Source organism: Erigeron canadensis, chromosome 3 (assembly GCF_010389155.1).
Source record: "Erigeron canadensis isolate Cc75 chromosome 3, C_canadensis_v1, whole genome shotgun sequence".
NCBI classification, from domain to species: Eukaryota; Viridiplantae; Streptophyta; class Magnoliopsida; order Asterales; family Asteraceae; genus Erigeron; species Erigeron canadensis.
Window position 1 is genome coordinate 4,176,340 of NC_057763.1, and position 144,179 is coordinate 4,320,518.

Consider the following 144,179-nt stretch of genomic DNA (forward strand, 5'->3'; position numbering starts at 1 on the left):
AACTTTTGAGAACTTTTCACATCAAGCCCAACCGATGATTGTTCTTTACATAAAAATTGTTTTTTGATTGTTTTCTGAATAACTTATGTGTAATTTTGAAGTTTATAATTGTGTGGAGCATGGATTAACATCCGTTATAAAATTATGTGGAGATTTGGATTCTTGATCACATGCGCACGAATATTGCTATGATCACATGTATACAAGTCGATCACATATAATCATAACAATAATGTGCACATGTGATCAAGAATCCAAATCTCCACATAATTGTATAACGGATGATAATTAATGCCTCCACACAATTATAAACTTCAAAATTACACAAGTTATTCAGAAAACAATCAAAAAACAATTTTCATGTAAAGAATAATCATCGGTTGGGCTTAATTTAAAAAGTTTTCAAAGGTTCTCGCAAAAAAGTTTCTCAAAATAACTTTTTATTACTATATAAAAGAGTCCAATGATGAACACTAAAATACTAAAAATAATTGTTTATTTTAAAGTATAGGATCCTATAGCGTATTTTTTTATGTAAAACAAATCTCATGGTATTTAAATAAATACCTAATTTTCCAGCTCTACCAAACATGTCCTTAATCCTAGAAAAAAGAATTATAAGCTTTTAATTTTACTTAGATAATATTTTGTTTAATGTTTATTTATAAAATAAGCTCCCAAAATAAATATATTAAATTACTTGAAAAGTAGCTAGAGCTTATTAGAATGGTGCTTACAGCGTCGTGGGAGCGTTGACCAGCCAAGAAGAAGTCGACAGCACAGCTAGTCTTCGCCGAGTCATCTAGCAAAGTCGTCCCCGGGAAGGCATCGATGTGGAGAGTGTGGTTTCAAGCAACATAGACAAAAAAAACTAAGAGTAAATTACATTTTTCGTCCCTGAAGTTGGTACGTTTTTTACTTTTCGTCTCTTAAGTGAAAAAATTACAATTTTGACCTTAAAGTTGGCAGATTTTTACAATTTTCGTCCCTCGCCAAACGTCGTTAAGTTTCAGCTGTTAAGTCGGACACGTGCAAAACACGTCAGGGACTGAAACTGCAAAAAATGACAAGTTTAGGGATGAAAACTGAAATTTACTTTTCTGTTGTCATCATCTTCATCTTCTTTGGCTGACTTTCGTCGGAAAATTCGCCGGAAAACTTAAAATACCGATATCTCACTCGTTTCTTTGAATTAGACCACGAAACCACCACCAAACTTCTCAAAATTAATTTCCGCACGAATCCTAAACAAAAAATCTTAAAATGCCGATGTTTTATGAAATGTAAAAGCATCGTAAATGAAATTGTAATCAAGACCCAGTTGACCAAAAAACTCAACAAACTAGCATGAAACTTGTACGAACTAGCAACTTTAAGTGCAAATAACTTATAACCGAAACGAGATCCAATGAATCGGTTGTCACACCCGAATTCTTTGTACCTCAATATACTAATCTAACTATTGTAACAACTTAATAACCTTAACGATTGACCAGTAAACTATATCGAAAACCTTACGATGAAACTAACATCAAACTAAATCGCCAAAAATGAAAGGTAACGAATCGCTATGAAACTTAGCACAATACTATATGAATCAATAGTAAACTTGTAACAACTTTTAGAATGAGATTTCGACGTAAGGATTTCACGAACAACGGATTTAAAGTTTCTATACAAAATATAAAACAAGAGTTGTAATCACCAAATGACGAACTGTACAGAAATATTGCTCAAAATCCATGTTATGGGTATTTTGAGTTTTCCGGCAAGTGTTGAATCTAAAATCTTTTGGTTAAGATTCGTGCGGAAATTAATTTTGAGAAGTTTGGTGGAGGTTTCGTGGTCTAAATCGAAGAAACGAGTGAGATATCGGCATTTTAAGTTTTCTGTAACACCCCAAAGTTTTTAAGGTAAAGAAATTAACCCCTTTTTATAGTTTTGACATTAAATTAATTTCCTAGTATTTCATTTTTCAATATGGGGATAATTTAGTTGGAACTTTAGCGGATAGTGGGTATTTTCACACCAAAATTGGAGATGGGTCGTGGCATCTTCTTAGATTGCCAGCCACACCATTCCCTCCATACTCACCATTCCACTATCATTTCTTCAAGCTCTCCAACCTTCTTCTTATTGTTTCTATCAAATCAAATTGTAATTCCTTTTAATTCAAGGATAATAATAATAATAATAATAATAATAATAATAATAATAATAATAATAATAATAATCATCTTTAATCATCAAAAATTGAAAAATAAGGGTTTGTGAGGTGTGGTGGTGGCTGAATTTTAGTAAGAAGAAAAGGGGAAGAAATTGTGATTTGGAAACCCTAATCTTTTATCTTCCATTTTAGAGGTATGGATTTCTTTAACCTAGTTTTTATCTTTTCTATTGAAATTAGGGTTCTTGGAGTACCAAAAATTGGGGATTTTGCTAGAAAGTGATTTATGTATAGTTTTTCCCCAAATTCTTATTCATTCTAGTTTGTTATTGAGTTGCTTAATGTAATTAACTAAGAATATGTGTGTTGAGATGAAAATATTGATCTTAAGAAAGTGATGATTTTTACTAGTTAAATTATTGGAAGATAAAAGTGATGATGTTGATGTTGGATTGAATTCAATAAACAATTTTGTGAAAGAAAAGCAACTCAATGACAAAGTGAGATGATTATAGGTTAAGAATGCTAGTGAAATGTTAGAATGACTAAGTTGAGTTAGTCAAGATTGTGAATATTAGCTTATATGCATATTATGATGTGATGATAGGTTGAAAACTTGTATTTGTGCATTGACATATTATCGAGTGTTTGTTCGAAGTTGCGGAGGAGGTGAGTATATTTGCATACCTTTATGTTTATGTTGGGTCAATTGACCACCATGTTGAAGTTTGATTGTCCATGTGTGGAAAGACTACCATGTTGAAGTTTGATTGTCCATGTGTGGAAAGACCACCATGTTGAAGTTGATTGTCCATGTGTGGAAAGACCACCATGTTGAAGTTATTTGTCCATGTGTGGAAAGACCACCATGTTGAAGTTGTTAGTCCATGTGTGGTAATTGATTGGCTTGTATGGATCCATATATGTGTTGTTAGTGTGCAAGGTGAATATGTAAATGTGACATGACGATACCATAGGTTACATGTGAAAGTCCTTGTACTTTGCCCTCATTCGTATCCATAGATGTATGCAAGTATATTCACTAAGCATTCGCTTACGTTTTAGTTGTTTCCTTTTTATAGGCGGTTCCGGAAGAAGGAACTAAGGATTTGTTGATTTGAAGTTGAAGTTGCTTTTGGAAGACTTGGAGGTATTGCCATTCATGGAAGAATGATATTTTGTGTAGACACTTAGATATCCCATCTCATTATGGCTCTTGACACTCTTTAATATTTTGCTAATCTTGTTTTTGATAAATTTTTGGAATTATGGTCATGTTGGGTCTTATGGTTTCAAGAGTAAGTATGGTCGATTTGTTTAAATTGTCAACTTGGGTAGACGACCCATTTGGTTGTGTTTATGGATGTTGTTTCAAATAAATATCATAACTATGCTTGTAAATGGGTCAAATCCTTGTTTGAGCTTAAAAATGTTGTAATATGAGGTTTGGTTTTGAGTTGGAAAAGGTCGCAAATTGAGTTAATAGTCAAATTTGATGTTTGGTGTATGCAGTAAGAGTACAGACGCAGACACGGCTGACCGTGCTCAGCGTCTGCAGTATTTCCTTTTTGGTGTTCAGTTTCTGAGAGCACGGACGCAAAGCACGGTCGACCGTGCTTGCGGCCGCAGTTTCTCTGTCTTCGAGCAAAATTTTTCCGAGCGTCATCCGATGTTTTCAAGGTCTGAAACTTATAGGATATGTTTATTGTAACATATTAAGGTGTTCTAAATTGTTAGATTTTGAATTTGAACGTTTTGAGTTTTTCACCTTATTTTGTCTAAAATTTTCTAAGTATGGATTTGAAAAAAAAATAAAAAATAAAAAATGGTCGAGTCGAGTTGAGTTCTTTCATTTTCCGACGAATTTTCCGACAAAAGTCAGCCAGAGAAGATGAAGATGATGACAACTAGAAAATTAAATTTCAGTTTTCGTCCCTAAACTTGTCTTTTTTTGCAGTTTCAGTCCCTCACGTGTGTTGCACGTGTCCGACTTAACGGCTGAAACCTAACGACGTTTGGCGAGGGACAATGATTGAAAAAATCTGCCAACTTTAAGGTCAAAATTGTAATTTTTTAACTTAAGTGATAAAAAGGAAAAACGTGTCAACTTTAGGGACGAAAAGTGTAATTTACTCAAAAACTAAAGTTTGCATATATTAAATAAGAGTTGGCTATTGCTTTAAAACGAATAATGCAAGAGCTTAACCATTGGATTATGATAAAACTAATACACAAAGATTCAATATAGACTGATAGCAAGAAATATTTCATGATTTACAATAATTTTCAGTTGAAAGCAAAGGATTGTTCTATTTATTTTCTTTTAAAACTTGTTTTATTTTTAATAAATCGCTCCATCTACAAATTTCCCATACATGTATTTGAGACCATGCTGACTTTAGCAAACACCTGCAACAGGTTTTCTATACATATGACGACGAGCCAACACCATAAAAGCTCCCAAGTTCACAACACCAAGACCCGCCAAAAGCCAGAAATAATAGTCAAGGTGCCCGTAGTTGAGATTGTCTGTTATCCAACCTGGGTTACCATCGTGCGTGGTGATGAACATAACAATGGTCACGAGCAAAGCACTTGTATAGTTCCCTAGTGCAGTTATTGTTAGATGGAGAGCAGAACATAAACTTCTCATAGAATCGGGAGCCTGCCCATAAAAGAATTCCAATTGCCCGATAAATGTGAAGACATCAGCACACCCAATAAGTAAGTATTGAGGTACCTGCCATAATATTGACATGGGTATCTGCTCAAGCTCATAGTAATTTTTTCTTGCCACGATATTGAGCCTAATGAATTCCAGAACGCCAGCACAGACCATGCTGAAAATGGAAATGAAGAAGCCTGCCCCGATACGTTGGAGTTGTGTTAATCCGTTAGGTTGACCAGTGACCCTCCTGGCTACCTTGACGATAACAAGGTCGTAGACGGGGACCCAGAATACTACACTAAGTGTGAAGCACATGCCAAGCGAAGCTGGTGGAATCTCAAAACTGGACAGGCCTATACGAGTGTCCAGAGTTGACCCTTGCAATAGGAATAGGTTATTGACTTGTGCGAAAATCGTGGAATACATGATGCCAGTTGCCCAAATCGGAAGCAACCGTAGTATCGCTTTCAGTTCCTCAACCTGGCTCACAGAGCATAGCTTCCACCGATCGATTGACCCGTTTGTATGATCAGAGGTTGTAGCCACAGCTGCCTTATCCAAAAAACTGAAAAACAAGAAGGCAATACAATCATGGTCAAGGGTTGTTACAAAACATTGTATAAAAGACTTTTAGAGGCTATAACTTACACAAAATCTAACGTGTGTTCAATCTTGCAGCTTTCTAAACAAGAAAAACCAGAATCTGAAGTCTCGTACAAGAGGGAACTATCTGATGGGAGTTGAATCTTTTTCTTTCTATAAGAAGCAACTACCACCTGGCATATACTGGTAAGAGGGCTGCCGCCAGGTATCTGGTTCCGAAACAATTTAGTACCCGAAAAGAATGAAACAATGGCAATCACCATAGCAACAGTAGGAACAGAGAAGCCCCAACCCCACCCCAAGTTGTCTTGGATCCAAACTACAACGGAAAAAGCAACGAGTGCACCAACATTTACAACAAAATAATACCAGTTAAAGAAAGAACTCTTTTGTTTTTCCTCAACCTCATCATGACTGTCAAACTGATCCGCGCCATAAGATGATACACACGGCTTGATTCCTCCAGTTCCTAGTGCCACGAGGTAAAGAGATGTAAAGCACAGGGTAATTTGAGCGTTTGTGGCACTGCAAACATCTTTCTCATAACATGTAGGTTTTAGGCCAGGCACCGATGCCGATATTGTTAACATTCCCGTGCCCTAGAACCATGAGCTTTGTCACTAATGAGTCAAATCGCAAATGGGTTTTATCATAAAAAGTTGGCGAAAAAGGAGTGGTCAACTGGGTCAAACAGAGTATACGCATCCAAAGTCAATCAAGGTGTATTGTCAATGCATAGCATCCTGAACTGGTTTAATGATAAGATTTAAATAGTTATCATTATAACATAGGCTTTTAGCACAGTAATGTTTAAAGCAATAACCTCTTCAATTCTTTTTATAAATGTTTGTAGGTCAACCCAACCAGACCTTTTCAATCAACACTAGAAATACATATTATAACCTGAACCCATTTTGAGAGCAAGAATTTAAATATCAAACAATTTGAGGGCCTGGTTGTTTTTGAACCATGAAGTGCTTGGTGAATAAAGAGACTGTATAGATAAGAAAAATGTTTGTATATTAAGTAAAATAATTAACACTTTTGATTGACTAAATGGATTAAGTATGACACTAATTCAGACAGAAATTAACGGAAAATAAAGAAAAATACAAGCGGAAACTTTAATGATTTAGTCATTTAGATTATACTTACAATTGCATAAATGATCGAGAAAGTGGCAATCGTCCAATATCGTCCAAGATAAGTATCAGCCATGAATGCTCCGATCAATGGTGTGAGATAACAAGTTCCAGCCCAAGTTGAAATATTTCTTGAAGCCGTTGCACTATGCTCATTCAACTGATACTTAAAGTACCGTACTAAATTGGAGCTCATTCCATAAAATGCCAATCTTTCACAACATTCAGTACCTATATATACAACATGATAAATGGAAAGAAATCTACATGCACATATACTTTTCAAAGGATGCATATCGCACGCACCTAAAATGAAGCCACAGGCATTCCAAGTTCCGGTTTTTTTCTTATTAGCCGGATTCTTAAGGTAATCCACAGTCCCATCTTTCGTGTAGATGTCATCTTCTTGCTTCGATTCATACGTACATGATTCAGTATCAACTTCTTGATAGTCACCTAAAGATAGGAAGCTTTATTTAACAGCCTTATTCACAAAAGATAAAATTGTGTAGGATATACCATAAAAGGGATTTGTAAACAGAATATTAACACCCAGGAGATACAATCAAATACTATTCGAGTTACATTTTTGACAGTCACATAAAGAGTACATGTTTTTTACAGCAAAAAATGAAGAAAATTATATCAATAGCTTAATTAACTTGAAGAATGTTTGACCACTTGCCAAGATCTAAAATGCCCTCAAGAGAATCAATCAATACTATCATTATTCGTACCAACGCAATTTAACACAATGCAGTTTAACATATCAGCTTAATTTAAAAGGTTAAGTGAAGTAAAGATCTGGAAAAACAACGAATTAAGGTCAATTTGGAAGAAACATTGTATATAAAGAAAAGGGATCAATTAATTCAACTTTTGCCGACAAGTATGGTTACTAAACTCTTTACACTTTTCTACTTTTGTCGCTTTTGGCCGGATGTTCTTTTGGCGGTCTCTACTTTTGGGTAAATGCAAGATTGTATACATCTCACTTCCCCGTTCCCCGTACCCTCACAAGGATTGGGTCCTATTGTTGTCGGTGGATCAATTCATACAACTTATCATCATTTCACTTACAATCTCACAAAAAGCCAAAAAAAATGACTTAAATCAAATGTTCATAGATATAAATTTTCAAGAAAGACGTATAAAAATTAACTTTACATAAATATTACTATTTTAATTAATTAACAAGAACCCCTAGCTTCCAGGTGATGTCACATAATTATCACTATTTTAATCAATTAACTTTTTTAAAAAGAAATTTTGAACAAGTCACATAAAACTTCACACATGTGTCCACTTCAGGACTTAATACCACAACCTCATAGATTTGACTAACAAAAGCAAAAACAAAATACAGTATATACTTTCAAGTAATTGACATTAGAGCAAAAGAAGATAAATAAAGAAACTAATGAAGTAATGAAAAGATTACAAAAAGCTAAAAAAAAAGGTGATAAATTGAGAATACCCAGATAAGAATCTTGACCCATTTCAAGGGAAAAGATATCAAATAGTCAGAAGCTCCACTCTGATTTTTACTGTCAATTCTTCAACAAAAACTTTTACTTAAACTCAAAACTTGAACCCCAGATGGAATATTTACTCTTTACTGGTTCATTTGATTTTTACTGTCAATTCTTCAACAATACAATGTAACAGATTGTGAATAATATTTTGCAAGTTGGGAATTGATATAGAAAGATTGAGGGACCTATATTTAGTGCCAGTAATAAATGGGGTAATTGTCGGAGGAGAAGAGATGTCCTCACATTCCGTCCACGTGCTCAAATTAAAGAAAAAATAATTTTTGTTTGAATGTACAAATTGTGGAGACGATGAAAACAGATCACTACAATGCTTTTCTTCAACTTTCTTTGAAAATGAAATATAATCTGATGCTAAATAATTGCATTTAAAAAAAAATGCGAGCAAAACGTTTCACTATATTAATATATACGAGCATGGTAACCGCGTAATGCAACGGTAGTGATAGGGAAGGCGATATAATGGTATCGGTGATTGTACTATTCATGGTCGTGGTAGTATCAAGTGGTGTAGGTTGATGTAATTGTGATAGTGGAAATTTTTAAAAAATAAGGGCTTAAAGTGTTAATTATTAAAATAAAGGTTTAGAGTATAAATTAATTAATTAAAGGTTAAACATAAAAAGTGATGACCAATTCCGGTAATTAAAGGTTAAAATTACCTAAAATACACATGGGGTTTTTTCTTTATATATTAACGAGAGAAAGTACATGCGCGTTATGGCGGTGAGATAGTGGTGTGATAAGTCATAGGAGGTGATATGTCATAAAGTGTAATAGCAAATGCTTTACCCGTACGGGCTTCGCCTTCGGATTTAAAAATTTGTCAAAAATATATCAAATGACATCTCTAATGAAATGAAATGTTTAGAACACTCATACAATTTTTATAATTTATCGATATACGGTTTTTGAAATAAAAGATTTTGAACGAATTAGAGAAATAAAATAATTTATGGAGGAGAGAAAATAAATGAGTAGTTGAGATTTTAGGATAGAGAAAAATGAGTGGTTAATATCTAAGGGTATTATAGTTATATTATGTATATATGTTTAAATTAGAAGAAAGTTACATTTTTGGTCTTTCAAGTTAGCAGAATTTTCAGTTATCGCCCTTAAGTGAATTAATTAAAAAAAAAACCCTGAAGTCGGTCATTTTTTTTATTTTTAACTCCGCAACTAACAGCCATCTATTAAGTTCGTTAAGTGAGGGACAGATTTTTTATTTCGCTATCCTTCTTCTCCCATACACTACCAGGTCTTTTCATCATCTTTATCAGTAAACCCAATTCCCAAATCTATGTTTTCATCTATTATATCAATGCATACATAAAATTCATTTTCCAGATTTGTGTCTTGATGTGCGAAATCTAGCTTTAAATTTATAACACGATTTACCGAAAAATACTGACAACTACACACTCACAGGCAGTGTACCTGATCGTATGCAGTATAGTGAAAAATGGTAAGCCGAGATCGTTCGCAAGGACTTAAACAAGCATTTGTAAAAACATTTAATGATTCAAGTAAAATGGGGGGTTTTGTGGCCGAGTTGCCACGATGCAAGTAGTTAGTTGAACATTAGTAATCCCTAAGGATTAATCGAAAAAGAGATTGTAGTTTAAAACAAGAATTTAAAGATCATTCATCTTGATTTCGCTCAACAGAATGTTAGGATTGCACTTTTGATGAAGTTCAAATTCAATTTGGTGATTCAATGACCGAGACTAAAATCTATTGCCAAACCCCGTACCCGTCAAGTTAACAACTTATTTTAATCTCTTGTAATAACTAGTTTTATTATTAAGACCGGTACCCCGAGACGCCTTTTTATAACTTCCCTAGTTAAACAATGGTTTTGGTCATTTTAGATAATAATTTCGCCTATCGATTGTACCCAACCGTCAACCCGTTAATTCTTATCAACTATTGATTACCCTCTACCGTACCCGTCATAGACCCAATTGCTTCTGTCCAAGCAATCAAAATAACTTATACCCAAATCCTAGTCGTCACTAAGCAATGAGCACAAATCATCCGCAATCAATAATTGAATAACAAAGAATTAATAGATTAAGTTCACGACAAAACGTTAAATCAAATCACTTGAATTAATAAATCTTGTGCAATCCCTACATAATGTCTCACTCCATCAAGATGGATGGAAAGGCGATTAGCCACTGTGATGTATGACAACCAGACACCATTGTGATGTCTCACTCCACCAAGAAATTATCCCGTTCATACCCCAATAGAACGATCTAAAAACCGACACCATTGTGATGTATGACAACCAGACAACCTATCAACCAAATCTAACCGTGTTGACTTCAACAAACTTGCCAACCTCAAACACTCTAATCAAATATATCAATTTAAGAACACTTCGTTGGTTTTAAACGACGTACCAACTTACATAAAATGATTTGACAAAAGGGAGAAATACCAACTGACAGCCCAAGCTTCCTTTTTTCATTTTATAAATATATATTTTTTTTCTTTTTCTGTTTTTCAATTCTTTTATTCTCTTCTTTTTTTTTTGTGAGCTACTTTACTCTGACTAATTGGTATTCTCTTACAAAATTTAAGAAACAGTGACAAATCATCACAAAAGATGCTAAGATTAACAATCTAGACTTTTCCAAAAACCATGACAAAATCAAACTACCCCCATAAGATGAGAATATCCCGACCCGACATAATAAGACAAAACCCAAACCATCCAATCTAGCAAAGGCAACCAATGACCCACCAGGACTTCGACTATCGGTATGGCGAGGAAAGGTTTATATTTAGGTAGATTTAATAACAAAGAACAGGCTAGTGACAACAAGTTTTCTATTGTTTCTTGCACTAAAAGTGAGTGCAACATACGGGTTTTCAACGGGTGGTTCACTAACCAGTGTAGTTAGCTACTAAGCACAGTACATAACATGCACATAACAAATTTTTACGCAACAAAAGGTGAATGAACAAAGAACACAACGGTTTTATCCTAAATTTGCCTCTTTATCATCTAGCAAGATAACGGAACGATCAACAAGGACAAGTTCTAGAATCAACACAATCACCGGCACACTCATAGCAAATGAAATAACTCGAAAATGGAAAATCAACCTCAAACTTGCACATCCTAGTTCAGGGCTCAAAAAGAGACCCTTACTCCCGGATAAATCCGAAAGCCTAAGAGAGGGACAAATTTACGAAGTTAATAGTTCCAAAACCGCAACACCTATCATAACTAGCAATGAATCACTCAATCTCACACTTTTGGGTGTTTTGGTGCTATAAGCATGCTAGCAATGTTATTAATCCAGAAGGGATGCCACATTGATCAGTCAAAACACATTCCACATATTAAAAGTATTACCAAGGTGTAGTTACATTGCTTATTATATCTATAATTAGGTGGCAAAAGCAATTAACTATGAGGACAAACATGCAAAATCGTCAAAAATACCCGACTTTTTCCTATTTACCTCCCCCCCCCCCCCACACACACACTTAAGTTGGACAATGTCCTCAATGTCCAAGAAACTAGGCCAAATAAGGGAAATAGGGAAAAGTAAACTAAAAGCCAAAATAAGAACAAGAAAACTTGTCGGGTATAAGTGGTGTTCCATGCGCGAATGATGCCACAAGAATAATGAGCGCTGAACTTACTGCCAGCATATGCATATGACAACCTTGCTATCACACATGAACATAAACAAAGCCAACATAATAATATAATTGTTTAGCATTCAACATCCTACCTACTTATTCTATGGAAAAAGAAATGAAAATGCGATGTCTCATCACCCCGTAGGGCGGATTACAAACCAAGCAAATAAAAATGAAAAATACGGAAATTGAAATTGTTCAACAAATCATACAAGCCATCAAAATAGCGAACTGACAGCTTCTCCTTCTTCAACCTACATAAACTCACTGTGGTGGAGGGTGAGGTGGGTAGTGTTGGTAGCCAGGAAGGTTACCATAATCAAAGAAAGAACCAACCACCCGTTCAGCATAAGTCTGCTCATAAACTCATGTCCATGCCAGCATAAGTACCTGTATAAGAACCAAATCGGACCGGCATATCCGGTCCTAGCGCCCCAGGATCGTGACGGGGAGGCTCCTCGACCACATGCTCGGGAGGAAAGTAAAAACCTCCACCAACTCTCTGATGCGGGATGAACATGGCAGGTGGATGATAGTCGGGAAGATCAACGGGTGGGCTAAAGTCCTGCCCTCTCAGTTGTGCCTCCCACATGGGCTGGTAGCGGAATGAATCATATACCACTCTACCCAGCCCAGAACCCATCATCGTCAAATCTCCCCCAACCTGCTCTCGGAAACTATCCATGCGGGTGTGAAATGATTGCTGAGATTCAAACATCCGATCCATAACAGACTGAAGGAAGGTGAAATCAAAACCTGCAGAAGAAGAGGAGGAAGCTCCTGCTGTAGAAGTCGCACGACGCTTAGGGCGTCTGACCAATTCTTCCTCCACTGCATCCTCCATTTCTTCATCATCCTCATCATCCCTTTCTTCACCCTAGGGGGCATCATCACCTAAATCAATCAATGCATACAAATCTATGTGGGATTGTTTCTTCAACAAACCAAAACGCTTTAAGTCAGCGTACTCAAATTCGTTCATAACCTTCCAGTTCTTGTCATGATTAAGATGAAGATAAGAATAAAATCAAAAATCAAAGAGAAAACTGAGAATAATCGGATTGTCTTGCTTGTGGGAGAAAAAGATAGGAATAGTTTATGGTAAAAAAGTAAAAAGTGAGAAAACCCTATCCTTTTAATCCATTTGACCGGATCTGACCATTACTTCGTCGCACTCTTGGAAGTGCGTCGCGCTTCTTAATTAAATTTTTTTTTTTTCGAATTTTCTGATCACACGTGGCAGTGCGTCGCACCCCTTTATTTTCCGAGCATTCATGTGCTTCGCACCTTGCAGAAAGTGCGTCGCCCATTCAGTCTATACAAAAAGTGCGACGCACTTTTTACAGTGCGTCGCACCTGGTCCCCCCCACACTTACCTTTTGCTTCGTCCTCGAAAGACTTACCAGTTTGCGTAGAGAACCACCAGACCTGCAATACTCGACATAAACACCTTAAAAACATTAAAATTTCACAAAAAAAAAAAAAAACATAAAAACACAAAACACGGGTTGCCTCCCGCAAAGCGTTTCGTTTATTTACGAGTCTTTAGCTAGACTCGAAGTTTCCTTCATTGCTTAATCTCGAAAAATGGAACCTCATCAACGATGGTTCCACATCTGCTTCCTCCTGATGATAAAGCTTTAACCTGTGACCATTAACAATAAAAGAAGTACCATCCGATTTAAACAATTCCACATAACCAGACGGATACACATGTTTGATCACAAATGGACCGGTCCACCTAGATGTCAACTTGGGTTGCTTAAACTTGTACTTGGAAAGGAACAACAAAACTTTGTCACCGGTTTTAGAATCCTTTTTCCTAAGCCTACGGTCATGCCATACTTTAGTTCGTTCCTTATATAACAAAGAATTATCATAAGCATACATCCTAAGTTCATCTAGCTCATTAAGTTGCATCGATCTCAACTCACCGGCTTCCACTAGGTCCATGTTGCAATTCTTGAGCACCCAATAGGCCTTATGCTCAATTTCTATAGGAAGATGACAAGTCTTGCCAAAAAGCAACCGGAATGGGGTAGTCCCAATCAGTGTTTTGTAGGCGGTCCGGAATGCCCATAGAGCATCATCAAGCTTGGTGGACCAAGACTTCGGGTTATCTCCTACGGTATTCTCAAGAATTCTTTTTAGTGCCCGATTTGTGTTTTCGACTTGGTCACTCGTTTGCGGGTGGTATGAGGTTGAAAAACGGTGATTTACACCGTACCTCTTAAGCACCTTAGCGAGTTGGTGATTCGCGAAATGACTTCCACGGTCACTGATTAAGGCCTTAGGCACACCAAACCTACAGAAAAGCTTTTTCAAGAAATGAATGACGACACGTGCGTCATTAGTTGGCAAGGCTTTCGCCTCAGCCCACTTCGAAACATAATCAACAGCGACAAGGATATATAAATTCCTATTCGATGGGAGAAAAGGTCCCATAAAGTCTATGCCCCAAACATCAAAAACTTCACATACCTGAATAAAGTTTTGAGGCATTTCATCACGTTTAGAAATGTTACCTTGTCGCTGACACACATCACAAACTTCTACCAATGTTTGTGCTTCCTTGAACACGGTAGGCCAATAAAATTCGGCATCAAAAACTTTCTTACCGGTAACTGCAGCTCCATAATGTCCACCGGTAGGCCCATGGTGACAAGCATCCAAAATTTGGCGTGTTTCATCCTCCGCCACACATCTTCTTATCATCCCATCTGCACAAACCTTAAACAAAAATGGATTTTCCCAAAAATAATGTTTGGCCTCGGTAAGAAGTTTCCTCCTATCTTGCTTCGACATATTATCAGGAATTACACCTGAACTAACATAGTTAGCAATGTCAGCCAACCAAGGACCCTGTTCAATCTTCATCAAAAATTCATCAGGAAAATCATCAGTAATATCATGCTCTTGTAATTCCTCACGGTGAGGATTTTCGAGCCTACTAAGATGGTCAACTGCCACATTCTCCGCCCCCTTTTTGTCTTTAATTTCAATGTCGAATTCTTGCAAAAGCAAGACCCAACGAATCAAACGGGGCTTGGCATCTTGTTTCGTGAACAAGTACCTTAGGGCAGAGTGGTCAATATAGACAATGGTCTTGTTAAGGACCAAGTAGGGACGAAATTTATCAAAAGCATATACCACAACTAACAACTCTTTCTCAGTAACGGTGTAATTCTGTTGAGCCGGGTTCAAAGTCTTGCTAGCATACGAAATAGGGCGGAAATGATTATCCTCCCTTTGGCCTAAAACGGCCCCTAAGGCATAATCGCTAGCGTCACACATCAACTCGAATGGTAAGGACCAATTGGCTGGAGTCATAATAGGGGCATTGGTCAAACTCTCTTTAAGCAAGTTGAATGCATCAAGACAATCTTTATCAAAAACAAACGGGACATCTTTCTCTAACAACTTAGTCATGGGTCTAGTGATTTTAGAAAAATCTTTAATAAACCTCCGGTAAAACCCGGCATGACCAAGAAAGCTTCTAACCAACTTAACATTAGTAAGTGGAGGTAATTTGCTTATTACATCAATTTTTGCTTTGTCTACCTCTAACCCTTCTTTAGAAACTTTATGTCCCAAAACAATACCCTCCTTAACCATAAAAAGTGACATTTCTCCCAATTCAAGACCAAGTGTGCCCGCTCACACCTCTCCAACATTTTGTCAAGACTCTTCAAACAATTTTCAAATGAACTACCAAACACAGAAAAATCATCCATAAAGACTTCCATGGAAGTTTCTAACATATCCTGAAAGATGGCATTCATGCAACGTTGGAAAGTACCGGGTGCATTACAAAGACCGAAAGGCATCCTCCTATAGGCATAAGTGCCATAGGGACAAGTAAAGGTGGTCTTCTCTTGATCTTTCGGGTCTATGGGTATTTGGAAATACCCGGAAAACCCGTCTAAAAAGCAGAAATACTCATTTCCGGCGAGCCGTTCGAGCATTTGGTCAATAAATGGTAAAGGGAAATGATCTTTGCAGGTCGCTTCATTCAATTTCCGATAATCAATGCATACCCTCCACCCCGTGACAGTTCTTGTGGGAATTAATTCATTTTTGTCATTTACAACAACAGTCATCCCACCCTTTTTCGGTACACAATGTACCGAACTCACCCATGAACTATCAGAGATGGGGAATATGATTCCCGCATCTAACAATTTCAAAACTTCTTTTTTAACAGCATCCTTCATATTTGGATTCAATGTCCGTTGTCTTTGCACAACAGGTTTAACATTATCGACAAAGTTAATTGTGTGCTTACAAAATTCTGGACTTATACCCGGGATGTCGGAAATCTTCCATGCAAAGGCCTTTTTATGGGCCTTCAACATGGTAATAAGTCTAGACTTTTCATCCTCCATCAAAGAAGATGAAATAACAACGGGAAGAAGAGATGTACCTTCCATATATGCATACTCCAAGTGATCCGGAAGTGGCTTTAGTTCTAAGTCGGTTGGAGGACTCTCAACCGATGTTGGCACACGCATGCTTCTATCAACTTTTATTTCTTCGAAAGATTCAACTTCCGGTGGAGTTCCGTCACTACTAAGAGCCATGATTTTGTGCATCATTTCTTCAACCAACTCATGCTCTTCTTCACTACAAGCTAGAACAGCTTGTCCATCCTCCATATCCAAATAATCCATAAGCTCCTTTTCCAAAACATCTTCCTCCTCGATCACATCGATCCTGAAACAAGATTCATCACATGAGTATGGATGCTTAACATTAAACACAACCCGGTCATTACCGACACCTAAGGAAATTTCCTTAGCCTTGACTCGGATGATAGCATCCGCGGTCATGAGGAATGGTCGGCCCAAAATTAGAGGCACATTGATGTCAGCCTCCATTTCCAAAATAACGAAATCCACTGGGAATATCAAGTGACCCACCTTAATCTGTAAATTTTCCGCTATCCCCATGGGATATTGGAAAGATCTATCCGCGAGCCTAATGCTCATTCGGGTTGGGGTCAATGCACCAAGAGACAACTTTTTATAAACTGAATAAGGCATTAGATTAATGTTGGCCCCAAGATCGGCCAATGCTTTATATAACTCAAGACCAAAAGAACAAGAAATAAGAAAAGTCCCTGGATCATCGAGCTTAGGGGGTATCTCGTTCTTTATTATCGCTGAAACTTCGGCACTCATGACTGCCGTCTTATCTTCTTGAAGTTTCTTCCTATCCAAAATGAGATCTTTGAGAAACTTTGCATAGTTGGGCATACCTGCAAGGAGATCAACTAATGGAACAGTAATGTTAACATTCTGAATTAGATCAACGAACTTCTTGAAGTTCTGCTTTGTCTTCCCTTGCTTCAACCGTTGAAGGTAAGGCACCTTCGGTTTGTAAGGCTTCACGGGAGGTGCCTCAACAGTAGGTTTCTCAACTTTCTTAGATGGAATGGCCGGATTTTTCACAGCCGGGATCGGCTCCATCTCTATCTCTTCATCAACCGCAACTTCTGGTTCAACCTGCACAAGAGGAGTAACAACATTAGGTAAAACATTTGCAGGGTCATAAGTGTTACCTGCTCTTGTTGTGATTGCGTTGACTTGCTCATTTCTCGCATTTGGATGGTTGTATTTAGCTCCTGATCCTTGGCTATTTTGTTGAGGCTTCGGATTCTGCTGAGTATTGCTCGGTAAGGTACCGGGCTGCCTGCTTGAGTTTCCTAGCCTTTCCAACCTTGCTTCAATATCCTGAAATGTGGCTTGAGTACTTTTCGAGTTCTGCTCAAGCTTATTCGCTAAGCCATCCAATCTAGTAGTCATAGCATCCCATTGAGATGCCATCTTCTCTGTAGTCGCTTTCTGAGTGCCAACCAAATCCTTCACGATATCTCTCAATTCAGCATTTGCATTCTGCTGACTATTGTACCTGCTAAACCTGCTTCCACCAAAACCAGAATTGTTAGTATTAAAATTAGAAGAAGGGTAGGAAGTACCTAATGACCGGTTTTGATAACCGGTATTCTAATTAAAATTCCCTTGCTGATTTTGGACATAGCTAACTTCTTGAGCGGGTCTATCCGGACAATCATCCGAATAGTGCAAGTCTCCACAGTGGTCACATCCATCAGCCATCACCTTGACATCTCTTTCAATGCTTTTGAACCTAGCATCTTGGTTGTCAAATCTCTCGTTCATCTGTTTCGAGAGAGCTTTCACTTCAGCAACTAAACTAGATTCTGTTCCACTATCTAACTGTGCCACAGTCTTTCCATCTGCTTTCCTACTCACAAGCTCATCACGATCTGAGAACTCCTTGGCCATATCATCCAAAATTTTGTAACCCTCAGCCGGAGTTACATTATTCAAACTACCACCAACAGTACCTGCCAAGTCCCTACGAGATCTATTAAGCAAACCATCATAGAAAATTTCCACAATTGCTTCTGTATCAAGATTTGCTCCCGGACAGTTCCTGATCATTTCTTTGTACCTCTTCCAAGCATCCACTAAGTCTTCACCCCTTTCTTGAGTGAAACCTCGGATCTTGTTCTTACGGAATAGAACTTATCAATGAAACCAACTCGAAGCTCATTCCAAGTTGTATACAAATTTACCGGTTGCTCCCTCAGCCAAGCTTTAGCTTCTCCACATAAAGTAAGTGGAAAAAGCTCAAGCTTTACAACATCATCTTGATTTGCTCCATAGTGATAAAACCTGCAAATTTTTTCAAATCTTTCAAGATGAGCATAAGGATCATGCTTGATCATACCATCGAACTTTTCTTCCTCCACACTCTTTAAATGACTTCCTTTGATCGAGAAAGTCACCCCGGTGGTTGCTGGGCGAATCGGATTTCCCCTGTTCGTTGGCACTTCTCTTCTTCTCTCACCATAAGTCCGGTCATTGTTGTTAACCGGTTGTTCGTCTCCCATTACAACTCTTGCTGGTTGATTAACTCGAGGAGATACAACTGAACTTGGAGTAGCAGTTTTATCTTCCTTGTCTGACTTCCCTTCCTCGTCTGAATCTTCACCAGTTTTAAAAGAGAAACTACCTGCAGAAAAGTTAGTACTTAATGGGTTTCCAGACGTTGACTCCTTTGTTGAAAAATCTTTATCTAAATCTACGTCTGGTTGGTCACGGTTTCCGGTATCTGGATCTATTTTGTTGGTGTCCGAGGTTTCGGTGTTGGTTGGTTTGATCAAACGTCTTCTAGCCTTCCCGGGATTAGACAAAGGACTGGTTAACTTTCTACCCGAGGCCCTTGTGTTCATCCACTAACACAGCTCTTGCACAAACACTACAAGAAAAACCGTTAACCGCACCAGAAACTACAAGAACTATACTAAAACAAATAATTATAAATTTACTAAAACAAATAACTTCCTCTCAAATAAATGCAAGGAAGGATCGAATCACAAATCACAAATACTTAATTCAAGTCCCCGGCAGCGGCGCCAAAAACTTGATGTGTGAAATCTAGCTTTAAATTTATAACACGATTTACCGAAAAATACTGACAACTACACACTCGCAGGCAGTGTACCTGATCGTATGCAGTATAGTGAAAAATGGTAAGCCGAGATCGTTCGCAAGGACTTAAACAAGCATTTGTAAAAACGTTTAATGATTCAAGTAAAATGGGGGGTTTTGTGGCCGAGTTGCCACGATGCAAGTAGTTAGTTGAAAATTAGTAATCCCAAAGGATTAATCGAAAAAGAGATTGTAGTTTAAAACAAGAATTTAAAGATCATCCATCTTGATTTCGCTCAACAGAATGTTAGGATTGCACTTTTGATGAAGTTCAAATTCAATTTGGTGATTCAATGACCGAGACTAAAATCTATTGCCAAACCCCGTACCCGTCAAGTTAACAACTTATTTTAATCTCTTGTAATAACTAGTTTTATTATTAAGACCGGTACCCCGAGACGCCTTTTTATAACTTCCCTAGTTAAACAATGGTTTTGGTCATTTTAGATAACAATTTCGCCTATCGATTGTACCCAACCGTCAACCCGTTAATTCTTATCAACTATTGATTACCCTCTACCGTACCCGTCATAGACCCAATTGCTTCTGTCCAAGCAATCAAAATAACTTACACCCAAATCCTAGTCGTCACTAAGCAATGAGCACAAATCATCCGCAATCAATAATTGAATAACAAAGAATTAATAGATTAAGTTCACGACAAAACGTTAAATCAAATCACTTGAATTAATAAATCTTGTGCAATCCCTACATAATGTTTTACTCCATCAAGATGGATGAAAAGGCGATTAGCCACTCATATTAGATATGAAATAACAAATCAAAACGAAAGAATTCATTGTTACCGAATACAAAGGATTGAAAAACGAATAATGAAATGATTCCGAACGAGTCTTTGATCCTCCACAATGATGAAAAATAAGATAAACCCTAGGAAAAGCTCTTAAAATCGTCTGAAAAGTGAAAGATCCATTTTTGGAATGTTTTTGCAGCTATTTATATGATTCAGAAAACTGGACAGATTCGGCGCCCAGGTGCGTCGCACCTCACTAAGTGCGACACACTTTCCTTTTGACTTTTATTGACTTTGACTTCGTTGACTGGCCTCTTGTCGCCTATAGAGAATGTGCGTCGCATTTTGACTGAACTGCGAAGCACTTGTTTCCACGACAAACAAAACGGCGACGCACTCCATGAGGTGCGTCGCACTCTTAGGTTGACCAGCATTGACTTTTGACCAGTCTTGACTTTCTTCGATTCTTTACCTACAAGCCACCTGAAATATCCGTAAACACCCATTTTGCTCCAGAAACTCTGTTTTCTGCAAAATATCGCTTCGGTACCTGTTTTCCACCTGAAACACTAACAACTATCATAAACGCACCAAATGTATACGAAAATGACTTGTAATCCTCACTAAACGACACTTTAAGCTATGGGAAATAGGCATAAAATACGACATATCATTTCTACATCTATATTTATATGTATACAAGAACAAAGATGAATTTCAACCAAAAAACCATTTCTAATTCTATATAGAAACACATGTATAAAGAAAGAAACATCCCAACAAACAATTATTTTCTTCAGATTTTTAACAACAATCACCACCATCATGATTTCCTAATAAACTTCAAAAACCAATTCTAAATCACAAATACAATGAAAAAAAATCAACATACTTAAAGAAAAAAATACGAACAAGTTTTCGAGTGGGGAGGCCAAAATATCAAGAAACACATTTCTAAATCTCATATGTGTAATTCCGATCTAATGAAGAAGAAGAAGAAGACGACTTGACAAATTTCATGTCGTCTTCATTGTTGTTGACCAAATCAAATGCTAGATCTAATGCAAAAAAAACACGATCCACGACCTTCATAATCCATCTGAGTTCATCTTCTTAGTGTGTGTATTATATACATCCATTTTCTCCAACAAATGTAAACCTACCATCTCTCCACCAGGCAGGCAGTGACCGAATAACTGATGGGGCCAGAAAAAGAGCTGGTGTTAACTTTGATATGAGGTTTCTGGAAAAGTAAAGTTATGGGTGATTTTGTGTTTTGTTATTTAGCTAAGTACATAGGAATGCATGGATGAATGAAACCAAAATCAGAAGCGGTATGAATCTTTTTATTTAGGATTGAAAAAAGTGCTTTATGAAGAAAAAAAACGGGTCATCGTCGATCCACCTGGAGTGGATATTTTGAACTTGAAGGCATCTTCTAAGCTTGGTAATACTTTTTGAATCCATTTTATGTGCCAAGATTTCAAAGTACACAAATGGGAAACTTCATTTACTCCTTTGTTCTTGATTTTATCATTATGATTTGGATTAAGTTTGATTTAATTTTGTTTAGTCTCTCGTAATCTCTTATATAATTAAAAGAAAATTGTGATGATGTCTTTATTAAAGGAAAACCTACTTGTCATTACATCATATCTAATTAAATTTTGATTTTCTATTCCTTCAATAAATATTTTCACTTTTAAATATTTTAATTTGCTACATGTGAATGGATTACATGCTTTCTTTTAAATTTTATATATATACATTTTTTTACAAACATTTTTCAGTAAATTAAAGTAAAAGTTTTTTATCTGTCTGCGTAATACGCGGGTTACTAAGCTAGTTGTATAATAAAAGAAGATATTAGAAATGCAGACGAACCTGCCCCTCACTTAATGGACATAACAGACGGCTGTTAGTCGCAGAGTGAAAAGTGAAAAAAAAATGACCAACTTCAGAGTTTTTTTGTAATTAATTAATTTAAAGGCAATAATTGAGTTCTACCAACTTGTGAGACCAAAAATGTAATTTTTTCTTAAATTAGTGAATAAATAAGAGGGATAATTTAATTTGTTCAAATCATCTTTTAAGATTTTAAAAAAGGACAAAATGCTTTTTAAGATAGTATATAGATATATAATATATAATATATAATAATATTATACATATATATATAATATATAATCTTTTGAGCGGAGCTTTGACTAAATAACAAAAATTAATTATTTAATTAATTATTTTGTCCTATATATATACATCTCTATTTCTACTTCACAACACACCAATATATATATATTTCTCTCTGAAAATTTTCAATTTTTATAAAATCTCCCTACCATTTTTGCAATCAGATATAGCTTGGACAAAGGCGGAAGATATTAGTTAACTAAAGCTTGGATCGAGGTGTCGGAAGATTCAAACACCGATATATTTGTTAACAACAAATTGGTATATTATTGTTTACTAATGTTTTATTACCCACTAATTCAATTTTTATTTGTTATTGTTTTGTAGATAATTACCTTAGACAAAGAGCATTTTGGACAAAAGTTATTAATGTGTTTTTGGATATGGAAAACCACCCGGTCGGTTATCATAACGAAGACGCCGTTGTCATTAGCTGGTGCCGTATGCGCACCTCTATTCATTCATTCAACGTAATTTTTACCCGTTTGAACAATCTTCCTAACGAGACTAGAATCCAAAGTGCGTTGGCTGAGCAACATGTGGAGGACCATTTCAACACATGGTTGCTAAGGAGATGTGTTGATGCACGTTGATGTGACAACAACAACTTAGATTTGATATGTCGTTTAGATTGAGACATTATGTTAATTTATGTCGTATCTATATATGTAAATTGATAGATTATGGACTTTATGTTTTGGTAATGATCGATTACATGTTTTGGTGTTATATATATATGTGTTATGTATGATGTTTGTTGTGTGATATACAAGTACAAACATAATATGTGTTAGGATTCCTTAAGATGAAATACTTAGGAATATAACTAAGTCTTGTATCTAATGAAGATAAGGTATATCTTCGTTAGAGGCAAACGAAGATAAACTTCGTTTGGTACAAACGAAGATTAACTTCGTTACATGGGCTGGGCAGCTAAGTTCGTAAGAACAAAGCCCAGCAAGCCCAGTTCGACTTGAAACATATATATACGAATGAATACCCTAAAATAAGGGAACACATTCGACAGATACGTACTCCAGACATCTAAGTTCATTCTATACCATATAGAAACGAATATAGCATAATACGGCTGATTATTTACTTGATAATTAGCGATATACCCATTTACTAATCAAACTAGTTATCTCGTGAGGATTCCGCACTCACGACATAATCATAGACGATCTCAAGAGCGATCTGTAGCTATCGAGGGACTCACAAGATGCCCTAAGTTCTAGTGTTTTAATAATAGTTATGCATTTCGTATTCTTGCATCATAGTGTTGTATTTCGTATTCTAGTGTTTAAATAATAGTTATGTAGTTTCGTATTTTGTGGTAATAATAGTTGAACTTTTTTTAATCTACCATGTATCCCATTATTTCAAAATCACACTTTTGTTAATAAAAACACATAATTACATTAACTTAAAAAAAAAAGACAATACATAATTAAAATTAAATTAGATAATAAAAACACACAATATACCACTACTTATGCCCTGGTGACATACTTCTTATGCCCTGGTGAGCGTTTAGGTCGAGCTACCATTGGTCATGTTTCGGCAATCTGACTTCCTCGATAGTTTTGTTTTCACCGCAATTATCATGGTACGTTTTAGGCCAAGTGCATTGTTTCTCCCAACGTGTGACCGGCATAAAAAACATCCTTGAATGCAGGCTTGACCCTCTTAGCGTCCTCCTGCAAAAAATTGGAATATTGGCCTTCATGCTTCGATATCTCATGGTTTGGCGCCTGAATTTCCTTTAACATGACCTCGTAATGTCGTCTTTTTCCCCGTAAACATCCCATAACCCCAGATATTTTTGTTTGAAGAAGGGTGTCTTCTTTGATATCAGCCATGATTAGTGACCTCATCTCATCGACAGTCATGTGAGGTCGGTGAACGATGTTTGATGAAAGAGTAAATGTGTAGTGAAATGGAATTGTGAATTGGTAAATGTCCTTGGAATCATGTTTATAAAGTGTGGTCAATGTTTAGCCGTATTAGGGGCCAAAGTTGTAATTTGAAATTTGAACATTAGACTGTTAGAGGGACTGAATGTGTAAATATTTTAAAACTTCAATGTTAAAGGGACTGAAAGTGTAAATATTTTGAAATTTGAACGTTGGAGGAGTGTCGTTTACTGCATCTATATATATATATATATATATATTATGTTGTTCATCCAACATTCTTGGCCCCAAAAAAACAAAAATTTCTACACTCTAAATAGCCTCTTAATCAAATTTCACTATCCCAAAGCTACCAATGACTGTCGATCAGGTGGAGGACAGTATGATGGCCGAAATCCTAGACCATGTAATGTTTCAAGAGAAACTCATAGCAATTATGCAAAAGCTAAATGCAAAAAAGAAATGGTGTCAAGAACAAATTTCTAGTTTACAAGCTAGAGAATGTTCTGATCTTGAGTGACAATATGTAGATTATTTGCAAGGGAAGATTGACAACACCCATAATGCAATTGAACAACTTCACAGTTCAGTTATAACGTTGAACAACTTAAACAAATTGACGCAATGAAAATATCAGATGGTTTAATTAGTTTGTAATGTCTTTTTATTCCTAAGTAGTATGTAATTTATGTTGTGTTTCTCTTTTGCTTAAGTAATGTCTTTTTAACTTTTATCCGTTGTATCTTTTTTAATAAAAATGGTATTATTATGTGTTTATTTGCATAAATATGTTTTATATATAGTAATATATATATATATATAACAAAAAAAAAGAAAAAGGAATTTAGAGCCTAAAACAAAAAAGGAAAAAGAAAGTAAAATCAATCATTACTCTACCCCATCTTCCAAGCAGCTCTACTCCCCCTTTTTCTCCTAGGTAACTCCCAATGACCCAGGATGCCACATGGCGCGACCTGGTGAAAGTAACCCAACCCCCGTCAATACTACTTCGGGTAGCCTTAATAATTAAAAAAAATGCCCTAAGTTTTTATTACCTTGTATTTTGGGCATAATGTATTGATGTTTCCCAGGGTATAACAATAAATGTGTGACGAGACAAATACCCTTATGATCCGACGATTTGGTGATCGCGGTAACGGGTGGTGGTGGTGGCGACGTGTGGCGGTGGTGGTGGTCTTAGCGGTGTGAGTATCAATGTAAAAGTGATTAATGTAAAAGAGAGTGTATAGTTATATTAAAAGTTAAGGGATATATGTTATAATTTCATTAAGGACATTATAGGTATCTTAGGTGAAAATGTTTAAAATAGTGAATAGAAAGGGGTATTTTAGGGTTATCAATTACATAGTTTAAAAACCTAGAGGGAAATAAATGTTTTACAATTTAGTAGAGATAAAGATAATATATGTAAGGTTGTAGTTTTCATGTTTATTTATTATTATTTTTTTTAAGGGGGGGGGGGGGGGGGCTACGGTGATTGAAATTAGAGCTATTAAAAGAAAAAGGTGAAAGTCTGAAATTATGTCGGTTGGAGTCGGATGGTAAGATATTGAAGATAAAGATAATCAAAGAGTTTTTTCCCGAATTGACCCAATTCCCATTGATGTCTTGAAAAATAGTTTTTTATTTTCGTTAGCCATGATTCTTAGAACAATAAAAGTAGCAGTTGGCTCATTGGTTCCAATTATTTGGTGTGTTGTGATTTTATTTGTAAGGTTCAATTTATATATGAAGAATTTGTATCACAAATATAGCTTGATTCCAGTTTCTAATAATAACATTGATTATTCTAATTATAGTCTGATTACAATTACTAATAACAATAATATTAAATCAATAACTATTTTTAAAATGGGTTAAAGTGTAAATTGGTGATGAAAACCAAAAAATGTAAATTAATTATTTTTAAATTGGGTTAAAGTTTAAAATTGGTAATGGAAAATCAAAAAGTGTAAACTAATTTAGACATGTTTGATTTAATTAATTTTAAGACTTTTATTTTACAACCTCCTAAATTTTAAAAAAATTTTAATACCAGTCCTTTGCTTTTTTAACTTTTTTATATTTGAATGTAAGCTAAATATATATCTATATATATATATATATTATATAGGGTAAAGTTATTTTGAGAACCCTTTTTCTTGCGAGAACCTTTGAAAACTTTTCAAATCAAGCCCAACTGATGATTTTTCTTTACATTAAAATTGTTTTTTGATTGTTTTTTGAATAACTTATGTGTAATTTTAAAGTTTATAATTGTGTGGAACTTGGATTATCATCCGTAATACAATTATGTGGAAATTTGGATTCTTGATTACATGTGCACGAATATTGCTATGATCACATGTATGCAAGTCGATCACATGTAATCATGACAATATTCGTGCACATGTAATCAAGAATCCAAATCTCCACATAATTGTATGACGGATGACAATCCATGCCTCCACACAATTAAAAACTTCAAAATTACACATAAGTTATTCAGACTACAATCAAAAAATAATTTTCATGTAGAGAAGAATCATCGGTTGATCTTGATTTGAAAAGTTCTCAAAGATTCTGGTAAGAACACTCTTAAAATAAGAACGGTGAGAACACTTAAAAACTACATTTTGATGCATTAAAAGTGCAAAAAACTAATATAGTGCATAACTAATTATCATTATTTAAGTGTTTAACAACACATTGATCCGTCAAAATTCGAAAAAATCACGTTTTTTGTTGGATGCATCATTTTGATGAATATGCATCCAAAATGGATGCACAAACAAAAACGTGAGTTTCTCGATTTTGACATGCCAATGTGTTGTTAAACACTTAAATAAAGATAATTAGTTACACCATGTTAGGTTTATGGACTTTTAATGCATCAAAATGTAGTTTTAAGAGTTTTCACCATATAATTAGTTTAAGACTGTTCTTATTTGATTGTCCCCTATATATACATATATATATATATGGTAGAGATCCAGAGAGAAGGTTCTTAAGTAGAGAAAGGAGAGAAAATTCATTTTTTTGGGGGGCTAATAGGTTCTAAAGATACCATACTCGTCGACTTTTACTATGTAAGGTATCATCCCTAAAAACCTCCTAATACAATTACCAACGGTGTAATTAATTCTTAATTAGGGGATTACGAATACCACTTAAAATTTTAAGCGGTTTTGTCCACCAAAATACCTAGCTGTTTGATTATTTAGCTCGATATATATGTGAAACAATTAATTTTCATGATCCAGGAAATGAATAGTAAATATTGATTGAAGCTATAATATAATGAAGAATAAAATAATTCAATATCAAATGCTTTGAAAAATTAACCTGTTTGATTACGAACCCAGAACATACAAACACTTCGAATTAGAACACTTCAAATGCAGATTACGACTTCAATACTTCAAATTAGAAGACGAACGTTTCACCAAAATACTCAGAATCATACCGTGAACAAACCCTCAACAACAGAAACCGAATAAAAAGGTCGCCGGAAAAAATGGTGATTCATTGGAAACTTCAAATGCACATTACGGCTTCATTACTTCGAATTAGAACACGAACGTTTCACCAAAATACTCATAATCACACCGTAAACAAACCCTCAGCAACAGAAATCGAATAGAAAGGTTGCCGGAAAAAATGTTGATTCGCCGGAAAACTTCAAATGCAGATTACAGCTTCAATACTTCGAATTAGAACACGAATATTTCACCAAAATACTCATAATCACACCGTGAACAAACCCTCAACAACAGAAATCGAATAAAAAGGTCGTCGGAAAAAATTGTGCGTAAACACACACACAAAACAACTTTTGGAAAACTGGATAGTGGTTTTGATGCTCGAAATACATCGCGTTTACACACAGTGGGCTTACATTAGGCGGTTTTTAGGGATAATACTTTACATAGCAAAAGTCGACGAGTATGATACCTTTAGAACCTATTAGCCCTTTTTTTTAGCTTGTCTTTTTTATTTATTTATTATTTTTTTTTTTACCTTTTACATTCTTTTTTTTTAACTAATTCAATCCATAAAACATTTTAAAAAATGAATAAAAATAAAAAATTTCAAACCTGAGTTAATGAGTTATACATGTAAGGGTACGGTACGGGCTTCACCCTTAAGGATATTAATAAGGGGTAACTGGTAGGAGTGATAGGTCATAGAGAGTGATAAGTCATAGGGGGTGATCGGTCATGGGGTGATCGGTCATGGGGTGATCTACCTAACGAGCTTCGCCCTAAGCTATCATGGCGCCGCCATACATTGAGAGGCTTCGCCTACAGCTTACGGTCTACGCCCTTTGAAAAAAAATATTTTTAAAATTTTTATATGGAATAAGTTAATTAAAGAAAGAATAAAATCAAAAACAAACATTCTCACTCTTCTCTCCTTAAGATACTTTCTTATTTGATCTATATATATATATATATATATATAGGGCGACAATCAAATAAAGGGGACAATCAAATAAGAACAGTTTTAAAATAAGAACACGATGCTTAAAAACTATATTTTGATGCATTAAAAGACCATAAAACTAACATAGTGTATAACGTATTATATTTATTTAAGTGTTTAACAACACATTGGCCCGTCAAAATCAAGAAAATCATGTTTTTTTATTTTGTGCATCCCTCTTGGATGCATATTATTCAAAATGATGCATTCAACAAAAAGCGTGATTTTTTTTTATTTTGACGGATCACTGTGTTGTTAAACATTTAAATAATGATAATTAGTCATGTACTATGTTAGTTTTATGGACTTTTAATATATCAAAATGATGTTTTTCAGTGTTCTCACCATTCTTATTTTGAAAGTGTTCTCACCGGAGTGTTACCCTACATATATATATGAGAAAAGTGAGTATGGGGCTGTTATGCACCCAACTTGGGTGAAAAACCTCTCACATACCAACATTTTAATATTATGAATAAATGCTTGGCCCCCCATGATTTTTATGGTTTAAAAAAAGGTATGTGAGGGATTTTTCACCCAACTCAGGTGCCTAACAGCCTCATATTTTCTTAACCTATATATATATATAATAAAATTTTGAAAAGAAAATAACTTTTACACATACAACTACACTAATGATGTATTATATATTCTAATCAGACAAAATGAAAACACTTTTTTCGACCTCTTGTTATATTATTATCAAAATTTAAAATAACTCAAACCTTTTACTATTCCAATGGAAAAATCTATCTTAAAACTAATGTTTAGAGGATTAATGACCCAAAGAAGTGACTTCTGAAAACGAATGTAAGCTTTGTATGTAGTATTCTACTTTTTTAGAGATAAAATTACAAATATTTATACTATATTATAATAATTATCACATCCTCTCTCATAAAAAATGTTAAATGCAAAATTACCATTTTACCCTTAATAGATTAATTTACACCATTAATCCCTTATTTTCTAAATTATTTACATTATCTTTTTACATCAATTATATTTACATCAATTATTTACACAGTTATACCCACCACGAACAACACTACCACGACAACCTTTATCACCGCCAATCGCCATCACCACCAAACCGCTGCCGCATCGCGCGGGTACAATGCTAGTACTTATAAATAAATAAAAAAACTGCACTGTATCAAAATTGGAATGGGGATAATTGGACCCCACTATGTCTCCGTCCATGGACCTAAGTACACTTTGAGTACCTCGCATGGCTCAAAGAGCATAGCTTAGGATGTTTTAGTTTATTTTATTTTGAATAGTGATGAGCGTTCATTTTGTGATAAAAATCCCTATCGAAATGACTCATTTCTATATCTAAAATGAGTTATTATTCTGGAACTATCGGTACTTAATGAGTCGTATGTTTACGTAGGTTACGGAACATTCGAGAGAGGGTAAATGACATCAAGTAACTCAAGATGAAGGCCTATGAAGTTACAAGACACAAGGAGGTGATTCGGGAGTCAAACGAAGACGTACGAGATGAAACAGCAGCCCCAACACCACTTGCAACCTAGCCAGCATCGCTGGCCAATACCCAACGCCGCTCCCGAAGACCTAGCGCTGGTGGCCCACTCCCAGCACTGCTGGCAAGCCCAGCCAGCGCCACTGGGTGACCCAGATCAGCAACCGACTTTACACTCTATATAAGTCGAACTAACCCTCAAAACCCTAAGAGAGAGTCGACTCAGCAGCCCTAGCCGCCCACTATCAACCCTTGTTCGTAGTTCTAGATTCCCAGAGGGTTTTGGAGCTTTTAACACCTTCTGATCTTCATCTACGATCTAGATCTACTCTTAGGGTTTTGGGAAAATTTTTTATTTCATTCGTCATTTTAATCCTTTAAATTCCAATCTTTTTGGCAAATTCTATTTATTTTAAAAACATTATGTGCAAACACGTCAAATTAATTGAATATTATATCATGTATGTTGAATCTCTTGCATCCCATTGAAACTATCCATGACGCTCATGAAACACCAAAATACATCTATGAATAGGTTAGAAAGTTTTACATGTGTTAATCCGATTACTCTCTAACCCAACACAGGCTTTCCTAACCACAATGATAAAACCTCAGTCAACTTCTAACCAATAAATTGAAAATTTTCCAAGGTGAATGCCTGAAATCCTAAACTATCTTTGAACATACTATGGTTCAGTTCTTTGATCATAAATGATGGTGTACCCACCATCACCAAGGATAAAGCCTCACCCTGAGAAGGCTAATAAGTCACCCAGGGTATTACGCAGCCCGAGTTAAAGAAGATAAACATTGAAAAGATATGATCATATCACTTCCTTAAATAAGGGAGATCGTTGCCAAAGATAAGAAACGCGTATGGAGACTTACTCTCCACGAAAAAGCTACTATAAAAGGGGGAAAAACCCTAAATCATGACGAGGAGACTTATTACGAGAAAACCCTAAAAACATATACTAGATCTCCGGAAAAAACCCTAAGAGATCTGGACACATCTAAACCGGCGTACAAAGGAGAAAAACTCCTACCAACAGAGAATCGCCGTCCCATCCACCAAAACACCCAAATCTTCTAACCTAAACCGATGTACAAACAATTGGCGCCATCCGTGAGACAACCGCTACTCATCACCACAACCTACACCAAAAAGGTTAAAATCCGAAAAAAATTTCACATAGAAAATCACACAAGAAAGTTCAGATTCCCTGTTTCGACACTCAGATCCCAATAATGTATGCCGGCACAGATTCTAACAAAGCAACCATAAAACGAAAAGATCCAAAAGACTCACAAATCAAATTAAGAGATCTATGTTTTCCAGCTTTGGGAGACAAAAAAGCCAGCAAAGATCCATTAATAATACAAGCACAGATATTCGATATTTCGGTACGAAGAGTATATATTGATAATGGAAGCGAATGCGACATTATATACGAACACTACTTCCTGCAATTACCAGAAGCGATAAAGGCAAGAATGACAAACCCCACAGGCCCACTTGCAGGATTTGCCGGAAACCGCGTATGGCCCCTGGGGTAATAGATCTCGATATCACCCTAGGGAACCCTCCGTTTGCACGAACGAAAACCTAGATTTCACTGTAGTGCGAGCACCCTCACCTGACAACCTTCTCCTGGGAAGACCAGCAATACAACGAATGGAGATGGTACCTTCCATAGTTCACGCCATGGTATTGTTCCAAACGAAATCAGGCGTGGGAATGATAAAATGAAGTTATGATCAGACAAAGCAAATTAGAGAGGTCAAAAAATCAAAGGAGGAACCAGGAGAAATGAAGGAACCTAGCCAGAACGATCAAGTTCAAGAAAATGACAAGGTACTCGTGAACCCAGCCTTTCCGGATCAGCTAATTACCATAGGGAAGGGACTGCCAGAAAATTTAAAAAAGAAGTTACAAAAATTATTACAATAAAACATCGATATATTCACATAGGAATACGCGGATATGACAGGGGTCCCCAGGGTGCTCACCCTAGGGGAACAGACTTTTGTTACGGAGCACAGGCGGAATGAACGAAAAAGTATGGAACCCGTGCGGCAAAAGAAAATAAGTCTATCAAACGATATAGATGAGACAACATGTAAAGAAGTAGATGAGCTGGTAAAGGCCAGAATCATAAGAGAAGCCACGTACCCTACATGGATTGCAAATCCAGTAATGGTGAAAAAGGGAGACGGAGGTTGGAGAATGTGTGTAGATTTCACGGATATAAATAAGGCATGCCCAAAAGACTGTTACCCGTTACCGAAAATAGACTGGAAAGTTGAATCTTTAGCAGAATATAAATGGAAGTGTTTCCTAGATGCATATAAAGGATATCATCAAATACAAATGGCTGAGGATGAAGAAAAGACACCTTTTCACACAAGCAAAGGAACAATCTGCTACACAAAGATGCCATTTGGACTAAAGAATGCAGGAGCAACCTACCAACGACTCGTAGACAAAGCATTCCACAAACAAAGTGGGCGAAACCTAGAGGTCTACATAGTCGACATGGTCATCAAAAGCAGAACGGAGGAAGAACTACTCACAGATATCCAAGAAACCTTCGACATACTACGGAAGATAAAAATGAAGTTTAACCCCAAAAAATGCTCTTTTGGAATGGAAGCTGGGAAGTTCCTAGGGTATTATATCTCAAATAAGGGAATCCAAGCAAACCCATCTAAGGTAAACAAGATACTCGAATTACCAGCTCCAAAGATAGCAAAAGAGGTACAAAGCCTAAACGGAAAACTCGTAGCATTAAGTCGTTTTCTCTCAAAACAAGCGGATAGACAATTGCCATTTTTCAAGACGCTAAAGAGCTGTGGGGCCAAAAAAGGATTCGAATGGACAAAGGAGGCTGACGAAGCATTCGAACAAATGAAAAAGCACATAGCAGAACTCCCCACCTTGAAATCCCCCAAGAAAGGAGAAACCTTATTAATATACCTCGCAGCCTCCACTGAATGTGTTAGCGCAGTTCTATTAACAGAAAGGGACAAGAAACAAATGTCAATCTACTTTGTAAGCAGAATACTACAAGGAGCAGAAGCAAACTACCTAGCACTTGTTCACGCAGCAAGAAGATTACGCAGGTACTTTCAAGGGCATCCAATTGTGGTACTCTCAACCAAGCCGTTACGACAAATTTTAACAAAGCCAGAAAAATCTGGAAGGATGGCAAACTGGGCAATCAAGCCAAGAGCATATGATATCGAGTACAGGGCAAGGCACGCAGACAAAGGACAGATACTAGCAGACTTCATCACAGAAATAAAAGAAACAGGAAATTCAGTAACCCACTCCACTACGCTCACAGTCATTAGAGAAGCAGATTCTGAAACCTGAGAATTATATACGGACGGGGCGTCAAGTTCAAAAGGCTTTGGGGCCAGAATCTGCCTTATAAGTCCAGACAAGCAAGAATACACATATGCCCTAAGATTCGAGTTTGAAACAACGAAGCAGAATACAAGGCACTGATAGCAGGATATGACTTGGCCAAGGATATGAAAATCAAGAGCATTAAAGCGTTCGTAGACTCCTAGCTGGTATGCAACCAAGTAAAAGGAGAATACGAGGCTAAGGGAGAAATCATAAGGCTATACCTAGGAAAAACAAAGGAGTTAATCGAGCAATTCAAAAGCTTCGACATCGAGCACATACGAAGAAATCAATACAAAAAAGCTGATGCCCTAACATTCGAACACCTGGGAAGAAAGTACTAATAGAGGTCATGAAAGAAAGATCCATATACGAGAAGCAGGTGCATGATTTAGTTAAAGAAGAGGGAAAAAACTGGATGACCCCGATAACCGAATATTTTGTGAGCGGAATACTGCCAGAGGACGAAAACGAAGCAAGGAAAATAAGAATTAAAGCCCCACAATACAAGTTGATGGATGGAAACCTTGACAAGAAGGCATTCTTGACCCCATGGTTACGTTGTGTGGGACCCAAACAAGCAGAAACAAAATTTTTTGAAATCCATGAAGGAATCTGCAGACTACATGCAGGACCCAAATCAGTAGCAACAAAAGCACTACGCCTAGGGTATTTTTGGCCATCAATGCATAGAGACGCAGCCAAGCTTTTGCAAAATTGTAAAGAATGTCAACTACACGCAAACGTCCCCAGGCTACCAAAGCAGGACATGACGTCGGTTTCATCTGCATAGCCATTTACAAAGTGGGGAATCGACATAGTGGGACCACTACCAAAAGCACCAGGAAAGGTAAAGTTTCTAATTGTGGCTATTGATTATTTCACAAAATGGGTAGAAGCAAAACTAGTGGCAACAATAAACGGAAAGACAATAGAAAATTTCGTCTGGGAATATATAATATATCGCTTTGGGTTACCACAAATGATTGTCTCAGACAATAGGAAACAATTTGCGGAGGGTACGTTCACAAAAATGTGTCATAGGCTAAACATAAAGCAATTCTTCACATCAGTATATCATCCACAAGGTAATGGACAAGTAGAAGCAATCAACAAGTAGATTGTGAAAGGAATGGAAAAAAGGGTGGGTGGATGAACTACCACTGGTACTCTGGGCACATCGTACGACACCAAAACAAAGCAATGGGGAAACCCCATTCTCCCTAGCCTTTGGGTTAGAAGCAGTCTTACCCGCAGAAATACAAGTCTCCACATGTCGAACAGTAAACATAAATGAAAAAGATAATAATACAGAAATGCGTATAAACCTTGACCTTTTGGAAGAAAGAAGGGAAATTACTTCAATCAGAGAGGCTGCGTATAAGCAAAGAATTGAGAAATATTACAAGAAAAAAGTTCACCCAGATAGCTTCAAAGTCGGTGATTACGTCCTTCGACTCAACAGCGCAAGCCAAGTACAATACCTGGGGAAAATGGAACCAACGTGGGAAGGACCATATAAAGTTGATACAGTCATCGGAACTGGCGCCTACAAGCTTTCAACAACAGATGGCAACCCCGTTAGCAGGACATGGAACGCAACAAACCTGCGTAAGTTTTATTGCTGAATATATATATATATATATGGATAACTAAATATATAAAGAGAAAAGAAGAGAAGACCTTCAACTCTTATGAGCAAATAAACATTCTATTTTAATTAAAGTGCACTACTTCAAAATTACAGGCCTGAAAAACTAAAGAACGGTAGGGACGCCTACCGGACTAATACAAGGACGGGTTACAAACCCTCCAGTATGCAAAAAAAATAAAATAACCGCGATTACAGTCGTCGGAACTATAGCCTGGACAAAAAATCCAAGAGCTAAAATTACGAAACGGGTAACAAAAACCCGGTAGCTAACATTAAATCGGATAAAGAGTCCGAGTATCTATTTATGACCCGACCGACGAATCCGGACATATCTTATAAATATCAAAATCTTTACGAGCAGTTTGGTCGATGAGAGACTTCCCGGAAAGCGGATTCACCTTGGTAAAGTGGTGCACAAAAGGAATTACTTATGTCATTACCTTCTTATACTTAACCTGCAGAACGGAGAGTTCAGAACGAAGAAGCTGCAGCTGATTTTCTCTATTCACCATCCTTTCTCGAGCGATCTGCAGCTGGAAATCTTTCATATCAAAAGCACGCTTCAAATTCTGAGCATCGGAGGAACGATCATCGGCAGAAACAACAACAAAACCTTGGGACGCACCACCTTCTCCAGAACGTTGCTTCAGAAATTCCAGATCCGATTCCAATCGGCGAATTTTTATCATATCAACATACGACCTCGCACCAAGCTTAAACTTTTGGACAATAGTTTTTATCCAGCCATGTTTGCAGAAAACACTCATCTTTTTCCGGTAACCCCACTTCATTTATTTAAGTAACCTACCAAGCAAAAGTGGAAAACAATGAACCAGATCCAATTGCTCACCTTATATTGGGATACGAGACGCACTACCACCGATTCACAAAAAGGCCCATCAAAAATTCAATTTCGTCCAAAATCGCCCCTCCTAAAATCCTTCTAGAAGATAGCAGACCCCCAGGATTATCTCTTTGGCAAAGACTAACAACACGATCTTGGCACATCATATTATTAGTCTGGGGGGCTTGATGGTGTACCCACCATCACCCAGGATAAAACCTCACCCTGAGAAGGCTTATAAGTCACCCAGAGTATTACGCAGCCCGGGTTAAAGAAGATAAACATTGAAAAGATATGATCATATCACTTCCTTAAATAAGGGAGATCGTTGCCAAAGATAAGAAACGCATATGGAGACTTACTCTCCACGAAAAAGCTACTATAAAAAGCGGAAAAACCCTAAATCATGACGAGGAGATTCATTACAAGAAAACCCTTAAAGCACATACTAGATCTCCGGAAAAAACTCTAAGAGATATGGACACATCTAAACCGGCGTATAAGGGAGAAAAACTCCTACCAACAGGGAATCGCTATCCCATCCACCAAAACACCCAAATCTTCTAACCTAAATCACTATACAAACAATAAACGAGCTTATCTAGAACATTGACCACCAGGTGAGGAAAATGATCACAAAAACCTTGAATGAACAAAATTCTATCAAATTTATTCATTTTCAACTGGTTACATGCAATTCTGAGTATAATGATTACCTTGGAATTTCAACAAGATACCCTTAGGCAAAGATGGTACCAAAGGACCGGTGGTACCAAAGGGGTACAGAGGGCCAATATTTCTCTCGAAATTTAAATTTTATCATGGATTTTTATAACCTTTTTATAAACTTTTAAACTTTCCATTTGGATTCGTTTTTCATAAGTTTTTTAATGTTTTCCCCTCTTAAATTTTTTTATACCGCCTTTACCCTTATGAATAAATTCAATTAATTTCGGCTGCATTTGTTTGATCTTGGATCCAAAACAATCCCCCTTCAACACGGGTTGAAATTAAAATCCCCAAATACACAATAATCGCCCGGGTTATAATCCATGAACTGGAGAATGAATTAAAAGACCACAATTTCAGTTTATCCCTTGGGAATTTACGTTGTTTTCCGAGATTTATCAAACACACATGTGGGGTTTAACTTCTTTTTCTATTTTAACATTACTTATTTTTTATGAATTGGTTATCTTTAAATTTATTTTGATATGATGTGACATAGTACAAAGTAAATGATATAGTTTTTCTTTATTCTTGTTACCTCACAGGAATATGACCTAAATGTACATGACACTTTTTTCTTCTTTTTTTTTTGGACATTTTAAAATATTAACTCACTCTTAGCATTTGATCCTTGTCATTTTTATATGTAATCCTCTTTAAATACCTAAACCCTTAATTTAGAAAGCGACGAATTTTAATTAAAAATCTTAATTTAGTGAAATGAAGTCAATGAATATGTACACGGAGAAACGGAGATTAAGCCCTTTTTTCCCTCCAATCTTTTATAACCGAAAAGATACCAAAAAACGTGCATCCCACTGAAAATAAGTACTACCTTTCTACTCTCTCTATATACTTCATTCCCACCACCATTTCTTATCATACCAAAATTAACCCTTTTAATAATTCTGTATATGGCCGGCCCAAAAAAACCACTTCCGCCGCCGCCGTCATCATCATCATCATCGCCATCACCTTCCCGGTCATCACCGGGAGTATCCCTTCAACCATCTTCCCCAAGAAAAAACCCATCAAAATCGACAAAAATCTTCCGTCGTGTTCGTTCTGTTTTTCGTTCGTTTCCCATAATAACTCCAGCCGCATGCAAATTCCCGGTTTCTCTCCATAGTCAACATGACAATCACCACATTCATGGTGGAACCCGAATGACCGGTACCCTTTTTGGGTACCGAAAAGCACGTATAAACCTTGCAATCCAAGAGAACCCGAGGTGTTTACCCGTGCTTTTACTAGAACTCTCAATTCCAACGGGAAAACTATTACAAGAAATGGGGTTAGGACTCGTTAGAATTGCGTTAGAATGTGAGAAACGAGGTGGTAAAACAAAGCTTGTAGACGAACCGATATGGACCATGTATTGTAATGGTCGAAAAATGGGGTACGGTGTTAAAAGAGAGCCTACGGATGAAGATTTGTACGTAATGCAATTGCTTCATGCAATATCAATGGGGGCTGGAGTACTTCCAGCCTCCGGTGACACCAATACTACCAATATCAGTGATAATAATAATGTTATCACTGATACCGGTGTAACGGTGGCATCAACAGATGGAGAATTAACATATATGCGTGCGCATTTTGAACGAGTGATTGGATCAAAGGATTCCGAGACGTATTACATGATGAATCCAGATGGTAATAGTGGACCCGAATTAAGTATCTTCTTTGTGCGAGTTTGAATTTGTAATGTCTTAAAGTTATAAAGATAGAGTAGTAGATGTTATTAAACTTTTGCTATTGGTTATTGTTTTTTATTTTCATTTCGGTTCATTATTTTTAACTTGAGAATGTAAGTAATTATTTTATTTTATTTATTATTTTTTAGTTTTTTTTCTACTTAATAATAATGTCTTTTATGTATGTATATATATTCTTTTCTTTTTCTATTTCATTTTCCGCTCCTTTTCTTATAATGGTGGATTTTTTGTTTAAAGATGACGTTGATGGTGAGATTATTGGAATGCATGATATTGAGAACGGTTAGCTTGACGTTTTATTAATGATGTATTGAAGATTTTGTAAGAAATTAGTGGTGGGTTAGTACTTAGTAGTGATGGTTGCAATATTCCGAGTTCTAACAGGAATAGTGATAAATTAGTGATGGTATGAGGCTATGAGCATTAGGAGTGAATATTTTTAAGCCTTTGATTCAATTTATCACACCTGTTTTGGAATCATATTTTTAATTAAGAATGATCTTTTTTAGTTGATAATAAACTCATTAGATTTTTATGAGTCAAAAACACAGCCAAACTCAATTCAACTTCATGGAGCAGTGGAAAATTTTTAATATTCTAAGTTTTGGGCTTTAACTTGGTGCTATTCTTATAATACTATTAAGTGTATATACCTCATGGTGCTTATTTCCATTCTTACATACTCTGTATTGTAATTATAGTTAAGAATTATATCTTTGTTGGCCGTTAATTAAAAAAACATTAAGAAAGAAACGAATTAGTGAGATGATTTGTGAAGAGTGAAGACACTTTGGAAGGATGAAACGGAAAAGTGAGAAGGAAAAATTTTTTTCTTTGGAAATGAGAAATGAAAAAGGAAATGACTTTCATTCTTTAATATTTTGACTACCCAATCAACCTTGTTCTTTAGCATATTGATTAGGAAAAATATAAAAAATGACCACAAAGATGCAACAAAACTATCAAAAATAATTAACTTGCTTTATCTATTAATGAATAGAACTCATATTTTTCTAAGGAGAACCAGAACTATCAAAAAGGAGTCTTCCTACTGACGTACATGGATAGTTATATTTATAAAACTTAACTATTCAGAGATAGACTTTCGACATGAAAAATATAAAAAAAAATTTATGCAAATTAACGGCAACTCGTAAGACGTAAATTTTTCTTAATTTATTGCCACACCTTAAATTTATTTATTTATTATTATTATTTAAAAATTGAAAATATATTATTAAGAATTAAGGTTTGTAATCTTTTAATCTTGTATTGTACCGGTCGAAAACTTTTAACCTTATATGTCATTTGGATACCAACTAACCCTTATTCAATTACCAACCCCAACTACATATAATATCACCCTTTGGAGTTAGTAAGACTAACCAAAGTGAGACATTATCCAACCCGGACCCCAAAATGCCCTGGAATGCCCTGAAAGGTGTTTTGAGCCAAAAAAAAAAAAAAATCTCTCGATCGGGATAGGAATAACGCCCTTATTATATTTGTGTTGTTTTTATATATATAGTATGTATGTGTGTAGATTAGTGACGAACATATAACCCAAAAATCTGAGACACGACCTAGGCCTAGCCGAACTCGACTCCCTTGATAGGGTAACGAGTCGGGCCACGGGTTCGATTTTGTTGCACTAAAGGATTTTGGGTTGGGTCAGGCAGGGCCAGGACACGTTATGAACAAAAGTCTCTTAAACCCGAGAACCAACCGAACCCGCCCGAACGCGTAACGGGTCAGGTCTCTGGCTTGATTTTGTTGCACTGTTGGGTTTTGGGTTTGCACGGGCCGGGCCAGGTTTTGACCCCTGTTCATGCCTAGCGTTGATATTGGGGAGCTTCCTAAAGGAGGCCTTACTTCACTGTGGGTTCCAAAGACTCCCTCATGCCACGTGCTGCAAGCCACCCCTTTTATAAAGCCCCACTCCCATTAGTTTAAGGATTCGAATCAGAAGTTATTTCCTTAAAACTAACATTTCTAATCAAATTAATTTCACCTGCAGGTTCATCGTGTTTTCATTCATCATGTCTAGGCATGTCTCGTCAACAAGTATTAATATTTGTTAAATCAAAGAGGTTGCACTGTTGTTGCAATTTCGTACGTAACAATGTAATATATAACTCCATATACGTATAATATATACTAGTCTTCAGCCCGGCCCATCTGATGGATGGTTTAGATGGGTTGGATGATGTCTCAAAAACTATATATATAATCATAGCAATATTTGTGCACATATGATCATGAATCCAAATCTCCACATAATTATATAACGGATGATAATCCATGCTCCACACAATTATAAACTTCAAAATTACACATAAGTTATTCATAAAACAATCAAAAAATAATTTTCATGTAAAGAACAATCATCAGTTGGTCTTGATTTGAAAAGTTCTCAAAGGTTCTCGCAAAAAAAAAGGTTCTCAAAATAACTTTTCACTATATATATATATATATATAAGGAAATCAAATGATAACATGTGTTAGATGATGATTAACATTGTTAGAAGTAAAAGATTATGGGATCAGCAAGAATCATCATTTCCCAATATAAAAAGATCTCGACTTGGGCAGCAAACCAAAGAATTATTTTCTTGATTGTCTTTCCTTGATTAAGCTTATGTAATCGTGTATAAATTGATGGTCAGACAAATGTATTCATCATCATAAAATCAATATACACATATTTCAATTCTATTCCTTCTAATTGTCATGGTATCAGAGCCAGCAATTCTGTTGTGCTCATCATAATACCCAGAAAAACATCCGCTCAAAACTGAGCCACCATGGCCGAAGCCGGCGGCTCAAAAACGAATTCCGAATTAATGCTTCAATTAGCAAACTTACCGCAAAATAATAATCACCAACCACAAAACCCCATGAAGTATACAAAAATCAGATTTGACCAACTACAAAACCCCATGAATCGAAAGTTTGAATCAATAAAAAGAGAGATTAATCAAATCGATCCATTACCGAAGGCTGAAGCTTCTTACCAGAAAAGAGAGATTCAGAAAGAGGCCGCTCACCAGAATATTCTGGGAGCAACCATCATCGAACCCCAAGGTGTCGCCGCCGGGTTGATGGCCGGAGAAATCAACGGTGGTGGTTTTGTTTCAGAAAGTTACCGGCGATACGACGGCAAGAAAAAGATCAGGGATGATAAATCTGATCTACTTTGTGACGAGTGTGGCATGGAACGGCACACAAAGGAACAATGTTTCCGGCTAATCGGATACCCGACGTGGTGGATTGAGAACAAAAGGAGTGCCAAACGAACCCCAGTCACCAGTACTAACTCCACCAAAGGAAATAAGAGTGATAACCGAAAATTAGATGGTGTCTTTTTAGGAGTTGCGGCTGCCGGAATTGAAGGAGAAAAGGAAAAAGATGAATTTATGGTGGAAGGAAAAGAGAAGAGAGAGATCGAGATGCTTTCTGACTGATCTACTCTCCCTCACAAAAAGTCTTTGATTTGCTTTTCCAAAAATAATGTTTCCAAACATAATAATATACATAGTGTTTTTTCTAATGAAAAAAGGGGATCCAAAGTGTTTTGTCAAAAAGGGGGATCGGTTGGTTTGACTAAAAAAGGGACGGCCCAAAATTGTTTTGAGAAAAAAGGTGGACTTGTTTGTGTAGCCCAAAATGGGTCGGCCCATAACATTCCTGCAGTCCAAAGCAATTCTAAAATGTCAGGTGGATCTTGGATTTTTGATTGTGGGGCCACAGACACAATGACATATGATATTTCAGATTTTACTGATATATCAAGTCCCAGGAAAACCCACATTGAAGCAGCAAATAAAGGAAAAATGGATGTGAAAAAGGGAGGAACTGTTAAAATTTCTCCGACCATTAAATTGTCTAAGTGTCTTTATGTTCCCGCTTTGTCACACAAACTTTTATCGATAAGTCATGTGACAAAAGAACTAAACTGCTCAGTTCTTATGCTTCCGAATTTTTGTATTTTACAGGATATCAGGACAGATTATTGGGCGTGGCACTGAGAGAGATGGATTGTACTATGTTGATGAAGTAAGTGCAAGTGGGAATGTGATGTTAGCTCATGGAACAAATGAAAGAGAAGCCTGGTTGTGGCATAGAAGACTTGTACATCCTTCAGTTAGTTATCTACATACTTTATTTCCTAAACTTTTTCCGCTAAATAAATCAATTTCTTGTGAAACTTGCATATTAGCCAAAAGCCACAGACAAACCTATAAACCTCATAATACTAGAGTTCAAGCTCCGTTTTCATTAATTCATTTAGATGTGTGGGGTCTGGCTCCTGTTCTTGGTGGTCAAGGTTTCCGATATTATATGATATTTGTTGATGACTGCACCCGAATGACCTGGATTTATTTTTTAAAAAATAAATCTGAAGTATATGATAGGTTTACTGTTTTTTATGCTATGATTCAAACTCAATTTCAACAGTCTATCAAAATTGTGAGGTCCGATAATTGTGGGGAATATGTCAACTTACAAATGAACCTATTTTTTCAATCCAAAGGGATAATCCACCAAACCACATGTCCACATACCCCAAAACAAAATGGTGTTGCTGAGCGAAAAAATAGACTCTTATTGGAAATGAATAGAGCTCTAGTAATCGAATCCTGTGTTCCAAAACATTTTTGGCCAGAAGCTCTAGCCACTGCCACTTACCTAATCAATCGACTTCCAACAAAAATTCTCAATATGAAAACCCCACTTAAAACCCTTACTGAATACCACACTCTTCCATCAGCACTCACTCTTCCGCCTAAAGTGTTTGGATGTACTATTTTTGTCCATGTTCCAAAGTCATATCGCGATAAGCTTGATCCGTGTGCTGAAAAATGTGTTTTTGTGGGGTATGGTGTAACTCAAAATGGATATAGGTGCTATAATCCAAAGACTGGTCGTATGTTCACCACAATGAACTGTGATTTTCTAGAAACCAAGTATTTTTATTCCCCGCCACACAGTGGTCAGGGGGAGGAACAATGTGACACACTGAGTTGGCTGGGATACACTCCAGAAGAAAGTTCTTCCACAATACCTAGTACCACACTTGATCCAAAGATGTCTCCAGAAGAACAGTTCCCTGAAGATCAGTCCTCTCATGAGCAAAGTGCCACCGAAAATATGAGTCCTAACCTGATATCTAAGGAAAGTAATTCTTCAACTGATGAAACTACCATACCAGATTCCATCAAATGTACGTAGAACAAGCATTGAAGATAAAGAGATGGAAGGATGCTATGGAAGCAGAAATGAATGCACTTGAAAAAAATGAAACATGGGATAAATGTGTTTTGCCTCAAGGAAAAAGTCCAGTAGGGTGTCGGTGGATCTATACAATCAAATTTAAGCCAGGTGGTGCCATAGAACGATATAAAGCTCGATTGGTTGCCAAAAGATACACTCAGACATATGGCATTGACTATTCTGAAATGTTTTCTCTAGTTGCGAAACTAGATACAATAAGGGTCTTATTCTCTGTAGCAGCAAATCAAGGTTGGCCTCTTCATCAGTTTGATGTTAAAAATGCTTTCTTACACGGAGAATTAAAAAAAGAAGTGTATATGGATCCTCCACCTGGTTTCTCTAAAAATTTCAAACCTGGAGAAGTCTGCATGTTAAAGAAGTCGTTGTATGGACTGAAACAGTCACCGAGAGCATGGTTTGGCAGGTTCACACTGGCAATGAAAAAGTATGGGTACAAACAAAGTAATTGTGATCATACTTTATTTCTTAGTCATAATGGAAGCCGGATAACGTGTTTAATTATCTATGTCGATGATATGATTATCACCGGAAATGATGAAAGGGAAATAAAGAAGTTGAAAGAAAAATTGTGTGCAGAGTTTCAAATGAAGGACCTGGGGAATCTAAGATATTTCCTCAGAATTAAGGTGTTGAGATCACAACAAGGAATACTCATCTGTCAGAAGAGATATATATTGGATTTTTTGGCAGAAACAGGAATGATTGATTGTAAACCGGCAGATACACCCATGGTTATCAATCAAAAATTGTTTATGAAGTTAGATGGAAACTTGCTGATAAAAATAGGTACCAACGAATGGTGGGAAAGCTGATTTACCTTGCTCATACTCGTCCTGATATTGCATATGCAGTTGGAGTAGTAAGTCAGTTCATGCATCAACCCCAAAAAGAACATATGGATGCAGTTCTTAGAATTATCAGATACCTTAAAGGGACTACTAGACATGGAGTTTTGTTTAAAGCGAATGGTCATCTCAATATTCAAGTATATACAGATGCTGATTGGGCTGGAGACAAAGGCAATAGAAGATCAACATCAGGATATTTCTCTATGGTAGGAGGAAATCTTGTCACTTGGAAGAGTAAAAAGCAAAAGGTTGTCTCTTTGTCAAGTGCTGAAGCTGAATTCCGGGGTATATCTAAAGGCTTAGCAGAAGCGTTATGGCTGAAGAAACTTGTGACAGAGTTAGGTTTTGCTCCAAGAGAAAGTATTTGAATCATGAGTGATAACGAAGCTGCTATTCAAATATAAGAAAATCCAGTCCACATGATAGGACCAAACATGTGGAGATTGATCGCCATTTCATTAAACAAAAACTTGAAGACGGGGTTATCAAGTTACCATTCGTCAAATCTGAAGATCAACTTGCCGATATTCTGACAAAAGCAGTAGGAACAACCATATTTCACAAATGTTTAAGCAAGTTGAATTTTGGTGATCCCACTATTCAACTCGAGGGGGAGTGGTAGAAGTAAAAGATTATGGGATCAGCAAGAATCATCATTTCCCAATATAAAAAGATCTCGACATAATTATATAACGGATGATAATCCATGCTCCACACAATTATAAACTTCAAAATTACACATAAGTTATTCATAAAACAATCAAAAAATAATTTTCATGTAAAGAACAATCATCAGTTGGTCTTGATTTGAAAAGTTCTCAAAGGTTCTCGCAAAAAAAAAAGGTTCTCAAAATAACTTTTCACTATATATATATAAGAAAATCAAATGATAACATGTGTTAGATGATGATTAACATTGTTAGAAGTAAAAGATTATGGGATCAGCAAGAATCATCATTTCCCAATATAAAAAGATCTCGACTTGGGCAGCAAACCAAAGAATTATTTTCTTGATTGTCTTTCCTTGATTAAGCTTATGTAATCGTGTATAAATTGATGGTCAGACAAATGTATTCATCATCATAAAATCAATATACACATATTTCAATTCTATTCCTTCTAATTGTCAAACATGTAGTTCAAATATTCAACATGAACCAAAGTTTCTTCTTTTCATCTAACCAAAAAATATATATATGTCATATTTTAAATTTAAAAAAGAGAGATGTAAATGCAAGCAAAATTAATTTATGAGCAAAATAAATTTAAAAGATTAAAACCTTTTGTAGAAGAAAAAATCATGATCAACCTACAATTGAGAACAAAATAAACTAAAAGAGTTAAAAAATATCAATTACATAGCAATTCAATATCAAATAATGAACAAACATGAACAAAATACTATAAATTAAATTAAAGTGATATAAAAAATTTTATGTTTCTTTTGTTGAGAATATGACCATGATTTTTTTTTTTTTTGATAGAAAGGAGCGGAATTAAATAAGGAAAATGATTAATAAAAATTTGTTTTGATATGAAAAGTTTTATGATAGATTTTAACTATAATTATCTATTTAATAGGAAAAAAGAAAAAATAAATCTAGAAAAAAAAAAGAGTTAGATTAATTAGGACGAAGAATTAAGCCTAAGAACGAGAATTAGAACTGCAAATTATATCTCCAATATCCTCTTTTAGTTATATAATGAAATTACAAAGGTACCAGTTAATATAATAAAACCAAAAAGCATATTAAAATTTTTATGAAGATTGAAACTATGTAAATATGTAATTACTACTGGTAAAACTATATATATTATTGAGAAATAACTGAATACAGATGCACCAAAAAATTAATAATAGTAATTGAAAAATGCTAGCTCATTTCTTAAACTAACAACTAATTAACCATGACATTGATAATTTAAGTTAGAGTTAATTTCATTAAGTGCCCTTGTAGTTGTCGAAAATATCTCTTTCCACCCCGTGCTTTTTTTTCATTGCTAGGTACCCCTATGGTTCATGTTAATTTCACTACCTGCCCTTTTGGCTAACAAACGTTAATCTCTCACCGTTTACCTCCCTCATATAAGAGTATTTTTGTATTTTGCTTTTAAAAGCCCCCATGTGCATCATTTTATCCCTAAAAGACCCAATCTTTTTTCATCCACCTCCTTTTTAGATCCAACAACCAAAAGTTTTGTTCAACTTCAATCTCCAAACAAAACCCAAACAAATTAAATTCTAATCTAAATTTAATCATATAACAAATAAATATCATACTGAAACACTATTATTCCTTTGTTCAATTCCGATCAAAAATCTCATGCTACAAGAGAAAAAGCAGCCATAATATTTGTTTTTCTTTTCCATATCTAGATCTATATATATATATATGTACATATATATATATAGAAAATGATTTATGATGTTAACATATATATATATATATATATATATATCCTATACAATCTATAACTATACATATATATAAATTCACAATAGATAAAAGGAATCCTGGCGGTAGCAAGCAGCGACGGTGGTATTGTTTCCATCAGAAAAGTGTGTGTGTGTTTTGGGTAGTGTGTGTGTTTGAGGATTTTGGATTGTTATTGTTAGTGTGTTTCCATCAGAAGAGATCTGTTTTTTTTTTTTGTGTTCACTTTTTAAACTTTTGGTTGTGGTGTAAGGTAAGATAGATATGACTGAAATTTGGCCGTGGGTCTTTGCCTAAATCCAGTCCAACACATATATGATATTTTATTTTGGTCAATCAATAGTATAAGAAGTTGAAATGATTTATATACATATAAGTAGGTGTAAGATGATTATGGTGATTTGTTATTGTTAGATAGATTGAGAAAACTGGGTTTGATGAAAGAAAAAAGGGTTTGATCTAAAAAGAATATGAAAGAGGAATGAGATGGTCTTTTAGATGCATTAAGTACGAAAATACCCCTCATGTGCAATGCACATGGGGGTTTTATCGGTGAGAGACTAACGTCTGTTAGCCAAAAGGGCAGGTAATGAAATTAACATGAACCATTGGGGTATCTATCAATGAAAAAAAAGCACAGGGTGTAAAGAGATATTTTTGACAACTACAAGGGCACCTAATGAAATTAACTCTTTAAGTTTGAAAGTCCCTCTGCCACCGGATCAACAAGATTAAGTGACTAATATATAAGTGCGGAAATTCTTATATACTAGCAATCAACACAATATATGAACACGAACACAAATATGAATAAATCGGAACCGTATATTACTTCAGTAAATGCAATTACAAGTAACACACCAGGTTCGAAGTGTGAAAATATGAAAACAAAACGTCTGGAAGATTAAACCTTAAACATAAGGTTTAATCTCTATTTATACTAAAACTTACAGACTTAAACAGACCTCGAACTTCACGGACCCAAGCCCAATCTCGACCTGGAGCTCGACCTGGTCAAAGGTCGAGGTTGACTGGTCAAAGGTCGAGGTTGACTGGTCAAAGGTCGAGGTTGACTTTATTATACGCGAAAACTTAACGTTTATTACAAGTACATATTCAATAGACTCAAGACAAACTTCTATAATGATGTTGTCACCCGGAAATGCACCAACAGACTCCCCCTTGCCATCAGCATTTAGAAGTTTCCATCGATCTTCAAAGTCTTCACTTGTAATACATGGAGATAGTAAAGGAAATGCTCAATCAAGCACTCCTTGACTATTGCTATCAATAATGACAATCATTAGTTAAAAAATCTGCAATCAACAAATTTTCGTTAACTAATAATATTATGTCTACTTTTGGTAAGACTTGATCTTTATGCGCTGCACACTGATCTTCAAACTGCAAAATCTCTGTATCCTTATGACAATTAATAAATCCAATACTCAGATTGTAATTTTCCCCCTGAACAATACCAAATTAAGCTCCAAGCAATATTATCATGCCAAACATCATCACTTCAAAGTAATACAGACATCATTGCCTCCTCATGCAATTCGGATATCATCACTCCAGACATTATGCAAAATAACATAGCTCAATCTATTTTGATCTTCAAGCTTAACCGACATATGATAAAGAAGTTGAATCTCCAACAATCAGCATCGAATTTAATCAGCTCTCACAACGATAAGAAATTTTGTAACTTGAATTTCAAATATGTAGCACTCACAAGATCCATGTCTTCATGAATCCACCAATCACCTAAAGTCTTTCATATCAAATCTCCCCCTTAAGGTAAGCATCTCCAAAATACATAGAGAACCACTTAATCTGCAACCTCTTCACTAGTCACCAGATTAATCATCTCTACATCATTGGCATTAAATAAAGGTTTGATTTTCAGTTACTCGGCTACAAATGATTAACTTTATCACCAAAGCTTTTCGACAAAATCCCAAACACATGTTAAGCAAAGATCATGAACAGTTTACTCGGATTTTCAATCACGGTATTCAGTCTTCATCTGATTCATTTGAATCACCTAATCTTAAATCAGGCGCCTTTGATCCAAAAACTAAGTCGGACACATGTCACACAGATTCAAAACCAAAAAGATACCATGACTAAACCTTGTCGAAACACCATGATCTTCATTGCTACGAACATCCAAGAATTTTGCATAGAAAACATGGAAGCTTTAAATTTTTATCCCCCCTTTTTCTCTACAAAATTCTTAAAACAGCCTATATGTTTGTTTTTGGTTACAACACATCTCCCATTCTCATCTTCATCCAACGGTTGTTCACATATGCAATCCAGAGATAACACAGTAGCTCATGCCATAACAACATCATGACACAATTGTTCACATATACAATCAAGAGATAACCAAGTAGCTCCTTGCCAAAACAACCTTTTTGGCCTGGTCTTGAATTCCTTCTAAGATTTCTCAGACTCTTCTATAAAGGATAGAACTCTAGCCACCATTGATTCGAGTTGTCTAAATTTAGAACCTAAAGTTGATCAAGTTTTCAAGTCTAATGCTTTATTACAGAAATTAAACCAAAACTCAAAGAGTTTACAAGTTCAATATTCCAACAAGCTTAGGCCAAAACTAAATCAAGATTACCAGTTCTTGACAATTCGAAAAGTGATTAAATAGAATCCAAAGTTGATCAAGTTTACAAGTCCAAAACTGTCGATTAACAAATATCGAACCTAAACTCAAAAGAGTTTACAAGTTCAATATTTAGACAAGTTCAGAACCTAAACATAATCAAGATTTCAAATTCTAAAACACGTACTTTACTCGAACAAAAGATACGTATCTATATAGTGCACGAACCTTCGAACACAAAATACCAGAAGGTTGGTCGAGGTCGAGCTCGACCTGATCGAGATCAAGTGATGTTCCCATAACCATTGGAAAGTAGACTCATTTACGAATTCGTGGCCGCTTGAATCGTCAAAAACGGTGTTACGGTTTGAAAGTTATGGTCAAAACAAAATTAGGTCGAGTTTGACTAGTATTGGTCGAGCTTGAGGTCGAGCTCGACCTGGTCGAGCTAGGAGGTTGAGTCTGCTGGAAGGAGCGTGGTCAAGCTAGGAGAATGGTGGTCGAGCTAGGTGGTCGAGCTCGAGCTAGAAAAAAGGTCGAGGTCGAACTAAAGAGGAGGTCGAGCTAAGGAGGATGTCGAGCTAGGCTGGAGGTTGAGGTCGAGCTTGGGAGGTAGAGGTAGAGGTCGAGCTTGGCTTGTTCTTGATCGAATGGAGCGTATGAAGCTTTTCTTCACCAAAACCTTGAAGAATCGAAATGAACCACCTTTTATTGTTGTTGATACCTTAATCCAGAACCAAAAGAATAACTCCGTTGGCTCTGATACCACTTGTAAGTCCCTCTGCCACCAGATCAATGAGATTAAGTGACTAATATATAAGTGCGGAAATTCTTATATACTAGCAATCAACACAATATATGAACACGAACACAAATATGAATAAATCGGAACCGTATATTACTTCAATAAATGCAATTACAAGTAACACACCAGGTTCGAAGTGTGAAAATATGAAAACGAAATGTCTGGAAGATTAAACCTTAAAAATAAGGTTTAATCTCTATTTATACTAAAACTTACAGACTTAAACAGACCTCGAACTTCACGGACCCAAGCCCAATCTCGACCTGGAGCTCGACCTGGTCAAAGGTCGAGATTGACCTGTTCAATGGTTGAGTTTGACTGGTCAAAGGTCGAGGTTGACTTTATTATACGCGAAAACTTAACGTTTATTACAAGTACATATTCAATAGACTCAAGACAAACTTCTATAATGATGTTGTCACCCGGAAATGCACCAACAAAGTTATCTCCAATGTATGTTGTTGGCTTGTTGCTATGTCACTGCTAATGATAAAAACATGACTGATATATATAAAGACAATCCAGAAATGGAAAAAGCCAAAACCAAAATAGTGATGAAACTTGTAAATGAGAAACACTGATCAAAGGACAAGCTAAAGGGACAAGCTAAAACCATGAGGTACATTTGGACGTACTTCATAAATTGCAGCAAAAATTGATAACCGGTAATTAAATAAAAGAAAATGATTCATACTGCAGACTTTATCTAAGCTTAGGTATTGTCACTTTAAAAAAAGTTATAAATTAAACATTTGAATTTTTAAACATACATACCCCCCCCCCCCCAAATTTTACATAATCCCCTCTCTTTACTTAAGATCGGTACTGCATGTTTTACCTAACATTTTCCATTAAATAAACCATAATCCACTGCTTATCCATAATGTAGGAACATATCTAATTCACTCAACATATGTTTATGGGGTGTTCGGCTTGAATCCAAAACCTTATAAGGGTAACACTCCGGTGAGAACACTCTTAAAATAAGAACGGTAGGAACACCTTAAAAACATCATTTTGATGCATTAAAAGTCCATAAAACTAACATAGTGCAGAACTAATTATCTTTATTTAAGTGTTTAACAACACATTCATCCATCAAAATCGAAATAATCATGTTTTTTGTTTTTTGCATCCATCTTGGATGCATAATCATCAAAATGATGCATCCAACAAAAAACGTGATTTTTTCGATTTTGATGAATCAATGTGTTGTTAAACACTTAAATAATGATAATTAGTTATGCACTATGTTAGTTTTACAGACTTTTAATGCATCAAAATGATGTTTTTAAGGTGTTCTCACCGTTCTTATTTTAAAATTGTTCTTATTTGATTGTCTCCATATATATATATATATAGAGAGAGAGAGGGGAGTTATTGTGAGAACTAAAAAATTGTCGAGAACCATGAGAATTATATGATTGGGGATATTATTGTAATTTAATAAATGCAATGTAATCATATCGATGGAAAATAAGAACCCCTTTTTTCAGCTCATTTAGTTATTATATCATAATAGTTACAAAAATAAAATATCCCCCCTTTTCTTAGATCATTTCATGAATTTCACGATGTATTCAGTATATACTTATAAGTCACATGTGTTCATATCATATATGAAAGATACAAATACAGGTGCACCTCGACAGAAACATGGGTACTAACTGTTCAAGAGCAACATAAACCATATAGTTCAAACAATAACATGTGTACTACCTATCACATATCAAATTATATCAAGCTGCCACCGCTTGAAAAAAATATATGTACAACCTTTCTCTTCACTAACGCCCTTTTATTTAAGTTTGTCTTCCCTGGCTCCCTGTCATCCTGTTCCTTGGATCTGTTGTTGACATCCATAACAATCGTTTTGAGCCTTGGTGACTTTCTTAGCGTTTGTTCCACTAGTCCACGTTCTTTCATTTTAATTCCCCTTCCCTTATTTTCATCCACTAATTTGCTTCATTTCCATTTAATCTCTTTGTCTCTCTTTTGATCAGCTGCTCGTGTTCGTGTTTAATTCATTCTCTCCCATCTTATCCCAATAATAATTCTCTTATATCTGTTCGCATTGTCACAATAACAATATCATTTTCAGACGGGTCTTTAACAAATCACAAAACACTGTTGACATGTAGGCCATATGTATTTAAAGTAAACCAAACAGAAACAAAGCCATAACACATAAACATAATTTTGTTACAATGTGGCAGTGGAACACATATGTTTTAGTCTAATACAAAACACACATTCTAAAATCCAAACCTTATACGTAAACAATTATAACACATTTGTACCACATAAATATAGGTGGACTGACTGGTAGACGTATATGTACACCAGACCACACATGTGTCCATAAAATTAACAAACATGTGTACACTAGACCACACATACTATATTTACAACCGTTTACAAACATTTAGAAACACCTAACTCAAATATAAAGGAAAATTTTGAATTTAGTACTCCATACACGATACCTCAGTTGTACCTTCATCGGATTCGCTAGTCCAGTTTAACAGTCGTCCCTTTCTTATTGGTAAATTTGCTAAAGGATTCTGACATTCTTATCTTGTCGTTATGTCTGTGTCTTCCTACCGCTGAAAACAACGACCAGACAAAAAAGCCCCAATTAGTTGATTTAAGTAACGTATATATCGAAAAGGTTACAAGATCAATAAAACCTTTGAGATTAAAAAATACCTCTTTTTATATTGATGAGACGATTGTCTTCTATTTAAACTCAAAATAGGCATTTAGCAAATCTTTGATTGCTAGTTGATCGCACCAATTCACGAACTTTTTCTTGAAATCTTGATTTTGATTTGATTATTAGATCATATTGAATCTTCATAGACGAATTTTGGGGTTTCATAGGTATCTTTGGCTGGGAGAATTAATGGGTGGCGTTAATAAATTTGTTTTTTAATAATTTGTACATAAATAAACTCTATTTTTAATATTCCTGCTGTACCCTTTTACACATCCCACGTGTTTAGGTAACCAAATTTATTTACAAAATTGCCATTGATGTTATGAACCCTTGATTTAATTAATCTAATGGTTGTGATTAGTTCTTACAGTTCTCGACAAAATTTTAGTTCTCGTTTTATCTTTTGGCTATATATATATATATATATATATATATCATACATATGCCCCGTTCATTATCGATAGAGTTACAAGTGTGAAAGAGTACGGTCACCGAGTTTTGACACATTGACATGCTATCAACCAATTAATCAAGTTAATGCATATACCTATGCCAAAAGATAATAAAGCATGACAAGGTTGGTGTTATCCATACCAAAACTTGGTATTACAACCATCAAACTAAAACTTCGAGACTTATATTGTATAAGTCCCCATGCATGTCAGTTTTATGTTATTTTCCATATAAACCATATGTCTAACATGTGTTGTATGTATTTAGAACAAAAAAATGATCATGCATTAATTAAAATTAACCTAGATGCCTCTTATGAGAAATTAAAGCAAGGAAAAAGACCGATTCAAATTAAGTAATATAATTAGGAAACAAAGAAAATGAGGACGTTACACATATCAACCGCTAATTGTTTTGAGAATTAATGTGAGGACTGAGGAGACTCGGCTTTTATATACTAACCAATCTCGAGTTCGAATAAGATGGTGTTTGATAACAACTTAATCCATGAGTCATGACTTAATCTTAATTGCCTAAGTTGGAAATTATGTTTGCTTAAGACTTATCTAATAAGTCATCACTTAATTAAAAAGTACAACTAAAATATATTTTACATAATTATCTTTGATAACTACCCCACTATCCACTCCCTAATTCCTATCAAGGGCGTTATAGTAATCTTAATTATTCAGTCGGTTAATTCAGCACACAAAACAAACAACAATTATTTATTTACCGTCGTACTCGTTTCAGACACACTAAATTCAGGCAGACACTTAATCCACACAGCACTTAATGGATATAAAACAAACAGGCCCTAAGTCTATGAGTTTATTTTTATTTTATTTTTCCCTAGTATAGTAACTACCCAAAATCTAATAATTAATCTCTTATATAATCTTGATTTTTTTTATAACATCATCCAATAATATTTAAAAATGGGCAAAAAAAGAATAATGAAAACTTATTCCAAGATATTGTGACTTTAAAATATTTTGGGCTAATAGGTTCTAAAGGTATCTTACTCGTCGACTTTTACTATGTAAAGTATCGTCCCAAAAAACCTCCTAATCTAATGATAAACATGTAATATATTCTTAATTTGGGATTAAGAATACCACTTAAAAATTTAAACGGTTTTGTCCGCTGGAAAACTTCAAATGCAGATCACATCTTCAATACTTCGAATTAGAACACGAACGTTTCACCAAAATACTCAAAATCATACCGTGAACAAACTCTCTGCAACAGAAATCGAAAAAAAGGTCGCCGGAAAAAATGGTGATTCGCCGAAAAATTCACCGGAAAAGTTCAAATGCATATATTAAGTTTGGTTATCCTGTATCCTGTAAATTAAAGATCTAATAATAAAACTAAGTAGAAGAGTGATCGAAGTGCAACATGGAAATTTAAAAGTAACCCCCAGTTGACTTTACAAGTCAACGAAACATGTAGAAAATGTTTTCGCGGAGCAACTTTGAGATCGAATAACTTATAACCAAAACGAGATCTAATGAATCCGTTGCCACATGTGGATTCTTTGTAACCCAATCTATCAATCTACTTTTTGTAACAACGTTTTTACCTTAACAATTATCTTAAAAACTAACCCGAAAATAGCGAAACACAAACTTTGTATCAAAGTGGCAACTTTGATCGCTTCTAACCAGTAACTACTTTGATCTACAACCAAACAGTTTTCACACATGTATTCTCTAGACCCCAATCTATATATAGCAACTAAGTAACAACCTTATAACCTTCATAATTGACCCGAAACCTAACCTGAAAACCTTACAAAAAACTCGTAACTAACTTTCATCGCTTGAAAATAAACGGTAACCAATTGCCACGAGACTTCATACACAGCTTGACTATAGCATAATCTAGATATCTAACCAAAGAAACAGGTTGTAATCCTCTCCAATCAAAGGTCAACGGGATCGAAAATCTTGCGAGAAACTAATAACTAGCTTATATCTTAAAAAATAAACGGTAATCAAATGCTTCGAAACTTAACACACTACTAAATATGACAATAACGAATCAACCCATGCCTTTAAAACGAAAAGTTAACGTGTATATTTCATGCTACACGGATCTAAAATTTCAAGACTCTAAAATGGTAACTCGAGCTATACTAAACCAAATCACAAGCCGTAACTTGCAAATAACTTTAATAACATTAACTAAGAGAAACACAGTGAATTTAAGCAATAATGATCTGAAATCTGAACGGAAAATGAAACGCAAGTTTAACTGGGTCACGTATGAACTTTACCAACTATAAAACTTAACAACTAGAAACTATGAGTGAGTGATCTGGTGATGATTATGAAGTGATTGGTGATGTGAAACGGAATGTTTGATCAGAAATGTTTGCGTTGCGGGAGCTTTTTATTCGTTCTGGCGAATCACCATGTTTTTCGGCGACCTTTTTATTCGATTTCTGTTGCTGAGGGTTTGTTCACGGTGTGATTATGAGTATTTTGGTGAAACGTTCGTGTTCTAATTCGAAGTATTGAAGCCGCAATCTGCATTTGAAGTTTTCCGACAAATTTTCCGACGAATCACCATTTTTTCCGGCGACCTTTTTATTCGATTTCTGTTGCTGATGGTTTGTTCACGGTGTGATTATGAGTATTTTGGTGAAAATTTCGTGTTCCAATTCAAAGTATTGAAGCTGTAATCTGCATTTGAAGTTTTCCGACAAATTTTCCGGCGAATCACCATTTTTTCCGGCGACCTTTTTATACGATTTCTGTTGCTGAGGGTTTATTCACAATGTGATTCTGAGTATTTTGGTCAAACGTTCGTGTTCTAATTCGAAGTATTGAAGCCGTAATCTGCATTTGAAGTTTCCCGGCGAATTTTTCGGCCAAACACACACAAAACAGCCTTTGGAAAACCGGATAGTGGTTTTGATACCCACATTAGATCGCGTTTACACACACTTGGTTTACATTAGGAGGTTTTTTGGGACGATACTTTACATAATAAAAGTCGACGAGTAAGATACCTTTAGAACTTATTAGCCCAAATATTTTTAGTAGATAATAATGGAAGGTTTAATTCTATTGAAATGGGAAACATATATGTAGAAAAATTGATTATTATAATATCATTTGGGAGTTAAAAGTATGATATTTGAGTTATCATTAGATTTTTAACATAGCTAATGTGATGTATATGCTATAATTTTTGAACAAACTATAGTTTTAAAATCGATTGCTCAAAATATATAATATAATAGTGTTCAACGTAACAAAAAGCTAAACACGTTTATTGTGGGTATCATTGAAAAATCAAATTCTACTCAATTAAGTGCCTGCATATTTGATTAGCTAGTTAAAAAATAGAAAAGGGATTGAAAAGGTAAATTATATTAAAAGGGATAATTACAATGTGGATAGTTTTTATTCGATGTGTATGGCCTTATAGGTGTTGTTTGGTCTAGGGTAGCTTTGACTTTTGCTTTAATCAAACCACAATTTGTTGGACCAATATCTATTTGTTCATCCAATCCTAGCAACTCTACTTAATTATCTCCTGGCACGCATATATCATTCTATTATAACCATAATTTTGTATATTGACTAGATAAATAATAATCATAATAATAATTAAAGATACTTGATCATGTATAACATTGCTATAATTCTATATAATATATATATATATATATATATATATATATATTTTAGGTAAAATATATTTTTCTTAATAGAAAATCATTATGCATCATCAAAATCATTGTATATCAATTTCTTTGTGAATCTTTGTACACCAATTTAACCATGATATAAGGGTCAAAATTTTGTCTTATTTGTTTTACTTCAATAATTGTTTTACAATACAAAGTCCTTATATATATATATATATATATATAAGTTTTATTTAAGAGGACATAATATCATGATGTATATATTATCGTATAATATAATATATTACATGTCTTAACGAGAAATAAATGTACTTTAATGCACTTCTTAGTTTTTTTCATAAAAAGAAACTAGTAGAAGAATATATATCTATATGAACTTACGAAAAGAAAAAAAAAAAGAAAAGAAAAGAGAAACAGCAACAGCAAGCTAAAATTGCATCAAAACTTTAGTTAGAAATATTCACACACTATAATACTAATTTAAGTTAAAGTATTAAACTATTGTAAGAAACAAAGTAATATCAATTTTTTAAGCCAGCTAAAAAAAAACAAAAACGTGATAACATTTATTTATAAAAATTAAAATTAAAAAATTAGTTGAAAGTTGAAACATAACGACTTTCTGTCCTTGTGTAGATCCCAAGTAAGATATTAACCGAAACAAAACCAAATTATCTATTTCATCTATTAAATTTGTTACAAAGGAATCCCATTTATATTATTGGTCTACCATCTCTCCTAAGTATCCACCTACCAGGCTTAAAATGACATTTTAGCAAATGCTCCCACTTTTCCTTTATAAGGTGTTTGTACTCCATTTCATTAAGCACAAAGCAAAACATTTCATTAGAACTTGCAATTAACTAAAGAGAGCTACATATATAGAGATGGCGGGTGCATGGTTGTGCGTGGCGGCGACAATGGTTGTGTTGCTAGCTTTTGCTCTTTCGACAACAGTAGAATGCCGTACTCGTAATTACAAGTTCAATGTGTGTACTTATAGTTAGAAAATTCTATAATTCGTTTAATTTTTATAATTTAATATTGGCTGGATAAAATTGATTACGTGGCATACGTCGACTGTTTAGTGACAACTTTTTTTTCTATGTTTTTTGCCACATAATCAGTTTTATCGACTTAATATGTAAGTTATCTAGTTGTATAATTTCCCAAAATTATATGACAAACAACTTTTAATAAATCAATTTTATTGATAACTTATGATTAAATTTTTCATGCATGCAGGTGGTGATGACGAATACCACAAAATTATGTAAAAGCAAGCCAATAGTAACCGTTAATGGTCGTTTCCCGGGACCCACAATAGTTGCCAGGGAGGATGACACCGTCACGGTCAAAGTGGTCAACCATGTTAAATATAATGTCAGCATTCATTGGTAAGTTTTAGTTTGAACTCATCAACTTTTTAATGTGCTAAGTTGAAAATTACTAACAAACATCATATATATGCACTTTTTAAGTTTAATAGATATTATTTTTTTTAACCGTACGCCACCAAACATGATTCACCGTCTTTATAATACATCATCCGGAATCACATGTGAGGTGTACGGAGCCTTAAATCCTTAATTAATAACGTGTAAATTAATTGGCAGGCATGGAATACGACAACTAAGAACCGGGTGGGCTGATGGTCCAGCATACATTACGCAATGTCCGATTCAGCCAGGGGGAGTCTACGTGTACAAGTTCACATTAACGGGTCAAAGAGGCACACTTTGGTGGCATGCACACGTCTTATGGCTAAGGGCCACGGTCCATGGCTCCATAGTTATCTTGCCTAAGCTTGGAGTCCCGTATCCTTTTCCTAAACCCAACAAAGAAGTTGTGGTTGTCCTAGGTACTTTTTAATTTTCAACTTTGTTCTGTTTTTTAGTCTAAGAATTCTTACAAGTATATTGATCGAATAAACATAGTTTCGACATAGTTGACGTTATGATAAAACTTTGAAATGCAGGCGAGTGGTGGAAATCAGATACAGAAGCTGTGATAAACCAAGCACAAAAATCAGGACAAGCCCCAAATGTGTCGGATGCTCACACGATTAATGGGAATCCAGGGCCTATGCCGAGTTGCTTAGCAAATGGTTGATATTTTGTATACTTTGAACATTTTTATTTCTTTCAATATTGTGTATATGGTTGCTATTTATTAAGTGAATCTTGAGTAACACATACTTTGAAATCTACTAAATCAGGGGGGTTCAAGTTACCTGTGGATGAAGGGAAGACATATATGTTAAGAATCATCAATGCTGCACTCAATGAAGAGCTTTTCTTCAGGATTGCAAATCATAAACTCACGGTCGTTGAGGTTGATGCAGTGTATGTCAAACCATTTACAACGGACACCATTCTTATAGCACCGGGCCAGACAACAAACGCTCTGATCACCGCTTCTCAAAAAGCTGGCAAGTACCTAATGGCAGTCTCCCCTTTCATGGATGCACCAATTGCTGTTGACAATTTGACTGCCACAGCCTCTCTTCGTTACTCTGGTGTTCTTACTTCCACTGCCATGAAACTTGTTGCTCCCCCACCTCAAAACGCGACTCCTGTGGCTAACGCTTTCATGAACTCCCTTAGAAGCTTGAATTCCAAAACATATCCGGCTAATGTCCCATTAACCGTTGACCATTCTTTATTTTTCACCATCGGGTTGGGAATCAACGCTTGCCCAACGTGTGTTAATGGTAGTAGAGTGGTAGCAAGTATTAATAATGTCACGTTTGTCATGCCTACAACCGCGCTACTTCAAGCACATTACTTCAACATAAGTGGGGTGTTTACAGATGATTTTCCTAGTAAACCATTGATGCCTTTTAACTATACAGGCTCACAACTAACAAGTTTTTCCACAAACACGGGTACAAAACTATACCGCCTTGCATATAATTCAACGGTCCAACTTGTTTTGCAAGACACTGGGATCCTTACCCCAGAAAGTCACCCCATTCATTTACACGGATTCAACTTCTTCGTCGTGGGAAGGGGTATTGGAAACTTTAACCCAAATAAGGATCCGAAAAACTTTAATCTTGTTGATCCTGTTGAAAGAAATACGGTTGGTGTCCCAACGGGTGGTTGGACTGCTATTAGATTCAAAGCCGATAATCCAGGTACAATATCTCATTTTTCTGTTTCTTGACCATCATAATTCCATGCTTAATCATATAAGTTTTTACTAACTTTGTATTTTAACGGAAATTTGGGTCACTAGCTAACAGGTTATTTTGGATTAACTAAGATACTTCTTTTGTATGTAATTTGATCTCAGGTGTATGGTTTATGCATTGTCATCTTGAAGTACACACAACATGGGGACTCAAAATGGCATTTGTTGTGGACAATGGAAAGGGCCCAAATGAATCTGTTATCCCACCTCCAAGTGATCTCCCCAAGTGTTGATCCCATGTTATTATTGATTATAGAATTATGGAGTTCTTTTAAGTAGCCCCATTTAAAATGGGTTGCTTAGAATTAAATAAACCTAGCCAAATTACTCTTGGTTTTGGATTTGGATCTAAACCCATTTTTCCTGTTTCCCTTTCTAAAAGTATATGAGTTGTAAAATGTGTCAAGGTAATTATTATTGATAAATTTGTAAGTATATAGGTACTAAGAGGGTATTTGAATGTACTAATCCAAAAATAAATATCAATAAATTCATATTTTTTGATTATTAGCAACCCTTTTTCTTTCAGAAGCCAACTAGGGTATCATTAATACCCATACCAAAAATTCTAACCCGCCACAAATGGGTTTTAAGTCATGTAGGTCATCTTATTTGGATTTTGGTAGGTTATGTGGTTAACCCCAAACTTTTTATCGTTTGGTATATGGATTAAACTTATAAATATTTAAGTGACCTGAATAACCCATTTGTACTTTATTTGATATTTTATATAGGCTTTTATTTTTGTTCTTTGGCATTGAGTTTACAACTTTAATATAACTTACGCATACCGGTGTGATATGGCAACGATGATGGTAACGACAATGTGAAGGTGGTAATGGTGGCAGCGACAGATGGCTATGGGTGGTGGGTGCGGCGGTGGGGAGGTAGCGGTGGTATGGTTGTGAATCTAAAAGTAATTAATGTTAAAGAGAGTAATGTAACTATTTTAAGAGTTACGAATCTATGTGATAGATTATTTAATTAAGAATATGATAGATATGTTAGGTGAAGAAGTTTACATTAATGTATAAAAGGGATGAGTAGTTTATGTACATAAGTTGATTATTTACCAATAAATTAAAACATGATTGAGTTGTTTTTGAAACGACATGTGGTGTAATCTTTGATTGACACGTGTTCTTTTAATTTATCTTTTTATTAAATTAGCTTTTATAAGTGTATATAGATTCAAAATTTTCTTATTAGACTTAGAACTAAACTCAATTTCCTTATTACACGAATTAGAATTAAACTATAACTTTTAGCTTATTGATATAAAACATATTATAACCTAATTTGATTGATCGTTTTCTCATTCATAAAGTTGTTCTTTTTTTTCTCAATTATTCAACTTCTATTACTTATATTACTTATAATAAATTAATAATATGAACACTTCAAAAAATTGAGTTTACGATCCGAAATCACAAGGCTATTTGTCGTCATCCTCTATGCTTACAATTTCCGATTTTGATGTGATTTTAAAATTTTAAGGTAAATCCAAAACTTTAACTAAACATATATTATATTTATCATTACTGTTTATTATAAACTTTGTTTCGAACATCGGTTTATATTAACCAAAATTTATTTCAAACTCATAAATTATGTATGAGGCATATTTGAATTTTTTCATGATGCAATTTATATAGCAATCGTTTGTGGGGGTATTAGTTTGAAATACAAAAAAAAAGAGAGAGAGAGAGAAGGGATTGTTCTTAAAAGCAAAGATGATTTATTATTAGTATCAAAATAAGGTTAATTACAAGGGGTGACACGTCAATTTTATCTAAGTTAATTTTGATATCCAAAATCCGGCTCAACTTGAATAACCCATTTTCTTTTTCTCGTTGGTAATTATAAGTTAAGTTATAATTGTTAAAATCCAAATAACCCGCCCAAATAACCCAAAACCCGATAAACCTTCACCAATTAGAAAAAAAATGGAGAGTAGAATTTAAAACGTCCAAAAAGTAGAAGAACGACTTAACAAATATTTGGTGAAATGTCATAACAATTAATCAAGTAAAATGTAGACTATCATATAGTATATCACCATCCCTTTGCCTAACTCTAAAGTCTAGAATATCTTAATTAAATCGAAATTAATTAAGGAGGTGTTTTACACATGCACCAGAAAACCCAAAGTCATAAATATGAATACTGTATTAAAAAACAACTAATTATATCAATCAATAAAAAATAACATAAAAATGATATGATCCAAAACTCGATCTACCAAAAACATTTCCTCCGAAAATTTGAAGTCTAATGAACAAGATCCGAACACTACTAATTGATACGAACATAATTAATACTGATAACACACAAAAATCCAAGTCCTAATGAACAAAGTTTCGATCGAACATAAAAATATATTATTCAAGGCTTGTCCCGGGCTTGTTCACGTTCATCATCGAAATATCTCTTCCAAAACCAATGCTTCTTCCAAACCTTGTCGTTCATTTCGTCTATCGACACCCCTTTGGTCTCGGGCAAAAAGGCTATAGCGTAAATAAGCATGATCACGATCCACGCACAAAAGAAGAAAAAGATCGCGGCTCTCATATGACAAAGCATTGTGAGAAACGCTTGCGCGATGAGGAAAGTGAATATCATGTTCATGCTAACAGCAACAAAGAAACCGGCTGTTCTTGTCTCGAGTGGGAATATTTCGCTAGGGATTAACCACCCTAAAGGGCCCCATGACCACGCGAACCCTGCTACGAATACACATATCAACGCGAGCACCACGTATGAGTATGTCTTTGGTATAGAACCTGTAGTTTTCAACATTGATGCTAGTATACATCCTGATGCAACCTGCATACAAATTTAATTAATTAGTTAACACACACACAAAAAAAAAAGGTTCTAAATACCAAGAGTACTAAAACAGGTCATTTTTTCAATTTTTAAAACTTTATAGTGTGAATTATTTTGATCAGAAACATGCTGTCACAGATTAACTCTATATCTTCACAAAATAGTTTTCAATTTGGATAATTATAAGATTTGATTGAACAATAGGAAATATATCACAATTCAACACATTTAAATGAACCTTTTTTTTTTACCTGAGCAATAAGCATTTGGATGGCAGCTTCAATAAGCAAAACCCTTCTTCCAAATCTATCAACAGTAAAAACCGCAACCAATGTAGCAAACACATTAATGACCCCAGTCACAACAGCGGACAGCAGAGACGCGTCACTATGAAACCCCATAGTCTGAAACAGAACAGGTGCATAAAACATGATCACATTGATACCAGTAAACTGTTGGAATATTTGAAGAAGTGCCGAGGTTATAAGCTGAGGACGGCTTCTTCTCTTCATCAAGTTCTTCCATGGGCTTTTGATCTGTTTGGATAACTCTGTGGTGGCTACTATTTCATCGTATTCTTTCTGCACGTCTTCAACCCCTCGGATCTTTCTAAGAGTGACCAACCCGAGTTCTGGCTTTCCACGCTCAATGAGGCTTGTGGGCGTCTCAACGATTGCCAAGGACCCAAAGGCTAGAAATAGAGCTGGGACGGCGGCACCACCTAATGAAATCCTCCACCCATATGGGTGGCCCGAGGTGAAATAGTTTACTATGTTTGCAAATAGGATCCCTGAGGTGACTAACAACTGGAAGCAGACGTTTAGCCCCCCTCGGTAGTTTGGTGGTGCAATCTCTGATATGAATAGCGGCACAGCCTGCAAAAATATCGCGATAAGTTACCTAACTCGACATACTATACATAATCTAATTAATTAACCAGGATAAAACCTTTACATATATATTTCACATATTCACTCAAATGAAAAGAGTAATGTCCATAACTTTATTTCATACTATGGTACTTCTTCCTACTAGTGTGGACACTTATTAAAAATCAACAATTATAACTAATCTTACCATAATTAAGAAATTCACTAATTTGACACTAGTCTAGGTTTCTATAGAATGACACTTATTTTAATTACTTGAAAACTTTAATGTTAATGAATGATTGTTATTTACTTAATTATGATAAGTTTAACTCAAACCTTAGAGATATGATAATTAGCAAAATCTGTATCTATACATATTATAACTTTAATGACAAAAGAAATGTTATATATATTAGTATAAGGGTTAAGTATCTGGAAGTGTAAGTAACTTTTACATTTTTTCAATTGTGTGAATGTAACTTTCATTTGGTTCATTGTATGCAACTAACCCGCTAAATTTGAACGATTAATGTAAAATCTTAAGGTTGACCAATCAAAAACTTCTACGTGGCAGCTCATATGATGTGTCACGTATACACTTTTACATTAATCGTTCCATTTGGCGGGTTGATTACATACAATGAACCATATAAAAGTTACATTTACACAATAGAAAAAATGTAAAAGTTACTTACATCCCCAAATACTAAACCCTTAGTATAATCTTTGAACTTGTTACTCTTAGTAATTTAATTACCTGGTTACCAAATCCAACTCCAGCACCGAGAAAAATCCGTCCAAAGATGAGCATCATGAGGTTCATGGCAGCGGCATTAAGAAGTACCCCGATTAGAAAGAATATAGAAGCTAGTCGTATGGTGATTCTGCGTCCATATTTTTTGCAACACGAGGACGCGATAAGACTAGAAACTACGGCAGCAAGGTAGAGAGACGACGTGAACAGTTGGAGGAGCTGATCATCAAACTTACAATAGTTGTTTTCTTTGGCATGATGTTTCCTTTCAAAAACCGTTGGAAAAAACTTTTTCAAGAACACATCCATGGATGTCACTCCACCTACATGTACAATTCATAGTATAGTAACCACATTGTTATACATTAACAACAAAACATAACTTTTATAGATATAAATATGTGTGCCGAGGCTATAAATATGTGTGCCGAGGCTGGGGTTCCCCATTACCCATTAGAAAAGAAACCAAAAATGGATTTATATATCTTTATATAATCATTTCTCAATAAATCCAATATGCAATGTACAATAACTCAATGTTATATAATGAATAAATATTTCTCAAAAAAAAAATATATGGATCTTGGTTTTTATGGTTTTTAACATGCAAAAAAAAAAAAATGGTCATAATGTATAGATTACCTGAAATACCGATATCGTAACCAAACATAAGGCCACCGCATGCGGCAATGATGGAACAAACGACAACTTGACCGGTGAGCTTAGCCGGAATGTCATGGGCGGAACCTCCATTGACGGACATAACTTGGGCAGGCATAATGGTGGTGTGGAAATGTGTGTATGTGTACGTAAAGAAAGGTTGTGTTTAGTTTGTTTTTAGAAATAAAGTGCCTTATTTATAGATCATAGTTGACACTTTCAAGTGATTTTATCCGAAGTTTTATATCTTATATCCCTTAAATGTCTCTATTTTTGTTATACATTCATCCATTATTTAATCCATAGAGAGGTTACTTCGGTCAATCTTTCTAATCTCACACATGCATTAGATTTTAGGTGTGTATGCATTTACAATTTCATCCCTTCAATTTTCACTACTTAATTTATATACTATACTAGTGTTCAAGCCCCCGTCTAATGGACGGGTAGTTTCAAAGTATATTAATCAAAACTAAAAAATTGAAATTCAATAATAAATAGTCAATATATTAAAATAATCATAATCTTACTCATAGCAAAATTTGACTTTTTACCTAAAAGCTTATAGAAAGATATAATCGTAATTATTAAGTATACACCATCAATGAGCTACATTCAAAACGATATCAAAATAATCAAAGTCATATTAAAGTAATCAGAAACCTACTAATAGCAAATTTAGACTTTATATCTATAAGTTATAGAAAGATATAATCGTAAATCCTAAGAGTTATTATAGGTTACAAATATAAAATTTAATATATAATATTTAGATTAGTTAAGTCATATATCACAACTTAATCAATACGAAAGCTAAAGAAGAAACATACGAAAATTAACTCCATATAAATATTGATTTCAGTTTACCTTTTTTTTCAACTTTAATTAAATAAAAAATTTACAGTTTCTTATATTCTAAAAGTGTAAACTATATAATTTGAAAAAATACATACCAATTCATCAACAAAGACCATCTCGAACTTTTAATTTTCTTCGGGTTGTTCCACTCCGAAACAGTCCATACATGCACAACACGAAGTCATAAATAATAGTTAACATGTGTTGGCTTAAGATCTTCAACATGAACTAATGTGGTCATATTTTTTGTTGTTGATGAAAAAGCGATAACGAATCTATAATGGATAACAAACTAAATTAAAAGAAATAACAATAACAACAACATAATAACTGAATGTTAAAAAATATAATAATGATTAATTATGTGCAAAGTATATAAAGAGAAAAACCCTTTTGTAGTTGATCGTAACTTCTTTTTTGTGGTCGTACGTGAGTTATATTATAGATTACCAATAAAACCGAAAAGTGTAAACTAATTATTTTTAAATTGGGTGGAATTGTAAATTGGTGATGGAACACCAAAAAGTGTAAATTAATTATTTTTAAGTATAAATTGGTGATGGAAAACCAAAAGGTATAATTAATTATTTTTAAATTGGGTTAAAGTGTAAATTGGTGATGGAAAATCAAAAAGTGTAAGTTAATTATTTTAAATTGGGTTAAAGTGTAAATTGGTGATAAGAAAACCAAAAAGTGTAAATTAATTGTTTTAGATTGAGGTTAAAGTGTAAATTGGTGATGAAAAATCAAAAGGTATGTGATTGGTTAATAAGCTATTAGGGCAACTATGCTTTAGTATAATAAAAGATTAGAGTATTAATAAGGATGGAGGATTAGGCTAAAGAAAGGAGATTATGGGTGCCAAGTGTACCCCCAATCCTCTATTTTAGTTATATTATAGATTAGATCTTTCTACATATACAACAAAAAAGTTTTTAATTTCAAAGTGGAAAATGTACATAAAAAGTAACAGTTTAATTCAAATGTCAAGAATGTTATATAATAAAAAGCAAAATAATGTAATAAAAAACAAAATAATGTAATAAATGGATACTAGAACCATATATCCTCCGTCATCTTTTGCAAGATTTCTGTATATACTCCATTTGTTTAATTTAGGATTGTTTTCATATGCTTCGATAAAAATTAAGACTCCTAATTTGAGTGACAATTTTTGATTGAAAGACATAATAAATCTTAATTAAAGTTTATATTGGTGAGGATTTAGGATAAGGATATAGAGTTCAAATACTGTTATATAATTATATTAAATATTTATATTTATAATCTATAATTATCTAATATAATATAATATTGTACATATTGTGTAAAGTGTCAATTATTAGCATTAGGATACATATTTGTAGTTTTCTTTTTTTTTTTTACTGTTTTCTAGTAAGGTAATATTTATCTTAAGGTTTTTTAATTTTTAATAACCACATATTTATCATTATGAGGTCGATGTTTATATGTATATATATTTATGTATTTATATAATAATAAAAAATCATAAAAGTCAAAATTGAAAATTTTAAGAAATCAAAAGATGTGATTGGTTAATAAGCTATTATGGCAACTACGCTTTAGTATAATAAAAGATGTTTATCATAATAAGAATAACATGTTATAAAAAACGTACTAAGCATGATAAGAATCTAGCTAATAATAATTAACTGATTAAGAACAAGATTATAAATATCTTTACCTCTTTAAATTGCTTTAAATAGTCGACTTTATTTCAAAAGCTGTCATAATAGGTGATATTCGATATTCATATATTACATTCGCAAAAAGTTTATCGATAAATCAACTATAAATGTACCAGTCTTTAGTACATATAGTCTACTAATTAGTAACATATACTCTTTCGTCCCATTAAATATAAATATATTTTTTAGTTTTCATATTTTTATTTATAAACTTTGATGATCTTAAATATATTTTGTGTTATATAAATTTGATAAAAGTTATACTTATAAAAACACTTTTAAGCACAATTAATTTATATAATTTTTATTAAGTATTATTAAACACAAACAAATTTAGTTAAGTTCAAGGTTAAAAAGTTTAAACTTTGAAAATTAAAAAGATAACAGTTATCGGACATAAAAAATATGTTTTCTAGAGCTATTTTTGTTTATCAACATTTATCTTCATGTTGACACTACAAATAATGTTGCATTTGTTCACACTTTTAGTTAGTGTGAACAAATTAAAAATTTTGTCACGTTTTTATGTGTGTAAATATATATATATATATATATATAAGTGTGTAGAAATTTATCTACACTAACAAGTGTGTAGAAATAAAAGTTCACACTTTTTGGTGTGGATTTTTATAATTATTTTGTAATACTCCATTTGTCCATACTCACTAAAAAGTTAATGTGTACAAATGGGGTGTTACAAAATAATTATAAAAGTTTACACTAAAAAGTTATAAAAGTTAGTGTGAACTTTTAGTTCTACACACTTTTTAGTGTAGATAAATTTCTACACACTTTTAAATCTATATATTTTTACACACATAAAAGCGTGACAAAATTTTTAATTTATTCACATTAACTAAAAGTATGGACAAATGCAACATTATTTGTGGTGTGACGTACATAAACGTTGTGTTGGACACCTTTCTCATAATATAAAGTTTAGTGATCTTCTCCTTTACCGTTTCCTAACTTGTAGATACCAAACAAAATATCTAAAACAATTTAAAAATTTACATATATATACCACTAAATATTTATTATAAAAAAAAGAGAAAAAAAAAAAAACTATCTTACTGTACTCGTATTCTTAAATTACTCCCAATGCTTAAGGTTTAACCCATATGCCTATAAGATTTAAGGAGAACTTTCAATTGGCAAATTTAAAAACATATATTAAAATTGGATACATTAAACTATATAAGAGGTAATATTTAAAATAATTATTAAAACAAAAAGGGCTAAATTAAGAAAGTTCTGCTCAATTGAGAATTAAAACAAGTCGATAAACAAATTTGTATTTCACTGTATATTCTGACGTGGACATGAGTTGTTCTTTTTGAATAAAAAGTCATAGGTTAGAATCTGAATTTAGTCTTCCTATTACCTTTATCTTAGGGTTATCTGTTATACTTTTTCAGTAGTATTTACAATTAAGTGAGTTATTCTAGTAACAAAAATTGGGTCGACTTTTCAAAATGAAAATTTCATCTCAAAATTTTGTTGTCACACTCTTAACAACTTGAAACAATATGATATTAATCTTTTATGATATGATTACACACCAAATTAGGGAATAGTTAGATTTAAAGTTTGTTTGAAATAAGTATTTGAAATTTATACAAAGTATTTTGATGAATTGATTGTCATTGTTGTAGTGTTGTTGTTACTAATATTGTTTAGAAGGGTTGTTGAAATATAACGTAATCATAAGGTATAAAGTTATAAACTTTTCTAGCTTAAGACCTCAAGTTGGCCCAAACTAGCAAGTGGTTAAAAACCGACTCAAACCAAAAAACCAAATAAAAATAGACTCAAACCAAAAAAACGAAACCAAAAACCAATGATTTTAATTTTCAAAAACCCAATTATAACGATTCGGTATTCGGTTTTAGTCAGAAATAAACCGACCAAATTGAACTGTACTCACCATTAGCAATCACATAAGTTGCCACTTGTAAGTTTTTGATTGATTGAATACATACAATGCATAGAATTTGAAAGTTCAATACATACAATGCATAAGATTAATGTTTGATCCACACTATAACAATTCGTGGAAATTTGTTTACATTTAGAATTACTAATCTCTCAAAAGTATATTCAAAGTAGTTGTCAAATATGATCACTAAAATACATTATCTTCATAATGATATAACTCACTAAATGGTCTAGTGGTAAGGAAGTCTTTTTCCTCATATAAAATTAAGGGTTCAAATCCTACCTTATTCATATATGAAGGTGACCAAATATATTTAGATTCTACTTATGGTGGATCTAGGTGAGTTTTTCAGTCCAGATTTCTGGATGATAGGGCTTGAATATTTGTGAAGTCTGACTAAGACAACGTATCGTATGTTAGACCTTGCAATATTCGCAAATAATTCAGATCTTAAAAAAAAAAAAAAAATTTTTTTACTATATATGGATATAACTAACTATGAGTCTATAACCAGATGTCTAAGTTATGTAAAGATATTGTAAAATATATATGTCATGTAATGAAATTTCAAATCCTAATTGTTGAATGTACCTGACCACTGAAAAACTTACACGTGGCAACTTCACAAATATTCAAGCCCATATACGTTATGACTTTTCTTTTTAAATATAGCCTAATAGGCAACAATGAGATACCGTATCCTTAGGATATGTAAATATCACCCTTGAACATCGATCAAAAACTAAGAAATTTGAGAAATTCTGTAAATCTGTTAAAGTGTAAAAGGGCATTTGTGTGACTAATTTCCTAGCAAAAGAATGATGAGGTGGCACTAAATGGTTGACTGGTCAATGAGTCAACAGGATACCTTACAAAATGAGCTGCTGCTAAATACGAGTCTGAAGCAAAACTGAGTCATCCACTAAATTGTCTCGTTTTCATTTTATTTTGACTCGACTCATGACTCGTACAAGTTTGACAACTATGACTATATCTTAGCTATTACGAGTAATATTAAAGATGGTCAATTTGGAAGGTTTTTTACTTCAAAAATATTACTTATCTATCTATAATTTCATTTCACTTTCAACTTTCAACATTAATTTTTAATTTGACAATTTATCAAAACCACATTACACCAATAACCTACACTACTCTCCGTCGCTGCCGGTACCACCACCAATCGCCGCCATTGCTGCGCGCTGTCACCATCTGACACCGCCACCACGACTACCGCTATTACATCGCCACTGCCATTACACCGCTACATAGTGCGGGGAGCGTTCTAGTAATATTATAATACATACCACATTTATAATAAGTTTCATACCAAATCATTTTGTAAATTGTAACTAATTAAGCATATGACTTGTACCTAAGTCAGCCCATTAGTTAATAAACCACATATCACACAAAGACCAAGGTTAAGATTATTTATCCCAGAATACAACATAGTGCATAGTAATATAGTACATTACTACAGTAGGAAAACTTAAACAAGGATCAAGCAGGATAAGTAACTGGATCTCTAACAACTTCATACACAAACCGAATTAACATCAGTATCCCTATGCGGATGGCAGAAATCCTAAATAAAGGACCAGTAAGACTAGGCTTCCATATACGAAACGCGATTATTTGGGCTACCAAGAAGAAATCTTGAATATCATGAACTGTTAGCCAAAATACCTGCATTACCAATCTCAAATAAACATCTTTCGTGTAGGTAACTTCGCCTAGATAGACAGAGATACCATTTGGAATCAGCGTGAGGAGAAAATAACACACGTAGATGATAAAACAAACCAGAATGACCTTCTTCTCACTTGGACTCGGTTCACCTCTTTCACTAAGTACTTTCCTAGATTTCAACACTGTTTGACCGATCCTGGCCATGAGGATCATAGTAACAAGAATTAGAAATCTTGCAAGATAATCAAGTATGTCTAGATATCGTTTGTAGCTTTGATGATCATAAGGCCGGTTCATGTAATGCTGAGATTCTGATGACTTGATTATAACTTCTTTGCTATAAATCAAGGTAATTCCATATCCAATTATCCACAAGGCTAACATGAGAAGAGATATATAAGGAACTGACTCACTTGATTTCTTCATGTGCTTCATTTGGTTCAATATGTGGGCAATGTAGACCATAACAATAACAACCCGAAAATACCCTTCTAAGATTTTACGAAAGATGACATTTTGTTCATGATGTTTGTCATGAATCATGAAGGTATGCAATTGTACTGTCTTGAACTGGTAAATGTCAGTATCGTTTCTTTGGCTAAAAATGGTGATTTTTGCAGTTGGATTAATCAACCATCTTGTGTTTACAGCAGAGTACTGGATGGTAACTTCAATCTTACAATCTAGTCCTCTTTCAAGATCCACATGATCATAGTCTACTTTCCTGCAGCCAATTAGATAAAGCTTACCTACGCGCTGATCATATACACCCTCAAGATATAACTTTGAGACGTGTCGGTAGGAAGCTTCATGCTGTTTATACGGATTTTCTATCAACTGGAGATTCAGTGATATATTGAGTACTTCATGGTTAGAAACTTCATAGAAAAGGCTGTCATTTGTTCTGAATAAGGGGCCTGATGATAGAACTTCTATTCTAACAAAAGTTTCTGGGCTTGAAAAAGTGTCAATCTTTAGATCATCTGAGAGGCGATTTGATATATTAAAGGTTTCATCTTTTTCTTCCCCAAGGACAGGATAACTTAAAAACAATCCTCTGATGTAAGTTATCAAACGAGGTTCTTGAATTCTTTCTTTAAACTCGATGGCCAAACCACTCTTTGAGTAGTTGTACGAAAGATAATCACTACGATACGAACCACCATTAAATAATCCAGGGGAAAGCATCTCGAGTCCAATGAACACTGGGTGAAATGCTTTTGCTTCATTTTTCAAACTAAATATGCATCCAGAAACTACACTTCTTTGCTTGCTTGAGAAAAACTTGGGAAGGTAAAGTATTACCCCCGTGTCACATTTCACGAGATCTGGACCAAGACATCCTGTCATAGAGAGGATTCCAGTAGAGGAACTCCATGTTCCTCTAACTGATAGAGTCAATGTAGATAGACCCGTTCTACGTGCTGCCACATGTGGTTCTATATTTGCAGGGTACAGTCTTAACACCCCAGAGACCATCTGTTTCTTGCATATGATTTTGTGAAAGATAACTCTAAGATTCTCGTTGTTCCTATCAACAAGCTTAATCTCGTTCCTGAGAAGAAACGGGCCAACTGTGTCCTGGAACCCATTTTGACCACCAAGTTTCAGATTTGGCATAACTCTATACGCCTGGAGTTCAAAATACTTGAGAATCCTACACAACTCTGAGTTGTTAAATTTGTTGACACGATCTTCTAAAATTGCATCTTCGAGTGGATTTTGATCGAATTCCAAGTTGAGCTCATCAGAACTACTAGTATAGGATTCTGGAAGGATACCTAACTGTGAAGTAATGCAAACCTTATCAAAGTACTCAAAATCTTCCTTTTTGTTCAAACTCGTCATTTCTCCATGGATTCGGCTAGTGGATACAGAGACGTTTTTTGGGTATTTGAGAACAAGCAATATCTGGTCATTTGGGTGCAAGATGACAGGCTCTTCATTGTATGTTGTGTCTATATCAGAGATATATGATGTCATATATTCATCTGAGAATCGGGTTGAAACTTTCTTAAATGGAAAGGTCGAATTTCCCAATAAACAAATTAGACGATCACCTCCATTACCTTCTGTTTCAAGATAAACACCTTCAAAGTCAACTCTAAGAGCAGACATACCAGGAGTCTTGTGAAACTTCAAGCCTGGTTCAGAAATTACCGTGCTATTTCTGGTTATACCAATAGAGAGAACGCCGCTGATGCTTACAGTGTTCATGGGCTGGTTAGGTGCACTCGAACTAACATTTTGAACCTCAAAGCTCACAATTTTCAATGGGGAGATGAAGGATGACGGGGAATGTGGCATATCGCTATCATCAAAGGGCATCAAAGTTGCCCCGTGAGAATCCTGCTCCCAATCTCCATTAAAGAAAGAAAGTTCATTTTTAAGCATAGAAACCCTATTACTATTATCATCATCGGGTTTTAACTCAGAAGCCAATGATATATAAGTGGTGCAATGTTTTTCTATTTCGTTTGAACGACTGTAGTTATGAAGCAGCGATTGGTCATTAGGGAATGCAAAGTCATCATAAGACACTGCATAACCGAAAGCAAGCAACTTTAGCAGGGTGGCCCAAACACTTAGAGCTTGGATTCTCATAGTAACCCGTTACTAGGTGCTAACTGTATAAATACTATGTTGGGATATGGAAAGATGAAAAATGCATATACGTACAAAGACTATATATGTATAAAATAAGAGAATTGGGGTTGGAGTTAATGGGAAAATGTAATTGTTGAACTCAAGTTCATAGAAAAGGAATTGAAGGATGGATTATCAGACTTGTTTTTGATGGTTGACTCAAGATCCAAGTTCGTTGAAACACGTACACAGAGAAACACTAGCTATTTACTGTTAATTATTAGTGTTAGGTAACATTTGATTCATAATAACATGACTAAGCACATGCTTAGATTATGATTTGGTATGTCAAACAGTTGACTTATTTTAAGAATAAAAAGTGGGTTAGAACATGTTACAGTCTCGTAATGGAGGAAGCTCAAATACAGTTAATTCTTCTGTTCATCATTATTATAACTAGGGCAAATCCAGGTATTATTTAAATAAGGGTTGAAGCATTTCGTAGGAACAGGTTGCATACAGGTACTGATTTCGAACTTTCTGTAAATGTTTTACTAATTTTTAGGTAAGAATAGAGAAAAAGAAATTAGAAATGTACCATCAAGTTGGTTGTTGACTTGGAAGTTTACATGACTAAGAATTCATATGATATTTGGGCTCTTTGGCAGGTCTAAATATTTCAATTTTATTATCTTAACCAGACCCATTTGATAAATTTTGTTGAACTTGACTTGCATTATAGACAGAGTAGGCCCATGTCAACCTGTAAGTGTCAAGGGTGTAGTCGGCTTGTTTTATCGGCAAAAACCATCGGCAAGCATCGGCTATACTATAGCATATGCATCGGCATCTATTGGCAAATTTAATCGGCAAGTATTGGCAAGATACATCGGCTAGTTTTGGCCGATGAAAGTGAACGTTGGGAGCATTACATCGGCAAGCTTTTTTTTTTTTGTCTTTTTCCTTTGAAGTTTTGGCAAGTTACATCGGCAAGTTTTGGCAAAAATTGGCAAAAAAAAAACACTATACCATCAACATTGGCATGGATCGGCTAGTATTGGCAAGTTTTTGGCTAAATACATGTGGCTTCTTATTAGTGGCTAGTTTTTTGCCAAAACATGTCAAATTGCCAAAGGTTTGGCACTACACCCAACTCTAATCCTTGCTGGTTTTTATAGTTTCAACTTTCAACTATATATTGTCATATAAGAAATCGCAGTATACTTAAAAATCATCGTTTGAACCATGGATCGTGATCCTGCTCATCATCATTCAACATCTAAGGTCCATCTCCAAATCAAAAAATGCCTACTGACCCGTTATTCATTTTGACTTTCACCCAACAGTGAGAATGGACCTTCACAAATCGGCTGGCCTTGTCTAACTCCACACCATTTAAACCTTTTACCAATGGTAATAAACTTTTCAACACATCGTCAAGATTTTTCAAAATCCTCAAAACTGCTCATTGTTGCAGATGATTTACATATTTATATTAGCCTTTTATGCTTTGCCAAAATATGTTCTGTGTGATGTTTGAAAAGTCAATAGTGCCAAAGCAAGAAATTTGCAAATTTGTACAAATTAAGAGATCAAAAGGATGTCACACAATGCTTTATTATCCAAGAAACACTACAATAAGAAAGTGAAAAAGAACATACAAGAACTCAAGTTCAAATCACATTATCATACAGGATAACCAATTGGACTTCTAATGATTTCATAAACAAAATGAATTAAAATTGTTATCCATAGACGGATAACAAAGTTATTAAATAGAGAACCAGAAGTATGACGCTTCCATATATGAAAAGCAACTAGTTCAGGAATCAGAAAGTAATCTTGAAGATTAAGAACCGTGTACCAGCACACCTCCGTGATTGCTTTTATGTAAACATCTTTTGGGAAGGTTACTTCATTTAGATAGAGATGGAACCCGCGCATACTGATACTAAAGAGAAAATAACAAATGTAGATGATTAAGCTAACCAGGATGACCTTCTTCTCACTTGGACTCGACTTACCTTGCTCACGAAGTGCTGCTCGAGCTTTCAGCACTATCTGAGCGATCCGGGCCATGAGGAAGATAGTAACAAGAATAAGAAATCTTGCAAGGTAATCAAGATTGTTCAGATATCCTTTGTAGCTTTGAAGATCATAAGGATGATTCATGTAACGTGTAGATTCTGATGACTTAATTACTATTTCTTTGCTAGTAATCAACGTGATTCCATATCCAACGATCCACAAGGCTAGCATAGAAATAGATATGTAAGGAACTGACTCACTTGATTTCTTCATGTCTTTCATCAGACTCAATATGTGTGCAATGTACATTGAAACAAGAAAAACCCGGAAATACCCCTCAAAGATTTTACGAAAGATGACATTCTGTTCATGAGTTTTATCATGAATCATAATGTTTTTCAAGTGTATGGGCTTGAAATGGTAATAATCATCTTCATTTCTTTTGCTGAAAATGTTGATGTCTGCACTTGGATTAACCAACCATCGTGTGTTTATAGGCGAATACTGGATAGTGACTTCTATCAAACAATCTAGGCCTCTTTCAAGGTCCACATAATCATAATCTACTTTCCGGCATCCAATCAGGTACGGCTTTCCTACACGCTGATCGTATACACCCTCAAGATATAACTTAGTGACAGGATGGTAGGAATATACCTCAAAGTTGTCATCTTTTTCTTTTAGCAAGAAATTCAGAGATATATTAAGCACTTCATGGTTAGAAACTTCATAAAAAAGAGCATCATTTGTTCTAAATAAAGGACCAAGTGACAGAACTTCTAATCTGACAAAAGTCTCCGGGCTTGAAAATGTATCGATTTTTAGATCATCTGAAAGACGATTTGATATCTTAAATATCCCATCATTTTCTTCTCCAAGAGCTGGATAATCAAAGATTGATTCTCTGAGACAAGTTATCAAGTGAGGTTCTTGAATCCTCTCTCTAAACTTGATAGATAGATCAATTTTTGAGTAGTTGTATGAAAGATGATCCCTACTATACGAACCACCATCATATAAACCAGGGGATAACATCTCTAATCCAATGAACACAGGATGAAACGCTTTTGTTGCATTTTTAAAACTAAATATACTACCAGAAACTAAGCTTCTTTGCTTACTTGAGAAAGACCGGGGGAAGTACAATAATACACCCGAATCACAGGTCACGAGTGTTGGACCAAGACAACCCGTCATAGAAAGCAGTCCAGTAGAAGAATTCCATGCTCCTTTCACCAATAAAGTTAATGTAGACAAACCTGTTCTGCGTGCTGCCACATCTGGTGTTATAGTATCAGGGTACAATCTCAGTACTCCTGAAACTTGATCCTTTTCGCATCTGACTTTGTGCAAAATAACCCTTAGAATCTCATTGTTCCTACCAACAGACTGGATCTCATTGTTAAGAAGAAAAGGACCAACTGTTTTCTGATACCAATTTGGGCCACCGGCTATCAAATTTGGCATAACTCTATATTCCTGCTGTTCAAAATTCTTGATAATGTCACAAAACTTAATGTTGGTAAACTTGTTGACTCCGTCTTCAATGATCGCATCTTGAAGTGGATTCTCATCAACATCTTCTAAAATGAACTCCTTGGAACTGTTCATATGGTACTCAGGAAAGATATCCAAGTAGGAAGTTATGTGAATTTTGTCAAAGTAATCGTACTCGTCGTCTTCACTCAAACTTTGCATTTCTCCAAGTATTCCGCTTGTGAACAAAGAGAGAGTTTTGGGATACCTAAGAACAAGCATAATATTCTCGTGTAGCAAGGGCCCTTCATTATATGTTTCTTCAACAGCAAAATAAGTAGTTATATAACCATCTGAATATCTTTTCGGCACTTTCTTGAATGGAAAAACTGAATTACCCAACATACAGACTAAACGCTCGCCCCCATTCTCTTTCGTCTCTAGATAAACGCCTTCAAAGTCAACTCTAAGAGCAGACATACCAGGGGTTGTATGAAACTTCAAGTAAGGTTCAGAGATCAATGTGGTATTTCTTGTTATACCAATAGACAGAACCCCACTAATGCTGACCGTATTTTTGGGCTGGTGGGGTACACCAAAACTAACATTTTGAACCTCAAAGCTCACCACTTTCCAAGGGGAGATGAATGAAAATAGGTTCTCTATTGGCATATCACTATCATCAAAGGGCATTAAAGTCGCTGTTCTATAAGATTCTTGGGCTTGATCCTGCTTCCAATCTCCATTGAAGAAAGAAAGCTTATTTTTAAGCCTAGAAGCCATATTATGATCATCAGCATATTCTAACACAGAAGCTGAAGATATAAAAGAGTGGCAATGGTTTTCAACTTCAGTAAATCGACTGTAATTATGAAACAGTGATTCGTCGTTAGGGAATGCAAAGTCATCATACGACACAGCATAACCAAAAGCGAGCAAACTTATGAAGTTCCAAACACTTAGAGCTTGGATTCTCATAGTAATCCTTAAAAGATGATAAGTGAAACAATGCATATACTTTATAAAAGTGTTTCTGCCAAATATGAACTTAATCATAAGACACTTCTTGGTTGACCATAATATAATACTTCAAGACAAAGTTAAGGTAAACATATTTTAATTAAAAAACATTTGATTCCCTTTAACATTACTATGCACATTCTATATTAAAAGTCTGACTGATTATTTTTCTTTAATAATGTCCAGTGGTCTAAACAAGATGATTACAGCAAGTCATGTGAAAGTAGGTAGTATTCGTGGGAATGAGAGAAGCAAGTAACAGTTTCAACAAGTCGGTTAGTTTGCGCTTATCTGAAGAATTAGACACAACATCGATGATTTACTTTTTCTTCTTCAAGATTTCAGTAATTGAAATGAAAATATATGTAATGTAATGCAATGCAATGTGGGTGGGTTGGATGTTTTTCTTGTTTCTTGATTGTGTGGATTTCTGTTTAAAAGGGAGAGAGAGATAAAACAAATTTTAGTTATCAACAACAATACCTGCATTATGATTCATCGTATTCTGTACATAAAATTTGTTTGCTTCTGTTGTATAATTATCACTTTGTTTGCTTCTGTTGTAGAATTATCACTTCCCATATAGAATGAGTAATGAGAGTCATAATTTCGTGGAACCCCCTTGACTATTAGAAAACTACAAACAAGTATGATCTGGAAAAATGAAATTTTTTTGTCATTTTATAATAATGAAAAAGTAGAAATTATGTATATGTTTTGTTGTTCCGTATTTAATTTGGTGTGGTAAACATTGAATATTGTGTTAGTATTGTGTTGTATGTATACGTAATACAAAAACATGAATAAGATACGGTTGTACGTAAATCAAAAAACATTTAAATTATATCCCAAAGTGATACCTAAGCGGCTAAGCATAACGATAAGGCTATAACTGTACAAGTGATAACAAGATTCTGTTACGAATAAATCATGAATATGGTTAGATGTATAGTAAGTCCATAATATAGGGGGGTCTCATGTAGCTTTTATTAGTTGAGGGGTCAATTGTGTCAAGCTCAAACTAGTTAGTTGGAGTCGGTTAGTAATAATGGATATAGCAGCTGTATTGTTCATTTGGAGACATGAATATGATTTTGTGTGTGTGAATTTCACATTCCTCTCCTCTGAATTCTTTTTATCAGATTCACTAGAATATAAAATCATTGATTTATTCGCCTGCAGTTCAAGATGATGTATTTATAGAAGTAAAGAAAAGAGAAAAAAAAACGTTCTGTTTAAGATGATGTATTTAAAGAAGAAAGAAAAGAGAAACAATGTCGAGTGCAAAACTAAATATGTCAAACATAGAAAAAGTTTACGCCGACCTAAAATCTCATTAAAATCAAACAAGTTGTTCAAACAGAAGTTGTTTAACTTACTAGGTTGAATGGACAGAAACTAAACTTGTTGGGTGGTGAATGTTCGATTATCAACCTTGAACTTGACTATGTTCACAATGACACAGTGACACAGTCATACCTTTATTAAAACGCATTGAAGACTTCACTGACATGCATCGCTGAATTACATGTTCAGAAGACTTCTCTGCATTCATCCCAACCGTGTAGATCACAGAACATATGAATTAAAAGAGAAACCTTAATGCAGTAAATCGCATCTTAATTGCCACTCAAGTGTCCGGAATCCCAAGTTTCATACGTTTTAGAATAGCATGCATCTCATGTAATGAAAACAACTATACATTGCTCGATATACCACACTTTCTGGACATATACAAGGACAAATTTGATCAACTGAAAGCTTTTAATTTTGCTGTTAAAAAGTCACAGAAAATTACAGATGTGTTTATACGTACAACGACAGCCTTTCCTTCCCAACTAGCTGGGATTTGGCTAAAAATCGATAGAAAAGACGATATGTATTTCCATGAATCTGCAACTACAACTGTATATATATAATCTAAATTATCTGACTGTTTTAATATACAAAGTTGGGCGACGGTATGTATGACTCAGTGTTACAATAGTTGCTTTAGTTCAGGTGCTGCCGACTGTAGTGGGAAAAAAGTCTTTTGTGTCCCTCTAACAAAATCAGCAAGTTCTTCGGGAGCAACTACCAGCTTCAACCATTCTTGAAGCTCTTCCCCTTCAACTTTCTCTTTTTCTAAAAGTATCCAAAAGAGAAAGTAAATATGAACTACCTTCAAAAATAGACACTGAGCAAGTAGTATAGTAGACTCAAATAAGAAGAAATGGAACCATACCTTCAAGATAGGCACCGAGCCCCTCCAAAACAGTGGGATTGGCACGCATGACAGAAAGTGCTACGTCTAATGCAGATTGAAGCATCAACTTAACTTCTCTTTGAACAAGATCCACTAGATGTCCCTATATCATATGTAAAAAAAAAATCTATAAATTTTAACAATAAATTAGAGAACAAAAAGTTGAATTGTATTCCCATTCAGGCAGAAAAATTAACCTGGTCCCTTCCAAAACCAGATCCTCCAGAATCATCCATGCCACCATTTGAAAGTGTTGCTAATGAAATGGGGCCTATGGTGTGATTTAGACCATATTCAGCGATAGCTTTGTAAGCCATGTCTGTGGCTCGTCGTATGTCATCAAGTGCACCTGTTGACACACGCCCCGAGTAAATAATTTCTTCAGCAGCACGTCCTCCAAGAAGAGTGACTAGACGTCCTCTTAGTTCATCTACAAAAAGCAAATATCTATCCTCGGTGGTTGGAGGAGTGTAAGTAAATCCCAATGCCCCTCCTGACCTTGGCAGTATGCTTAGCTTCTGATACAAGGAAAACGAAAATAGTCGTCATTATCATGGTACTTATTTGTACATAAAATATATAGGTTGTGATTGATTGTTATCTCGACTACATTTGTGAACAGCTTTTCTGCCTTTTCAGTTAAAATATCTTACCTCGACCCTTGGTTGTCCTTTAAGAAGTTTAGAAACAGCAGTCCCTACCACTGCATGACCAGCTTCATGACGAGCAACTACTGCTTTCTCAACACCTTGCAACTTAGCCGTTTTCTTTTCAATCCCCTATCACCAAAAATGAATGAAGAACTGAGTATAAAAGGCACATTAAGATATTTTAGCATACAGCCATACCGTGTATCCAAACTGTACATTGTACAACAAGTCTAAGATCTATATTTTAATCATGGTTGCCCGGGGGTACATAAGAGATCGAAACAGCTTCAGGTCAGAGCAGGTTGTTTTGTTGTTTGGATCGAGTTCGTCAACCTTGCTAACTATAGTTTCAATAACATTATTATCACGACAATAAAAAATGTTTGTTAGAGCTAATTTGCCAAGTAATATGCATTTTACTACATTTTCGGAGCTTTCGACTCATTACCAAGTTAGTTGAACTAAATCTTACACACTTGATCCTACAGATAAAGGGTATAACTCTTACAAACTTGATCCTACAGATAAAGGGTATAACCAATCAACCTATTGACCAATGACCATATTGGGACAAAATTTCCACCTATACTTTAAGAGAATATATAAAAGAATTACAGCAATTGAGCGTTCCACTGCTTGGATGAAATCCATTTTCTCAACCACCACTTTGTTTTGTCTTCCTGCCAACAAAGCCGCTTCATTTACCAAATTTGCAAGATCTGCCCTGCACAACCAATTAATAAATTGTCGTACAAGCATTAGAAATTAGAGACCACATATTGAAACATAAAAAGATGATTGCATTAGCAAAAAATATTTCTAAGGTTAATTACCCGGTGAAACCTGTTGTCATCGAAGCAATTTTGGCAAGATCAACATCCTCTGCCAAAGGGAGCTCTTTCTTAGAAACATGTACATCTAAAATAGCTTCTCTTCCAACCTTATCAGGTGTTTCTACCTAGAAAATTAAGCGACTATTTCTGAGTGTAACAGTTAAGTAATCAAACATACATAAATGTTTCCTTTTGGGGAGCAACAGTTATCAATTAGAGGGACAGATACCAAAAGAGAGAAGAAGACACACCATAACCACACGATCAAATCTCCCTGGTCGACGAAGTGCTGGATCTAATACATCAGCACGGTTAGTTGCTCCAAGAACAATCACAGCTGAATTACTGTCAAAACCATCCATTTCCTGCACATTATTTCAAATCAGATATATGAGTACATCATTACCAGAATATACTATAAGAGGCAATTTTGGCCCAAATGGACATAACTAGGTCAATTTGAACTGAATTTTTTTTAATTAAGTTTTGGATTTGAACCCTGCCATATATCCAAACTAGCTAAACCGATAGAAGTGCTTAAGAACATGTGGGTCAAAACAGGTTATGGTGACCATCTAATATCTTGGTGCTTTTTATCTGAATTTTGTACATAGCTTAACGTGTTAGATATGAATATGATTTAGCATAAGTATATTATGCACAAAAAGAAACAAATTATACATGAATTTCTACATTTAGAAATCAACTACTCCGTACAAATAATGTCTTATATGGAAACAAACTTCCAATGTTTATCAAATATCAACAACAGAAATCTTTAACCTGATAACCGAATAACATTGGCGACATGCCGGTTTTCCTTTTTTTTTTTTCTTTTCAGTAACCCCATTTAAGCATATTTTCGGTTCTTTTAAATAAACAACCTATCACTAAACCCTCCCTCCAGTCCCCACTGAAAACCCAGTCAACCCCTCCCTCCCCCGTTTGCATCTTTTTCTTTTCAACTTTGGCCTGTTATCTCTTCCGGCAAACACCCATCACCACCTATGGCCATTGACCACCTACTGTTTTTTCCTATTTGATTTTGGAAACTTGGGTTATTTATAAAGCATCGTCGCCTGACACTTAAGAATCATATAGTTTAAGAAAACATCATGGTTAAGTCTCCCTGTCTGTACTCTAATATCACAAAAGTGAAGGACCCAGAGTATGGTTCTTTATCTACAGATGATTTACTCTCTCCACGTTTGCAAATATTTCAATTTTTATTTGTGTTGATAGTTCGAATACGCATATGACTGGTGTTCAAGAACAAAGTTCTGCATGTGTATTTGGGATGCTTAATATCTTTATCGATGAGTTTTGTGACTCTTATTTCCTCCGGTAGATTGGAAGAGGTAAATAAAATATGACTTTTGAATGGATTTTGTTTACCTCAAAACAACTAATCATATTTCCCCACATGCAAAAGGAAAGATAAAAAAAAACTTGAAAACTGCTGAGTCTCCATTTTACCCGGTTATCAGGTAAAACGTTTCTATAACTGATAAAGTTATAACTTAGTTTCTAGTGTATGTAGTTTTTGTATTGATTTCTAGAATTGGGAATTAGAGTAAAGTTCATTTTCATTTCCATTATGTGCACATAGTCAACGGAGATACTATAAGTCTATAGCATTATACTAACTTAGTTATTAGGGAATAAAAATAACTTAGAAGAGGTAGTAAAGCATTTGATATTTATGACCCATATACCATCACGGCAATAAACGTAGCAGAACTCTAGGCAAAATGAAAAACCAAATACTACACCAAAACATATAGGTCGCTAGCGGTATCGGTACCAGCTTTTCGGGACCATGCTTGTTGAGTACCAATAAATTTAAGGGGAAAGGTTAGGTAAAGCATGCAGTACCTATCTTAGGTAAAGCAGGGGGGATTATGTAAAATTCAAGGGGAGGTTATGTAAAATTCAGGGGGGCTATGTATGTTTATCAAATTCAAAGGTTTAATTTATAACATTTTTTAAAGTGGCAGTAGCTAAGCTTAGGTAAAGTCTGCAGTACGTATCATTTTCCCTAAATTTAAATAGAAAAAATAATGTTAAAACCGAAGAGTACGTGAACATGCTGCTATAGGTTCGAGTACCAAAAAAAAGTGAAGTACCCATAGGAATGAAATGACTAGGCTAACGCCAATCTACAGTTTATCGTTTGTGGCATCATTCCTTATTAGGATTTGGAGATATGTTAAATATAATGGTTCACTGATGTATAGTTAAAGTTAGTCTTCAGCAAGATAATACTAACAATGATTATTAGGATTTTAAAATGTGTTAAATAATGGTTGAAGTTGATGCATTTGTAACAGCTATGCAACATACAAACTATATATTCTTATTATGCTTTGAGAATGTGTTAAACTTTCTATTACGAAGTATCAAAAGTGTTGTGTATTGTACCACGAATTACAGAGGCCTACATGTATTCAGTATTCTTAATCTAATCCACTCTCTATAAATCGTGGAATATAGATGAACCTACAATGAAAAGCTAATGATATCAGGCTAACACATCATTAACACGTATACACATTATACGAGCATGACAAAAGAACTGTTTAGATGTGTCACAAATCGGTACTGGTACTGAAATTTTCATTACTTTCCCGGTATTGTTCCTGAAAATGCAGATCCCAAATTGGTCAATACTGTACTGTGTGTAGTCAATACCGGGATTGATTCGGTATCTGGTACTAAAAGTTCTTGGTTTAATTTAATATCCATGATGTTAAAAACTAACAAATTTTAGAAAAAGTATTTTAGTAATATATAATAATCTTTAAAAGCACAGAATATCCGACCTAACTAGGATCTGCTTGCTTTTTAAAAAATATGGCCCATAGTGATTTGCACACATTTCAACCTGTTAACTGATCCGACCCGACCCACCTACCTTTCTATCTCTAAAATAAACCATTGACGAATAAAAAAGGGACTATTATAATCTTACCGTCAGCAACTGGTTTAACGTTTGCTCTCGCTCATCATTGCTGACAATACGGAACCTACCATCACGACTCTTGGCAACAGCATCAATCTGCATAGAAGAAAAGCATAGTAGAGTAATATACAAGGTATAGTGTGTGTGTATATATATATATATTCAGGCTTAAATTCGAACCTCGTCAATAAATATTATAGATGGTGCCTCCTTTTTTGCCCTTGCAAAGAGATCTCGAACACGTGAAGCTCCCATGCCCACGTAAAGTTCTACAAACTCACTAGCAGAACAACTAATGAATGGCACTTCGGCCTCTCCAGCTACAGCCTTTGCCAACAGTGTCTTGCCTGTCCCGGGAAGACCAACCTGTAAGATACCAAAAGCCAATTCACAGATTCAGTCTTCATTTAAAAACGATATACCAAAACTAAGAACAGTATTAGTGTAATAGTGATTTAAAAAAATATATAACAGATTACAAAGGGGCACACTGGATTTTCTAGTGTCAGGAATGATATGATATCTCTAATTTATGAATAAATATAGGCATTCTGAACTCACCAGAAGGACACCTCGGGGAGGACGGGCACCAAGGCGCGTATATCGTTCTGGATTTCTAAGAAATTCCTGATTGAGCACAGTAGAAAGGGCACATTAAAAGGAGCATTGAAAAGAAACATGATATTTCATGTGGATAACTAGGGACTGTGAGCTTACTACAATTTCCTCGAGCTCTTCCTTGGCCTCATCAACACCAGCAACATCAGAAAATGTGATGACCTCACCTTGTTCAGACACTTTTGACCCACCCGAACCACTTGATTTTTTTCTTAGCTGACCAGGAGAATTCTGTGGACGAGATCAAGTTATTAATCAATTACTCCTGACTATAAAAACCAACTATAATATGTAAAAGATAACTAATTACCTGAGAGAAGTTTATAGGGAAACGGTGAAGTAGCCCTGCTAATACAGCAACGTAAAACAATGCTATCTGCACAAAAAAAACAATCATTACATATGAATCCATTTATGTATACTAATATTACATGATTTCATAAGAGATGTAAGCAATGCTAAACCCTCCCCGTGTTTATTGTCAAATTAGTATTTTCAATTAAACCAAAGTGATGGGCGAGTGGAAAAGACTCCCACATAAATGATGTCATCAACCGAACTAAATAAATACACCATCTTTGATTCACTTGTTTTCATTGATACTAGTTGCTGTATGACATCAACTATTTCCCTATTCCAATATCTTAGCTGAGAAAATTTACTAGCATACAGGAAAGTGGTGAGACCAAAGTTTGTTTTATGTTACATGAAAATTAAACCAGATGAAAGGAGCTGCTAAAAAGAATAATAAAATTATGTGAAACGATTTTAAACATACATTCAATGAGTGGTATAAGGCAGTCAGATAAAACACAAGTAGACACCAAAGGATTACATTATTCTCTAGTATAGATGACATGGGTGAGTGTAAATTTCAGACAGGAAGCTAAGAACAGGCAGTGGGAGAAGCTACATATAAAACCTAAAGTACTTGTGGAATTGCAATTATATGACTTCACATCTTTTTCCTAAACAATTCATTCCCATTAATATTACAACAACACCACCTTATCTAGACAGTCTTTGTACACAAGGCAACATGAAGAGGCGCTTTATTGACGCCTTTTAGTGAAAGGCGCATCACGGCTTTTATTCGTCTCAAGTATCTTCAATAATTTTACTTGGGAATATTGTTGTTGGGGCTTTTGTCGGGCTTTCTTTAAGCTGTGTTTGTTAATAAAGTAACAAAGCTGCCTAAAACTGATAATCACTACATTTTTTTGAGCACCTCAGGATGTAACTGAAATATTTAAGTATTCTTGCTTTGCATGAATATCCTAAAGTATCTTTAAGCATTTACTTGGTAAAAATAATTAGTTAAGATATAAGTATTATGTGAGAAAAGGGGGCTGGTATAAATAAGGCATGTGCCTAGTGCCTTTAAACCAAGCAGACCACCAGAATTCCTGCAATAGTAGCCTTAAGAGTACTAAAAAGTAAAAATAGTATATACTTAAAACAGATCTTCAATTGTAAGTAATCAAACATCCTCATTAAAAAAAATGCACTTAACAATGTCTTATAAACAAATATGCAAAAATAATATAAACTCAGCCAAAACAACTTACCAACGCAGAGTTCAAGAATCCCCCAGACCGCTTATCAGGAGACCCAAACTCCACATCATTTTCCAACATTTTTTCATAGGGCGTCTTAATGTCATTAGGACGTGTCGTCGTATAAACAATCCTCTTCGTAGGGACGACACTCCTCAACAACAACTCCGAATCTGGCATTCTGCTCATTTCACTTTCCATATTCCCTTGATGTTCTTGCTTCAACTTAAACATAATATGAACCCCATCAACCTCAACCTTCTGCACCATATTCCCACTAACCTTATTCAAGAAATCACTATACGGCACACTCACAACTGTAGTCGGTACTCTAGGTTCTGAGCCGGGTAACGGAATCCCGGGCCTAAGTAACCTCATAACAAACATAACAATCCCTAACTGTAACAACAAAACACCAATCTCTTGTGCTTGAATTATCGGTTGCCACCGCCATTTCCCGCCACCGTTACGGCCTTCTTTTCCCCACCCTTTACTTTTTTTCTCACCCTTATCTCTTTTCTTACTCACCTTATCACTTTTACTCTCACTCGGGTCATTCGATTCGGTATCTTGTTCACAAGAACTATTATTGACACCCATTTTATATTTATACATATTATCATGATTAAAGTTCCTTGCTTTATTATTTAAAAAGCCTAATCCTAATAACCCACATCCCCAAGAATTTAATAAATTATTGGCAGGACTAACAGATAATGATAAACAAGATTTTCTAAACAAAATATTAGAATTATTATAAGCACGAAAAGCAGAACAAGTGTACCTGTAATTTGAATTATAATTATAATTTGGATTATTTATAGCATGAATTTGACCATGTATTATTGGTCTTAGGGTTTCAAGAACTGCCATATTGGCCCAAGATTCTTGAAATTTAAGAATATATGGAAGATGGGTATGTTAGATATATAATGAATATATGTATGTCTATATATATGTATGTATATGTATATATGGGGGGTTAATGGATTAGGATGGAGGTTGAAGAAGAAGAAGAAAAGAGAACAAGATTAAACATACGTGGACCATTCAAGTTTTTGGTTTCGTTCTTGTTTCATTGTTTTTCTACAACAAACAAAACAAAAGATAATATTTAGATTCTACTAAAATGGATAAAATATCATATCTATAGTCTTTGAACTTTATATTTCTTTTTGTTGTATTTCTTGGCCTGTTATATTAAAAAAGGGTTTTGCTAAACAAAGCCCTAAAGGCTTTCGTTAAGATGCATTAATTAGTTGTATATTTACCCTAAAAATCAGGGGACCGACATTTAATATAGAATTGTACAACCTTTTTATGCACGTTAAGTGAAGCCTCGAGGGCTTCTTTTAGCATTTTCCTATTAAAAATAACACGAGTAATAATAACAAGTCTCAATACGGTTTTCACGAGTTTGGGCCTCAATATTGTCGTCCACGATGTATAGAGAGGTTGAAATGTAAAATGTTATTTTCAAGTTCTACCAAGTATAATAAAAGACCTCGATCTTACTAGAGATGAGAATCGAATTATTGATCTCTATTTTCAAAGACAAATGCTTTAACTACTTTATCTATATCTCAAAATAACATAACAAATTTAATTAAGAGAAATGTTTGGATGTACAATTAAGAGAAATGTTTGGATGTACCTTGTACATGTGGGGAAAAAAAAGAATAAGGTGATGCATATCGAGCTTCAAAATTGTTTAAGTAACTTTTTAAAGTCAATCAGGTTACAAATGGTTATGTTTATTGGATGTATCCGTATATATGTGGTAACATATAGGCTGTCACTTTTAAGTTTTTGATATGTCGGATACATTGAATAATCGGGATTTTAAAGTTCATTGCATACAATAAACGTCCAGTAATTCATTAAACATAAACATTTGTGTAAAAATCGTTACATTTACATGTACTTATCCTTAAATAATATTTGCATTTATCTATTTTAGTAACGATTGATGTAGATATAGATTTAACAGATGAAAAATAAATAATCCTTTTAAATATCTTTTTAAAAACCTTTCTAATAATCTTTCTAAATCTTAAAACCTTCAAAACATGACATATGGATTCTACTAATTTCTTTCCTAATTTGAACTCTTAACTTTATCACATGTCATGATTTTACAGTTAAGATTTAGAAAGATTTTTAGAAAGACTAATTAGAATTGCATACAATAAATGTCCAGTAATTCATTAAACATAAACATTTGTGTAAAAATCGTTACATTTACATGTACTTATCCTTAAATAATATTCGCATTTATCTATTTTAGTAACGATTGGTGTAAAGATAGATTTAACAGATGAGAAATAATTAATCCTTTTAAATATCTTCCTAAAAACCTTTCTAATAATCTTTCTAAATCTTAAAACCTTCAAAACATGACATGTGGATTCTACTAATTTCTTTCCTAATTTGAACTCTTAACTTTATCACATGTCATGATTTTACAGTTAAGATTTAGAAAAAATTTTAGAAAGACTAATTAGAAGGATTTATCATTATTTTTAAAAAATTAATGGTAACGGGATTTTTATATCAAGTTATTATAAAGTATTCATTTAAAATGTATGATTGAGAGTTACGCTAAGTAGTTCATGGCAATATTTAGCAATTAGCACCGTGATTCCATGAATGACACGCCATGAATAAAAACATTAGGTTTTAAGCCTTTCAATATGTATAACATGTTTTTTAGTCATAAAAGACCAATACGACTAATAAATAAATTAGGTTTGTGTACTTTGAATTCCTTATTCCTTAGCCTTTCAATATGTATAAAATTACGACAATGACCCCGTGGTTCAAGTTTTGAGTCACCAAAGTTATACAAAGGGAGTAACGGTTTGATCCCTGCAAAGCACTAAAAAGGTGCACATTGTGATTTTCTTTTGATACGTAGTGAGTATTGGATGTAGCCCTCTTCCTTAAATGGTCGGGGTAAGTTTCAATTCGGAAGTTATCGCTTTAAAAGTATACTAGCATCTTATATGCGTAATGCGGCGGCGGTGGTGGTAGCGGCGGTGTGGTATTGGCGGCATTGTGGACTTGTGGCGGTGGCAGTTGGTTTTGGTGGTGGCGTGATGGGTGGTGGCAATGTGGTTATTATTGTAAAAAAATTAATGTAAAAGGGTTAGTGTACTTATTTTAAAAGTTGATGAGTTTATGTTGTAAATTATTTCATTAAGAATATTATAGGTATTTTAAGTAGAAATATTTAAATTAATGAATAAATGATAAAGAATTAATTAATTTATTAAAGGTAGGATGATAATTTCGTATGAGGACATTTTTATGTGAAAAAATGTTGAAAAGTGTTAGATGAGAGAGTATGATAATTTTTATAAAGTAGAAATGTTTAAAACTATGAACTATGATTAAAAAAAGTTTAACAATTTTTTTAGTTCATAGATATCTATTAATATTTAATGTTGTAAAACACTTTTTTTATATATATATACTTATATCATATTTCGTCATTATCTTGTTTTTAACTATCCTAACAAAATTCTTTCAAGTTCTCTATATATTAATTGTCAATAAAACTTTTAATGTTCATTTAGTAATATCTAATCAGTTGGTGGTTTTTTCAACATTACGAATAAATTTTAAGTTCATGCTACAAGTTAATGCTCAGCCAACCTAAATTGTAATCATCTATGCCGTAACATTACTACCGTCTGGTTTAGGGATGAGGATTTAGACCGAAACCTGTGACCTGACCTGAAACTGGCCCAAACTGACCCGTCCGAAACATTAACGGGTCGGGTCGCGGGTCACGTTTTTAATGCATTCGCGGGTCACGAGTTGGACAGGGCTGGTGAAGCCAAAAACCAAAAAATTGAGAAGGAATCACGTGACCCGTCTGAAAATCACGTGACCTGTCTGAACCCGACTCGGACCTTCACAGGCCGGGTCACGGTTTTATTTTTCATGCTTTCACGGGTCGCGGGTCAGGCCGGGTTTCGACACGTGCATATCCTGTAACACCCGTGAGTTGACCATTTAAGTTTTCGAATCAAAATAAAGTTTTCAGTAAATACGATCTCGTAATTTGGACTCAGCCTCGTATTTAAGTCGACATCGTAAATTAAGTGTAGCATCGTATTTGGAGATTAGCCTCGTATTTGTGTCGACCTCGTATTTTTGGTGTTAGCCTCGTATTTGGTTCGGCCTAGTATTAAGGCCTTGTATGAAATATTCTATTTTACTCTATATATAAATACTTTTTTTCTTTTACCATTCCTCATATCCACCAACTTAGCCTCCAAGCAAAACATATACACTTTTGCTACCCCGTATTCCTTTACTATCCCATCTTTACTACCCCACCTTTACTACCCCATAAACTACAAGTTTTAATGAAATCCAACCTTACTTTTGTTTAGATTTAGTGTCAAAAACAGTTTTTCTACCTTCTAAGCATCATCACAAACATCTATTTTGGTCAGATTTAATGTAAGAATCAAAACCCTCTTTATGCTCTTCTTTTGAATATTTTCGGTTTTTCTTTTAATACGCACACTACACCCGCCAAGTATCAAACTTTTTACGTCCAAAACGTTTAGAACCATATACTACAACTTTTGTCAAAGTTTCGTGTGATTTCGTTAACAAAATCTTGAGATATAAGAATTTTTGTACACTTTTTATAAACTTTGTTCAAATGGGTTTTCGGGTTTAAGTCCGTTTCCGAGTTTCCAACGTTAGTATTGTTTTTCCATCATATTTGTAGGTCTAAAACTACAATCTGATGTTAAAAACCCCTTCCAGATCGAAAGAAACGATTAGGGTTTTCTAGAATGAATTTTGGGAAAGAACAGCCCAATTTGCGACCCCGCCAATTTGAGACCTTGTATTTCCATTTGCGACCTCGTATTTCAAATGTGACCTCGTATTTCAATTGTGACCTCGTATTTCAAATGTGACCTCATATTTCAAATGTGACCCTGTATTTCAAATGTGACATCGTATTTCAATTGTGACCTCGTATTTCAAATGTGACCTCATATTTGATTTGTGACCTCGTATTTCATTTGTGACCTCGTATTTCCAATTGAGACCCTAGTTTTTCTAGCCTCTCAAATTTAGCCTCTAAAATCTAGCCTCTCAATTTCAATTTTGTCTTTTAGTGAAATAAGACCTCAAATTCAATTTAAGACCCCAAGATCAATTTAAGACCTCAAATTTCAATTGAGACCTCGGACTTCGATTATTACCTCGATTTGGTCAACTTTAGTCAACTTTGGTCGGTTTGGTCAACATTTGTCGGTTTGGTCAACTTTGGTCGGTTTTGGTCAACTTTAGTCGATTTGGTCAACTTAGTCAAACTTGTATTTTTTCAACTTTGGTCAAACTTGTAAAATCTGGTTAAAGTCAAACTAGTACGCTTTTGGACAACTTAGTCAACACTTGGCGGCACGTTATGAGCACGTTTACCTATAATGAACACATATTTAATTATGATAATTTGGAACAGATTGTTGCGTGCCGGTTACTTGCTTCTTGATATTTTGCGTAGCTTAATCTTGTTGCTAGCATTCAGGTGAGCTTCGTATCCCCTTTTTACATGTTTTCCCGGGGCTGCAAGGATACAAAATGTTTTCTTGTGAAACTGTATTTATTGGATATGATACCGTGACAACCTATTTTGACTACATGATTGATAACACATTTCGGATACTTCTTAATAACTTGTTTGGATACATATATGATTTCATGACTTGGATACCTATTGATTTACATTGTGGATACATATGGATGAATTGGATACATGTTTTTGAGCACGACTGGTTGTTGAACCGTAAGTCCCTTCATAGTCAACCTTAGCCTGGTACCGTAAGTGCTGTCAACCTTGATAAGTCCATGGCAACCTTATGATTATGTCAACCTTGATAAGTCCATGGCAACATTGTGATTATGGCAACATTGTGACATGGCCACTTTGAGTATTCATGAAAATGCATCACGTTAATCTGATAACATAACCCTACGAACTCACCAACCATTGTGTTGACGCTTTTAAGCATCCTTTCAGGTGCACAGGTTAGAGGTGGCTGAGGAGGGTAGCATGGAGCCTTTATAGCAAACTTTGGAATCTAGGATTCCTTGTTACTACTATGTTATCTTATGTTCTCTTTTGTATTAGTATGGTATTATGCCTAACCTTTGATCACCTGCGTGGGGAGTTGGATTATGCTTTATTTGTGTTTGGATTTATGTTAAATGTTTGTGTTAATCTATGACAAGCCTTGCTATATTTGTGGATTCATTTAGTCTTCCTATATAATATCCATGACGCGTGTACTATGCGTCGCATCCCGAGTTTTCCGCCTTAGTCGGGGTGTGACACATCCCTAGTCTGGTTAATACGAGATGTTATGAACACCAACTACGTCTTAGTACGTATGTCTTTCTAATGCTCGATTCTAGAAATCATGGTGCAACTGTGCAAGTATTAATCGATAACAAGTTACTTGTGTTAATAATCGAGCCCCCTTCTCATTTTCGACTATATATATAAATTTCTTATCATTAATTTACTACACTCTACTTTCTATCTTGATTTTTGACTTATATCGTTTATCTAAATTGATTTCGGCTTTTATCATCTTTTTTATATTAACACATTCGTTGCATACTTGCATACTATAGTCAGCAAAGAAATATTTCTAATAATCATAGCTACGGTATAAACTTTAGATGCCAATATTGATATTATAAATTTACTCTCATCCTCTGGTTAAAATGAACTCTCTTTTAATCTTGGGATAAAGGCATGGGAATGTACTCAACTATGGCAAAAATGCTATGTAATGTACCCTACTACTCGACTTGCTATTTAGTGTAACCAACTACGCTTTTGGGTTATTCAACGCAAGCAACCTACTACAATAGGTTTCCATCCGGTTTCCATCATCATCATCATCCTCACTAGTCCAACATTCGCCGGAAAAATTAAAATCGCGATAACTTTGTTGGTTATTTGAATTAAGACTTGAAACTACCACCAATCGACTCAAAAGTTGTTTCCGCACAAACCCTAACCAAAAGTTTTCGAATCCAACACTCGTCGGAAAAAATGGTGATTTGCCGGAAAAATTAAAATCGTGATAACTTTGTTGTTTCTTCGAATTAAGACTTGAAACTACCACCAATTGACTAAAAAACTGATCCCGCACAAACCTAAGCCAAAAGATATTGAAAATAAAGTTCTTCGGAAAAAATGGTGATTCGTCGGAAAAAATGGTGATGAATGATGACTTGTATGTTGTTTGATGTTCATGTTTGATCCAGTATCGTTTTCAGTAACATCCTTTTGGAATACTTTTTAAAAGACACCAGCATTATAGCAGTTTCTGCTGGAATCAACTTAGGCATTTCGTCGAGCGGTTGGTGGTCATTCGACATTTTCAATTTTGAAAAAACTAAGCTACACCGCAAAAGGATTTTTCTGGGGTTATGGAATTAAGCTTCAGATGTTAAAAAAAGATTGAATTTTTTTTAGTTGTTGTTAGGATTGAAATTTGAAGATGGGTTTATATGAAGAGTGAAAAGTGATGTAAATATGAAGTTTTTGATGCTTTTCTTTTCTTGAAGATGAAATTGGGAAGTTTCAGAAAGAAGAAAAAGGATGGATTTTGTGTATGAAAATTGGTAATTTCCATTTTTGTAGATGACAGATGACTGATATATGATGATGATGATGAATTTTTTTAATATACAAGGAATAAAATTAAAAGTGGTAATCTGTAACTTGTTTATTAGCCGGTTAATTACATTGAATAACCCAAAAAATATAGTTGGTTACACTGAATAGCAAGTCGAGTAGTAGGGTACATTACATAGCCTTTTTGCCATAGTTGGGTATATTCTCATGCCTTTATCCCTTTAATCTTTTATGACATATTCATCAATTTCTAAATTAAGCATTTTTATTCTATAATAAATATTAAAAAATTAATATGTGACATATTCTCATGCCTTTATACTTAAACTTCGTATCTAACAGTCATATATTCACTATTTTTAAAGAGATCCCCTCAAATTAAAATTAACTTGAGAGAATTCTCATCCAAGTTTATATGGGTTTGTCAGTCATCTAAGCTTAGATTGACAACCACTCACATATTGTTATTTTATTCATAAAAATCATGGGCCCCAAAATATTTAGTAACTTTTGAACAAATATTTAAATATCTGTTTGTGAGAGTCCTTAATCTCTCTTTCTCTCTCTCTCCCCCCCCCTCTCTCTCTATATATATATATATTTTATATATTTTTATAAATAGTGAATTGATCAGTGAGAACCAAAACAAGAATGAAAACTGTGAAAACCACGAAAAAACCACATCTAAGGGCGGAGCTATGTGTTACGCCCGTACTGAATCCAACCACCACCATTTCTTTGATCGTCGCCCTTCAAATCTATGCTTGTATGCGTCTGGTGACAACCCCTTTAGATCGGATAAAGACAACACATGTACCGTATCCATCGGTTTCAACACACAACTCATATATAATTTACTTTTATTTTTTTAAAAAGAATTTGATTTTTTTTTGAATGGGGTTTCATTAAATAAAAATTAAAAAAATCAAAATTAAAAAACCTACACTAAAAAAAGGAAAAGATCGAGGGGAAATAGTATATTTGAACCCAGATTAATTAGCTAGTCCAATCTAACAGAGGACGATAAACTATAACACTTTTGCAAGACAATTCACTAAACGGTTATATACATCAATCTATCATTATAGTTTAAGTGTTTTAAATAGTATATTTGAACTCAATAATAAGGTTTTCTTCTTTATATTGGGAGCTCTAAAAACTGAAGTTCTATAAACAACATCTCGTTATTTGGAGTACGTGCACTACTTCATTATTATTCAACGAGATTTCCCAAATTTCGTATCTCGACTGAATATTTGAAAAAATAATATCATCTAATGTATCAACCTTTTGTTAATGGGAAGGAAAATGATTAATCAACCTAACTCATATGCCTAAAAATCAACCTAAAACCTTAAGAATTTGACATGTGTATTCCACTAATTCTCTTTCTTTTTCCACATGTTATCATCTTACTATTAGACATATCTTTAGACACACCAATTAGATTGATTTATCATTATTCTAATGGGAATTAAGAAATCTATTAAGGTTTTTATTAATTTACCACCAGATACAAATTTACAGCATACTTTATAAACCAATAAAACATATGTACGATACATATATCAATTGTACTGATAATGAATGTTTTAAATATAAAATATCAGTATTTTAATCGTATCGGTGCCGGGACCGATTTTACTGGTATTGTTAATTTTATATTTTATATAAATGCTATACAACTTGTTATATTTTGACACAAATAGTCAAACTACAATTAAAATCTACTAAAAAATAACACTAACATTACAAAATATAAGTTTTAAAGTTTACAAACAAAAAAAATATCATCAAAGTATCATAAAAATCATTGTTAAAAGGTTAAAGATAGTAAGAAAAATAATAAAATGAAAAAAACGGTTTTAAATACTAGAAAATACTAACGGTAATGAACGATGAAAATACAAAACAAAATAACGGACTAGTTGTACCATAGTACCCTCCATTACCGATATTCCGCTTTCACTCTATTTATTCCGTCGGCAATATAAAAAAAAATGGTAAAGGGATTGTTGATCGCATTTCAATTTTCAAGTTTGTTTCTTTAAAATGCATTCCATAATCTACCAACAAATCCTACTCATATTAAAATTATGTCATCATTTTGTACTTTCAATCTTCCAATAGTATCACTAAATATATCCTAGCTACGTACATATGCATAACTTATTCCCATGTATTAAAGAAAACTTATACATACCAGGACATGACTATTTATATGGTGCCAAATTATATGTGTAATTGTGTATTCTCAACTAGCTACATAAAGCAAGAAGAAATGCATATAATTCTTTAATGTGTTTTGGACAAAATATACTTTCTTAAGTATAACCGAAGATTAAATGGGACATATATATATAGATATTGAATTCAATGAAAATTTCAGACTAACATGACAACTTGCAAGAATAATATACAAATATCATTCTTTCTTAGCAAAGAGTCCACCAAGGCCAGGAAAGCCACCATTACCACCACTCTTCTTGGGTGGCGCCGCTGCTGATCCGGTGGTCTTCTTACCACTGACGGTGGTGGTACCACTTTTTCCGGTGGTACCACCACTCTTTCCTTCTACCTTTTGAAGAATAGGGTCTGTCTCAGAAAAGCCTTTCTTCTCTAATGCACCCGCAAGCCATTCAAGAAAGCCTTGTTCTTCAGTACTACTGCTGCTTTTACCACCCTTTGAAGCTGTGGCGAATGTTTGCACTCTCCTTGCTCTTGTGGTGGTGGTCATGATAGTGGTGTTAGTGATGGGGCTGATGCTGGTGGTGGCAGCGGCGGTGGATGATATGGTGGTGGTGGCCGGAGCAAGAAACATGTTCAAAGAAGACATTTTTTTTTTTTTTTTGATTTTGGAATGATGAGTGGTTTTTGATGAGAGGATCAAAGTATATGGAGATAATAAGACTGGTGTGTGCCACAAGCTTTCCACAAATTGCTTATCCTCAAAAGCTTTTTAATATTTAATATTTTTTTGTGTTTTAAAACAAGTGGAAATTATATATGAATGAAGTTTATTTATTTTTTAAAAATAAAATTTGTGGGGATGGAAATGTGGAGGGGCTCATCTTCAAGTAAATATGGCTACAAGTATGACACGTGAGATCACGTTGAGATTTTTTGTACGGGTGATAAAAAGCACCATTTGCTGGTTTGTATACATAGTTGACGGAACGGAACATAACGGAACAGAACGATCGAGTGTCATCTTTTACGGGTTTGGATCATAATACATCGACGATATATGACGGAGATTGAGATGTAAAACTTATAAGTGACAGCTTATATAGTTATCATATAAATCAGGAATTCCAGATAATCAGATATATCTAATAATCGGGATTTAAAAGTTTATTTTATGACATAAATATTTAAGAGATTTTTAAATAACATAAAGATATTTTGCATAGTTAGTACATTCAGGTTATCCCTTTCTTGTGTGACACTAATTCTGATAACATAATCATATTTTGTAATAGTTAGTACAACTCTGATGTCGAACTGATTTATACGAGTTCACTTTTGTCAGTTTGGGTGCAAAAGTCCCTTCCGAAATGAAGTGAGAAACAAAAAAGAGAAGCCCAATTGTTCAAAACTTGTGTCTGGGCTTGGGCTTGTTTTTTGTTTAAATGTAGTAAAAAGTTTTATTCAAAAGCCTGTAGTCAAATTTTAGAAAAATATTCGAACGATTAATTGCAAACTGAATCCAACTGGTGTTTGATATTTAGAACGTCCGTTGAGTTGTATAATGTATAAACAAGATTGATAATAGCTGCATCAAGTTACATCATTTCCTCATTAATGGTACAACTTATGGCTGGCGTTGTAAACGAATTAAGCGTTCAGCCGACGAACTAAGCATTCGGCAAACGATATATATTCCAATTATCTCAGACAGATGATAGAGAAAGGTTAGAGTCGGTCTTCGAAAATGACAACAAAAATTTAGGCCTAAGGCAAAATGAAAACATAAGCCCCCAAAGTTATAGAAATTTAGTCTGATCTTTATTAATTTATTATTTACTTATCTATTTTATCAAACTTTCACCTGTTAGTGCTATTAATTTTTTTTTTATCTAGGCATAAAATAATAAAAAGATGATGTAACTCAAATCTACAAAGCATAACTTTTTGGGCCCTTACAGATCTTGGGCCTTAGGCTTATGGCTTCAATGCCCCACCTAAAAAACGTCCCTGAGAAAGGTGAATGATCCAAATTTGAAGCTTTATGTATTTCGAATATGATTTTTTAGATCACTAATTCTTTTTATTTGATGGATGTTTAAAATTAAAATCATAATCAGGAGTATTGGGTAGATAATTTTAAGAGATTGAATATTTTATATATTAGACTAGCCTTGTACTCGCGCGATGCGGCGAGGCATAAGAGGAAAACACTTATTAAGTAGAATGTATGATTCAACTCAAATGTTTCTTAGTCCGGTAAAAAGTGCAAACCACCGTTGTTGTTTTAGAGTGAGCGAAATTATGTTGATCGATTATTAAATTCAGTAATGCATGTAAGTTTTTTTGGTATACTATGTGAGCAACTTTAGGGAAGGGAAGAGACACGCGTAAGGTTTTTTTAAAGGGTACTTTTGTAATTTCGGGGATAAAGTTTGATGGTAGTATAGATTAAAAGGGTAAATTAGAGATTTTAAAGGTAAAGTGTTAAATTTTAAGGGGGTAGTTTGTTTATATAGATAGTATAAATATGAATACTAAAATCCTAATGTTTATATTTCTAGCTTGTTTTTGGATTGAAAGAAAAAGAGAATTATATTAAAATAACCACTATCAAGATACTAATAGCAAAAAATATAAATATATATACAATCACGTGTGTATATATAATGAAGGAGGTTAAAATGCAGACTACCTTACCATTATCACGACGATGTACAACGTAGAAGATTGCTTTCTGGTTTTATCTAAGATAGAAAAAGACCTTCATCCTTGCAAGACCTGGGGATATATAGAACCATTGACCTTTGTTTTCAAATGCAAAGATGTTAACCACTTATCTAATCTTAAGTGTAATTGTGTAAATCATTTAGAATTTAACAAAACATGGCCTAAATTTTTTTTTTTTTTTTTTTAACGATAATTCTTGATTATATGGTTTTCGGTTAGAGTTACTTTTAGCAAATTTTCACTTGAATTTTCATAATTCGGATTTAAACCCGAGGTGTGATCGTGTGTAAGGGCAACCCATTAACAAAACATGACCTATTATATGTCATGAAGGCGACAAATTAAATCTATTATACACATTTCTAAAGATATATATAAACCTAATTATATAAGCATTAGATACACTACGTCTTTTAAATATATATAGACCTAATTATATAAGCATTAGATACACTACGTCTTTTAAATCCAATATGTAAGCTCCGAAGATGAGTTGTTCCCAAGATCTCAGGTTCGAGTTTGGGTTTCTCATCTCAAGATATTTTTCATGAGAAGGGGTTTAAGGTCCAGCAAATCGCTGGTTAAAATTATCTCGAACATATCTGAAATGAAACTAACTATACTAAAAAAACTACGTCTTTTACTTAGCTCTAATACAATATATATTGTACAAGTACAAGTGAAGTGATGAGTCACTTGATATGTATACTTGTTCTTGTTTCAAGTTTCAACTACCAAAAACGCATATATTATTCTTGACTAGCTACTTGTTGACCTATAATATTATTTTTTAGGTTAACGAATTTAGCACGTATTTTTTTTAATATTTACCCGTTATTAATGTCTCTTATAGTCTTATATATCACTACCACGTTTTACATAAATTAATTAACTTTACATTAATAACCACACAAAAATTGTCGCATTACCGCCGCTGCCACCACTCGTCCCCGTCACGTGTTATCGTCGCCGTCATCACCACCACTACTCGCCATTACAACCGGCCCCCACACTGTTGCATCGCGCAACATTGAGTAGGTAGATAGTAAGCTAATAATAGTTATCATATGCTAGAACCTTATAAGTTGAAGTATTAATAGTGAAACTACAGAAAGAATGCATGGAAGTATTCGTTAAGAAATTAGTCAATACTTTTAGTGGTTTTTTTTAATTATTTTTGCCTATGGAATTAGAATTGCATACAACCACGGGCCAATTATATTACCGGGTTATTTAATTACAAAAACAAGAAACCTGTATCAGCGCACACAGTTATTAGTGCACGTAGATGCAGTGTGTGTTTCAAGTATTTTGCTACATTTAGTCATTTCTTTACATTAACACCAACCAGTTTTTTCCAGTTGCTGTTAAACTGTTTCCACCAGCTTCCATCTACTTGTCTCTTGATCTGTCTCTCCCTTAATTACATAAATATATATACATATATATGTTACTAATTACTATATGGAAAAATTAAGGGGAATGTTACGATGAAATTAATTTAATTAAGAACATAAAACCAGATGTAAACTACATCTAATTAAAAATTGGCAATAATGCACGTATGTTAACGTGTTACTTAATCAAGGCGGATAACACATGACTACAGGAACGAATAGGTACTATATATGGAAATGGCAATAGGCAATAGATATACATACTCTGTTAAAAGCAAAAATATATTGTACACACAATAATTTTACGGTCGATCGATCGGTTACTTAATTACGAGTTCAAACTAAATGGCATCAACACCTAATCATGTCCCTTCTACAATATTAATCTGGTTTTAATTTATTTGTAATTTTTGAAGAAAAAAAAAGAAAAAGAAAAAGGAAAGAACCCTTGTTTAGCATGTTTTGGTAAGTGAAAACATTAGTGTAATTTTTTTTTAATGTTCGTATCACGGGACAACTAGCTGTTATATCCATACGGGCAGGCAGTCACTAAGGACCGATCCACGAAGTCAAGGACCACAGGGGTGCCCACCAATTTAACCGTTACAGAAGGCACGACGTTAAATTAGAGGTAAAATCTCGTCTGCTTAGACTCGAATCCTGGTCTCCCAAGATATGATCCAAACATCATTAGTGTAATTCTTATTTTAAGTTTAATATGAATATACGTAAAGCAAAAAATTAGTGTAATTTATTTGTTCTTTAACGGTAAACTATTCCACTATTATATAACTGAATTAAATGAATCTTTAGAACCCAAACTTTTCAAAAAAACCTCACGGATATCGAGTACTGATGAAATATCATAAGATTAAAAACCTTACCAAGTTACCAACCTCATTGGCCATCAATGTAAATTTATAATTTATTTTTTAAGTTCTTTAATTATAATATTGGTGATAATAAGTAACTATAGTAACTCTTAATAACTAGAACAATACTCGGTGGTTAATCGGGTTAGAACAATGATTAACGAAAGTGCAAACTTCCCAATAAATTAACATAAGTGCAAGTATATTTAGAGTACTCGAAACATGTTCAAGTTTGTATTTAAAGATACAATATTATATCCAAATATTATTACTAGCGTAAAACATTGCAAAACCAAACATAAGATAGTTGAAAAACACTGAACACTAGATGTTCAAACAAATTAATTGATGGTGCAAGAAGTTCATGTAAAGATATAATACTATGTACTTTCAAGCACACCTTTAGATTCGTCAACTTCTATAGTAGCTTTAACTATGGAATTATATATCAGCGTCATTAATTATCTTATCTTCATCTTTAATAATAGCATCATTAATCATGTTACGTTCAATGATCTTGTTAAAAGGTTCCACCTTTGTGCCATTTGAGTCCATAAAAGGAGCTACATTTATGATTGTAGAAGTTTCATGAGGCCCCCACTGAATTTCATCCATCTTTGCTTGTTCGCATTCAGTGACCTTTGATTGCAATTTATAATAAAGTAGATCTAAGTCAAGTGTATATGCTCGATTGGCAACAACCGGAAGCAACAGGGGCACTACACGTGACGTTGTTTAAGACGCCAAGTTCACAACCATAGTACTTTTTGACTGTAAACCTACACGAAAACTCAGGTTTTAGGTTGCATTTATCAACTTTGATACTGAAGATGAATGGGACTGCAATCAAAGTATTAATAAAGAACTTGATTATCCAATTGGGATCACCACCACCTAATAAAAAAAATATGACACGTGAAGTATGCATGCTGATATAGATATAATAAAAGGTGTAAAGTAACAAACCTCTTATGAATCCCGAGAAATTAACTCATCGAGTGCGCATCCTAAAAGGTTAGTAACATTATCTTTGAAAAGAACACACTCCATGATCTCTTAGTTGCTGCATACTCGTACTACTAACTTGTAGCTATAAAAATGATCTATCTGTACAAAGTCCAAAAGTATATACCAAAGCACTAAGTTTATAACTAATGTGGTGTGACATTTCGGTTACAAAAAGCACAGTGATATCGAACGTCTTTAAATCGACATTAATCACCGTAGCCTAAAAATGATGATTTTTTCCCCTGAAGCAGTAATTAAAAAAAGTAGTTGAAATGAGTTTAATCCACCTAATTAGCTGTATGATGATATGTCTTCAAGACTCTTGTTTATCCAAAGACATGCTGGCCCATATGCTTGGACTCCTGTATTTGAAATATCTTTTCCCTACACTATTTCCGTTTATCCTGTAGTTTTTGCATCACCTCCGACATCCGTGTTTGAAAGAGGTCGTCCTCTTTGATGCTCTTTATCTTGTCGACAGTCATACAGGTCGGTGAATATTGTTTAAAAAAGAAGCCACTTGGAAGTGAAAAGGAGAGTAAAATGTTATAATGAAAGACTACTCGAAATATTTGTAAAATGGTAGTGAAATGTATGGTGAAATATATTGTATTTATATAGTAGAATCAAGTTTTAGCTATTCAGGAACTATAGGTATACTTTTTTTTTTTTTTTTTTAACTTTTTGACTGCTCTAAGGACTAATACGTAATTATTTTGAATTCTTGGCCATTTCAGAGAGTAAACGTGTAGCTATTTTGAATTTTATCAGTTTAAAGAGAAAGTGTAAACTTTATTTGATGATTTTTGCGCTACACCATATCTTTTTTTTTTTTTTTTTTTTTTTTTTTTTTTTTTTCGCACATTTTGGTTTTCTCTAGGCAAAGAGAAATAAGATAAAACATTGTAAGTCACCAATGGTCTAAAGTTAAGCCAAAACTTGTCAAAATTTGACATGCTAGATGCTACTGTACATGTTTGCCTTTAATGGGCTCATTGCTAAATAACATGAGTTGGCATATTTTTGATACTCTTGACAATGAGTTCATTGATGCTCTCTGCCTTACGACTCTCGTTGACGATAATGTTGTCACTAGGTTCATCAATATACTTGTTATCTTCAATAGTCAAAATGAACATTCCTAAACTTTTTATTTAACGGTTGACTTGAGTCGTTAAGTTCACATTACGTGTCCGTTAAGCCTATAAATGATTTAATGACTATATATGTTTAATGTGTTATGTGTGTAAGGCTTTAATGCCTTAATAATTAATGTGCTAAAGTGTTGAAGATATGTTTTATATCCCTTTTGATGTGCTTGAAGTGTTTTATGTGTTGAAAATATTCCCCATAGGTGTTTTAAGTTAAATATGAGCCATAAAGAAGTCTAGGGACTAGTTTTGATATAGTTGGAAACTAAAAAACGGGATTAGGGTCTTGGATATAACACCCCAACTAAGGCGGAATGATGAGATGTACAGAAAGTCGAGTATTCAAAACAAGGATTATAAATAACATTTATCATAACTTTATTTGATAAAAAGAATTTACAATGTACAAACATGTGAACCAATTTCCAAGTACAAATGCGTCTACCATACTTGGATATTAAGTCCACGTACCAAATAACAAGCACATGAAATAGTAAACTACAATGATCAAGGAGGATTCCATTGCCTATCACGAGGTTTGATCTTTCACTCCAAAGTGCAATGCAAATAATCATAAAGCATATAAATCCTCAATGCTTAAGCTTATTTCCTGAAAAACATGAAAAAAAAAGTGTCAACTACGAAAACGTAGTTGGTGAGTGCATGGGTTTTTATATAAATCTTGGTACATGCCCATAACGAAATGAAAATACGAAACAAAGTCTATTAAATTCAACAAAGTGTATCAATTCAAAGCTATTGTATCAATTGAAATGGGCCGATTCACACACCACAAACGAAATCAAAATACTAACCGATTGTTGATAGAGGCCATTGAACAAGGTCATTGCTCCATTCATTGTAGTCCACTTTGTGTTTAAACTATGGTGAGTTTGATTTGTCCCTCCCGCAAGTTCTGAAAAATGATCCAAGATCCGTTCCCAAAACTTATCTCTTCCTTGTTCATTCCTGACTACTTTACAAGTGGAGACATGAATCCATGCCTTTGCCAAAGCCACTTCCTCCTCTTGAGTCCACGGTTTCTTCTCCGCACGCCTTTTGAATTTCTTGACTTCTTGAACTTCTTCAACCACATCTACAATATACGAATGCCACAAAAATTTGATATGGCATAAAAGTTTTAAAAACATGGCCGAAGTTAATTGATAAAAAGGAATACCGGTTGGAACTTCTTGTGTTTCGGGGATAGTTTCTTCATCGTTGTCACTCGGCAACTTGTCACGATAGCTATGTAAAAAAGGTTCGAATTCTGCCGTTTTAACGAATTCATAATCCCGGATATTCAACGGTTGTGAACTATACCCATACGACGGTTGGGAAGTAGCCGGTTGAGGGCAGTAAGGTTGAGGTGTAAATTGACAATGATGGACAGAGGGTTGAGACACACTTTGTGGAGGATTCGATGATTGAGGGTGGTACATTGTTTGTTGAGGCACAAACACACGCTGCCGGATCAACCCGATACGACCACGACCTCGATTAGTCTCGACATAGCCTCGCCCTCTATTCAATCCGGCTGCATCGTTTTTTTGCTTTCTACGATCCATGATGAAATTGTAGGTGATGATTGAGGGCTATGAATGTGTGATGTTTGGAAATGAAGAAGAAGGAGGGTGATATAGCCTAACAACGGCTAGTTTTGTTCAAAAAAAAATCTAGTTTTTTTTTTAAACGGCTAGTTTTTTAAATATTGGTCCCACACATTCAATATGCAATGTTCACTTTTGATTTTATGAATAGAGGGCTCCCATACTATCACTTAACCCGTTGAGCCATAAATTTGAAGGTGGCGGCGGTGTTACCGCCGGGTTGAGACCATGAAACCACCAACCCGTCATCCACTCCTAGTCCCCTTAATGGTTTGGCGACTTGTATTTGTAAACAGGTTTGCAACTTCAATCAATTTAAATTCAACTCATACATTCTATTCGACTTCGTATATATAGCACATATATATTTTTTTTTAACTATTCTTAGTGTTTAATTAAAAACAAAATACCAACGTCAAAAGTTCCCAAAAGCTTTTTCAAAGAAACAAAGTTACTAAGAATACATATATACCTTTTTGTTTTTGGTGACTATATTTTAATTTTTAAACCCAAAACAAATATAGAAAGAAACGTTAACTAAATCTTGAAAACTGGAAATAGTAACACACAAGTTCCTATCAACCAAAGATCCTACATAATTTCAAAGCCCAAAACAATATTTCTCAACAACTCTCTCCTAATATATAAAACTTCTATATTACACCAATTCCATGCTCTTAATTTGCACTTCAAATATAAACCCTTCTAGCAATCCTCTTAATCAAAATTAACAAAAGAACTCCAAATTATTCACTATGGAAGCTAACATTATTATCATATTTATGGTGTTAGCTACCACTTCAGCCTATTTCCTATGGTTCCACCACCTTTCTCGTCGTCTTTCTGGACCGAAAGTCTACCCTTTCTTCGGTAGCCTTCCGGTTCTTTTCTTAAACAGGTCCCGAATCCATGACTGGATCGCGGGAAACCTACGTTCAACGGGTGGTGGAACTTATCAAACCACCACAATAGCAATACCTTTCTTTGCACGTAAACAAGGGTTTTATACGGTTACTTGTAACCCGAAAAACATTGAACATATACTTAGAACACGGTTTGATAACTACCCGAAAGGACCAACATGGCAAACCGCTTTTCATGATCTCCTTGGTCAAGGGATATTCAATAGTGATGGCGAAACATGGCTGATACAACGAAAAACCGCGGCTTTGGAGTTTACGACACGGACACTACGCCAAGCCATGGCTAGGTGGGTTAGTCGTACTATTAAAACAAGATTATGGTGTATTTTGGAGAAAGCATCTAATGAACATTTTCCAGTTGATTTGCAAGATCTTTTACTTCGGTTAACATTTGATAACATTTGTGGGTTGACATTTGGTAAAGATCCGGAAACATTATCGACCGAGTTATCCGAGAATCCATTTGCAACCGCTTTTGATTCCGCAACCGAAGCAACGCTACAAAGGCTATTGTATCCGGGGTTTTTGTGGCGTTTGAAGAAGCTTATAGGGATTGGAGCGGAAATGAGACTCCGAAAAAGCCTTCAGGTTGTCGAAAACTATATGACCGAGGCATTAACTGCTCGTAAATTAAACCCGTCAGATGATCTTCTGTCAAGGTTTATTAAAAAACGTGATGTTGATGGGAATATATTCCCAAATGATGTTTTGAAACGTATTGCTTTAAACTTTGTGCTAGCCGGGCGCGACACATCATCTGTCGCGCTCAGCTGGTTTTTCTGGTTGGTCATGAATAACCCATTGATAGAAACAAACATTATCAATGAGTTGACCACAGTATTAAAAGATACACGTGGCAGCGATTCCAACACATGGGTTTCGGACCCTTTGACTTTTGATGAGGCTGATAGATTGGTGTACCTAAAAGCTGCTTTAGCAGAGACTCTCCGCTTGTATCCATCAGTCCCAGAGGATTTCAAGTACGTCATAAACGATGACATTTTACCAGATGGAACTAGGGTCCCATCTGGTTCAACAGTGACGTACTCGATATACTCTGTAGGACGAATGAAGAGCGTGTGGGGCGATGACTGCTTGGAGTTTAAACCCGAAAGGTGGTTATCTGCGACTGGAGACCGGTTTGAGGCACCGAAGGATGGTTACAAGTTTGTGGCGTTTAACGCCGGTCCAAGGACTTGTTTAGGCAAAGATTTGGCATACTTGCAAATGAAATCAGTGGTTTCTGCCGTGCTCCTTCGTTACCGGCTGTCGTTAGTTCCCGGTCACCGGGTGGAACAAAAGATGTCATTGACATTGTTTATGAAAAATGGTCTAAAGGTATACTTGCACCCACGCGATCTTACCTCAGCATAGGTCACCGGCCATTTGAAGGGCAAATTATATATATGATATAATTTGTTGTTTTTGAGGTGGTTGTATACTTTCATATATCAAAATGCCACATACTCGTGTTTGGTCAAAGGGTCATTTAATTTGTATTTACCATATATCATTCTTGTTTAATTGTAATATTGTAATGCTTTGTTTGGCTTGACGAAATTCATAACAAGCTTTTCCAAAAATATATATTAAAAAATTATGAGTCACCTTTATATATATGTTTTTTTTTGTGAAAATGTGAATTATATTACTATCCAAAAAATATGTACACCTTTATATATATGTTGTTTATATATGTGATCAAAAGTAATCAAATCCAAACATTTTAGAAATAAAACATCAAAGAAGGGGTTTAAGAAAGTGATACACTTCATGTTATGTAACGTCACAATTTTGTACATAAAAATGATAGTAAGCTTGGATACGTATAGGAATTAATCAAATTAAAGTACACGATAGATTCATAATGAGATTGTGAGATTAATAAATTTATTTATTGAAGAAGAAAATTAATAGAAAAAACTAACAAGCTTGGAGCTACACAATTTATGCATATTTATTCAAAGTCTTTTTCTCGTTGTTTATTTTCAGTTTTTAGGAATTTGGTTCCACTTTTATCTGTTCCTTTGAACGTAGTTACCATTACCAACCACTATATAAAGCCGGTAATAGGCAAAACCACCATCGGTCCATCGCCGTGCTACTAATCGACTATCATTGGTGAAAAATTTAAAAATAATCACTATGACACATCATGCAGGTACGATTATAATATTTTGTATCCATAAATGCAATTAGCTAGCTAGAGCTTATAGGCTTTTTGCCATAACTATCAACACGTAATAGTAAACATGGCACTAAATAAATTAAGATTGGTTTTTTTAAAAGACAGCGTATCACTTATTTACTAATATCAAATGGGTGTTGTTCAAAGTAGGTTGGAATCTTGTATATCAATAGAATCGACCAAGAGTTGCCTTTTCTAAGGGTGCATAGTATGATATTTTTTCTTTTTCAAAAAAGCAAGATTTGGGTTAAATGGAATTATGGAAAAGTAGGTTTTCTTATTAAAAAAAAAAAACAAAAAAAAAAAAACAGAAGTCAATAGTTAAAATCTTGTTGCTAATTTCACGACAGGAGATGATACTTTACATAATATATTTTTATTTCGCTACAAATAATGTTGCATTTGTCTACACTTTTAGTTAGTATGAACAAATTAAAAGTTTTGTCACGCTTTTATGTGTGTAAAATATATAGAACCAAAAGTACGTAAAAATTTATCCACACTAAAAAGTGTGTAGAACTAAAAGTTCACACTTTTTAGTATGGACTTTCATAATTATTTTGTAATACCACATTTATCCACACTAACTAAATATGTGGCGTGCGTGGACAAATGGGGTATTACAAAATAATTATAAAAGTCCACACATTTAGTGTGGATAAATTTCTACACACTTTTAGTTCTACATATTTTTATACACATAAAAGTGTGACAAAATTTTTAATTTATTCACACTAACTAAAAGTGTGAACAAATACAACATTATTGGTAGTGTTTATATATGTTAATCGAGCTTAACAAATTTTTTTACTATGATGTTAACAATTTAACAGAATATTCTTGTGACTGTTTCCAGTCATTTTTCCAAAAATGTTTACCTAAAACGATTTTGAACTTGATACCTTTTCTTAAAAAACCAATATCAGCAAATAACTAGTATGCCACATTCATGGTAGTTATAATGCATCACCATATTTGTCATAGTCATTGCTATAAACAAAGGTGGAAAGTTCTTACTCTTTCTTTCGCCATATATTTTAATTTGACAAAAGAAGAAATAGTTAGGGGTAGGTAAATTCGAAAAGGATTTTACTATATTTCTGTTGACTACTCTATCGTAAGCATTTAAAATAACAAGCTTTAAAAAATTATAATACCCCTTGATTAAAGAAGTTGTAAAATAGCTCTAAACCACACAATCAGTATATACCGACAAAGATTGAATTATAAAAACATAAAGTGATGTGTTTTAGATGAAAAAATGTTCTTCCAATCTCTTTTCTAACTTCTATAGAGAGAGACAAATTAGTCCACAGCTACACAACTGACTTCTTTACATCCAAATATGGTTGGTAGGAAATGTATATGCACGTAACTAAGGAAATGTACTATTGCGCCTTGCTGCAGTTATGAATGTTTGTTATATATTACTGTATTTTGCATTATAAATATCGAAAGGTATAGAATACTAGTTGTGTTTAAAATTTGTATATCCCTAAAACTTATAAATGTGAAAGTTTGAGAAAACATAGCAAAAATTAGGTGTAAGGATGAAGCAATTAAAATGTGTATAAATTAAAAAAAATGATGTAGCAAGAGATTCTAAATCATCACTCGCCTGCCTAAAAAGTAAATAAATTCTCCAAATTTTTTTCGAACATTAATTCAGCATACGACATCGGGAACCCTCACAGTATAATGGCGAAACCTTACACGTACACTAGACAATGAAATGTTGACCATGTGAGTTTATTATGTGCGTTTATTTATTTTCATTACGAAAAAAAAATACAATATTTACAAATTTCAGTTGCAAGTTCCAATTTAGTAGTGAAGTATATATCTATATATGCACTGGGCTATAGGATTCGATTATGGATCCCAATGGCCCAAATGTTGACATAAGTATCCAAGGCTTAAAAATTTACCTTAAAAACGCAAGTCACGTACGTTTTTTGATTTTTGATTGGAACTTGGAATATCGATATTGCTACTAAATATATCGATTATTAGTTTATAAAAGTTACACATATATTAGATGTTTGTATAACATGTTATATAAATTTGTACAATACGATAAATTTATTAAAATTAATGCTATTAATATAATCGAAATTTTAATTCTCCTTTTCGACTAAAGGTTATATCATTTACCTCTAGAATGGTATGAGACATACGCATTGGTTAGTTAATGCGATGACAGTCTAATCGCCAGGAAATGCATCACAAAAGTTAAAAACACAGGTTAGGAGTTTAATTCCCTTTCTTTTAGGTGTCTTTTTTTTTTTCTTTTTTCTTTTTTCTTTTTTACAAAAAATTATAATGTCACATGATTTATCTTATTTGTGTTTGCCCTAAGTCACTGAGGCAGGTAGGTGGACTACTATACCGACTACAAGTTAAATCCATTTTAGAAATTGAACATATTTGGTTTTTGAATCTAAGTGGGCCGTTCAAACAAGGTAATATGGGCTACACTTTTAATCCTAAAAAGATAATGTCCGCGCATTGCGGCGTTGAGATAGTTGGGGTGATAGGTCAAGTCATAGAGTATGATAGCCAAATGTCTTAGCAGTACGGGTTCCGCCCTCGGATTCAAAAATTCTTCAAAAGTATATTGAATGACAATTCTAATGAAACAATATGAAATTTTAAGAACACTCATACAATTTTTATAATTTATCGATATACGGTTTTTGAGATAAAAGATTTTGAATGAATTAGAGTAATAAAATGATTTATGCAAGGAAGAGAATAAAATGAGTGGTTGAGATTTGAGAAAAGAAAAAAAAATAAGTGGTTGAGATTTAAGGTTATTATAAGTATATTAAGTAGAGATGTTTATATTAGTGAATAAAAAAAAGGTAATTTAGGTAGTTCAATTACTTAATTGAAATCTACAAGAAATGCAAAATGTTTTATAAGATAGTATCTTAATGAAGCCCAGACATGTTTAAACAAGTAAAACAGGATTGGTGACCATCGTGACTCTTTCAGTCTTTGTAGAGGTCTTTATGCACTGGGTATATTCTGAAGTCTTAGGTTCAAAAATTTTATATTTCACAATTTATTTATATTTTAAAAAAAACCCGCAAAAAAGGCGCCAGTTTCAACGGCCAGAAGCACTGACTCCCAGTATTCCACAATACCATCAAACACTTTGCTGCTCTTCACAGCTTTTATTATCATTCACACACACATCCTTATATCTGTCACCATTCCAAATCTATATCTATATATGATAATAAATATATATATTTAATCATAACTTGTAAACATCTCAAACACACATTCACAAACACACACTTGTTGTTGAAGCAATCCATAATCTACATTTTCCCCCTTTGACTTCCAAATGAAATCCCATTTCTTTTTTATCTTTCGTATTGTTAAATTCATCGCAGCACTTCAGTGGCACGCATTTTATTATATCTTTTCTCCTTTGAGTGATTCTTACAACATTTTGGATCAATTCCCACTGTTTGCTAGACAAAGTTTCACACCTAGACTTGGTTCTTATAGCCCGGTTTTGATCTTCTGGTGATTTCTGCTGTTTATCATCAATTTTCTGTAGCTTGGTTCATATCGACATATTAGAACAATTTCAGTAATTGAAGGTAAATATATTCTTCTTTACTAGATGGTACTTTTAAGACAGATTGTTCATAGTTTTCATAAATAGAATATGATGTATGTTATTTTATTTAGCTATTCTATTGACTTTGAACTTAAGTTCTTACTATTTGTATGCTTCGTGTAAATTTATTTAGTTCGAACCTTAGGATTGACATGCCTGTGAGGTTTTTCCTTATACAGTCACTCTGTTGTAGCTCAGCCCGGTTAAGACAATTTAGTCTACCGTGGGTGTCACTCACTGTTGTATGGTGAGTTGAAGGTGATTCGAAACATGTCATTTCAGTAAGAAATGTTGGTTAGACCACATGCCCAATGGGAGAGGTTGAATTACCTCTCATTTGACCGGCTTGGGGTAACATGGGCCGGTTGGCGTTGAAGGAAATCAACCTCTTTCATTGATGAACTAATTAAGTAATTAGTGTAAAAGTTTTAATCTTAGAAGTTTTGGTTACCATAGAAAGATACTTTTCTTTCGTATAAAAAGGCAAAGTATCCACCGATATTTACAATTTTCTCAGAATAGGACTAAACCAGCAATATCTTGGTTGATGGGTCACTTCAGATACCGCAATGAAAAAGGCCCTTGGGTACCATCAAAAGATTTGGTACTTTGAGCTCTCGTGATGTAGGTTCATAATATATGATCAGGATATTCCTTTAGTATAGTTTCAAAATTTGGTTATCAATGACTAGGAGTAATAGTTTAGTAGGGTATGTACAGATTATAATTAGGTCAGTAGTGATGATGATTTGCACTTACTGTTGACAGCAGGCATCGTGCATTCGAATGTCGACTGAACTCAGGCTGAATGTTACTGTGAATCCTGATGTCAAGGAATCAGATTTCAACTCCTCACTTCAGTATTCTCCACTTGGTGGGAAAGTGAATCTGGTTCACAGGCTCATTGGTGGTTTCCTTCCACGAGGGAAGCATCTAGGCGGCAATATATTATCAGCTACAGAATACGGAGGAACAAATGAAAGGTGTGCTTAGAATAATGGGTTAGATATCGTGTTGAAGTATTGCAACTTCTACATAGAAGTATAAAAGATTTAATATTTCACAATGCTTAACATGTTAAGCAGATCTAGAGCCAATCGGGTCATGTCTGAGAACGATGAAATCAGTCTTGACCCAGGTGATAAGAGGGCACATGAACTTAAAGCTAGATCTGGACCGTTAATCTCTGGAGCTGCATACTGTCTCTCTTCTTGCAGCATGATTTTGCTTAACAAAGTTGTCCTTTCCAGTTATTCTTTCAATGCCGGAATATCATTGATGTTTTATCAGGTAACTTTGACAATTTTGGACTAGATATGAAACAATATATATATGCAATTATTAATGTATACATATCTAATGTGTTTTTGGATTATTGGATGATTTGATGTTTAGGCTTTTCCTTTCCACATGTAATTCTTGCAGAATCTCATCAGTACTATCATAGTTATCATTTTGGGCTTTTCTGGAGTAGTTTCACTGGAAAAGCTTAACTGGAAACTTATTAAAGTCTGGATACCCGTCAATCTGATATTCGTAGCCATGCTTGTTTCAGGCATGTATAGGTATGTCATTATAGATTCTAATGTTTACATAGAATAAAAGTATATGTTAATGTTAACCAGAACAAATTGAGGTGGCAATAAAGGCCAGACAGAAGGGTTGGGTAACATGTCAAAACATTTTCTTTTGGCAGGGTCTGGGCCAGGCTTTGTACATTTGCAAACACATGTTTGAACATTCAAAAACGTTTATAACTCTATAAGCAGTTAGTTTATAAATTATGATTTCTGAAACAAATAATAATATATCCTGGAACACAAAACTATACCTGGCAATTTTCAGCCAGTTTGACCCTTTTACCATTAGGCTGACTTATTTGGTTTTGGTACAATCAGAATTAACCCTTGCATAAGTTAATAAGAAAGCCACCTTTATAAATATGATAGTAGGATGGATATATAGTTTTCTTTTGTATATGGAAATAGTCTTAGACATCTAATCTTGTAATCTTATGTTTTTTGGGTTTTCTGTCAATAACTTCCAGTTTAAAGCACATAAACATTGCAATGGTCACAATCTTGAAGAACGTGACCAACATATTAACAGCAGTTGGTGAACTATATATATTTCGTAAGCGACAGAATCAGAAAGTGTGGACCGCAATGTTCTTTATGGTATGCACCTATATGTTGCTACGCTATATTTTGCACGTATTACCTTAGTAATTAGTCTTTGATTCAATTTACCAAGAACTCTAAAGTCTATATTATGACTAGATTATAAAATCCTGCAGATTGTCTCTGCTGTAACAAGCGGTATCACAGACCTGTCGTTTGATGCAACGGGTTACACATGGCAACTAGTGAATTGCATTCTTACTGCAAGCTACTCAGTATGTTGTTTCTTCTATTACTTAACTTTTATATAACATTGCTTCAATCCTTTTCATATATCCATTAAGCAATATACATATATGTCTGATTTGCATATGAATACGTATTTCTGAAATTTGTAAACAGCTTACCCTACGGAGAGTCATGGACACAGCAAAGGCCATGACAAAATCTGGATCTCTAAATGAAGTTTCAATGGTGTTGCTGAATAATCTCTTATCATTACCATTTGGCGCTTTCTTAATTATTTTATTCAACGAATGGACTTATGTAGCCAATGCGTAAGAAATTGATCCATTTCCACAATCATTTTTATTACCTATTCCAATTACCTCTACCATCATCTTTTCGGGTTATGGGTTTCAGGGATGTAATCAAGATTCCCATGTTTTGGGTTGTGGCAACTGCCAGCGGGCTTCTCGGACTTGCCATTAGCTTTACTTCCATGTGGTTCTTAAACCAAACCGGTCCTACCACTTACAGGTAACAGTTAATGATCCACTCAACAAACATAAACCAATTCTGATCATGGTTTAGTAAGATCTATTTAAAACCACTTCTGTACTATATTTTTTCTGCAGTTTGGTGGGCTCGTTAAACAAGATCCCCATCTCCATTGCTGGTTTAGTGTTGTTCAATGTTCCACTTAGCCTGCCAAATCTTTTCAGCATACTATTTGGTAAGCAACATCGTCTTAACTACTTTCCAGCAACCATTTTGGAATGTCTTTGTTAAATGTTTTTATATGCGCTATATTTTCAGGTTTATTTGCTGGTATATTATTTGCAAAGGCCAAAATGTCATAATTGCATACCGTCCTCTAGCCATATATTTTTTGCTTGCTACATAATCATTATTGGTGATAAGAGCCATATCTGATATGATTATGGGCAGAACACTAATGCAAAAAAAAACATTGGGGGTCAAATGGGCTTAAACAAAGCCTAATTTACAAGGTAATTAGTAACTATTCTGGTTCAAAGGCACACCAGGAGTGAAGATGCCTATTAAGTATATGTAACCTTAATGTTATCGATATTGTTTTCTTAATAAGATTATATGGATACCCAATATAAGAGAACTTTTTATTTAGCTTGGCATTATGTGGCAGACTACTACTTGTAAAATCTTTGCACCATCGGAGGGTACTTGCAGGACTTGAGTCTATGGGGTCTTGAGTTCGAATCCGGGTGTGAGCAAAATGCTCATCGAATTAGAGACAAGGGTTTTCTTATAAATATCAACTTAGTTTCATTTAAAACTGGAGTTGGGTATATGAAAAGTTTGAAGTGCTTTTATTTACCTTCTTTCACTCTTTTGACACCTTGAGAGAACTCTCATTGATCTTGTGTTGATTTGGGTATCATTATACTCTATAACTGGTGTTTCATGCTTTTAAAAATGGAGTAGCTTTTATGCATTGCCTACTAAACCAACGACACATGTTCCACGACAACCATCCACGTTACTTAACGTAATAGTCACGTGTTGATCTAATGATTATTATAACTGATCTCATAAGGACATGAAAAATCTTGTGTCTGATCTGGTGATTATTATAACGGATCTTATGATGACATTATAAATCTTGTATTTAGATAATCATTTAAATTATTAGACATAACTATCGTCATCCAACTAAATGCGCGTCATCTAACTAATCGTCATCCAACTAATCGTCATCAGTCTAGCCGTCATTCGGCTGACATATTTGAACCTGACTCGATCCAACATTGGTGGTGTTGAAATTCGTTAGATACTCGCTCAAATTGTTAGAAAAGGGTAGGACACAAGGGAAAAAAAACAAAAAACAAAAAGAAGCATTTGAAACATTTGGAGGGAACATTCAATTTCAATTTTCTAACTGAAAAATATTTTGACCAATAAATTATTATGAACTTAAGGGAATGATAACAAACTATAAAAGTCTTTTAAGTAAAATAAAATTTTGGTTGAGTAAATTATTAAGTTTCAAGTTTCAAAATTTTGAAGTGTTAACAAAAGTGGGTGTTGTTAAACCTATTTCAATTCATCCCCAAAAGTCAAAACTAACACCAGAAACCATTCCAACATCCCTTTATGATCTCAATCATCATGACAATGTTTCATCTCTCATTTTGAGGTTGATTTTTAAAATAAAAAATTGATCTCTCCAAGTGGAAGTGCAGGAAAAATCATGCCCATGCACAAAAATCAAATAAAAAGTTGAACTCTAGCTCCAAGTGAAAGTAATGTTTTTGGGAAAATCATATTAGAACATGTTTTCTGCTTTTCATATTATTTTCAAAAAAAAAAATTGTGTAAAGCACACAAACTAGAGTTCAGACTTCTTTTCTACTCAAGAACTTAACAAGTTGTACCCTCTCAAACATCAAGCAACAAACTAAATTTGTCCCACCTGTTTCATAATGTCTAAAGACAATGCCAACTGAATTCAGGTTATTTCTTGTCATATAAAGCAATAATCACTTATTTTTTCTGTCCTTTGGACAAGCAATTAATCTCGGAAGAGTAATCTATAGGACGTTTAACAAAACACATGACTTATTGGGAAAGAACATTGAAATGCTGATATCACGACCTTGAAATGCAAACGCCAAGTGTATATATGTATAGCAATATTGGGTCTTTTTGCTTTTGGGGCTTTTCAAGGCTGACGCTTTCGCTTTGAAAAAAAAACATCTAGCTGAAACTTTAAGAGACACAACTCCAGAAAGCCCGGAAAATAAAGGGCACTCTAAAGAAGGATGACCGCGACTTCTAACTCCAACTACCAACTCCATCATCCCCTAGCTAGCCCGAGCCACAGCTAGTTTTTCCAAACATGTCCTAAGTCCATGTTTATGTCTCCATAACCATAGTCAAGGTTACTAGAGTTAAAAAATGAAATAGGTTCACCCATTGGGAAGTAAGGACCATTTGGAAGTACTGATGAAGAAGCTGATGACCCATATTCCGAATGTCCATTAAATTCTTGGGGGTTTGTAATAATTAGGTGCGGTTGTGGTTCTTGAGACAGAACCAAGGGCTCAATGGATTTGGTGATTTCATGTTGTCTAGCTGTGGTGCCATTTTGAAACAGGTTTTGGAAGAAAGTGGACTCGTCATCAAAAGATGGGACAAGGTCGTCGATTGCTGGTGAATAAAAGCAGTATGATGAATTTAGTAGTTCATCGGCGGGTGGAATGGTAGTGACATTGCCTTTAGTGACATTGGTGCTGAAATTAGTCTTTGCATTGTTGTTGTTTGTGGAGGTGGAAGCTATTCCTCGAATATAGTCGCGCAAAATTGTAGATTTTGGCTTTCTATCGAGTGGTTCATCCTTTTTACTCTTGATACGCATTGTTTTTTTCCTTATTGCTGCGTTCCAATGATTCTTGATCGCGTTTTCTGTTCTCCCTGGAAGGAGTTTCACAATTTTGGACCACTTATTGCCCATTCTCTCGTGTGCTTCAACGAGAATTCGCTCTTCCTCTTCACTCCAATCATCCGCCTAAAACGCAAACAAAGGAAACAGAAATTCAAGATGTTGAAATTGGGGAAATATCCTTAGCAAGGAAAAGTGACATAAACTTGAACTAAACTTTCTTTAACGCTTGAAAATCACATGAAAATCAATACTCAATATTTGATGAAAATCATACATTAAAATTATTGTGTATTGATTTAGAAAATATTGCATAGCAAAAGATATACGAAGTGAAAATTAGATGAACTAGACGAATATCTGTTGAGGCATTTGATGAATTTTTCAATAAAATTATTGTGTAATTAAAGGAAAAATTACCATCAAGCGTGTAATATATAGATTCAAGTAGGAAAAATTAAAGATCGAATCAAAACTACTCAAAACGATGAGGTCAAATTTTTAAAGTTGAATTTTTTTTATATATATTTTTTTTCATCTTTTTTTAATTTTAGGATTTGGTTTGAGAGTAAATTGAATTGCAATTTGGCTTATATATGGTCGAATTTTTGAAAATGGTAGCTTTCCAAGAAAAATAATCAAAAACTGAATGAGTGTATTGAACTTTTAGTGATAAATGATTTTCATTTGCAAACAAAAAATCTAAATAATCATATTTGGTTTGTTTTTTTTTCTTATTAATTAATTTGGATTTTTAATTTTTAAATTAGCTTTCAGAATTAACCAGTAATATATACCACAACCAAAATTATTTCGGCTTAAAAAAACAAAATTCCCAAATAAAAATAAATTCTAACATCGAGACATAAAAAATATAGGTAGTATTAATTTGTTAAAAAGGTCAAAATGTATTTGTAGTTGAACTGAATTTTAAATAAGACTTTTAGATTGATATCACATTACATTAATCTAAATTAGTTTATCAAGTTACTTGAACTTTGTCCAAATAGAAAACAATGGAAACATTTCTGAAATTGAAATTCCCGATAACTAAGATAAAAAACATAGGCTAAAACTTAAAACCAAATTAACTCAAATATATATAAATCGAATGACAGCGTAATATATACACTTGTATCGAAAATAAGACCTTGATATCAGGACGCAGATTATTGTACCATCTCTCACGACATTGTTTCCCAGCTCTTCCATCCATATAATCTGATATCACTGCCCAGTTTTTAGTCCCAAACTGATCAACAAGCTTACACAGTTTGCTGCATAATATCACAATAATGTTCAATTAGCATATCACAACATATCAAACCAGTAAATAAATATTTAAGTTTTTTTTTTTTAACGACAAATTGGAATTACTGAAAGGAAGTCGATTAATTAACCTATCCTCTTCGGTTGTCCATAGTCTCTTTGAATAATTCCTAGGAGTAATAGGACAATTATCCGAGACGCTATTGTTTGGAAAATTGATAACGCCGTTGGTGAAGTTTATGTTCGTATAACCTTTTACTTGCTCCAACGGTGATGTGCAATGTCGTTTATCTTGAAACATGCAATCAACACCTAAGTTTTGATCCATGGCAAATGGTGCCACAACTACTCCATCCTCTTGGAACGTATTATTATCTATCCCTTTACTAGAGAAAGAAAATTCCCCAAATGTAATTGAAGGAAAAAATGTCCCTTGGTGATTTTTGAAGTTTTGAGGTCCAAATTGAGTAGGTGTGTACCATGAAGGAGAGTCTAGAGGAAATGTTTGTGCATTTGGATTTTTTGTGAGTCCATTACCTCGACTATAATCGTGAGAGCCATTGCCGCCACAACCTTCCATTATTGCGTGTGTATGTGTCGACAGAGGGGATATCGGTCTGATGGTGGAAGACAAGTCTCAATTGGACATTTTGTTGCTTTAAGAAGAAGTAAAAAAAGATTGAATTAATGAGAATATAATGAGGGAAGGCTTTAGACAACACTATAATTCTAAAATCTTGCAAGGTGAATTGAAGAAGCTTAAATGGAGAAGAAATGGTGGTTCTTTATGTAATTTTACACCTTTTATTCTGTAAGAAAAACATGACTATAGACGAATTAACTTGTACTAAGCCAAGATATGATTTTACATTGTAGTTTGTGATCACGACCGTTGGTCAGCAGGTGGATCCGACGGCTGTTAGTTTTTTTTCACAAGGACTCTTGGGCTTCCTTTGTTGGACATAAGCTGATGTGTAATGATATCATTGGCTCTTATAATTAACAAATACTTATTATTATTATTATTGTTGTTGTTATTACTAACTACTACCTTAATCACATCTGAAATATGTATTTACTCAAATTAAAATGAAAAGAAATTGAGAATAAATTAAAGCGTACACTAATTACTCCGTATGTTCATATGTAAACCAACTGAGTTCACCAAGTGGTTAGAGTTTTTATCTTTGAAAATAGATGTTAAGAGTTCGATTTTCATGCCCAACAAACTTGTCTAATTTTTTTTTTTAATTTTGATAACCTGAAAGTAGTCTCTACATTTGGTAGAGATTTACTTTATATGTAAAAGTAAAGTGCGTGATTTAAGTATAAAATTTTGAAACTTGGACGCACAAATTAAATGTTTTTTCTTTTTGTAATATAACTATAAAAATCAAAAAGAATGATCGAATAAATCGTTAGTATAATTGTATAAGCCTTTGTATATGTTAAACTTTCTAAGCATTTGCATATACCAAAAATGTATTTTTTTTTTTTAACAACAGTATTGATTGGACTTATCGACATTGACTCTTCATTAACCTGTAGAGATCGACCACGTCACCAGCACAGTCAATCCGAGGGCATGACTGGCGGTGGAAGTTTTGCTTCCGTTCTGAAGGAAACCAGTTAAATACTAGAGAAAACCCTCACTCTCCACTTCAGTGGCAAGGACTTCCCAATATGTATTTCAAAGGTTTTGAACATGTGACCAATATTTAGCTGAAAGACATAAAGGATATTAAATGTACAACTGGTTTACATATCAAAGAGAAAAAAATGTATTGAACTATAGAGTGGAACAAGATTCGGGGATATTAACATATAGATTATCATTTCTATTGGGTTGATTAATAAATTGTTCCTGCGCGAACAACTTGGCAACATAATTCTTTTTGTGATTAATATATTCATAAGTTTTAGAAAATTATAAGTTAAAGAGCTTTAGTTTCTCCTAGGGTTTTCTCACATGTTTTGAAGAATTGGAAGGTTTGTGATTACTAATCATTAGCGGTCAAATAACATCCTCTTCTCATTTTTATCCTGGATTTTATCATGTGATCATCGCTAATTATCACCAAACTTGTACTATCATTTAACGTGGTCTAGATCTTATATATGTTCTGTTAATAACGCAATCATTTACGAAATGATGATGCCCTCTTCTCCTTTTCATCGCGGATTTAATCATGTGATTAACCATAATTATCACCAAATAATCTCGTATCATTATTTAATGTGTGTGGATCTTATGTTCTGACAACAAAATCAGTAACTTAACATCTAGTAAACGAGTAAACGGATTACTATATTATATTTTCCTATTCGTATTATTTCGGAAAGACGAGGACCTTACCAAAGATAACACGAAGTGAAACCTAATGGCATGACCTACAATGTATTGAGGATATTTATACATAACTAAACTTATGTCCGCACAATATTGCAGCGGTGGCGTAGTGATGGCGCATGTGGTGGTGGTGACGGTGGTGGGGGCGGCAGTGTGGACGGTGATAGGGACGCCGATGGTAATGAATGTAAAAATATATGATGTTAAAGGTGATATTGTAGTTATTTTAAGTGTTAGAGTATCTATACTGTAAATTATTTTATTTAGGTATTATAGATATATTAGATAAAGATGATTAAATAAGTAAATAAAAGATAATGGTATTTTTAGTTTTTCAAAAATAGAAAGTTTAAGGAAAAAAATGTGATTTATTTTATTAGATAGTATAGATTATTTAAAGTACAAAAACATCCCTCGAGAATGTAAAAGATACTATTACATACTAAGTTTAATTTTCCAACATTCTCTATTTTAATGGGAATTGTGTATATTCATCTTCAATTGACTTGTTCTTGGTGGACTCGAATTGAATAGGTTGAGTAACTATGATCCTCTAGGGAAAAACTGATTGAAAAGTTGTTGTAAGGACTTTTGAAATTTAGAGGTTGATATTTTTTCACAAATGTTAAGAGCCTTGGTAGAGCATTTCTCTCTATTGTCATGACACACCTCAAACTTCCTTATTTCAAATCTTATGATCACTTTTGTAAATTTTCTTCATTACATCCTTTATCAACAGAATATGATCTTCATCGGCGTTGTTTGACTTGAGGAATTCATTCAAGCAATCATACGCCCATTTCTTAATACAACTCCTTCGGGTTCTACTAATATTGTGCACGTTCTAAACTCTTCATGATCAAATCCCTCCAAAGTATGATTCTAAACAGTTAATTTAAGGTTTTGATTTTAAATACGAATGTAAACAAATTCCTATTTAGTCTAAAGACAAGGTTCTTTTGGGAAAGTATACAAGTTTCTTCTGAAATAAGTGTTTTTGAATATATGAAGAGTCAATATGCCAAGCCTAAATTTGTCATTCAAATACTAACTTTTTTTTTTTAATCAAATCCTTAAAATGTCCAATATACTTATAAACATTATAATCCATCCAAAATTTTAATAATTCTTCAAAATTTCCCAAAATACACAAAATTTGTTTAGCTTATCACATTTCTGATTTCTCGTTACTGTTAAAAAATTAAAATAGATGAAATAAGCCCAAATTATACTCGAGAACGAGAAGTAATTAATTATTGTTTTTGGGCAGTAGACTAAAACTATCCAAACTCTTTTTGTCAAGCCCGGGTTTGTTTATTGGACTTGAACTTTCATTTGCTAGACCAGTACTTTAATGCGATACTTAGATTCCTCTCCCAAGTCAAATTTCAATATTCTGATAGTGATTTTTAAGATTCAAACGTGAGGTCTGGAACTACGTACACTAGTACACTATTTATAAAATTTGGCGTTAATTGCGGGATTCATCTTTATGATTTCTTCATTTCAGAGTTTACATCTCTTTTCAAAAAATTAGTGAAATAGGCCGAAATGGAGTCAGAATTTTACGTTGTGAGGGACGGAAAATTTTTATAAAATAATCGATCACATGAATTCATGAAAGAATCATATCGTATATAGGTTTTTAAGTAATTTAGTATTAAAGTAAAACAAATAAAACTCTAGGGTTTTTTTCATTGAAATTCACTATGCATTATGAAAAATCATCGTACATCAATTGTTTTGTGAATCCTCATGCATCAATTTAACCATGATTTAAAGGTAAAGATATTGTCTTATTTGTTTTACTTTAATATTTGTTTTACAATATAATAATAAATTCTAAATGGATCAGGTCATTGATTACTCAACCTAATAAGTGACAACGCCGTTGTTTCTTTTACTTTATTTTGCTAAAGTTGAGATTGAGAATTTGAGATAAGTCGATAGTTGTTTATTGGAAAATGCAGTCTAAGGTATAAATTTATGTTAACACTTAACAGTCTTATCGCTTAACAGGGCCGTATGTATACTTTAAGTGAATATGTGATTTTGGGCTATTAACTACTCATATTTATTGGGCTAATTGACGGATACCAAATACCTCTTGGTCCCCTGCTCTCCATCTCTAGAATAAGTCCATTACTCAGTTTTGTTGTGAGTACTTCAAGATGTCATCAATTTTGTTACGAGATACATCTCTATGGTTAGTCCATTTTTCATAGTTTACAACTTTACATCTCTCTTATGTACGTAACTTGCAACGAACTCAGTAGTTATGAGTTTTGACCTATTTCACGAAATTTATTGAAAAGGGGTGTAAACCACACAAATAAATAAGCCACTTAGTCGAGTCCTAGTTGCAAGTAGATAATAATTAGTTTATTAAAATCATAAGCTATTCGAAATCTATTACCCTTTATAAATCATATTAATCTCTCATATTTTAGAAAATTCATCATTTTTTTATACCCAAAATACCTTTATTTCTTAATCTTAATTTCATTATACACCTAATCAATACCTTTATATTATTTAATAAATAAAACAACCCTCTCTTTAAAAGTTATGTAGGAATTATGTAAAATACAATTAATGATTAAATTACAATATCAGTCATTTATCTAAAATATCACCATTAAGCTTTTTACATCAATTACCTTTACATTAATTATCTACACTACTCGACGCAGTCTCCACCACCAACAATCGCCCCCATCACCACACCGTTGCTGCCACAACCACCGCTGCATTGCGCGGGTGTCATATTAACTTTTGAAAGCTAATGAAAACTAAGTTACCTAAAATAGGTTATTGATTATATAAACTAACTAATACTTTGTTACTACTAATTACTAAGCAAAACGTCCAACAATTTCTTTCTTTATACAAAACCACCAACCTAGTTGCAAGAAAATCTTTGGACATCTTAATAATGCAACTTTGAACATCTTATGGATAATCGACTCATTAATCATTATCTCATAACTAAGAGACTAACATGAGATAGATAAAAGTAAAATACTAAAATGTATTTTAACCATTATACACATCGGTTACTCATTCTACAATTATATGCATTTACTTTTGTCGTTTCCATAATGGTCACTTATTTTGTAATAGACAAAATAGTCCATTTGAAACATATAGATACATATATAGGAAAGAAAACAAAAACATAATTCCGGAAAATATTATGTGGAAATGAACATTTCATGAAGTTACTTGTTCATAAAAGTTAATTAAGTCTTGAAATGACATAACATGGTATAACTGCTTATTACAAAATACCAGGTGTCGTTAATCATGTAGCATGATGAGAAATTGAGAACTAGCTATAGGAAACGAACGTATATTCTTGGATATAATTTGAAAAGTAGGTTCGATTCAATCACAATTGTGAGAGAGCGATGTATCATGGTACATCATCAATTGGCGTTATGCCTTAGATTCTATCTTGGTGTCGTTTATTTTTGGTGAATTGATTAACAAATCGCTTTTATTATTGATAAGTGTTTAACGATTAAGGATCAACAAGAGTACAAGACTAACACATATTTAACATTTTTCCCAACTATGAATTTAAATTCCATGTACTTTCTTTTAGTTTCTACAATATGCATATACCTTTACGCCACAAAAATATTTTGACGTTTGTCTTTAACAAGACTCGAACCCACAACTACCAATCAATCGGGTCACACAAATACTATTAGGTCATATATGCCATATTTGTGTCAAGAAACTAATTACAAAAGTTTCACATAGCATGTGAGTAGTATCCCTCATCTCTTGATCACATGTATGTACAATGAATCCATATTTTCCAACGAACCGGTTTGTTAGGTGATTTTCTCTAAACACCTTTTAAACATATTCCAGATAATTTTAATTCTATTATTGATGATGTATAGTAGCTAAAAGTGATTTAATATGATGTAGATTTTGCACATGGAAATAGCACAAAAGAGGGATGGAGGAGACATGGAATTGGCAAGTAGCAAATGTTACCATCTCGATTTCACATGTTTTGGCCGTCATCTTCTGCTTGGCCTCAATTACCAAATTCAATGACTCCATTACTTTACACACTCGATCATTAGGCCCGGCCCATACCATTTTCCATTCAACCACTACGATTGAATTTGTTTAGCATTCTCATAACTCGATATAATTTATACTCCACTTGTAGTGACAAGCAACAACGATATTTAAATATTGTATTTCATGAGGGATAGAAGAGATCAGATGTAAACAGTCATATCTTTACGTGGTAATACAAGAGGTTAATTTCATAAAAATACCTAGATTATTTTGTAGGAAGTGCATATAAATCAAACCTTTGACCTTTGTATTTAAAAACGAACAAGTTTTCCAATTACCTTTTTTTTTCCTTATATGGTTTTCCACTTGATTCAACTTTTACTAGCATATTCTTCATATATTGTACTTCTCCATCCCATTAAAAGTGTAAAGTCTTGAATTTTTAAAGTCTTTCTGTTGCAACTTTGATCCAAAATATTTTTGTTTGTATTTCGCAATACTTGATAAAAGTTATATAAATTGATCGAGGTTTAAATTTGTTTTCATTTTGATATAACTTTTATCAAGTAATATATAATCTAATAAAAAATATTTAAGGTCAAACTTACAAAAGATGAACTTTGAAAATTCAAAATTAGACATTTTTAATGGGACGAGTATCAATAATAATGTACATTTATATCTTTGAGGGCTTATCTAATTTTGATACTAAAGACAATTTGCAATGCCTTTATACATACATAATAATCAACGGTACATATAAAAGACACTTTATAAACGTGTAGTAGGATCAGGACTTCAGGGTGCGAATGATACTATGCTATGCAGAAAATTGTGTTCCAAGTGAAAAGCATGTGCATATTAAGTGCATATGCTTTAAGGGTGAACCGTGAATATACAAATTTGCCGATACAATAAAAATATCTTTATAGTACATTGGAAGTCTATGTATTGACGTAAATGCTCGTTCCACGTAATGTGTTTGTACAATACCTCCTTTGATTGCAGAAGGTACTAGTGAGCCCCCACGTCATGCAATGTTTTCAAAACCACATTTTTAATCAGGTCAAAACGAAATATCTGGTCCAACCTGTTGGACCGATTGGACTATTTAGTTGAACCGGTTTGAGTATTATAATATAACTATTTATAAAATTGTTACAAACTAATTAGTTATTCATTCTATTATTGTATCACTCTGAGGAAAAAAGTTATTCAATTTGCTCTTATATATTAACAAAAAGTTCAATTTTATTATTCGCATTTTGAAAAAGAAAAAAAAAAATTAGATATCAATTATTCTAAAACAAAGCATTAATTATGAAAAGAAAAAATATCATAACTTTCGTTGAAAGGTCATTTCCAAAGGATTATCAGTTTGCATTGCGAGTTTGTTTGTTAGTTGTCATCATTTGTGCCTAAACAAACTGAAAGTAATTAAATTGAGTTTGTGGACTCATCATTTTCTTAGTATGTGTAGGTATATTTAATATAGCTTTTTATAATTTTATATATGAAATGGGTAAACTGAGTTTCAGCATGTAAGGTTTGAAAATAAAATGAGTTTAACATGTTGGTTAACACTTTGTTGGCATATTAGTAAGATGACCAATTTCCTTTGATAAATTGATGACCATTGAAAATGAACTACGGATTACTAGTCTATTACTTCTCATAAACGTAATTTGCACATTGGAGTGACTTTTTAAGTCATGTTGTCCATATTGAATGACCTCATCATATGGTTCTTGCTCCCCATTTGAGTTAGACATTTATTTTGATCCTTTCACAATAAACAAAATTTTGTACTTATAAAACACTATTTGATCCGATTTATAGTATTTTTTTTAATGATATAGCCTCTATAATGGGAAGAATTTTATTAATTGAGATGAGTGGCTAAAAAAACTTCTTTTCATGTAATTGCATTTTTTTAACCGATTATTGATAAAATATGTCGTTATAAAAAGTCCCATGTTTAATATTTAGTAAGAATTAGTTGTTTTTTGAAGCCCAAAAAAGTGTATTGAAAATGAAAATTTTAATCATGGGAGGCCTAGAGAAGGCAAATTCGATTCAAAGCCGGCACATATATTCGTAGAGACATAAAATTTTGAAATTTTATATTATAAATTGGGAAAAAATAATCAACCAAATTGTTAAAAAAATGTTATGAAAGCTTCACAAACTAATATATACGGAGCAGTATATATTTCTAATATTATGATTTTATTAAGTACATATAATATAGTTTTATTGTAATAACACGCTAGTTATTATACATAAAAAAATAATTTATATGTTTGAATTCGCTAACAATATATTCTTGATTTTTATTAAAAGAAAATAAAGGGGAAGATTGGATAGTGAAAGAAAGGATAAAAAATTATATATATAAAAAAAGGTATTCTTGAGTTCAAAAGAAAATTAAAAGAAATCTTCTCTGGGTCTCCTTCTAATCTTCTAATCTGGGTCATCTTCATGATCATCATCTTCATCAGCATCATCTTCTTCATCATTATCTGGTTCTTCTTCTAACCAGCCAACAATCCTCATCATCTTCATCCGCAACATCATCTTCTTCATCTGGGTCATCTTGGTCTTCTAATCGGACTAGTAGTGGTGGTGGTGGTAGTGCTAGTGGCAGCTCCGGCGCCGGTGGTGATGAGGTGGATGATGACGATGATGGTGAAGTAAGGTCAAGTGAGGAGAGGATAGAATTTTTTCCATCCAAATCTGACCAAAAATGGCTAGAAAGATTTTGGAAGAAAAAGCCCCGAGCAATCATTTCCTTCACTTTCTTTTCTTTTAGATAAAAAAAAACTCAAGAATACAAGAACACTAATTTTCTTACTCTTTCTTTTCTAATCCCTTACAAAAAAAACTCAAAAATGGAGTGTAAGAGTTAAAAGGCATTTTTGTGTATGTCTAACTAAAACACTTAAATTTTCGAGGCAGTCACTCATTTTACTTCACATGATTTATTTTTGTTTGCTAAATACAATTGAAGTTTAGCAGTACTGTAACGACTTTTAGACCTTCTAAGAACTTTAGACCTTTAAACAAGCGACTTTAATGCACAAGATTCATGCTAATTCTTCTACTTTTCACTCGTCCAAGTCATTTTCACTTATACTTTTCATATCAACAAAATCTAATTACAACTTTTGACCTTTTTGTCAAGAAGGCAAAATTATACAAAATTAGAATTTTCCGATTTCAATCCTCAAACTCCACCACTATAAAACTTTCATGTTTCCGCCTAGATCGTTACTTATGCAAACTATATCTAAGCAAAACTCGAGTTCCAAATGACAGTGGTTAATTTACAATTCACTCGAAAAATCATTTTCTTGCGAATCAAGAGGGAAGCAAGTGTCTTCACCGCCCGTGTTCCATAAGAAATGTGCATAATTGGCAGCGTAATAAGAATTGTTAGGATCAGCCGATATCGCTTCCAAATAAGTCTCTTCAGCAGCCCACAAGTCTTTTCGTATTTGCCACAAAAAACTTGCGTATTTATTTAGTGCTTCTGCATCCTTGGGTTCAACCATAGAAGCCCGTTTGAAGTAGTCCTCTGCCCTGTTAAATCAATGGACCAAAATGTAGAAAACTTTAGTCAATGGTGCCAAAATTGAAAATGACATAAATATCAACACTTGTTCTTTTTTACCATAAAAAGAAAGATTTAAGTTACTAGACTACCACACATTTCCATAGCCCCCGCCAATGATAAAACAGGACAAACGAGATATTTTTATGTTTCACATATTTAAATTATTATTGCTATTTATTACATTCATTCATTCACAAACATACAAAACTCTATTATTATATATACAGTACTACATATGTACATCATTTTTTGTAATTTAACACTGGGCAAACTTAAGTTGTTTATTAGTTTATTAGTTCAAAACATAACTCATCCAAGAATGACCAACACTAATAATATTATAAACTAATTAAAAATTGATCCTATATAAAACATGTGCTTTTATGTTTATGAAAATTATAGTTGAAACATTTCTAGACAGCATACAAATTTGTTAAATTTTCAACATTGAATAATTGGATGCATAAATAGTTGTCTTTTATAACTAATTATACCCAATTGTTAATGTTTTTTGTTCATATAACAATGTATTAATAAATCCTCTAGTACTATTATTATCATAATCAAAAAGTATAATATCATACTTTCATAAGAATAAATACTAGTAAAATAAATACTATGTAGAATAAAAAATGCCAAAAAATGTAGAGTACCTATCATAATCACGTGCAACAAGGTAGAGAAACTGAGCATAATTGGCAAGAAGCATGGGGTTATCGGGTTCTTGTGACAAACCGGTTTGATATAACATTTCCGTCTTATAATAATCGTCTACATCTTCCTCTTCAATTTCCACTTTCACCGGAGACACAAATTGTTTCATTGTCTCATGATCCAACCCACCTTGCATTTTATCAGCTTCATTCACAACCGAATCCCACAATTCCTCGTCCTGGGCCGTCTTCCCAACCCGACCCGAAACAGACTCTTCACTAGTTCGGGTCGGGTTCATTATTGAGCTAGATGAGACAAAAGTCTCATCAAACTTCCCATCACCTTCTGTCCCACTGGCAACGGCCCGGGACTTCCCCCCTCCCCCATTGTTTCCGCCAATTGAGGTGGTCTTACCATTTCCACCTGAACTGGCGGAAAATGTTTTTATTGCTGAAGACTCAAATTGAGTATGAGCGTTATCACTTTTACGCTCCGTAACAGACTCCATGGTGGCGGGAGGTTGGGTTGCAGCTATAGCAAAATTGTTTGACATCGAATGAACGCTATAATTTGCTAAAAGGATCATCACATACACCATCAAAGTCGGGGTTTGAGAAAACACTTGTTGGAATAACCAAACGAAAGATGCATTCATTTCTTGTTGAACTCGAACAAGGATATCTTGTAAATCTTCATAATATAATATTTCTCTCATTTGGAGCGTGTAACTTTGTAGCTCTCGAATTATAAACACCATTGATGAAAAAGCTTTTTTAACTGAACAATAAGCGGATTCACTTGCTGCTATCAATCCCTCTTGCCATTGTTTTTTCTTTTTTATTATTCGTAGCGAAAATGGCAAATCAACGCTATTTGCTTTTCGTTCTATACTCGCTGAAATCATATCACCCGGCCAGTTTGACGATTCTAGACTGTTGTGATTGTCTTTGTTTTCAACATCCTCCGAAACCTGATTTAATATACATAAAACACACAAATATGTAGATATGTCATTAGCCTAAACAAAACATATAATCGATTACAGGATAAAAAGAATCATATGCATAATGCATTAATCATACTACAGAAAGATTTCACTGAATACACGTTATTAATAACTCTTTTTTGCATAAGCCGGTCGCTGGTTAGTGTTTGAGATTCTTAATAAACTACCATGTAACTTATCTTACAGGGTGTTTGGTGTTTCCTTCTTAAAATGGATTATGCGTTTTCAAAATAGATTTTGCGTTTTAAAAACTACTTTTTGAGAAAGTATGTAAATACATGTTTCTCCAAACCTGCGTTTTCATAGTAGATAATCACTTTTTCATCCAAACATTTTTTTAGATTATTTGTGGTTTGCAACTCTTAGAGATAAGCTGTTTTTAATATATAGACATATAGTTGATTAAAAACAGCTTATTTCCGTCTCATATAATTAGTTAAATGGTTTTGTTAATGACAGTCTTATGTGTAGTTATTAATGTATATAAATCTGTTGTACCTATATCATAAAATTTAAAGTATACTTTTAATAGTCCTTAGGGCTATCATAAAAAAGAAATCATTAGTTAAACTATCTAATGAGTTGTAATTAAACACTATAAGTAATTCTAATAAGCAATAACAAACAGTCTATGTGTTCTAACAAATGCAATACAAAAACTAGGAAAATTTTATGCTAACCTGAAACTGAAGAGCCAATTCTTGAATCTTTTTCGACAATTCTGCATCCGAAAACTCTGCATCTAAGCTAGCAGAAACAGCCCGTTTGATCGGTCGAGACTTTTTCAATGACTCCAAGCTAGTCAACTTAGTCCCAAATACCGCTGACCGATGAGCGTGTCGGTATGCAAGAGCTAAGTGAGTCAAACCTCGACGTCTTGTAGACACAATTGATGCAAGTGTTTGTGAACATGAAGAAGAACAAGGGGAATGTGGAATAGAATGTTGTGAAACATCAAAATATTTGTTCATCATTTTAGTTCTCATAGTTTAGAAAATAAGAAAATTAATTAAAATGAGATTATGATCAAGATTCTAATAAGATAGAAAGCTTATAGATCCAATAATGAAAAGTGTCCACACTTTCCTTCAAACCTGCAAAGAGTAAAAATAAAGCAAAAAATTAATAAAAAGTCAATTATAGTATAAATCTATAACAAATCTCAAGAAAAATAATCATTGTAACACAAATAAACATGCTACATATGTACACATTATTTTTAGCATTAAAATCGGATCATATAACAGAAACCAATGAGAATATCTCACTAATTCACAAAAAGATTTAAATGATACAATTGGAACTTATATAGATCTACTAACCTATATATATTGGTCTATGTGTCACCGGAGTTTATGCCGGGATTTTGTGTTTTCCGGTGAAGTACGACGGAATGGACTTCACTTGGCTAGAGGAAAAGAGGTGTGAGGTTGTTATATATGTCTCTCGTTACACACGGGAGATTCTTTTTCACATAAAAAATCTTGGGATACATACACATGAATATGTCACATCGTATATATTTTAGTGTATTTATTTATTATTATTTGTATTTGTATCTATGTAAATGATAGTCTGACAATAAACAAATTTCAACCGTACGTACATAAACTGATAAGCGAAAACTGGATCTATAATACAATTTAGTCCTCGTGTTTATATTTTGTGCAACTTTGATCCCTTAAGTTATGTTTGTGTGTTGGTTTTCAGTTTTCATTGGACCTAACGGCATATGAGTTTTTGGGATTTTACCCTCTGAATATTTGTAATAGCTCATGGTTAATATTTTGTTGTTTAAAGTACAGGCTTCATCATTTTTATGTAAAAAAGGTTAATTTGCATTTTGTGATCATATACTATGGTGTTGATATTTAAGAACCCTGAAGCAATGGTAGACATTAAAAGGGGCAAAAATGTAAATAATGAACCACTTGGATCGAGCATGGGGCGATGTAGTGGTTGTTGAGTTCACGTGTATCCAGATCAACTATTTCGGGTCTCACATTCCTCATGCCCCATGTGTTTGCACCGATCCAACTACCTTTCTATTACACAACGCATCGTGAGACTTGCCCGACCCGACTCGACTTCTCATCCTTTTTTGATTTTGCGGTGTTAGTTGACCTGCCAAAGTTGACTATAGGAGTCCCAACATATTTGGTTCAATTTAAAGCCGAATTTCCGATTTCGAGGATTGTTCACGAATTATGGTTTAGGTTCCATCCAATTAAAGTTGTACAGTAGTATATGTTTTGTTTATAAACATAAAGTTGTAACCAATCACTTTGAGGTTAATTTATAAAGTCGTTTTAAATCTGATAGTAATTAAAATTTGAATCCTATTATTTAGGATCTTAAGTTGTCAAAAAATAATAAAACTTCATTCTGTAGGGCTATAAACATTTTTTATTTATTTAATTATATGTCATCTTTTGGGATCTTGAAAAGATTTTTATTCATTCGTTTTTTTAAATCTCCAAAAATAAAAATATTCTTTCAAATTTTTTGACATGTTTCATTTCTTACAAAATATCATTTAAATCAAATATGCCCTAATATGTGGTTAAGTGCGATTGTATTAATTACCATATGTATTCTATCACTATCAAGTGATCACCGTTTGAGGATCTTAAACATTTTAGGTATCCAAAATACCATAGGTGGCTTAATAGATATGCTAGACTAGGCAATGGCCTGAGGCCATCAAATGTGAAAGGCCTCAAATTTTTTATTCTTTTAAAGATAATCTTTTATTAGAAATGTTATTCTTGTTTTAGGTTTATAAATTATATAATAAATTATAATTCGGCTTTTATAAAGAATGAGAATTTTTGTTAGAAACTATCAAGTAGAGGCCTCTAAAATTGGTTACGTTTAAAACCACCGAAAAAGTTAAGCCGGCCTTGCGAAATACAAGAAAACAATTTTATTCCAAGAATATTATGGTTTATGACTAGTGTTGCTTCGGTGAACTTTAATGATTATTTACTATGTACAATGTACAATAAACACTTAGAAAACTAAGTAGTGTCGTCTTTAGATACTTCTTATTTTTAACATATAGAGCGGTACTCGTGCGATACAACTCGCGGTGTAATGGCGGCGATGGTGGTAGGGTGGCGGTGGTGTTGGGGATGGTGAGTGGTGGTGGCGCGCGACGGTGGTGAAAGTGACGGGTGGTGGTGGCACGTGGCAATAGTGGTGGTAGTTGTTGTGGAGGTGAATAGTTTAGGTTATTGAATGTGGTTTTGATAATAAATTATTTAAACTCAACTAACTTATTATCCCGGGTAATTTCCGGGCATTCAAGGTATTTAAGTGATGAGCATACAAAATATGTAAACAAAAATACAACACTACTTATATTTTTATAAAAGTTGTGGATAAAAATAAAGAACCATAAAAACGTTATCATCAATTGGAAATTCTAAAGGCGACTAATACTAATGTCTAACAATCATTATGTTAATCAAAAATGTAGGACAAAAACGTAAAAATGTTGATCAAATAGATCGTAATTATACATCTTACTCGTGCCTTTTTTATTATACGATAATACAAATGTCCAATAATCATTATCGAACTCATGCTAATAATAACAAAACATAATTAATTAAGAAAACAAAACTAAATTAAGTAACGTAACATGTATTTTTTGAAATTAAATTTAAATTGCTAGAAATGATAACGATCAAGTTATAAAGAGAATGAAAATAAAAATAATAAGATGTTATTCTAAAAAAAATGATATATGATTAGATCTTCAAAAATATAGTGTTATTTTACATTAAGTTTGATAATTTTGGAGAAACTTCTTAATGATAAATTAAAAATCAAAATTTAATATGATGTCATAAATATATTTTTATAAAAAAGTTAATTGATTAGAAAAAACCTAGATATGCCAATTAAAGTTTTTCGTAAAAATAATAATGTAATCAAAATCTTGCTTTATTTATATAGAAAGTTTGAAACTTAAAATTTAAAGATAAACCTTATTTGCTATATAATATCAACCAATAGAATAAAACAGGATTAAAACATCATTTATTCGACACATAATGCTTTTTACGAACGACATGCGTCCTATTCAAAATATAAGTTAAGTTTCCTAATTGTTACCTATGTTATTTATAATACCTAATAAAGCAAACCTCTATAATACTCAAAATATAAGTTAAGTTTTTTTCATCTAACGATTTACGGTTTGTGAGATAAAATATTTTTAATGATTTGAATGAATTTTCTTATTTAATTGAAGAGAGAGAAACGTGGGGGGAATATGTGGTCCAGAATTGTTCTCGCATTCTTTTTTATTTATGAGTTCTCAAAATGATTAACCCTCTTAAAAATTCTCTTAAAAGTTTTAAAATATGACAAGTGTTATCCACTAATTTTCTTTCCTAATCTCACCCTCCAATTTTGCCACATGTCTAAATCTAATAGTTAGGAGGATCTTTAGGCTACTCTTTTAGGAAGATTTATCATTTATATATATATATATATGAAAAAGTGAGTATGAGGCTGTTATGCACCCAACTTGGGTGAAAAACCCCTCACATACTAATATTTTAATATTTTAAATAAATACATGGCCCCCCATGATTTTTACCTTTTAAAAAAAGGTATGTGAGGGGTTTTTCACCCAACTTGGGCACCTAACAGCCTCATATTCCCTTCCCCCATATATATATATACACACACACACAACCATTCGTTTTACCAAATTATTAATAATTGAATTATACAATTTATCTATAAACCACTATAAAGTATATTGGTTTTTAATTTTTAGAAATTAAGCACTTTTTTCATCATTATCATAATACTCCTTAAGCATATTTTCCTTTTTAAAATACCTCTAATTAAACATAAAACCCTTAGATATCATCATTTCCCCATTCTCTCTAATCATAGCACACTTTCATCGGCCTTTGATCACCCTCCGCCGTCTCCCTCCTTCTCCGTCGCCTCCCTCGATCTCCAACCCCGCCCTTCATCTCCACCGCCACTGCAACGCGCGGGTAGTGGCGAACAAAAACCGGTTTCTACCCAACCCGAACCGGTTTTTTGGTCAACGGAACCAAAACCGGGTTTGGCCCAACCCGCCCCGGTTTGAAATCGGCTTGGGGTCAAACTTTGACTGGTTATTGACTAGGTTTGACTCGGTTTTTGTCAAAAAAACCGAACCCGACCCGATCTCAACCCGGTCTCTAACCGAAAACCCAAATCGGTTAGTAACCGCCGGGTTGGGTCAAACCCGGTTGTTAACCAGTTTCGGGTTCAGGTTCATTTTCGGATTTAGGTTCCAACCTGGTTTTTTTTTACACCTATGCACGAGGGCACTATGCTCATTTTATACAATTCATTTTCCACATCATTCGTTGACAACCCTATATGTAACAGATTCCGTTGTATTTTGTTTTGAAATGACAGTCATTACTCTAAACACTATTTTGACGTTGCATTGCCTCTCCACTAATTAATTAGTAGTACTGTATGTTCGTATATTTAGGATTTTTTTAATTTTTTATTCACTACACAAACAAATATTTGAATGTATTCTGACTCGCAACAAAAGTTAAAGATATTTGTTGACAAAGCTACGTGGTCAATATGAATTTATGATAGATAGATAAGACCTAGCTTCATGAATATATGTCAACAGGTATTCCTTATATTAAAAAGTCGAAGAAAACAAATAATTTAATTACTAGATAGGAGCAATAACCGATTTTTTTTTATTTTGTATTATTTTATTTATAGTTCGTATAATACAAATCTACATATATAATATGGAGTATATGATTTATGAAAAGCAGAATAAAATAAATGAAAACGGAAAACAAAAGGACTGAAATTGATAGCGAGTGATGATGAAAATGAAACTATAATTTGGAGTATTTATCAGAAAACAATATTATTTGTCTGTTTGGAAATTAAATTTTAAAAAACAGTGTTTGAAATAAATAAAGCTATAATTTAGTTGGACTTGGACAAGCAGACACCAATCCACGCCAGTTTTCTTATCTTCAAATCTCATTTTCTCCTTCGTTTGTATTATAATAGAATTCTGTTATCGTCCCATGCATAAATTTGAAGTTTCAATATAATACGAATATATTTTTAATAATTAGCATTATATTTAATTAGTAAGCGCGACTAGTATATGTAAACTAGAGTCTCAATAATTAGCATTATATATATGCACGGTTTGTGCACAATCAGAACCAATATGTCAACTAGGGTCTATTAAAAGAAGTTTTTAATTTTGTTTGATTACGTTTGTACTTGTGAATTGTGATATAATTGTTGATAGCGGAGGTTTGTGGGATGCATGTTGTAAGGTTGACGCATAGTTTACGAGTATTGTTCTTTGGTACAGATAAAGGTGACTATATATATGTGTTCGTATATCTTATGATGAACCATTAAAAGTCCAATGTTGCATGAGTTTTTATTTTACATCTTCTCATTGGCTATTCTCTTAACTATCATATGAAGCAAATTAAACTATTTTTCTCTCTTCTTTTTTTATTTTCTTCTTCTTTTTAAAAAAAACAAAATTTAGCTTTTAATTAAAATACATAAATAAAATCTCTTATTTTAGTCACTAATTTAAATAGCTTCTTCTAATAAACCTATAATACTCTTGATGAAATTATTTAAAACATACATCAATCAAACCTTAAAATAACTATACCACCCCTTTACATTAATAATGACCACGTCGCTACTGTCGTCTCCACCACTCGTCACCTCCACCGCTGCCACCCACTGCCACTACTGTATTGCGCGGATACCTTTTTATACAGTAAAAAGTCAATCAAAATATTTGAAATGAGTCCCAATTTATATCTTTTGGAGTCAATTAATGCAATTAAACATTTAATTATATAATACTATTAGCTAGGTACGATGCAATGTTGAAGTGTTAATAGTGGTGATGCAGTGTCGTGGAGGCGACGACTGATGGTGGTTGTGGTGACAGCGACAACGACAACATCAGAAAGTAGTGAAAGTACGTCATAGATGTAAATAGATAGTGTATGTGTTTTAAGTGTTATGAATAACTTGCTACATAATGGTATATTGATCTTTTTCACATATCTAAATAATGTGACTTTTCAACATAAGGTCTATAATTTTTATATAATAGTATAGATTATTTAAAGTTAAAAAAAATGTTTTCCTTTCACTTAAAATTAATTTAATTCCGAAATTCTGATGTAACTTTGATTGATCCCTTTGGCAAATTAGTCTCTCGTATCTGATGTAACTTTGATTTTTCTTTCAGCTTTTTGCCAAAAAAGTTTATATTAATAACAATATCGTTGTTCTAAAAAAAATTCCATTCCGAAATTCTAAATAAATAAAAACTGAAAATGACACATAGGTAAACAAAAAATGAAAAATATTCTAAAAAGGGAACTATCCCAACCATAACAAGATGACCATAGGATATTGTAATTGGCATTGTTATTATTCATATTCACATAACAATTGGTCCATAATTCTTCTCTCCTTCAGTGATCCTTGATGTGGCATATCTTAATTGGACGACAATCACGAAGACCACTTACATTAGATCGTATAATAGATATTATTCGTATAGAGAAACAAAGTATAATTTGTATACTTCAAATTTCTAACAGCTTGCAAAAATAGACAATTTTCTTAGGCCATATATAAGTTAAAAATATCAATTATCAAGCCATAATGGTCATTGTCAAGTTTGACATAACAATCCACATGATCAAATTAATCGAAAGACCATGGCCGTTGAATTTTAGACCAAAATTATAAACAAGAAACATACCAAATAAGTCTATTTATAATTAAGACGAATGAAGACGAATTTTATTTCGTATAATTATAATGTGTTGAATAGAGAAGTCGTGTTCTCACACATACAACCATTTTACAGAGTGGAGCCGACCGTCATTACCGTGAAAGTATTTATCAAGACAACTTGAGGACTATTTTCATTTTTGATTAATTTCGACCAATTAAATATTCGATAAACAAAAAGACATGCAATAAGATAGATCATGTATAGTTTCGTATAAACAGATTATATAGTAAAGTGTATCGGACTACCGGTTCAAGAATGAAATTCATCAGAAATAATCACACATATATAGTAGTTGTAATATAATGAAGTAATAGTAATATAATCCCCCTTTTAACATCTATTTATGTGCAACAGTTTATTTGACAAATAGAATGATATAAAACATCCCGTTATCTATTTAGAGGAAAAATAACTAGACCATGGCCGGCCGATTACCGAAATTCAAAAATGTTACCCAATCTGTTTTCACAAGATATAAAAGAGTTGTGATATATTCTAATTAGTCTCATTCCCACACGAAGATAGATAGGCGGCTTTGCTTATTTTGCTGAAAGTGAAGATCAAATCCTCGCCTCTCTATTTTAGGAAAAAAGGTTTCCAACTGATTCAACCTGTTTAATTTACCAACTTGGAAAAAAAAACCCTACTTTTTACTTTTCTTTTCTCTTTTACTTGGAAAAAAAGATATACCAAATAATGAAAAAGATGTTAATCGTCCCAATCCGATTTCTGTCCCAATTTGAACACAGCCTCAAAACCATAGTTATCGACTCGTAACTATTGACTCGACTTGAAAATCTGATTTTTGACTCGTGACTCAAAACGTGACTCGACTCGTAAGAGTCAGGACATTTGTATATACTACATAATATTGTATAATTATATATATGTGACGTATTTATAAACAAAATATAAGTTGAGTATTTTAATACATTTCCAAAATATCACATATTCGATACTTTTAAGTTATAATCTTACGGTTTATCTCTAAATTCGTATTAAAATGATCAAAAACACATATATAACATACAAAATAATGTAACTATAAATATGATATATAATATATAACCATATTATCAAACTACAACAATTATAAGTTTGCGACTCGTAGTGACTCGTTTCAAATTCACACCGCGATTCGTAAGAGTCAGAAGAAAAAAGAGTCACACCACAAGTCGCCTCGTTTTCGGTGTAAATCGACTCGACTCGTAAGAGTCGACTCGTGACTCGTAAGAGTCTAACAACTATGCTCAAAACTATTGCATTGGCATGGTTGTACAAAAAACACACATAGAAACCGGTTATAATGGGTATAGAGACCTGTTGTACAACCGGTCTCTATAACTAATGGTTTTGCAAATAGAGAGCGGTGGTCAACCGGTCTCTATACTTAGTATAGAGACCTGTTATATATATACAAACCGGTCTCTATTCAATTTTTTTTACTTAAAAAAAATAATTAATATATTAATCAATTTCATATAAACCAATTCACAGATCTAAAAATTACCAATTCATACTTTCATAGATCTAAAAAGTTTGAATTTACAACCAATCTTCATTCAATCCAAACAATACAAGAACATTCATCAATTTATAAAAATAAAAAATAGTTCATATTTCAACCAATCCTAGAGTAACCCAATTCAAAAAGAACCAAACAATTTCAAATCTGAACCAAATCGTTGTTAAATCCAAATTATACAATCTATGAACACTTAGCAAAATATACTACATATGTAAACAAAAATATTATTTGGTTGAAATCCGAAGTAACCTGCATATATTTACAACAGGAAAAATTGTTTGCATATATTTATCGTTGTTGCATATACACAAATAATAATACTACAACATACATAAGCCTACCAAGCGTGGTGCAAAGTTGAAATCCGAAGTAACCTGCAGCAAGAAAAGTTGAAAAAACTTCCATCAAGTTGACCAAAATTATAGGATGAATCATGCCATTATATACAATTAAAGTTATGATAATAACTTGATAATAAGATCAATACCTCTCTTTCACTCATACGCTGACTGGATGTCCTACGGCTGTGGATGGATCGGAAAAATTAGTACCAAAATCATAGTTCTTAGATCTTAGATCTTGCCCAAAACTTCAACAACTAGTACAAGATCTTATATCTTATCTGAGAATCCAAGATCTACGGTTTGTAGAGATGAAAAAGAGGTAATGAAAACCAAAGAGACCCTCCGCTCTACCGGAAAAAAAATCCGACACGAGGTTAGGGAGGTGGTGGTGGACTGGTGGGTGAGAGTTAATTGTAGAGAAAAGTTGAAGGAAATAATGTTTGAAGTATTTAATCATCACTTCATCAGAATGAAAATGTTTTAGAATAAAAATGCTATATAGAATAGAAATATTATAGAGACCTGATGGGTAGAAAAGAGATGGTCTCTAAAGTTTTGAAGAATAGAGACCAGTGTATTTTTAATTCACAACTCTCTATTCTTTACTTAACAGGTCTCTATACTCGGTACCTATAGAGGCCGGTTGTTTAGGCTTAGAGACCACCTCTTTATAAAATAATAGGTCTCTATCTTCCTAACCGGTCTCTATTGCCTCAAATTTGTAGTAGTGTTAGGAAATATCTTTTTGGGCTGACCGAAAAGTTGGCTATGAAGTATATTGGACATCGGTTAACAGTCTGTAATTTAGTGCCCAATTTCAACAGATGTACAAATACTTCCGTTAATCCTATACTTAAAAAGTTATAATAATTTGAGAAAGGTATACGTTGATTAGCCTCAACATTTTGAGATACGTTGATTTTAACTTTAGAAAAATATGTTTAATACTTTAATAGATTAATTATCGTATTATGGGAGACTCAGGTTCAAGTCTTAAAGTGCATGTAGTGCCTTTGATCGGACTATTAAGGGGCATTCCTCCTATATGTATTGAGTGAGAAAGCTCTCTAACATGCACCCGGTTAAGACAACATAATCTAGACCCTGCGTTATGATATTCGATCCGTACCTGTCAAAAAAGTCAAAAGATATTTTATAAACGAATCCAAAAAATTCTAATGTATGCAATGTCATTCCCATGAAACAAGTGTCCATCTATTACTATACTGTAATATATAGACAGTTGTTTTCTGAATCGAAGGTGATTCACATTGCATTCGTAGACCTTTTCATCGATAGATTACCGTTTGTTTCGATGTGTTTATCTAACACCCCTAGCCGTAACATTAACAATATCAAGAAAAAAATATAGAAAAACTGCTTATTATTGCATATGTAGTACCATAGATCTAACTTTGAAACTCCAATAAGGTCCAAATTTGATAGAAACAACTACTAAAGATAAAATGGATGCCAAAAAAAGCCTATCATTAAACTCAATCAAACAAGCCCATTAGACCCCCTTCCTCTTCAGATGATTCTTCTGGTTCTTCCTTCTTTTGTTCCTTTTCAACACCTGCTGCAGATGCACTTGATCCGCCAGCAGAAACTGGTGCAGCCGCAACTTTAAATTTGCTTGGATCCTGTCATTATAATGCCATGTATATATGTAAATTATAATATATATTAAAAACAAAGTCTCGAAAAGCGTGTAAAAAATAGTATATTTTTTATTTTTTTATTTTCACCACATAAGTTTCAATCTTTACATTTTTAGCACTAAACTATAATACTTTTCAGTAAACTTTTTGTTTTATTTATTTTCACCACAAAACTATCAATCTTTATACTTTTAGCACTAAAGTAAATACTTTTTAGTAATATTATACTTTTTACTTTCATCATAGAAGTTTCAATCTTTACACTTTTAGCACTAAACTATAATACTTTTTATTAACCTTAAAACCGAAATGGGTACCAAATTTGAAAGATTTAAAAGGATTGAAAGAAAGAAAGATTACTGACCTTCAAATAGTCCTTAACTTTATCGGCGTATTTAAATGAATACTCAGTAGCTACGGCCAAAGATAGTAAGTTCTTATAACTATTAATGATCAAATGTGGGGCTGCAGCTAATGAAGGGTAGTTAATGGCTAATGAAAATGCAGCAACTTCAGAAAGCCCATTAGCGAACTTTTCAGCAAGATCGTCTTCTGTGAGGTCAAGCACTTCTGGGCTGAACACTGACCCGTTTTCATAAACAGATTGAACAATGAGCCCATATGAGAAAGGCTTTCTTCCAAGTTTAGTAAGAAGTGCGGCTTCTGATGAACCGACCTTATCACCCTTCATAATGAGCTCCACTGGGGTTATTATTTCTACTGTTCCTTTGTTAATCTTTGTAGGAATGTTGAGCACCTGGTGTGATCAAAGGGAAATTAATTTGTTACACGAACAATACGTTCATTCCAATTTAATTTAATTTTTTTTTTATAATATTGTATGCGTTAAGGAAAATGAAAGAACGAACCTGGA

The 144,179-nt window shown here is 33.9% G+C and overlaps 12 protein-coding genes and 1 long non-coding RNA gene across 13 annotated transcripts in view; 4 read left to right on the forward strand and 9 right to left on the reverse strand.

The window, feature by feature from the left end:
* Window positions 1-4,450: 4,450 nt before the first annotated feature.
* LOC122592974 (protein NRT1/ PTR FAMILY 8.2-like) lies at window positions 4,451-8,396 on the reverse strand. Its single transcript, XM_043765308.1, has 5 exons — window positions 8,058-8,396; window positions 6,887-7,036; window positions 6,594-6,811; window positions 5,484-6,037; window positions 4,451-5,400 (listed from the first exon to the last, which is right to left on the reverse strand). The coding sequence occupies exons 1-5, from the start codon at window positions 8,077-8,079 to the stop codon at window positions 4,566-4,568; spliced, it is 1,779 nt and encodes a 592-aa protein (XP_043621243.1). The 5' UTR covers window positions 8,080-8,396; the 3' UTR covers window positions 4,451-4,565.
* A 29,292-nt stretch (window positions 8,397-37,688) lies between these two features.
* On the forward strand, window positions 37,689-38,486 carry LOC122594621 (protein MIZU-KUSSEI 1). Its single transcript, XM_043767055.1, has one exon. It carries the CDS (start codon window positions 37,701-37,703, stop codon window positions 38,484-38,486), a length of 786 nt encoding a protein of 261 aa, XP_043622990.1. The 5' UTR covers window positions 37,689-37,700.
* Window positions 38,487-52,098: 13,612 nt separating this feature from the next.
* Window positions 52,099-53,448, reverse strand: LOC122593970. The gene is made up of 2 exons (XR_006322906.1): window positions 53,220-53,448; window positions 52,099-53,116 (listed from the first exon to the last, which is right to left on the reverse strand). It is a non-coding gene; the product is annotated as an uncharacterized LOC122593970 (long non-coding RNA).
* A 4,740-nt stretch (window positions 53,449-58,188) lies between these two features.
* LOC122592474 (laccase-4-like) lies at window positions 58,189-61,000 on the forward strand. The gene is made up of 6 exons (XM_043764713.1): window positions 58,189-58,335; window positions 58,592-58,743; window positions 58,963-59,207; window positions 59,325-59,453; window positions 59,565-60,485; window positions 60,644-61,000. The coding sequence occupies exons 1-6, from the start codon at window positions 58,234-58,236 to the stop codon at window positions 60,772-60,774; spliced, it is 1,680 nt and encodes a 559-aa protein (XP_043620648.1). The 5' UTR covers window positions 58,189-58,233; the 3' UTR covers window positions 60,775-61,000.
* Window positions 61,001-62,926: 1,926 nt separating this feature from the next.
* LOC122591388 (sugar transport protein 8-like) lies at window positions 62,927-65,786 on the reverse strand. The gene is made up of 4 exons (XM_043763660.1): window positions 65,639-65,786; window positions 65,000-65,319; window positions 63,622-64,245; window positions 62,927-63,367 (listed from the first exon to the last, which is right to left on the reverse strand). Exons 1-4 carry the CDS (start codon window positions 65,772-65,774, stop codon window positions 62,927-62,929), a joined length of 1,521 nt encoding a protein of 506 aa, XP_043619595.1. The 5' UTR covers window positions 65,775-65,786.
* A 5,879-nt stretch (window positions 65,787-71,665) lies between these two features.
* Window positions 71,666-74,458, reverse strand: LOC122591389. The gene has a single exon (XM_043763661.1). It carries the CDS (start codon window positions 74,456-74,458, stop codon window positions 71,666-71,668), a length of 2,793 nt encoding a protein of 930 aa, XP_043619596.1.
* Window positions 74,459-76,126: 1,668 nt separating this feature from the next.
* Window positions 76,127-78,922, reverse strand: LOC122591391. Its single transcript, XM_043763662.1, has one exon. The coding sequence runs from the start codon at window positions 78,920-78,922 to the stop codon at window positions 76,127-76,129; it is 2,796 nt and encodes a 931-aa protein (XP_043619597.1).
* Window positions 78,923-80,709: 1,787 nt separating this feature from the next.
* LOC122591583 (ATP-dependent zinc metalloprotease FTSH 7, chloroplastic-like) lies at window positions 80,710-88,811 on the reverse strand. Its single transcript, XM_043763844.1, has 13 exons — window positions 87,841-88,811; window positions 86,583-86,648; window positions 86,372-86,503; window positions 86,216-86,281; window positions 85,835-86,020; window positions 85,664-85,750; window positions 82,944-83,057; window positions 82,693-82,817; window positions 82,475-82,583; window positions 81,863-81,988; window positions 81,407-81,727; window positions 81,189-81,312; window positions 80,710-81,088 (listed from the first exon to the last, which is right to left on the reverse strand). The coding sequence occupies exons 1-13, from the start codon at window positions 88,699-88,701 to the stop codon at window positions 80,943-80,945; spliced, it is 2,463 nt and encodes an 820-aa protein (XP_043619779.1). The 5' UTR covers window positions 88,702-88,811; the 3' UTR covers window positions 80,710-80,942.
* An 18,411-nt stretch (window positions 88,812-107,222) lies between these two features.
* On the forward strand, window positions 107,223-108,845 carry LOC122594271 (cytochrome P450 86A1). Its single transcript, XM_043766745.1, has one exon. It carries the CDS (start codon window positions 107,223-107,225, stop codon window positions 108,762-108,764), a length of 1,542 nt encoding a protein of 513 aa, XP_043622680.1. The 3' UTR covers window positions 108,765-108,845.
* A 5,156-nt stretch (window positions 108,846-114,001) lies between these two features.
* On the forward strand, window positions 114,002-116,417 carry LOC122594587 (GDP-mannose transporter GONST2-like). The gene is made up of 9 exons (XM_043767025.1): window positions 114,002-114,198; window positions 114,301-114,505; window positions 114,641-114,780; window positions 115,263-115,392; window positions 115,512-115,610; window positions 115,738-115,892; window positions 115,978-116,094; window positions 116,193-116,290; window positions 116,374-116,417. The coding sequence occupies exons 1-9, from the start codon at window positions 114,002-114,004 to the stop codon at window positions 116,415-116,417; spliced, it is 1,185 nt and encodes a 394-aa protein (XP_043622960.1).
* Window positions 116,418-118,420: 2,003 nt separating this feature from the next.
* LOC122591392 (transcription factor MYB119-like) lies at window positions 118,421-120,827 on the reverse strand. Its single transcript, XM_043763663.1, has 3 exons — window positions 120,379-120,827; window positions 120,129-120,255; window positions 118,421-119,104 (listed from the first exon to the last, which is right to left on the reverse strand). Exons 1-3 carry the CDS (start codon window positions 120,825-120,827, stop codon window positions 118,421-118,423), a joined length of 1,260 nt encoding a protein of 419 aa, XP_043619598.1.
* Window positions 120,828-129,761: 8,934 nt separating this feature from the next.
* LOC122592639 lies at window positions 129,762-133,341 on the reverse strand. The gene is made up of 4 exons (XM_043764922.1): window positions 133,240-133,341; window positions 132,598-133,011; window positions 130,911-131,881; window positions 129,762-130,223 (listed from the first exon to the last, which is right to left on the reverse strand). The coding sequence occupies exons 2-4, from the start codon at window positions 132,901-132,903 to the stop codon at window positions 129,968-129,970; spliced, it is 1,533 nt and encodes a 510-aa protein (XP_043620857.1). The 5' UTR covers window positions 132,904-133,011; window positions 133,240-133,341; the 3' UTR covers window positions 129,762-129,967.
* A 9,757-nt stretch (window positions 133,342-143,098) lies between these two features.
* LOC122594202 (60S acidic ribosomal protein P0-like) overlaps window positions 143,099-144,179 on the reverse strand; it is a 2,304-nt gene continuing 1,223 nt past the window's right edge. Inside the window, exons 3-5 of the mRNA XM_043766673.1 lie at window positions 144,175-144,179; window positions 143,670-144,062; window positions 143,099-143,287 (exon numbers count right to left, since the gene is read on the reverse strand). The exon at window positions 144,175-144,179 is cut by the window's right edge and continues 94 nt beyond it. Of these exons, the coding sequence (XP_043622608.1) occupies window positions 143,141-143,287; window positions 143,670-144,062; window positions 144,175-144,179 (545 nt within the window). The 3' untranslated portion in view covers window positions 143,099-143,140. The remainder of the gene's footprint in view (window positions 143,288-143,669; window positions 144,063-144,174) is intronic.

Excerpts from the sequence above, each read along its gene's own strand:
- LOC122592974 (XM_043765308.1), bottom strand. The coding sequence starts at position 8,079 with ATGGGTCAAGATTCTTATCTGG. Across the intron at positions 6,038-6,593 it reads TCTCGATCATTTATGCAATT|GGCACGGGAATGTTAACAAT; the intron begins GTAAGTATAATC and ends TCATGGTTCTAG. Across the intron at positions 5,401-5,483 it reads GAACACACGTTAGATTTTGT|TTTTTTGGATAAGGCAGCTG; the intron begins GTAAGTTATAGC and ends CTTGTTTTTCAG.
- LOC122594621 (XM_043767055.1), top strand. The coding sequence starts at position 37,701 with ATGGCCGGCCCAAAAAAACCACTTCCGCCGCCGCCGTCATCATCATCA.
- LOC122592474 (XM_043764713.1), top strand. The coding sequence starts at position 58,234 with ATGGCGGGTGCATGGTTGTGCGTGGCGGCGACAATGGTTGTGTTGCTA. Across the intron at positions 59,454-59,564 it reads GCCGAGTTGCTTAGCAAATG|GGGGGTTCAAGTTACCTGTG; the intron begins GTTGATATTTTG and ends CTACTAAATCAG. Across the intron at positions 60,486-60,643 it reads ATTCAAAGCCGATAATCCAG|GTGTATGGTTTATGCATTGT; the intron begins GTACAATATCTC and ends ATTTGATCTCAG.
- LOC122591388 (XM_043763660.1), bottom strand. The coding sequence starts at position 65,774 with ATGCCTGCCCAAGTTATGTCCGTCAATGGAGGTTCCGCCCATGACATT. Across the intron at positions 64,246-64,999 it reads GAGTTGGATTTGGTAACCAG|GCTGTGCCGCTATTCATATC; the intron begins GTAATTAAATTA and ends ATATTTTTGCAG. Across the intron at positions 63,368-63,621 it reads TCCAAATGCTTATTGCTCAG|GTTGCATCAGGATGTATACT; the intron begins GTAAAAAAAAAA and ends ATTTGTATGCAG.
- LOC122591389 (XM_043763661.1), bottom strand. The coding sequence starts at position 74,458 with ATGAGAATCCAAGCTCTAAGTGTTTGGGCCACCCTGCTAAAGTTGCTT.
- LOC122591391 (XM_043763662.1), bottom strand. The coding sequence starts at position 78,922 with ATGAGAATCCAAGCTCTAAGTGTTTGGAACTTCATAAGTTTGCTCGCT.
- LOC122591583 (XM_043763844.1), bottom strand. The coding sequence starts at position 88,701 with ATGGCAGTTCTTGAAACCCTAAGACCAATAATACATGGTCAAATTCAT. Across the intron at positions 86,649-87,840 it reads GATTCTTGAACTCTGCGTTG|ATAGCATTGTTTTACGTTGC; the intron begins GTAAGTTGTTTT and ends TTTTTTGTGCAG. Across the intron at positions 82,818-82,943 it reads GATTTGATCGTGTGGTTATG|GTAGAAACACCTGATAAGGT; the intron begins GTGTGTCTTCTT and ends TTAATTTTCTAG.
- LOC122594271 (XM_043766745.1), top strand. The coding sequence starts at position 107,223 with ATGGAAGCTAACATTATTATCATATTTATGGTGTTAGCTACCACTTCA.
- LOC122594587 (XM_043767025.1), top strand. The coding sequence starts at position 114,002 with ATGTCGACTGAACTCAGGCTGAATGTTACTGTGAATCCTGATGTCAAG. Across the intron at positions 114,506-114,640 it reads TATCATTGATGTTTTATCAG|AATCTCATCAGTACTATCAT; the intron begins GTAACTTTGACA and ends TAATTCTTGCAG. Across the intron at positions 114,781-115,262 it reads CTTGTTTCAGGCATGTATAG|TTTAAAGCACATAAACATTG; the intron begins GTATGTCATTAT and ends AATAACTTCCAG.
- LOC122591392 (XM_043763663.1), bottom strand. The coding sequence starts at position 120,827 with ATGGAAGGTTGTGGCGGCAATGGCTCTCACGATTATAGTCGAGGTAAT. Across the intron at positions 120,256-120,378 it reads TGGACAACCGAAGAGGATAG|CAAACTGTGTAAGCTTGTTG; the intron begins GTTAATTAATCG and ends GATATTATGCAG. Across the intron at positions 119,105-120,128 it reads ATCTGCGTCCTGATATCAAG|GCGGATGATTGGAGTGAAGA; the intron begins GTCTTATTTTCG and ends TTTGCGTTTTAG.
- LOC122592639 (XM_043764922.1), bottom strand. The coding sequence starts at position 132,903 with ATGAGAACTAAAATGATGAACAAATATTTTGATGTTTCACAACATTCT. Across the intron at positions 131,882-132,597 it reads AATTGGCTCTTCAGTTTCAG|GTTTCGGAGGATGTTGAAAA; the intron begins GTTAGCATAAAA and ends ATATTAAATCAG. Across the intron at positions 130,224-130,910 it reads GTTGCACGTGATTATGATAG|GGCAGAGGACTACTTCAAAC; the intron begins GTACTCTACATT and ends TTGATTTAACAG.